The sequence below is a fragment of the Rhinopithecus roxellana genome, chromosome 17 (assembly GCF_007565055.1).
Source record: "Rhinopithecus roxellana isolate Shanxi Qingling chromosome 17, ASM756505v1, whole genome shotgun sequence".
Lineage (NCBI taxonomy): Eukaryota > Metazoa > Chordata > Mammalia > Primates > Cercopithecidae > Rhinopithecus > Rhinopithecus roxellana.
This window is the reverse complement of record NC_044565.1, coordinates 87,390,449-87,522,236: the sequence shown is the minus strand read 5'-3', so window position 1 is coordinate 87,522,236 and position 131,788 is coordinate 87,390,449. Positions and strand designations below refer to the sequence as shown.

Below are 131,788 nucleotides of genomic sequence, written 5' to 3'. Positions count from 1 at the left end.
TGCTGGGACACCCTGAAGCCCCAGGTCTGTTGCTGCCCACGGTGTAACTGCCCAGTTAGGGCATGGGACTTGGGCAACCTGAACCTGTTACGTTCATGACTGACAAATGCCCAGGAGGTCCCCTGGCATGTGGTAGGCAGTCAGCGATGTTTGCTACAAGGACCGTCTCAGAGCTGTGCCAACACAAGCAGAGCCCTCTGCCCCTGAGCAGGACAGGCTCCTGTAGGCCCGCTCAGCTGGCATCTTGAAGAGCATGTGAGGCAGAGGCTGTTTGCAGAGGAGTGGGCAGAATGGAGGGACAGTGGGGGACACTGAGGCACCCGGCACCCAGCCCTGTGGAAGCTGTTGCCGCCTCCAGGCCCAAAACAGTCTCCCAGAGCCTCATGAGAAGGAGGGGCTGGAGGAGAGGAGGCCACAGAAGGAAGGAGTCTCCCTGCCCCACAGAAGCAGCTCCGGGAGGACGACAGGAACATTCCAACCTCTCCTGCTACACTTGCGTCTCTGGCCAGGGCTTCCCAAATGCAATGATCATTAAAGGGCAGGTGAGTCACTGACAAAAATCCAGCCAGGCCAGCCCCCCGAGACCCAAGCAGGTAGAAAGAGCAGGGAACCAATGGGGGAAGGCTGGCAAAAGAAGGAGGCCACCTGAGACTTCTGGCTTGTCACTTAAGCTTTTCTGCAGCGGAAGGGCCTCCGCAGAGCTCCTGTAAGATTAGAGGCTGCTCAGAGCAGAGAAGGGAGCCCGGGGCAGGTCTGTGTGAGCAGGGTGCAGCCTCCTGGAGGAGTCTGAAGGAGGACCCTGAGCCCAGAAGACAGCAGCGCAGAAGGGACATGCGGGTCAGAGACCAAGAGAGGCCAAAGCTATCTCCTGCTGGAGGATAGAGGCTGGCTGTGGAGAGGGGTCATCCGTTGGAAGCTGAGCCATGGAGAGGAGGGTCCTAGAACCCATGAAGCTGGGAGTTCAGGGTCCGAATGCACCACCTTTGGGTACTGCTGTGGCAGCAGGGGGGTGGGGTGGCAGTGCCCAAGTCTGCAGTGGGACTGACCCCAGACAGGTCCCCTAACACTTTCAGTCTTCCCCTGCTGGGTGGCAGAAGTGGGTTCCTCCCAGATCCTCAGACAGGAAACAGGGACCCAGGAGACCAGCCCCAAGGAGGGGGTGCCCAGCCGCCTCTCTGGGCTCCTTTTCCACTTAGGTTTGGGCTACCTGAGACTGCTCTCACACCAGGGGATTGAAAACCCTGGTCGCAAGTGGGCAGGGCTCGCAGCCCTGCTTGGGAAGGCTTCCCAAGGAGATCTCTGTCCTGCTTGGGAAGGCTTCCCAAAGTCTGTTCCCCAGAGCTGGAGCTGCACAAGCTGCTATAGGGAGAGGGTTCTAGAGTCACCTCAGTTGGAGAAGCCCTTCCTCCTCTACCACCACCTGAGTCACAAGATTCCCTGGCCCATTAAAGGCTCTGAGAAGTCCTTCAGGGAAAACGCCCTGGGGAAGGCTTTGCTCAGCACCAGGGCATTTACATGTTTGGGTCAGTTCACAGAATGGGACAAACCCAGACGTCAGTCCCCAGGCTGAGAAAGCCTCAACTGAACAGCTTTCACCTCATCCCCCACCCCCTCCTCTCCTGAGCTCTCTTGGGACAGACAGTGGCTGCAGCCTCGGGGAGCTCTGGGCTCTCACAGAGTAGCTCCAGCCCCTGCCCACCCTGGCCTCTGAGCTCGCATCCCTCCACCTCTGGGTGAGTCCCCTCTGGCCTCCATGAAATCCTCAGAAGATGCCGCTTGAGGCCTCACATCAAGTGACAAGACAGCCATGAGTGGTGGCGTGCAGATTCCTCAAGGGCAGAGTCCTCAAGGGGACTCATTCAAGGCCACTTCCCTGTCCTCCTGCCTCCACGCTGTAGGTCCCAAAGTGTGTCCTTGCTGCTCCTGCTGCCAACACCAAACCCCCACCTCCGCAGCAGCCGGGCCCTGGAAAGGCCCACAGCTCCCGTTCCAGGTCTGAGACAGCGGGAGCCTCTCACTTATTCCCAGTGCGCATGGCCCTGGCTGCCCGTGTTCCCTCCAGACCCTGCAGGTTAGCCTAGTCGGGAGGACTGGGTGAGCCCCTGGGTCCTGAACCCTGGCTGTGGGCTGCTTCTGGTGCTGAACCTCCCAAACCCAAGAAGGCCCCAATTCCCTTCTCTCCTGCCCCTCCTCCACTCCAACTCAGAGACTTCCCTTTGTGGGCAGCGGTACCTCCTCCTGTGCACCCAGCCAACAGCCCCCATTCCCACTCTGCCCAGCCACTCACAAGCACAGCCTATCTGGGTCTCACCCACTGGCTACTCACTGCCACCTGTGCCTCCCAAGCCACAAAGCTAAGTCCCCACCCTCACTGACACTGATCTACTGTGGCACTAAGACCTCTCACAGATGTGATCTTATTAACCTTCCTAAGTGTCATGCAAGGTTTAGAGAGATCAAGGAGCATGCCAAGGTCACACAGCTCATGAATGACAGAACCCAGCATTCTGCTTTGACCAAGGCCATGCTGCCCCAAGAGTCTCTCTGCTCCCCTGACAGCCAACCCCCTAGGGGCTGATAGGCACAGCGGGGGCCGGGGGGAGGGGGCCTCCAGGCACAAGCAGTGTCAAGCAGATGGAAAACAAGCCACATTCCTGCCTTCCTTGCCCTCAGCACATCTGGGAAAAAGTTTAGAGGGCAATGCCAGGGTCCTATGGGGCAAACTGCTCATCTTGCCATGCCTTTGTGCTCCAGAGAAGCCCAGTGGTTTGTTCTTTGTAGGAAAATGTCATAATTAGAATTACTTTCCATCCACAGGTCACAGGTAGGTGGCCACAGCAGAGCTCAGGCAAGAGCAGGTGAGAGACAGAGCTAGAGAAGAGAAGTGCGTATGGGGACTTGTATCACCATCATCACCATCACCATCATCACTCTCAGCATTGTAACTGTTTCTGCCATCACCATCATCAACACCATTATCATCACACTCATCACCACCAACCCCAGTATCACTATCGTCATTTCCACCATCGTTACCACCATCATCACCATCATCACCACCAACCGCACCATCACTGCCATCATTAGCACTCCCATCATCACCACAACCATCACCATCATTGCCAACATCACCACCATCACCATGATCACCATCACCACCACCAACACCATCCTCACCACCACCACCATCATTACCACCGTCATTATTGTCACACTTATCACCACCAACCCCACCATCACCACCACCATCACCATCATCACATCATCACCATCATCATTATCATCACACTCATCACCACCAACCCCACTATCACCACCATCATTGCCACCATCATTACCACCATCATTACCACCAACCCCACCATCACTACCATCATCACCACTCCCATTATCACCACCAACACCATCCTCACCACCACCATCACCACCATCATTACCACCATCATTATATCACACTTATCACCACCAACCCCACCATCACCACCACCATCATCACCATCACCATCATCACATCATCACCATCATATCATCACCATCATCATTATCATCACACTCATCACCACCAACCCCACCATCACCACCATCATCACCACTCCCATCATCACCACCACCATCACCACCATCATTATCATCACACTCATCACCACCACCAACCCCACCATCACCACCATCATCACCACCATCACCATCATCACCACCACCATCATCACCATCACCACCTTCATTATCATCACACTCATCATCACCACCAACCCCACCATCACTACCATCATCATCACTCCCATCATCACCACCACCATCATCACCATCATTATCATCACACTCATCATCACCACCAACCCCACCATCACCACCATCATCACCACTCCCATCATCACCACCACCATCACCACCATCATTATCATCACACTCATCACCACCAACCCCAACATCACCATCATCATCACCACCATCACCATCATCACCACCACCACCATCACCATCACCACCATCGTTATCATCACACTCATCATCACCACCAACCCCACCATCACTACCATCATCACCACTCCCATCATCACCACCACCATCACCACCATCATTATCATCACACACATCACCACCAACCCTACGATCACCACCATCATCACCATCATCACCACCACCATCATCACTATCATTATCATCACACTCATCACCACCAACCCCACCATCATTACCATCATCACCACTCCCATCATCACCACCACCATCATCACCATCATTATCATGACACTCATCATCATTACCAACCCCACCATCACCACCATCACCACCATCACCGTCATTACCAGCACCATCACCATCATCACCATGATCATCACCAACATCACCACCAACACCATCCCCACCACCATCGTTACCATCCTCACTACCATCATCATCACACTCATCACCACCAACCCCACTATCACCACTGTCATCACCACCATCACCATCATTACCACCAGCACCATCACCACCATTACCACCAACAATACCATTATCACCACCACCATCATTATCACACTCATCATCACCACCAACTCCACCATCACCATCACCATCATCACTACCACCCTCACCACCATCACCACCATCATCACCATCACTATCACCATCACCACCATTACCACCATCACCACTATCACCACCATCAGCAACATCCACCACTTGAAGTCCCTCTTGAGGGAAGGGAACAGACACTTCTCAAGTGCCCACTATGTGCCAGGCTCTGGGCCAGTCGCTGGGGATGTCAAGATGAATCAGAGTTGGCCCTGCCTTCAGGAAACCCTGGCCCATCCAGTGCCACCATGCCTCATGCCAGACTTTTAAGCACATCATCTGAATTAACCGTCACCCTGTGAGGTGAGTAGTGGCATTCCCTTGACATGAATGAAAAAACTAGACTAGGAGAGTTGAAGTCCTCTGCCCAGGTTCACACTGCTGCCCACTGTGGGATGGAGGATGGGGCTGTGCTCGGGACTCTAACCAGCCCCTGGCCTGAGCTCCCCCAGATCAAAGACAGCAGCCACTGGGTTTTGCTTTCAGGCTCCCACCCCAGCAAGGGCAGGCTGCTGGTGGGCTCATTGGCCTGGCCCAGGCTGAGCTGATGCCAGTGCTGGAATACCATCACCTCCAGGTGTGCGCCCTTGCTCCTCCTGCCCTGTGTGGCCTCGTCACTTTGGCTGCCAGTTTCTAAAAGGCAATGGCTCATAGCTGATGAACCATTCCTGTCTCCTCTGGGGCAGCGCCTCACGTTCCTACGCCCTCTAGATCACTTCCACCTGGCTTCAGCCTCCAGAATCAATGCGTCTGACTCCCCTGAAGAGTGGGGTCCACTGCCCGCAGGAAGGGAGGGGGCTGGCCCACTCTGTACCCACCTGGAGAGCCCCTTGTGAGCACCTCCTCGGCCAGGTGGGAAGGGCGTGTGTTCTGGGGCCAGACAGTGCCTGTGTTTGAATCTTGAGGCCGTGGGCCCTCGCTTAGCCCTCCTGTGCCTCCATTCCTCGTTCAAGAACTGGAGGATTATCTGCGGGCCCTCTTTCACTGGTGACTGTGCGGCCTGAGTGATTGATGCATGGGAGGCAGCAGCATGGCTCCCTGGGCCCTCAGCCAATGCTCCACCAACATCAGCTACTTGGGGTGCCGGCGCCTCCCTCCGAGGATCCAGCCTCTGAATGCGGCCAGAACTGGGACCTCATGACTTCTGACTTCTCAAACAGAAGCTCCCAGGAGGACGCAGGAGGACACACACCACACTCTCCACAGTATCCTCTCCCTGGCTGAGCGCCCGCCCTCTCTTCAGGGGTCTGGTGTGTTTGCAGTGCTGGTGGAGCATTTCAAACACCGGCCCACAAACGCCCCCTATGCCTCGGCCCAAGGCCCCAGGCCCTGGGACCCAGCTGCCTTTTGTCCCCCTCAGGCAGGAAGGTGGCTCATGATGACCCCCTCAGGAGCTGAGAGGCCCAGGGACGCTGAGTGCAATGGACTGAACTCTGCCCCTCCAAATCCGTATGCTGAAGCCCAACCCTTCAACAGGCCATATGTGGAGATGAGGTCTTTAAGGAGGTGATGCATGTGAAATGAGGTCCTGAGAGTGGGACCCTAATTCAGCAGGACTGGTGTCCTTACAAAGGACCACCAGATGAGGACGAGACTCCAGGGATGCATGGACAGGGAAAATCCATGTGAGGACACAGCGAGAAGGCGGCCACCTGCCGGCCAGGAAGAGAGGCCCCACCAGAAACTGAGTCTACCAGCACCTTCATGTTAGACTTCCGGACACCAGAACCATGAGATGATATATTCTTGCAGTGTGAGCCCCCAGTCTGTGGCCTTCTGTTAGAGCAGCCTGAGCTGACAGACACCGAGGGAGCACCAGACCGTAGGCAGGACCGCCAGGCTGCCCACTGCACCCCAGCCACCTGGGCCCTGGTCACACTCACCCAAAGTGGGAGGGGGAAGCCCTGGGGGCTGCAGCTTGGAGTCCTCAGGGAAGCAGGTGCAGAGTGTCTCACCCATAAATCATTAGACCAGAGGGTCTCAAATTCGACGGGCATCGGAACCCCCCGAGTATGTGTTAACACACAGATCGCTGGCACCCCACCACCCCGAGTTTCTGATTCAGTCAGTCTAGTGTGGGGTCGGAGAACTTGTGTTTCTAGAGTCCCCACGGGAAGCTGACGCTCCCAGGCCAGGGACAGGGACCACACTTTGAGAACTGCGGCATCAGGGAGCACTGGGCAGATGGCCCAAGTCAGAAGCAGGAAGCAGATGGCTCTCCTCGCCTTCCTCTGTCCCCAACCGAGTCATGGTGCTGGATAGCAGAGGTGAGAAGGGGCCTGACACTGCCCAGCCCCTGTGGTGTGGCTCAGCCCGGCCCATTTGCAGGGCAACCCCAAGAGGTAGGCACCACAATCCCTGTTTTACCCACAAAGAAGGCTGGGCTCAGAGTAACAAAGTGCCAGGGCCACCAAGATCCACGTAGGGCCACAGCCCCTGCCTTTCCCTTCTCTCAGTGACCCCACCACTGTGACCTGGACACACAGAGCCAGCCCCAGGCCTCAGAGCATCCACATCTCCTGCAAGGCCACTGCTGAAAACAAGACAGTGGCGGGGAGACGCAGAAAAAGCCTCTCTCACTGCACAATCCGCCCCGGGCCGCCTTCTTCCTGGTGCCTGCAGTTGGAGAATGGCTGTAGTGTCTTACCATTGCCTGACACGGCTCTTGCGCCCCCTGAGCCCGCGGCACTGCAGGAGAGGTAGGAAGGAGGGTCCTGCTACAGAGCCCTGCATGACCGGTTTCCATGACAACTGGGCTGCAGCTATCCAGGAGGACAATTAACCTCAGAACTGATCTTCCTGCGGGACCCTTCTGCTAGGAGGAGAGGAACAGCCGCAGCAACATCAGGGAACGGGGGAGAGGCTGGGCCCAGCCCCTGGGTCATTCCTTGTCTGAGAGCCCTGGGTGACCTGCACTCTGGCAAGAAACGCCATGCAGCTCTGGGAGGGACCAGGAGGCTGGGCAAAGGCCCCACAGAGCCGGCGCTGCACGTGGGCTTTGGGGACAGCAGCACCAGCCCTACATGCACCCCCTCTGGGCCCCCCTTCGGGGGATTCCTGGGCACCAGAGCTCCTGGGTCCTTGTCCTGGCCCTGCCAACTTGGATGGTTCAGCGTTCAGCCTCACTGAGACCTGAGAGCATGGGGCACGGAAGACATGTGTCCCCAAGCCCCCGATCTGTGGAGCTGGGGCCTGGCTCGATGTGAGGGGAGGGGTAGTGGCTGAGGTCCGGCCAATCCCCTGGCCCCACCCTGCTTCAGGCAGGGAGTGGTAAGTAATAACGACAGCTAGTGTTCGCTGAGAACTTACTATGTGCTAAGCAGGCCCTACACAAAGTTCCTTCCACGTATTTGATCCCAGGAAATCTGTCGACCACCGCTCAACTATCATGAGACTCATTCAGCAGATGAACAGCAGAGGCACAGGGGGCTAGAGGGCGTCGACCCAGGCAGCCTGGTCTCGGCGTCTGCTCCTGTGGACCTGCAAGTCTCTGCTTTTAACTGTTGTACACACTATGCAGTGTGTCTGCAGGTCTCTGCTTTTAACTGTTGTACACACTATGGTTCACCAGGTTTTGGTTAGGGAAAAAATGAATCTGCTTCCAAACCAGTTTGAAAACCACTGCTATGGTCCACACCTCCCCACTTCACAGAGAAGGCAACTGAGGCTCTAAAAGGTAAAATGGCTCATCCAAAATCACACAGGCTCGATGTGAGGGGAGGGGTAGTGGCTGAGGTCAATACATCAATACATCAAATACATCAAAAGGCCAAGTCAATCAATGTGTTCATTGGTTGTAACAACTGATACAACTTGACAGTGATCCGTAATGGAGGGATTTCTTTTTTAAAGATTTTGAAGATTTCTGCCGAATTTAGGCTAGCTCTTCTCCACTCGACTTCATAACAACATTCAAAGTATGTTGGACCTGCCTCTGTCCGGCAGCCTGCTGCTTCAGCTAGGAGAAACAGTCAAGGAGAGAGAACCTCAGCACGAGGAAGGACAGAGAGGAGGGTCACCCCAGCAGGGGCTGCATTGCCGGTCACCCGGAAGATGAGACTGAGGGTCAGAATGGAGGCTTGCAGTTTAGGGGAGACTGGGGAGAACAGAGAGGGGAGGTGAAGGGTGGGGGAGAGGAGACAAAGGGACAGGGAGAGGAGGTTGAAAGGCAAGGAAGGAGAGACACAGGGACACAAAAAAATATACATTTGTAAGAATTTCTCATCCTCAAGAATATATTCAAGAGTATTTTCAAGAATGTATCCAGTACACTTGAGAACACAGTCAGTCATACTCACAGATTGAATTCGATGGCTGAAGTCACCTTAAAACCATCTGGATTTGGGAGAGGAGTGAATGGGTGGGGAAAAGGATGAGACAAGACTGGCCACATATGGACCTCTGTTGCCACTGCATGTCGCACGCTGGGCTTTTCTATTATTCTATTTTTGCCTATGTTCAAAGTTTTCCATTATAAAAAAGTTTTTTTTAAGTGTGTAGTCAATATATTCCAGAATTTTTAAATGAATAGTTTTTGAATATAGTTTTGAATATATTAATGAATTGATGCCGTCTGTCTCCCTCCCACGCTCAGCCTCTCCTGCCTCTCTTCTCTGTCTCTCACGCTCTGTCTCTCGCTCTCATGCTGTCTCTCTCTCTCTCTCATCCTGGAGCCAGCAGCCAAAATTAACAGCTGCACACTGATTCTCCTCTGCGTGGAGGAAATCCAAAGCATTTGTTAAAATACTGATACAAAAGGGGAAATAAGCATTAGTCAAACAAAACATCACAGAAATCTTCCAAATCTACCGCATCCTACAGGATTTGCTATAAATACTCATTTTTATAAATAGATCAAAGAAACCCGTAACGATAATGACTTGTTCATTTGTCAGATTGGCTTTGGGTTAATGCCACTCTGGGCATGCTGGCGCACAGGGCAGAGATGGAGCTGAGACCCGGGTCTTCCGTCTTCAGACCTGTGCCCTTCTAAACCCACGAACACCCTACAGGATCAAGGTGGAGTTGCAAGAATCTTTCTTAAGGCAGTCTCCGCCCTTTCTGGCTCAGTTTCCCCATCCGCACAAGAAGTGGATGGTTGAGATGTTCATGGAGCTCCTCCCAGACCAGGGTGGTGGTACTTCCAGGGACAATGGGTGTTACTGGACTCAGGGCCATTCTGGGCCTGCCCCAAAACCCATGGAGACCGAGAGAGCTCAGGTCTCCCCTCAGCTGTGCCTGGAGCCATGAAGGAGAACAAGGGGCTGAGAGGCAGCTGCAAGGAGGCTTCAGCCCCATGCCAGGCAGGTGCTGCCTCTTTCCCGCCTGGCCCAGGCCTCGAAGGGCCTGCCATGTGGGCCTCCTGTGGGAGGGACTGTTTGGACCAACAGTCCCAGTTTGCCCAGGACTCAGGGCCTCTCACAACGTGAGACTTTCATTGCTTTTGTGGTTTGCAATGCTAAAAACAGGACCATCCCAGCCAACCTGAGCCAAGTTGGTCCCCCCACTCCCAGGAGAGCTGGCTGCGCAAATTTCTGGTAAAGAGGAATATTGGAAGGGAAGGATGTTTTGTTTTGATTGTCCAGCTTTGGGAGAAAAGAAAAGAAAAGAAGAGGTTGCTCATGAACTGCAAGCCCCCCAATGAAACGACAAACTACCAGGCTGGTGCTGGCCGAGATCTAATGGCAGGACATTTGCAGTCCTGATGTTACCAAAGTTTGTCTCCCCATCTGGAAAAGGCAGTGGAGCCAGGGCTAGGAACCCTGTTTCTTTTTCTTTTTTTGAGACAGAGTCTCACTCCGTCAGTCAGGCTGAAGTGCAGTGGCACAGTCTCAGCTCACTGCAGCTTCTAGGGACGTGCCACCATGCCCAGCTAAATTTTATATTTTTAGTAGAGACAGGGATTTGCCATTTTGGCCAGGCTGGTCTCGAACTCCTGACCTCAAGTGATCCACCTGCCTTGGCCTCCCTCATGCTGGGATTACAGGCATGAGCCACTGTACCCAGCTAGAACCCTGCTTCTCTGAATGAATCAGCCACAGAGCAACAGAGGCCTGCTGTGATCGGAATCAAGGAAAATGACCTCGCCATGGAGGGGCAGGCAGCCAGGAGGGGACGAGCCGGGCTGGCCCAAAGGGCTCTTGCCACTGTTGACTCTGTCACAAGCTTCTTATTGGATGTTGTCCAGACACCTGCCTCCACCCCTCCAGTGTCCCAGAGGCTCAGAGCCCAGTCCCAGAAGTCTCAGAGGGGTCAGATGGCACATCAGCCCGGTGAGTCCTGAGGGACATAAAATCCTCAGGCCCAGATGTGGCTGGTAAGTGCTGGGTAACCAGTGCTGCTACTGTTTGCTCATGCTCTCAATGCTCACGTCTCTCCTGTTTTCTATTTATTTCATTTATTTTGTTTTGTTTTAGAGACACAGTCTTGCTCTGTGGCCCAGGCTGGACTGCAGTGGTGCCATCATAGTTCGCTGCAGTCTCGAATTCCAGGGCTCAAGCCATCCTCCCGCCTTAGCCTCCCTAGTAGCTGGGTACACACCACCATACATGGCTAATTTTTGTAATTTTTGTAGAGACAGGGTCTTCCTAATGTTGCTCAGACTGGTCTCCAGCTCCTGGACTCAAGCAGTCCTCCCACCTCAGCCTCTCAAAGTGTTGGGATCACAGGTATGAGCCACTACACCCAGCCACTCTCCTACTTTTAAAAGAGTCTGCGTTTGAGTGGCCATTGGCCATTGACTTCCTTGCATGGGTATGTAGGCTGTTTCCCCTAACCTGAGCTACCCTGGAGGGAAGGACACTGGGCAAAAGGATGTCACTGTGATGACCTGGTGGGGAGAGGAGCGAGTTGGCAACCATTTTTTTCAAACCACTGATACATAACTAGCAGTCCTCATGGATCTTCCTATTAAGGACTAGCTGCTAAACTCTTAACCCAATTTTTAATTTTTATTTTCCAGAGATGAGGCCTTGCTATGTTGCTCAGGCTAGCCTCAAACTCCTTGGGCTGAAGTGATAGCCTCACCTCCACTTCCTGAGTAGCTGGGACTAGTGCCCAGCTTCTTAGCCCAATTTCAAATAAAACTGTATATATTTACTTTTTAGGGCTGCTGTGACAAATTACCACAGACCCAGTGGCTTAAAACATCACAAATTAATTATCTTACAGTTCTGCAGATCAGAATTCCAACCCAGGTCTCCTTAAGCTCAAAGCAAGCTGCCAGCTGGCCCTTCCTGGAGGCACTAGGGGATCCCAGTCCCCTGCCTGGTGCAACTCCTGGAGGCCACCCACTTTCCTTGGTTCATGGCCCTGCCTCCACCCACAAAGCCACCAACCCCAGGCTGAGCCTTCCTCATGCAGCCACCTCTCTGATTCTCCTCTCCCACCTCTCTCTTTCACTGTTAAGAACTCTCGTGATTACATAGCCTGGGCAACCTGGTGAAACCCTGTCTCTACAAAAAATACAAAAGTAGCTGGCATGGTGGTGCACACCTACAGTCCCAGCTACTCGAGAGGCTGAGGCAGGAGGATTGCTTGAGCCCAGGAGGTCAAGGCTGCAGTGAGCGATGATCATACCACTGCACTCCAGCCGGGGCAATAGAGTGAGACCCTATCTCAAAAAAAAAAGAAAATTCTTGTGATTACATTGGCTCCTGCAGATAATCTAGGATAATCTCCCTGTCTTAAAGGCAGCTGATTAGCACCTCAATGCCACCTGCAACCTTGATTCTCTCACATCACGTGACATAACATAGTCACAGCTTCTTGGATGAGCACGCAGACATCTCTGGGGAGCCATGATTCTGCCTGGCACACTACCTATGCAAATAATAATACTGCCTTCCTCAACACATTCCAGTTGCCATTAATGAGACCATCTCATTTAAAAGCCTAATATTGATAAAACTACCTTTCATTGCTTGTTTTCTCATCTAAATCTCACCACAACACAGGGAGGTATATTTCTACTATTTCCATTTTATTAGATGCAGAAATTGAGGCTCCAATACATCACTTTTTTTTTTTTTTAAGTCTCGCTTTGTCACCCAGGCTGGAGTGCAGTGGCGCAATCTCAGCTCACTGCAACCTCCACCTCCCAGGCTCAAGCGATTCTCCTGCTTCAGCCTCCCAAGTAGCTTGGATTACAGGCATGTGCCACCACGCCCAGCTAATTTTTTGTATTTTTAGTAAAGATGGGGTTTTGTCATGTTGGCCAGGCTGGTCTTGAACTCCTGACCTCAGGTGATCCACCCACCTCAGCCTCACAAAGTGCTGGGATTATAGGTGTGAGCCCCCGCCCCCGGCCATAAGTCACTTTTGTTTCAGTGTTTATTTTATCTATTAACATTTTTATCACAAAAATTGTTAAACATATACAAAAATAGACTAGTACAATGAATCGCCATATATCCTCCATTCAGCTTCGGCAGTTGGCAGTCCATCTTCTGGCATTCTTATTCATGTAATCCCTGCCCCACTCTTTTCTGCTTGCTTGTTTTGCTGGAATAAGTTAAAGCAAATCTCAGATGTGAGCATTTACTTTTACATGCATTCAGCACACATTGATGGAGTAGATACAATGTATCTAACACTGCTGGGTGCCAGGAGGAGATCACCAGGGGCCATGTGCCCATAGCTGGTGGCAGGACATAGACTCCTCCTTCCACATGGTCAGACAGCTTCTCCGGGGGCTGGCTGAGTCATCCTACATAGAGCCAAGGGTGGCCAGCCATGGGGGGGCCAAAGGATCCTCCATAGTATTGTCCCATTCCTAGCCCCCAGTTTGGCACCCAGCTAGAGAAGTCAGCCTCCCTGCCCTGCCTGCTCACTGGCATCGGGGAGTTCACTTGCCCTGCTCTCCCCTCCAGACTCCGCCAGTCACCCCATCCTCCCCACCTGGGACGGAGGTAGGGTGCAGAAAATAATCACAAGACACAATTCTGACTTGCTATGAGCTTGGAATCAAGAGTGGTGGTTCTCAAAGCTTAGCCCATGCTGGTGGGAGATCCCCTGGATGGTCAAGAATGGGTCTCAGTGTCCCTGGTATAATGTCAAAGCAATCTGACATGGACTGACTGTGTCCCTCCAAAATTCATATGTTGACATCCTAACCCCAAAGGTGACGGTATTAGGAGGTGGGGCCTCTGGGAGGTGATTAAGTCATGAGGCTAGAACCTTTGTGAACCGGATCAGTGCCCGAATAAGACAGGCTCATGGGAGCCCATTCACCCCTCCCATCATGTAAGGACACAGGGAGAAGACAGCCATCTATGAACCAGGACCTGATTGTGCTGGCACCATGATCTCCCAGCCTCCAGAACTGTGAGAAATAAATGTCTGTTGCTTCTAGACCACCTAGTTCATAGCCCTATTTTTTTTTTTTCTTTTTTTTTTTTTTTTTTTGAGACAGAGTCTTCCTCTGTTGCCCAGGCTGCCAGGCTGGAGTGCAGTGGCACTATCTCGGCTCACTGCAACCTCCTCCTCCTGGGTTTAAGCAATTCTCCTGCCTCAGCCTCCCAAGTAGCTAGGATTACAGACACGTACCACCATGCCCAGCTAGTTTTTGTATTTTTAGTAGAGACAGTGTTTCACCATGTTGACCAGGCTGGTCTCAAACTGATCCTGGGGGAGGGACAGACATGAAAATGATGTGCTCAATGCCAGAAAAGAGTATCATAAAAAGAGCCAGGCACAGTGGCTCACACCTATAATCCCAGCACTTTGGGAGGCTGAGGAATGAGGGTTGCCTGAGCCCACGAGTTCAAGACCAGCCTGGGCAACATAGTGAGACTTTATCTCTACAATTTTTTTTTTTTATTATTAGCTGCATGTGGTGGCTCACTCCTGTAGTCCCAACTACTTGGGAGGCTGAGGTGAGAGGATCTCTTGAGCCCTGGAGGTCAAGGCTGCAGTGAGCCATGATCACAACACCACACTTCAGTCTGAGTGACAGAGCTGAAAAGAGACAGAGAGAGAGGGAGAGAGCTGTGCAGTCTGTCAGATGAAGCACAATCCCACCTGGACATCACCAGGAAAATTAGAAAATATTTTGAACGGAATAATAAACTCCAACATAGCAAAACTTGTATGTGCAGGGATGCAACCAAAGCAGTGCTTAGAGGGAAATTTCTAGCCTGAAATGCTTGCTTGAGCCCAGGAGTTCAAGACCAGCCTGAACTGGAGAAAGGAAGAAGGATTGAAAAGCAATGCACTAAGATCTATCTCAAGAAATTACAAAAGGAACAGCAAAATAAATCCCAAGCAAACAGGGCTAGAAATAAGAATACAAATTTAATGAACTAAGAAACAGAGACAATCAACAAAACCTAAAGTTGGTTCCTCGAAAAGGCTGCAAAAACTAATACATTTCTGGTGAGAATGATTGAGAAGAAAAGGGATGACAATTGCTATCATCCTGCAGGCAAATTGCAACATGCTGCCTCTTGCTAGCTGCATGTCTTTGGGCAAATTAGTTAACCACTCTAAGCCCATTTCCTCATCTTAAAATTGAGAAATAGAATATCTGCCTCACCGGCTATTGTGAGAATTAAATGAGATAGTGTGAGTTAAGTGTCCAGAAGAGAATAGAAACTGTATAAATCATACTAGTTATGATCACTGCGGTGGTGATTATCAACATTCTGATGCCACAGGGGGCCGGGCGCAGTGGCTCACGACTGTAATCCCAGTGCTTTGGAGGCTGAGGCAGGTAGATGACCTGAGGTCAGAAGTTCAAGACCAGCCTGGCCAACATGTTGAAACCCCATCTCTACTAAAAACACAAAAATCAGCCAGGCATGGTGGTGCGCGCCTGCAGTCCCAGCTACTCGGGAGGCAGAGGCACAAGAATCGCTTGAACCTGGGAGGTGGAGGTTGCAGTGAGCCATGATCATGCCACTACACTCCAGCCCGGAGACAAAATGAGACTCCATCTCGTCTCAAATAAATAAATAAATAGTGTTGCACGGGGACAGAGAGGGAGGATGACTTCCTGGCCTGGGAGGTGACAGGGAGGAGGTGATTTCTAAGCCTTGAAGGATGGAGAGAGCTTCATAGAAGAAGAAAAAGAAGGACCATCCAGACTGAGAGGCTAGTGAGCAGGAGGCAGAGCCCTGGAGGCCTGAAGTGGTTCATCCAGAGGGGAGAAGGGGCCAACCATGAGTGCCAAGGCCCTCCTGGGCCTCTTTGAGGCAGTGGCTGACATTTGAGACAAACGTTGAAAACATAAATGGGCCTGGCCGGCAGCCTTCATGCATTATGCAGCAAGGGTGAATAATGAATTACTTGGAATTTTTTTTAACCATTTGGTCACAGATTTCTCTCCAGGCTGATGGAAGTACAATGGCCGTGCCCAGCCTGTCTGTGCAGTTCACAGAATGATTTAGTTATCATAACTTCCAGGCTCACAGTGAAGTTATTTGCTGCTGGAAGCAAGTAAACAAGTCTTCACCAGGCCAAGTCAGCTAACCCCAGGACAAAGAGGTTCTCTTGGGACTGTTTATTTTCTCAAAGGCCTCTGTCTACATGACAGGGACACACTCCGGTAAAGAGCTCTCGGTGCGTCCGGAGCCAGGTGTGTTAGGCTGTAAGCCTCAGCTGAGACCCAGGCCTCCTCTGGGGGAAGGGAGCCGTCCAATGGCACCATCCTCTGCTCAGCCCAAGGGCTCCATCATCCCACAGGAAAGTCATTGGTGGGGCCGCTCTCACAGAGCGGTGGCTCTGGGTGGAGGGCTTCCAAAGGAAGTGGCTCTACAGCTGGATTAGACACAGGGAAGCTCTAATCCCCAAAAATGAGGGGTACAGCGGTCCCCAGAATGTCATAATAATAAAGGCTTCAGAAAATGTTTCCGTCAGAATATGTAGCCGGCAGAGTAACCTATGACCTTGGGCTCCTCTCAAATACTGACGATCCCTGGCTTATGATGGTTCAGCTCAGGATTTTTTGACTTTATGATGGTGTGAAAGTGATACACATTCAATAGAAACTGTTCTTCCCTCACAGTGCTGGACAGAGGCAGAGAGATGCAGCTCCCACTCAGTCCCGCTGCCAATTTACGATGGGTTCATCGGGACATAACCCTGTTGTAAGTCAAGAAGCATCTATAGTTATGAGGCAAATAACACACAACCCAGCAACTGCATTTTTGTGTGAACATAAGTTCACAAAAGAATCTATACACTAGTCTCCATAGCAGCTTTCCTATAGCAGGCAAATCTGGTAGCACTCAAGTCTCCTTTTAAGGGTGAATGCTGGGCCAGGCGTGGTGGCTCACATCTGTAATCCCAGCACTTTGGGAGGCCAAGGCGGGTGAATGCCCTGAGGTCGGGAGTTTGAGACCAGCCTGGCCAACGTGGTGAAACCCTGTCTCTACTAAAAATACAAAAATTAGCCGGGCGTGGTGGCATATGTTTGTAATCCCAGCTACTCGGGAGGCTGAGGCACGAGAATAGCTGAACCAGGAGGCAGAGGTTGCAGTGAGCCGAGATCATGCCACTACACTGCAGCCTGGGTGATAGAGTGAGACTCTGTCTCAAAACAAGCAAACAAACAAACAAAGGGTGAATGCCAGACACACTGCGGCATGTCCACACCCAGAAACACCACTCAGTAATGAAAAGAATAAATCCCTGGTACACAGTGTCTTAGTCTGTTCCAGCTGCTGTAACAAAATACCTTAGATTCATAATTTATAAAGAACAGAAACTTACTGCTCACAGCTCTGGAGGCTGGGAAGTCCAAGATCAAGGCGCCAGCAGAGTCGGTGTCTGGTGAGTGCTCTCCAATTCATAGACGGCAGTTTGTTGCTGTGTCCTCACATGGTGAAAGTGGCAGCGGCACTCTTTTCACCTCTCTTATAAGGGCATTAATCCCTCTCGTGAGGTCACAGCCCTCATGACTTCATCACTTCCCAAAGGTCCTACCTCTTAAAACTATTCTAGGCCAGGCGTGGTGGCTCACACCTGTAATCCCAGCACTTTGGGAGGCTGAGGCAGTGCAGATCACGAGGTCAGGAGATCAAGGCCATCCTGGCTAACACTGTGAAACCCCGTCTCTACTAAAAAATACAAAACAAAATTAGCCAGGCCTGGTGGCAGGCGCCTGTAGTCCCAGCTACTTGGGAGGCTGAGGCACGAGAATGGCATGAACCCAGGAGGCAGAGCTTGCAGTGAGCCAAGATCGCACCACTGCACTCCAGCCTGGGCAACAGAGCGAGACTCCATCTCAAAAAAAAAAAAAAAAAAGAAAAAAGAAAAAAACTATTCTATTGGGTATGAGGTTCCAACATAGGAATTCAGGAGGGCAGTAACATTCAAATCACAGCACACAGAAACCTGGATGACTCCAGAGAACCATGCCGACTGCAAAAAGCCAATCCCAAAAGGTTACCAGTTACTCGATTCCATGTACAGACCATTCTTATGGTGACAAGGGTATAAAGATGGAGAACAGATTGGTGGTTGCCAGAGGCTGGGGACAGATGATTGTGTTAGGCACAAACAGGAGGGATGGCCAGGCACAGTGGCTCATGCCTGTAATTCCAGCACTTTGGGAGGCCGAGACGGGTGGATCATCTGAGGTCAGGAGTTTGAGACCAGCCTGGCCAACATGGTGAAACTCTGTCTCTACTAAAAATGTAAAAATTAGCCAGGCGTGGTGGCAGGTGCTGTAGTCCCAGCTACCTGGGAGGCTGAGGCAGGAGAATTGCTTGAACCCGGGAGGTGGAAGTTGCAGTGAGCTGAGATGGTGCCATTACACTCCAGTCTGGGCAACACAGTGAGACTTCACATTAAAAAAAATAAAAAGGCCGGCTCAGTGGCTCATGACTGTAATCCCAGCACTTTAGGGGGCTGAGGCGGGTGGATCACGAGGTCAGGAGGTCGAGACCATCCTGGCTAACACGGTGAAACCCCGTCTCTACTAAAATACAAAAAATTAGCCCGGCATGTTGGCAGGTGCCTGTAGTCCCAGCTACTCAGGAGGCTGAGGCAGGAGAATGGCATGAACCCAGGAGGCGGAGCTTGCAGTGAACTGAGATTGCACCACTGCACTCCAGTCTGGGTGACAGAGCGAGATTCCGTCTAAAAAAAAAAAAACAGAAGCCTGAGCGCAGTGACTCACACCTGTAATCCCAGCACTTTGTGAGGCTGAGGTGCGTGGATCACCTGAGTTCAGAAGTTTGAGACCAGCCTGGTCAACATAGTGAAACCCCGTCTCCAGTAAAAATACAAAAATTAGCCAGGCGTGGTGGCACACACCTGTAATCCCAGCTGAAAAGAAAAAAAAGAAAAGAAAAGAAAAGCAAACAGGAGGGATCCCTGTGGCATTGGAACTGTGGTGGTGGAGTCACAGATGTGTGCAGATGATAAAACTGTGTAGAACTAGAGGAACACACACACGAATGGATGCAAAGAAAGCTAGGGAGATCTGAGGATACTGAATCAACATCAATACAGTTATTGTGATATTGCCCTCTAGGTTCACAAGATGTTACCATGGGAGAAAACGGTACGAGGTACACTGAATCTGTGTTACTCCATACAACTACATGGGAATATATCATTATCTCAAAATAAAAGTTCTAACTTAAAAATAGTAATGATTTAATGTTAAGTGAAAAAAACAGGCCTCAAAACTTTATGTGATGATCAGTACTATTTTATTATTATTATTATTATTTTAAGTGAAGTCTTGCTCTGTCGCCTGGGCTGGAGTGCTATGGTGCGATCTTGGCTCACTGCAACCTTCAACTCCCGGGTTCAAGCGATTCTCCTACCTCAGCCTCCCGAGTAGCTGGGATTACAGGTGCCCACCACCACGCCCAGCTAATTTTTGTATTTTTAGTAAAGATGGGGTTTCACCATGTTGGTCAGGCTGGTCTCGAACTCGTGACCTCAGGTGATCCACCCGCCTCAGCCTCCCAAAGTGCTGGGATTACAGGCATGAGCCTCTGCACCCGGCTCAATCAGTACTATTTTAAAGACGTCAAAATTTATACCTAATATCTACTAAAGTGAAACAATTGCCTACCCTATGACCCAGCAATTCCATTTCTAAATATACCCACAGGAGAAACAGGTACATATGACCACCAGAGAATGTATACAAGACGGTTAATGACAACTTTATTCATAATAGCCACAGTGGGCAACAATCCAAATGTCCATCAATAGTGGAGTTAATAGATTGTGTTTTGTTCATACAATGGAATCCTTAACACAGCAATTATAAAGAAAGAAACTTGAGCTGTACATGACATTGATGAATCCCCCTGACCAATATTAAGCAAAACAAGCCAGACACAAAATGTAAAATGATGCTGCCACTGTGGAAAACAGTATGGTGGTTCCTTTAAAAAATTAGAAGTAGACGGTGGGTCACGCCTGTAATCACAGCACTTTGGGAGGCCAAGGTGGGCAGATCACCTGAGGTCAGGAGTTTGAGACCAGCCTGACCAACATGGAAAAACCCCATCTCTACTAAAAATACAAAATTAGCCGGGCATGGTGGTGGGCACCTGTAATCCCAGCAACTTGGGAGGCTGAGGCAGGAGAACCACTTGAACCCGGGAGGCAGAGGTTGCAGTGAGCCGAGATTGCACCATTGCACTCCAGCCTGGGCAACAAGAGTAAAACTCCATCTAAAAAAAAAAAAAATTAAAAGTAGAATTACCATATGATCAGGAATTCCACTTCTGGGTATATGCCCAAAAGAACTGAAAACAGGGTCTTGAAGAGATATTTTGTGCACACATGTTCACAGCAGCATTATTCCCAACGTCTAAAACGTGGGCAGATGCCACCCAGTGTCCACTGACTGCTGAATGGATGAGCAACATGCCATGATATCCATAATGAAATATTATGCAGCCTAAGAAAAGAAATTCGGACATGCTACAAATATGAATGAACTCTGAAGACGTTATGCTAAGCGAAATAAGCTAGACACAAAAAGACAAGTCCTGTATGAATCCACCCACAGGAGGTAACTAGAATGGTCGAATTTATAGGAAAACAGCCGGGCGCAGTGGCTCACGCCTGTAATTCCAGCACTTTGGGAGGCTGAAGCAGGTGCATCACTGGAGGTCAGGCGTTTGAGACCAGTCTGGTCAACATGATGAAACCCCGTCTCTACTAAGAAAAAAAAAAGAAAAAAAAATTAGCTGGGCATGGTGGTGTGTGCCTGTAATCCCAGCTACTCAGAGGGCTGAGGGAGGAGAATTGCTTGAACCCGAGAGGCGGAGGTTGCAGTGAGCCGAGATTACACCACTGTACTCCCTGCTGGGCAACACAGCAAGACTCCGTCTCAAAAACTAAAATAAAATTTTTTTTTTTTTTTTTTTTTTGAGACAGAGTCTCGCTCTGTCGCCCAGGCTGGAGTGCAATGGCCAGATCTCAGCTCACTGCAAGCTCTGCCTCCTGGGTTCACGCCATTCTCCTGCCTCAGCCTCCCAAGTAGCTGGGACTACAGGCGCCTGCCACCTCGCCCGGCTAGTTTTTTGTATTTTTTAGTAGAGACGGGGTTTCACCGTATTGGCCAGGATGGTCTCGATCTCCTGACCTCGTGATCCACCCGTCTCGGCCTCCCAAAGTGCTGGGATTACAGGCTTGAGCCACCGCGCCCGGCCAAAATAAAATTTTTTAAAAATTCACATGAACATAAGGTAGGATGGTGTAACCAGGGGCTGTGGGGAGGAAGGAATAGAGAGTTAGTGTTTCATGAGTATAGAGTTTAGTTTTCCAAAATGAAAAGAGTTCTAGAGATGGATGGTGGTGATGGTTATACAACATTATGAATATATTCAATAATGTTGAACTGTACACTTAAAAATGGTCAAGATGATAAATGTTATGTGTATTTTAACACAATTTTTAAAATAGGGGAAAAAACAGCCAGACACAAAGACCACATACAACACGGTTCGTTTATATGAGGTGTAAGAAAGACTAAACTATTCCTTGGCAATAGAGTCAGAACGAAGGGTTACTGAAGAGCGTACAAGTGCAGCTGGGCAGGGCCTGCAGGTGCCCCCTGGGCAGTGGCCATACTCTATATTCTAACAGAGTTGGTAGGTACAGAGTATGCACATGTCTAAAACTTATCAAACTATAGACTTCAGATTTGTGCACTTTTCTGCATGTAATTATATCTAAATCAACATTTTTAAATAAGGAAAAAACCCACATGCCTAGATTAAGGAATGGAAGGAATACAGCAGCATGTTAGCAGGGCCTTTCTAGGTATATTCGGGCATCTTTTCCTCTTCTTTCTATTTTCCCTATTTCCAAATTTCCTGTAAAATGAGGAGGTACTGCATAAGAGAAACTTTATAGCAGCTACCAACATTTTTTCTTTTTTTTTTCTTTTTTTTAATCATTTTTGAGTCTCACTCTGTCACCCAGGCTGGAATGCAGTGGTGCAATCATAGCTCACTGCAGCCTCTAGCTCCTGGGCTCAAGTGATCCTCCTGCCTCAGCCTCCCAAATACCTGAAACTACAGACATGTGCCACCATGCCCAGCTAATTTTTAAATTTTTTTTAGAGATGGGGTTTTGCCGTGTTGTCCAGGCTAGTCTGGAACTCCCGGCCTCAGGTGGTCCTTTGTCCTCCCAGAATGCTGGGATAATAGGCATGAGCCACCATACCCAGCTTTTTTTTTTTTTTTTTTTTTTTTTTTTTTGAGGCGGAGTCTCGCTCTGTCGCCCAGACTGGAGTGCAGTGGCCAGATCTCAGCTCACTGCAAGCTCCGCCTCCCGGGTTTACGCCATTCTCCTGCCTCAGCCTCCCGAGTAGCTGGGACTACAGGCGCCCGCCACCTCGCCCGGCTAGTTTTTGTATTTTTAGTAGAGACGGGGTTTCACCGTGTTAGCCAGGATGGTCTCGATCTCCTGACCTCGTGATCCGCCCGTCTCGGCCTCCCAAAGTGCTGGGATTACAGGCTTGAGCCACCGCGCCCGGCCTTTTTTTTTTTTTTTTAAAGGAAAAAATTCAGTAGCCTACAGTCATTGAGGTCTTCTGAAGACAGTGACCCCTTGGGGAATGTTTCTTCCTCACTGCACCCCACAGGTGCTCGTGGGCCTGCTTTCGCTGGGCACACAGAGCAGGGAGAGCCTCACCTGTCCAGGGAGCTCACTGAAGGCCTGATTGGCGAGGGGCTAACAGTGGATGGCCGTTCCCCTCTGCTAACGCCAGGGCCAGGGCAGCCTGCCACTGAGGAGCTCCTCAAATTCTGCTTCTCCCCAAGTGCCACTGTCTTAGCTCAGGCCGCAGACGGGGCAGCATAAATAGCAGAAATCTACTTCCCACAGCTCTGGGGATCAGAAGTCCAAGGTCAAGGTGCAGCCAGGGTCCAGGGTCCAGTAAGGGCTCCTCCTGGGTGGGGGGCAGTCGCCTCCTCCCTGTGTCCTCACGCGGCAGAGAGAAGGTGGTAGGCTTTTATAAGGATCCTAATCCTAGTGGATCAGCACCCGACTGTACGACCTCATTTAACCATTACTGCCCTACTCCAAATACAGCCACACTGGGGGTTTGGGCCTCAACGTGTGAATTCCGGGTGACACGCTTCAGTCAACGGTGCCTCCACAGTCCCACCTCTAAGACTTTGCCAGATCACGCCCCCCACGGAGCACACCCTGCACAGAACCAGCCCAGTCGCCACTCGGCCACCCAGCCACCCAGGCAGATCTAGGCCCTAATCAGCCCGTGCCAGGCTAAGGGCTCCAGAGGGCAGGAACCCTGCCTTCTGCCTGGCCGGCACAGGTCCTCATTCTCTCCAAGTTCACTGAACTGGGTTATACTGAATTCTTCTGGGCAGGTCTTCCGGCCGTGTGGCCATCAGGAGCCCAGAAGGAGACTGTGCATCAAGGGTGCCCGGGGAGCCGCATCACCTCTCTCCTCACTCTCCTTCTCTACTGAGGCATGAGGGCCGATTCCAGGTGAGGCTCCCAAGCTCTGCAGAGACCAGCCCAGGGCCGGTGGGAAGAGCTACTCCCATTCAGCCATGGGCCTGCACTGGGCTGAGCTTCTGCTAAGGAAAGCAGGGGATAGAGAGGGGTTTGCAGGGGGGCCTGGAGCTGGATCATCCCTAGAGCCAGATGACGGGTCCAGCGGCTACTTGGGCGACTGGCCAACCCAGTGGTGGGGATCAGGCTGCAGGAACAGGCTAGGCACTGGCCGCTATTGTGCATCCTGGGATGCCATTGTGGGGAGAAAGGGGACTAAGGAAAGGGGAACCAAATAACGGAGAGAGATGAAAAAAGATGGAAAAGAGAGAAGAGAAAGAATTATCATCGTGGCCAGCACCCCTGCATGGCTGCTATGGAACCCATGCCGGCCAAGCTTCGCACACCTCATTCTCATGACGATCCTAGGAGGTAGGGGCTATTTACCTCCCCAATTTGCAGATGTGGAAAACTGAGCACAGAGAGTGCAGATGCGGAAAACTGAGCACAGAGCGTTTAAATCACTTGTCAAAGAGCTTACAACTAGGAGGTGGTGAGCTGATTTGAACCCAGGCAGCCAGAGTCCACACTGTCAAGTGCTGTGAGAAGGGAGAAAGTGGAATGGAGGCGGCAGGAGAGGACAGACAAGGAAAAAGGCGAAGGAAACCGGATTTTCCATTCAATAGATATTTCCTGAGTGCTGATTTGCCACTATTCCCTGGGACTCGTTTTGGCATCACGAGTGTTCGACCCATGTGGTCACACTGGGCCCCTGCTCAGAAGGGCCCTGAGCTCGGTTTCAGGCTCTGCTGCCACCATCTTGAAAATTCTTTGTTTTTCAATAAAGGGCCCCACATTCCATTTTGCAACTGATGTGGGCAGTCCTGGGCGCAGTAACAACACACCCAGCCCCTTGCTTCGCCAGGATTCTATTCAGAGGCTGCAGCCACAGACAGAAGGAAGAGGGGAAGGGGCCGACCCAGCAGGAGGCAAATGCTCGCTAATGTCGCACGGAGGGCTGGGGAAAGGGCACAGATTTTCTTTGAAGCTGGAAAGGCGTAATTCAATTATTTTTACAATTTCATTACTGGAAAAATCTATTGGCCCCAGGAGCATTCTGCTCACAAAATTGAACTAAAAACAAAAGGCATTTGCCATCTTCCCTGAGCTCTCGGTTGAGCCGGCTTCCTATAAATCACTGGCGGAGAGAAGGAGGCTGCATGGGCATTGTCCTCCGCCGCCCACCCTGGTCCCTCCAGAGCAGGGTCAGGTGGAGGCAGTGGAAGTGGGAGGGAAACAGGCACAGTCCAGGGACCACCACAGTGCCAGCCCTAGCCTCCTTCATCTCGTCTGACCTTCCCCAGACCCTCGCCAGATAGGCAGGCCTCGGCACCCATGACTTAGAGCAGAGAATTTTCCCCCATGCAGGCGACACAGCACACTGGTTAGTAGATAGGGCAGGACTTCAGCCCAGGTCTATCTGGCTCCCAAACCCACCCCTGTTAACACACACGTTCCCCTGTTTATGCACTCATGCTAAAATGCATGCAGACCCCAAAGGAGCTGTGCTTCCTTTCATCCTTGGACCCTGGCCCGGCCTCAACGAGCAGGGCTCCTCTGCCCAGTTTCCTAAACAAGCAGCACCATCTCCTGTGTTCTCCCAGCCTCTGGCCAGGGAGGGACACCTCACAGCTCCTGGCTTCTCCTCTTCATCCTGAGCAACACAAGGGCCATGTTTCTGTATATTTTGTTTGTTCCTGAGACCTTGTGTCGAAAACAGTGCCTGACATGTAACTGACACTCAATATTTTGTAATAAGAAAGACTGTTTCAGGGACGTTGCCGGTGGGGAGGTGTCTGTGACTGTGCTGCAGCCGAGCAGAATTCGTTCCTGCCTCTGCCCGGCTGCCCTGCTCGGCTCCCTATGCCAGGGGTCCTGGGGTGGCATCCGTGTCATCCTGACCCAGATGCTCAGGACAGAGGCTGCTGCTGCTCCCAAATCACCCCATTCCTTTGTTCAGTGCCGGCTCCATGTTACAGGCCACATTAGAAAGACTCGGGCACTGACAGGTGGACACCACCTCACCCAGCCCTGCTTAGCTTAGTCGACCCACAGGCCCTTCTTTGGAACAATTGCAGAAATGCTATCAGCTGGCATGAAGGGCCGGTGCTGCCCTGGAAGCACAGCTCTGGAGGAAGGCGGGAGACGCAGACAAACCCCACGGCGTCTCAGCCCACTGGTGCCGCTGGATTTCTCTTTCCCTTTGCTGTGCCTTGCTTGGTACTGCATGGCTCTTAGCGAGGAGTTGTTCTGTGTTTTTGTCTTATCTCATTTAATCCTCCTGACAGCCCGGGAGGCAGAGCTGACTGTTCACCAGTGAGGAGGCTTAGCCAAGCTGCCAGCCAGCAGAGGAGGGGCTTGGCCTCCACACCACACCCTGTCCCGCCGCAGGCTCGCTGCCTGAGGTCTGTGCAGGCCTCGCAGCCTATAATGAGTGCCACAGCCTTTGCTGGGTCTGCTCAGTGTGGAGGGTCACCTAGATACCCACGTTTCCCCTGATGAGGCCTGAGCCTGCATCTCAAAGGAGCTTGCAGCCCTGAGGCGCCTGGGTTGGGGACAAGCCCCCTCTGTCACTTAGCTCTCTCCTTTGAAAGGATGCCACCTCTCCTGGCCTCTTGATTTTGGAACAGACACGGCTTCTTTCTGGCGTCTGATTCCTAATCAGGTATTCATTCTGCTGTGCTCTCAAAGGGCTGTGGCTGGGGGCGGGGGCGCTGGGGATGCGGGACACAGGCCCTATTGGAGTCTCCTGTGCTGCCTCTGCCGTGCCAGGCACATGGGAGCCTGCACACCCCCTTCCAGCAGCAAGAAAGCAGGTTGGAGAGAAGGAAGAGGGAGGAGATGGGGAGACCCAGGCCATAAATGAACCACATCCCAGCTGGGACTGGCGTCTGTCCCCACTGCCGACCCAAATGACTGCAGTCACCCTGGGGCTGAGCCCATCAGCTGCCCAGGCACCTCGTTGGCATCGTTCTCTCTTGTCCCCTCCTCTCTCTCTCGCCCTACAGGAAAAGAAGGCTGACAGCACAGCCCATTCACCCCCGCCCCCCTAACATTCATGACTCACCCCGAAACTCTCCCCGGTCCCAGAGCCCATGAGCCAGGGGCCGTCTGATTTCACCACGGGGCAAGATCGAAGTGACCTGGCCAAGCGACCCCTTCTTGAGGAGGGAGGACATTTATTTCCATGATAAGTAAGTCAACTCCCGTCATGATATATTTATGTTCTATGTCTCTAGCCACCTGCTCAGCCTCAAAATCAAATTCCATTTCCAAAGAGGAAATGTGAAAGGTAATTGGGAAAACTGAGAATGGGTCATCCTGGAAGGTAGAGGCAGCTCAAGGGGTCCCGGCAGGTGCAGGAGCTCACTCTGGGAGTCTGGGGATGTCCGGAGCGTGCCTTAAAGCCAGGAAGTCGGCAGGGAAAGGCACCTCCTTCTCTCTGGAAAGCCTGAGCCCCAGTCCCGGGGGCCTCCCATGCTACCTTCAGGGACAGCAGGGGCACCTGCTGCTCCTGTGGCCTAGCTCACTCGGGTACCAGAATCCGGATCAGAACCGTCAGGTGGGGCCACTCTCTATGGAAACTGGATGCCAGCCAAGGCCTCCCAGGCCCTCAGAAACTAGGAAAACCTGACTCACATCTCCCTCTTCTCCCCAAGTTCCAGCGTGGGCAGAAGTTCCAAGCCAGCTCCCAGGCTCCCTCAGATCCCGGGGGCTGCCATGCCCCTGTCCTCAGCCTCCTGCTCCTGTCCTCAGGAAGCCCGGTGCGGAGGGCAGCTCTCCAAACTCAGAGACACTCATTTGCATGGCATGAGCTCTCAGGGCTGTGCAGACTTTGAGGACGTCAGGAAAGGGGTGCATATCCTGTGGCCATGCCTGCCAGCTTCCGAGGAGCAGCCACCCCCATCTTCAAATGCCTTCCCTCTGCTGGGGAGCCCCCCTGTGCCTTCCCCACCCCAGCTCACCCTCACCGTCCTGGCTTTGCATCTCTTACAGTCTCTGTGGCAAAAACCAGAACTTGTCCTATGCAGAGGATTTTGCTGGCTTCTCTGTTACGTTGGCACCAGGGGACATCGAGGCCTTCATAGCACCTATGGGTACTTTTCTAGAACAAAGACAGTCTTTGTCTTTCAGAGCAATTCTGGACCCAGCAATTAATCTAAGATTTCCCCTCATGTTGCACGTCTAAAACTACACCTGAAGGGGGTGCTTCAACTTGGGAACTTACAAAGAGAAGCAGCTGGGCACAGTGGCGCACACCTGTAATCCCAGCACTGTGGAAGGCTGACAGGAGGATCTCTTGAGCCCAGGAGTTCGAAACTAGCCTGGGCAACACAGTGAGACCGCCCCCCCACCCCCATCTCTACACAAAAAATACAAAAAGTAGCTGGGCATGGTGGCATGTGCCTGTAGTCCCAGCTACTTGAAAGGCTGAGGTGGAAGGATGGCTTGAGCCTGGGAGGTGGAGGCTGCAGTGAGCTGTGATTATACCACTACACTCCAGCCTGGGTGATAGAGCAAGATCCTCTCTAAATAAATAAATAATATAATAATAATAAAGAGACGCAAGTGATGAGTGTTTGTTGAATAACAGATGAAATAGGCGTGTGTGTTGAGCATTTGCTCTGTGATGGGAGTTGGGAGCCATGGCCTGAAGGAGTCCATGGTACAGTTGCACAGGTTGGATACTGAGGAAAGGTTGGATTGAAGGATGGAAGAATGAGTGGGTGATCAGGTTGGTGGGTGGGTAGAAGGAAGGAATGACTGGATAAATGGGAAAAGAAAAGGAGAAAAGAGAGGGAAGAACTGAATAAACAGGACAGGGGGCTGGAAGGTGGTGATAGCCAGCCAGCCCAGAGCCGGCACATCTTTTTGTCAGGTAGGGACGCACAGGAGAGTGGTGTGGGAGCCACCCCAACCCCCAGAGTTGGTATCAAGATTATTTTAAACTGAAGACATTTGAGATTCAACAGACCCAGAAAGAAGCATTTTTGGAGGTTCCCTTATCTGACTAAGAGCAGAAACTTCTTGGAGTGAGGCTGCCATAAACCCCCTCTTCAAAAAGGGGCAGCTTCACTCCCAGGAAGGAGGCCCAGAGCGGACCTTCCATAACTTCCTTCCTGGGGTGGAGGGATGTCCTGCCAGGACGAAGGTGGGGGAGATCTCTTGAACCTGCTGTTAAATCAAAATGTTTCAACGCTGCTTGTTAATGATGGTAAGAAGGCACATTTTATTGCGGGCATCAGGGGTCGGGGGAAGGAACTCTCGCCTTAGGTATAGGAACCACTCTGATGCGATTCTGCAGTCGGGGAGGTTGGGCTCAGCCACACATACAGCAAGGAGAAGTAAGAATGTATAGCCGAGGAGCAGGGTGGGGGTCAGCGGAGGGAAAACTACTAACGGGAAACACCAGGAATGAGGGGCTCTGACTAAACCAACCTAGCAGGATCCTTGCTTAAGGCAGGCCAGGGCAATCAGACATCACCCTGGGAATGAGACAGGATTTGGAGGGGGCCCAATCAGACACTGAGGGTGATCAGAGAGGAGGTGGGGATTTCTTGCTCAACTTACTTAGAAAGAGTCTTGCTAAAATTGGACAATGCAAAGATGAACACGGAAGTGCCAAAGTGAGGCCTGTGTGGAAAAGAGTCCAGGAGACTGCGTCGAGTTTGGTCCAGGGACAGTCTGTCATTGCATAAGCAAACTTTGTCACAGACTGTGTGATCTCACATGTTTGCTCCCTGAAGGCCCATTTGTCTTTCCATTTGTTCTTCAATAGACACCTTTTCTCTTCCTCCCTTTCCCCTGTTCAGTGAGGTGCTGGAGAGCAGCAGTCCCCCACCTCTTTGGCACCAGGGACCAGTTTCATGGAAGACAATTTCTCCACGGACAGTGCCGGGGATGGTTTCGGGATGAGACTGTTCCACCTCAGATCAGCAGGCATTAGAGTCTCATAAGGAGCGCGCAGCCTAGATCCCTCACACGTGCAGCTCGCAGCAGGGCTCACACTCCTCTGAGGACCTAATGCCCCTGCTCCGATGGGAGGTGGAGCTCAGGCGGTCACGCTCACTCGCCACTCTCCTCCTGCTGTGTGGCCCGGTCACTAACAGGCCATGGACAGGTACCAGTCCGCAGCCTGGAGATAGGGGACCCCTGCTATAGAGAAAACCGCCTCCACTTCTCCAGTGTCACTATACACATGTGTTACGTATATATAGTTTTTATCCATAGTTCGCAGCTCATAACTCTCATAGGCCTTGTTGCAGTCTTCAGTCATAACGTGGGGTGTCAGGCCTCAGGAGACAGAATCTCTCTGAACTTCTCCTGCCCCAAAGCAGGACTCTAATCTTCCCCCACTTTTCTGACTTTAGGTCTTAAGACCCTCCCCAGAGAGGGTCTCACCCTATACCCTGGGGGAAGAGATGCTGACATCATGAAGCTTCCATAAAACTCCAGGAGGACTGGTTCTCCAGCTTCACAGAGGGTCCTGGAGGGTGGCGCCCGGGGAGGGCGTGGAACCTCCGCGTCCCTTCCCCCACACCTCGCCCTACGCGCCTCTCTATCTGTATGCTTTACAATATCCTTTATAATAAACCAGTAAACACAAGTGTCTCCTTGAGTTCTATGGGCCACTCCAGCAAATTATTCCAACCCAAAGAGGGGGCTGTGGGAACCCCCACTTGAAGCCGGTTGGTCAGAAGTTCTGGAGGTTGATGTGTGACTAGTGTCTGGTGGGGGGAGGGCAGTCGTAGGGACTGAGCCCCCAGCCTGTGGGATCTGACACTACCTCCAGGTAGACAGTGTTGGCACTGAATTGGAGGACACCCAGCTGGGGCCGATGCCTGGCGGTGGGGAGGAACCCCCACACATTCAGTCACTGAAGTCTTCTATATTGATGATGGCTGTGGTGTGAGAGCAGAGAAGAAAAACACAGTGGAGAGGGTTTTTCCCGAAACACAATCCATGTGCGTATGAATAAACTCTGCCTCTTCAGGTGGGCTGGTACGGCGGCTCAGGCCTGTAATCCCAGCACTTTGGGAGGGTGAGGCGAGAGACTCATGCGAGACCCATCTCTATCATAAAAAACAAAAACTAGAAAAGCCTTTGTCTTTTCTACTGTTGATCTGTTGACTGTTAAGTTTCTCAGACCCCCAAACATAGAACCTAAGTGGGTAGAGGAAGAGCTTTTCTTCCTAACACTGTAGCTTGCCTGCTTTAAAGCTGTCTCCAAGAAAGCCCCGGAGACAATTCCTCCGGCCAAGCAGACATTTGGCCTAAGGGCTTATTAAATCTCAGAAGCGGCCACCATGGCCTGGTGTGGGAAGAGAAATCAGAACAGCTGAGTTATCTTCAATTGGGAAAATGAGGACAGGCAGGCCTAAGACTCCGCCATGAAGAGTTCTGGGTGGGAACCAACAGTTCAATACACTGCCACCCAGGCTGGGGACATCGGCCCTGATCCCATCTCTCCACTTCCTCCTGGCCCAGAGAGAAGACACAAGGAGGAAGAGCCAGGACACAGGATGAGCAAGGGACAGAGGACCTTCCCACTGCCGCACCTGCTGAAAACACCTGGCCCAGGAATACACACAGCCTGAGAGGAGAGAAAGTCACAAGGCAGGGCGCAGCATTCAGAGCCCTGACACTCACCAGCCACCACATCCTACACACAGGCACGGATACACACCCACCACCCCGCTGTTGGTCCCCTGCAGCCAGGCAGGGAGAGAGGCAAGTCCAAGCCAAGCGGTGAGATCCCAGCAGCAGGGCATTCGAGAGAAGGCTGTCCTGGGCCCTCGGATCAGCTTCTTCCCAATTCCATCAAGAGGGCCTTTTGCTTCCAGTCATTTGCCTTTCACTGGCTCATTCGTTCCTTGATTGGTTCAATCTTTTATCAACAATCATTTACTGAGCGCTTCTTACGGGGCAGGTGCTACACCAGACCCAGAAAAACCATGGCAGATAAAATAGTTGGGAGGTTGCAGTGCAGGAGTGGGAGAGTGGCAGTCAAGCTGTGTCTCGAGAGCAGCTGTGACAGGGCTCTTGACAGGTGTCACATGCATGAATCAAATAGCGTTTGATATCCTGCTTAGAAGACAGAGTTGTAAGCCCTGTTCTCAAGGCATCTGCCATCCTGCTGACACTAGCCCCAGCAAAGTGACCATGGCCTGTCCCCATCATAAGTGGCATGTACAGACAAACTTGTTTCCTAACAGGGTCAGTGGTGACCCATTGCCACGCTCCCAACCCCGCCGGGGTGAAAGCTCCGAGAGAGACCATGAGTAAACCATCACCATCTCGACACACTCATGCTTGTGGAGGGCTTAGGACACGGGCGGGGACACAGCGCCTGTTCCATCGCTACTCAGCAAATAGAATGTGATGACAAGGCACCGCTCCGTGGGAGCATCCAAGCAGCTGGCGAGCCACAGGGAACAGGGCAAGGGCTTTGCAGGCAACAGGCTGAGCCTTGGTCCCTGCCTCTGTGCCTCCTAGCTACGCATCACAGACGGGCCTCAGTTTCTTCAGCTATAAAATGGGACCATAATTCTCTACCCCCGGGGGGCAGCATGGAAGATAAAAGGAGACCCAGGATGCCAGACACCTCACCCACTTGCCAGACATGTATGCAGAGAGTGGGGAGCACACGCGGCGTCCCTGACCCACCCTCACCCTGAGAGACCAGGCCCTGTTCAGGGCAGCCTGATGTTCAGGGGCAGGGCACAGAAGGCAGTCGGCTGACCTAAGCGTGCCGGCCACCAGGAACCTGGGGTGCGAGTGGGGTTGGTGGACAGCAAGGCCCGGGAGAAGGGCTGTGGGTCCCCGGCCTGCCCCTGTAGCCGGCTCTGGTCTCTGGACTTCACTCTCCCGCACTCAGCTCTGAAAGGCCTGGTTAATTTAGAGCAGTCATTTTAATCAATTAGATGAAGTGTAAAATAACTGTTCAGCTCTGTTCAGGAAATGGGGCCTGTCATCTTTAAGGCTTTATTGGAAAGGCATTAAGATGGAACGGTGTGCTCCACACTGCCCTCACTGAGTTCAGCCAAACCTCAGGGCAGAAGGACCTTCCAGAGCCCGTGACAACCCAGCAAACTGTCACCAGCAGCTGCTGTGCTCCCCTGGGACCGCTGGCTGCCCTTCCTGCCTTCAAACGCCTCTGATGTGGCTGCTGCCCGGGGCTTCTAGGCACCCAGTCCAAGCCTCCTTCCCTGCCCATCCCCAGCTCCTCAGCAAAAGGGCTGTGAAGCACTGTGTGGAGTCACCACAGGGCGTGTGCACAGGGACCAGGAAGCAATCAGCAGGCCCTGGCCCCCCACATTTATCCCAGTGAATCAAATGCAGCTTTTCCAGCACAGCTGTTGCAGTTTGGAAGGCAGCATCCCAGTTTCTCTGGGTGAACCAGTCTCTGATCTCTTTGCCTTTCCTTGCGTGCGGTGTTTTGGGTCATTCATCACCTTGGTCACCCAGGAGAGGATGAGAGTGGTGATGATGATGAACGCCTGTGGGCACGTTACATTCCAGAGCTTGTTTAAAACCGTCATTTCCCATAGGCTTTACAATATGTATCTCCCTTTTGTCCCGATGAGCAGCAGGAGCCTTAGAAACAACTGGTTCAATGTGGCCCCTGTACCAGGTCCTCACCCCTGTTGGCTTCGCTTAGGTCTGCTTGTCTGCCCTTCTTCCCACACAGGGCCCCTGTCCTGGGACCCTCAGCTACAGAGCCCACTAATTGGGAGGTCCCCACATGTGGCTCTACTTCAGTCCCTCTCCTGGCCGAAATTTCATCCCAGAGGATTCAGTGAAGGTGCCCAAAGGGATATGTGTTTGATGGCTCTCTCAAAGGCCCTGCAAGTGTTCCAATGAAGATAACCAAAAGAGGCTGGGCACGGTGGCTCACACCTGTAATCCCAACACTTTGGGAGGTTGAGGCAGCCAGATTGCTTGAGCTCAGGAGTTTGAGAACAGCCTGGGCAACTTGGTGAAACCCCATCTCTACAAAACATAAAAAATCAGCTAGGTGTGGTGGCGTGCATCTGTGGTCCCAGCTACTCAGGAGGCTAAGGCGGGAGGATCTCTTGAGCCCAAGAGGTTGAGGCTGTAGTGAGCTGTGTTCATGTCACAGTACTCCAGCCTGGGGAAGAGACCAAGACCCTGTCTCAAAGGCAAAAGGAAGCCAAAAGAGTAAAGTGGAGTCCCCTCCATGCGGCAGAATTCAAAACACTTTACTCTAGGAGCAGCAAAGTATAAAGCCAGCTGAGAATAAGGAACCCCTCACAGTCGGTTGTGGCAGCAGTGGCAGCCTGCCCCCGTGCGCCTGGCTGCAAAAACTGATCCTGGTTGAGTACTCTCACATACCAGATGGACTGCAGGACCAGGGAGGGGCAGGGGGGCCCTGGCTTGTAAGTGACAGGGGTACCTCCTGCAGGGCCCTGGCCTCGCAGATAGGAACTGGGTAGTCCCCAGGGCTGGATTATCTGGCCACACCCACATCCCTCCCCTAGTCCCTGCGTCTGTAAGTAGCCCTTCAGTTTCTGTCTCTTCTATCCAGGGATGCATGCAAACTGTTTAACAACTAACAGTGTTCAAGCAGAGACCAATCCAAACAGATGCCAGCCTGCTCACCTCGCCCCTGAGCACTGAGTGAACCCGAGCCCTGTGTGCTCCTGAACGGATTCATCCCACATCACTGGCTGGTTCATGTGGACGTTACAGTGACCCTCAGCATCAAAAATAACCGTGAGGATAAAATGTATTGAGCACTTACTGCCAGTCCTTGTTCTGAGGCTTCCGAGTCTGTTAAGTCATCCACACACCTAGGCAGAGATGTGGACAGATGATATGATCTCTACTTGCAAATAAGAAAACAGGAACAAAGTGATTTCACACACAGCTGGTGAGGTGGAGCCCAGATACAGACTCAGGCCAGCTCCATAGCTGGTCCTCTGTCATAACACTCTGCTGCCTCTCTTTAAAATAATATAAAAAGAATTTGGGAAATACACCCTGGACGCCATTCAAAAAAGGTTGAAAAATACATACACTGTTTAGAAACACTTCTTTTTTTTTTTTTTTTTTTTTTTTTTTGAGACGGAGTCTTGCTCTGTCGCCCGGGCTGGAGTGCAGTGGCCGGATCTCAGCTCACTGCAAGCTCCGCCTCCCGGGTTTACGCCATTCTCCTGCCTCAGCCTCCCCAGTAGCTGGGACTACAGGCGCCAGCCACCTCGCCCGGCTAGCTTTTTGTATTTTTCAGTAGAGACGGGGTTTCACCGTGTTAGCCAGGATGGTCTCAAACTCCTGACCTTGTGATCCGCCCGTCTCGGCCTCCCAAAGTGCTGGGATTACAGGCTTGAGCTACCGCGCCCGGCCTAGAAACACTTCTATCCAACACAGCCCCCCACACACTCGTATGCACACTCACACACAAGCTCCTCATGCACTCACATACTCACACTCATGCACACACACACATTCACACACACACGTGTGCACACATGCACATGCACGCTTTAATTCGAGGGAACTGAACTCACAGGACTCCAATTTCCTGATGCCATGGGAAGAACAACGGGCATTCCTGTCATGTTTTACGTAGGAAGCTGATTCAGAGAGGCTGAGGAACATCCCTAACGTCACACAGCTAAGAGGCAAGGCTGAGGTTTGCACTTCCACCGCTCTGACTTGGAAGCCCAATGAGGCGCTCAAATTAAAATTAGAAATCTTTTCCTGTTGTCCAGGCAGAAAACGAGGAGAGGGGAGAGGACAGCCTCCAGGGCGGGGACAGAGCGCGGCTACTGGGCAGCCGGGGAACCGAGGCTCACGCCTGGTTGCAGACCTCCCTCTTCAGGCCCTTCCGGCACCATCTGCTCCGGACCCCACGGTTCCCACCCGCCGCCACCTGGGATGAGTGGGCTCCATCTGCTCATTCTGCACAACACTCATTTTGCAACCCGGGGAAACTGAGTCCAAGAGGGCTATGTGACTTGCCCAAGGTCACACAACCAACCCTCACCGGACTGAGGGGAGTGGCCCTGAGCTTGCTGTCCAACCTGGCCTCTGCTCCGAGCCTGGCTGCCCCACACCCACGCATGGAGCTTGGTGCCCGGCGCAGGTGGTGGGCTCGGCCCCAGCCCCCAGAAGCAGCTGCAGACGCCCCCTCCGCTTTTCCCCACTCTGCCCAGTTCTGCCCTTTGGTTCTCCCAGGAACAGGCTGACATTCACCATCATGCTCTGGCTCCCCCTCTCCCTGCAGCCAAGAGCTAATTGTCCTGATTTCTTTCCAAGAGCAGTCTCTCTGAATAGCCTTCGCAGGCACAATTAGGCAGGTTCAGCTTGACTTTCACACTCCAGTTCTGAAAAAATCAAATCAGCAAGGAAGCAGAGCCTCTCGGAAGTTCTCTGAGAGCGCCTCTGTGCAGGAACAAAGCACACACATAATTACCTGCTTCACTGATGAGCTCAGGACCCCGGGCCCTGCCTGCAGGAGCAGCCCGCTGGCGGCCCGCACAGACCCTGTCTGCTCTATTCTTGGAAGCAGCCAGCCAGGCTAGGGCTTCTCCTGCAATCTGTGGTGGGACAGCCATGCCCCGGGAGGCCCCTGCCCCTGCAGGCCATGTGTCTCTACCTCAAGAACCCCTGTCATGGATGGCTGGTGCGGGTGGACCCATCTGAACAGCAAGTGCAATGGCCTTATTCTCATGATGGAGTGCCTGAGGCCCAGAGAGGGTAAACACCCTGCGCAAGGCCACACAGCAAGATCAGGCAGAGCCTGTGACTCCCCAGGCCTTGGGGAGAGGGGGATGGGGGGGAAACGGGGGGGACGGGGGGGACGGGGGGGGCGAGGAGCTGATGTCTTCCTGGCCCTGACCCTGAGGCTGACTCACGGTGCACAGTCATCCTGCCCAGAAAAAAGTGGGGACTTTGACCGCATGAAAGAAGATGGCTTTCCACTCAACAGCGGGTGCATCGCTGGTGACAGGCCAAGGAGAGTGTGGCCGGCACTTTTTCTGGGGACAGAGAAGGAAGAGGTTCTCCATGTGGAGAAATCAAGGTGCAGACGTCACACAGCCAAGAAATGGCAGAGCTGAGACTCATCCCCGTCTCTGATTCCTGGGCCGGCACTCATGACTAATATCAGCAACCGCCCTGCACACGCCCACACACATTGCAACGCCGCATCCCAAAGCCCGCTGTGGCAGCGTTTTGATTGACTGAGTCGACATGAGCGACGGGTGGCTCCATACCACTCTATTCATCAAGAAGTTGTGCCTGGCCTGGCAGCTCGGCTGTGCCCTACCTCCTCCCTCTTGGCACCTCTCTTCCCACTAAACAGCAGGTGCATCGCTATTGACATGGCACCACTCATTCCGGGCGGCGGCGAGTGGGAACCATGGGGTCCGGAGCAGATGGTGCCGGAAGGGCCTAAAAAGGGAAGTCTGCAGCCAGGCGCGAGTCTCAGTTCCCCGGCTGCCCAGTGGCTGCGCTCTGTCTCCGCCCTAGAGGCTGTCCTCTCCCCTCTCCTCGTTTTCTGCCTGGACAACAGGAAAAGGTTTCTAATTTTAATTTGAGCGCCTCATTGGGCTTCCAAGTCAGAGCGGTGGAAGTGCAAACCTCAGCCTTGCCTCTTAGCTGTGTGATGTTAGGGATGCCCCTCAGCCTCTCTGAATCAGCTTCCTACGTAAAACATGACAGGAATTCCCGTTGTTCTTCCCATGGCATCAGGAAATTGGAGTCCTGTGAGTTCATTTCCCTTGAACTAAAGCGTGGTGTAAATGTGCGTGTGTGTGAATGCGTGTGTGTGCATGAGTGTATGTGTGTGAATGAGTGAGCGTGTGTGTGTGTATGAGTGTGTGTGTGGCTGTGTTGGATAGAAGAGTTTCTAAATAGTGTATGTATTTTTCTCATCTGTAGAATGGAGATGAGGCTGGCCTCTCACTGGGCTGGGGAGATTCCTGGTCCAGGGTGCCGCGTGGCACACCTGCAGGAGGCTGTGCCCCTCGTGCACACGGGTGGTGGAGGTCATGACACACACATCCATATCTGCCCTGTGATAGGGAAGTCAAAGTCTTGGACCCGTGCTAATAAAGAACCACCAGGCCGGGCGCGGTGGCTCATGCCTGTAATTGTAGCACTTTGGGAGGCCGAGGCAAGTGGATCACTTGAGTTCAGTTCAAGACCAGCCTGGGCAACACGAGGAAACCCTGTCTCTACCAAAAATATAAAAATTTAGTCAGATATGGTAGTGCATGTCTGTGGTCCCAGATACTTGGGAAGCTGAGGTGGGAGGATTGCTCGAGCCTGGGAGGCAGAGGTTGCAGTGAGCCAAGATCATGCACTCTCCAGCCTGGGCCACATAGCGAGACCCTGTGTCAAAAATCAACAACAAAAAAAGAACTACCGGCCTGGGACAGGGTGGAGCTCAGTGCTGTGTGGCCCAGACCATGCTTCCTACAGCCCCAAAGAGGGAGGCTCAGAAGGACGGAGCGACCAGCTAGGAAACTATTCCACGGAGAGGTGGGGCTGGGGGTCTCAGGGCAGGCCAGCTTCAGAAAGACTGGTGGGAGCACTGCAGGGGCACAGGCAATGGGGCAGACAGAGGTGGCCAGGAAGGTTCTGGCGTCCCAAGAGAGCAGCCAGCTCGCCTGGTGGGGGCAAGGTTCTGGGAAAGACTGAAAATGCAATGGGCTGCATGGTGCAGTATCCTGACGTCCAGGGGTTTGAGCTGAGATGTGGGCAGAGCAGGCAGGGAAGCCATCAGATGCCCTGAGACTGGTCTGGCAGGTAGGGATGGTCTGCACAGGTGGTACAGAGGGCAGAGGGGCAGAGGGGACCCAAACCTCTATGGTGAATATGAGAAGGAAGGAGAGGAGCTGGGCATGAGGGAACCGCCTCAAATCCAAGCAGCCCTAGGGAGGAGCCCCTGCCCATGTCGGTCTCCTCTCCCCTGCCTGCACGGCTCTCCTTGCTGGGTTCCACACAGTAGGCACCTTCAGTAGATCTGCTCAAAGCTGCAGGGCCCGATAGGCAAGCCCGAGGTGAAGCTCTTGGGTTTCCTAGAGTATCCACTCAGCACCACTCCGTGCAGGCGGTGGGGACCCTGGGATTAATCAGACTTTGGCACCGCTCCCCAGGAGCCCACATCTTGTCAAGGAGTGAGATGCCGTCAGCTCAGAAGCCGTTTGGGTTTGATACAAAATGCTGGGGAACAGTGAAATGAAAAGATAGCAGAGGGCAATCAGGAAGGCTTCCTGGAAAGGGGTGCAGCTCAGGTGAAACCTGAACTATGTGCAAGGCATAGGGAAGGACATCTAGGCTGAACCCAGCATGAGCAGAAGACAGCAGCCTGTAAGAGCAGGAACCCCCTGGTTTGCCCGGGACGATGTAGGGGCACACAGGAAATCACACAAGAGCGGGGAAGAAACTCATCACAGAGGGCCTGGAGGGCCAGGGAGAGGGGGCTGGACTTTCCCCCAGGGGCCCTGGGGACGCACTAAGCACAAAGGGTAAGAGCAGAGCTATGTCCTCAAGGAGAAGAGCTGGGCCTCCTGGGCGCTTCCCACCTCCAGCCACCTCCCTTACCAGCAGAAAGCACAACCGTGAGGCTACGGAGAAACGGGGGCAGGCTCCCAGGGCTCCTTCAAGCCAGCATTTCTGAAACGCTGGGCTCTTCTCCCTGGAGAGGCTCCCGGGAAACAAAGATCTGAGTGTTGGAGAAAAGCCCTGGTCTCCATCTCTGTGTGTGTGAACACACAATACAGCAGTCAATAAAGGCTCTGAGCAGTCCTGCAGGAAGGAAGCCTCTTTAACTGTTTCAACCCAGTGACGCCTAAACCTCAGTCATCCTGGAGCCTTTCTTTTCTTGTTGCACTATTAAAATCCTGTTTGAAAAACACCACTCAGAGCTCCACCTTCTGTGAGGGCCTCGTGGAAAGACCCTGGGACCTGGGTCAAATCCAGTGCATGGAACTGAGTCGGAGGAGAGACCGCCTAGGCCAGACCTCAGTCTCCTGAGAATTAGACACACGAGCGGACACTATGCAAAGACCGGCAGCCAAAAGACAGGGCTCTGGAAGAACCAAAGACTCGGCAACATTCCCAGGCTGAGGGCGAGAACCAGTCAGGGGGAAATGCTGGCGTGGCCTTCTGGGATCCGTCCGGGGCTTTGCTCATCATCTGGGTACCTGCGGCACCTGGTGGCTACCGTTTGCAGCTCTTCAACCACTCAAGCCTTTGGGCTGAGGACATCTCCACCCACGAAGGAGTGTTCTTGTTTCATTTAGGGATACAGCCCCCTCTGAGAATGTTACCTCCCCCACCTCACCTCTCAGTAGCAGATGTGAACAAAATTAGGGCCAATTTGGTCCCCATTGGAAACTGACTTCCATCTCTTGGCAAGAAAGTGTGATGTAAACGACTCATTTATGGAAGAAGACATCCAAAGGACCGATGGTCTGGACCGGCCTCTGCAGCACTGCTCTCACTACTACTTGGGTCTCCAAGGTGAAGGTCTGAGGACAAGCTCTCCTAGGCCTGTCCAGGTTGGGTCAGGTCAGTGTCAGCTTCTGCCTGGTCATAGCTGACTAGCTGACTAGCTGACTGACCCCGAGCTCCCGGCAGAGGAGGCCGCTCCTTGGAAGTGCCCAGCCATTCCCCAGCTGGGGCAGCCAGGCCTTCCTCAGAGCACAGTCCCGGCCCCCATGCCAGTCTCACGCTCGGCTGCTTAGTACTGGAATTCAAATGAGCATAATGAGTTCGAGGGCCCCTATTACTCCAGACACAGAAAATGAAATTAGTGAGCACAGACACTGCAATTGTATTCCAACCTCATCCTCTGGGTAAAGAAGGTGAGGGGAGGAAGAGCACCAGAGTCAGAGCTGCTGCATCCAATAGAGCTGCTTCATCACAGTCCCGAGTCAGGGCAGGGAGAAGAGGTGGCTCAGGGACCCTCACCCTCTGCACTGAGTGCCACAGCTGGAAAGACATGGCCAAGACCCCTTTGCTCACCTCATCTCCCAGAGGCAGGCAGCATGGGGTGGCAGGAGTTGTGCAGGGGGATGATGGAAGGCTATAGGTTCAAATCCTGGCCAGGCCACTTACATGCCACGTAAGCACAAACCAGAACAATGATGGGCAGGAAGTTCGGGAGCGCTTTCCTGTGCCAGGACTGCTGACGGCTTTCTATCACCCTCTCATCCACTCAACAACCTGCTGAGCTCTCCTGACACCCATTTCGTACATGGGGAAACGGAGAGCTCAAAGGAGCTGGATTCTCTGAGCCTTGTTATTTTTTTCATACCATAAAATCAAGGTAACCATCCTTGTGGCAAGGATTGTGGCAAGGATTAAATATGGCAGAAATTACGAAGATGACCAGCTGTGTTTGACACAGGTGAGCACCCAATAATGCTCTTCCCAGAAATACATTCATTTAGTCACTTACCCCTCCTCTCACTCATTCATTTATTTCTTCATTTATTCATGCACTCATTTATTTAAAATAAATAGGCCAGCTGCGATGCCTGGGGTTCCAACATTAGACATTCTACTAGGTTACGCCATAGAAGGTCCTCACTCAAATACGTCACCTGCCCCTTCACAAGTTCAGTTCCTATGGGCAGGGTTGGTTTGCAGAGTAAGGAGCAAAACTGAGCCATTAGTTGCCTCTAATAGCATTCATAGTTTTTAAAATGAAATGCACAAATGCCAATCAGGGGTAGAATGAACAAACTGTAGTATAGTCAAACAATGGAATACCTTCTACAGCAACAAAAAAGTAAGATGACAGCTACCCGCAAGACAGTCTCGCAAGCATCATGTTGAGTCAAGCCAAAAAAGGGCACCAAGAAGTGTACCATCCTTGATCTTGTCTGCATAAAGTACCAGACGGAGCAGGGGCCATCTCTGGGGATGGAAGTGGAGATGGTAGCACCTTAGTGTGGTCAGGACTGGGAGGAGCTGGGAGGAGCTTCCTGGGTGCTAATGATGTTCTCTGTCTCCATCAGGGGCTGACTTCACAAGTGCACGCACTTTGAGAAAAGGCATCAGGCTGTGCTCTTAAGATGTGTGCGTTTTCTGTACTGTAATATTCAGTTTTTAAAAATGTCTATTAGGGCCATGTGCAGTGGCTCACTCCTATAATCCCAGCACTTTGGGAGGCAGAGGCAGGCAGATCACCTGAGGTCAGGAGTTCAAGACCAGTCTGCCCAACATGGTGAAACCCCATCTCTACTAAAAAATACAAAAATTAGCTGGGCACAGTGGCTCACACCTGTAATTCCAGTACTTTGGGAAGCCAAGGCAGGAGGATCACCTGAGGTCAGGAGTTTGAGACCAGCCTGGCCAACATGGTGAAACCCTGTCTCTACCCTACTAAAAATACAAAAATTAGCCGGGCGTGGTGGCACGCACCTGTGATCCCAGCTTCTCAGGAGGCTGAGGCAGAATCACTTGAACCCAGGAGGTAGAGGTTGCAGTGAGCTGAGATCATGCCACTGCACTCCAGCATGAGTGACATAGCGAGAGTCCATCTCAAAAAAAAAAAAAAGAAAGAAAGAAAAGAAAAAAGTGTCTTTTAGACATCCCAGGGGAGCGCTTCATAGATAACGAGATACTTGAGTGTGGCAGCCAGGAGGGCCAGGACAGAGCCAGGAATGTCAGCGTCATCGGTGGGCCTGGTGGGAGCCAGCAGCACAGAAAGGCGGGGGTGCCGAGCTCCGAGGTATGGGAGTTTGGGAGGGGAGAGGACCCAGCAAAGGGAACAAAGAAGGGGAGCTGGTGATGCTGGTGGAAACCAAGGAAGGGTGGGTCCCAGAGGCCAGTGGAAGTTTCCAGGAGCATGTGCTGCTGAGAGTCAGGAGAGATGAGGCCCTGAGGACCCACTTTTGGGTCTGGCAACACAAAGGTTACTTGATAAGAGCATTTTGGGGACAAAGAAGGGACAAGGGCCAGACTGTAGCTGGCTTCAAAGGGTGGGGGGAGACAAGGAAGCAGAACAAGACCCATTGAATCCTTCTCAAGCCTACTCATCCTTCCAGGCTCACTCAATGCCGCCGCCTCCAGGAAGCCCTCTTAATAATCCTCATCTCCCAAGGCCTCTTCACTTTATAGTCACTGCAAATATGGCTGTCCCACCATGTGAGCCAAGTGCTTCCCAAGGGCAAGGACTGTCACCCTTGCCTTGTGGCACACAGTAGGCCCTTTAGAAACCTTAGCTCCTCCCTCTCCCTTTTCAGATCCCAGAAGGAAATTCTGAGACTTATTTTTTTCTTTTTTTTTTTTTTTGAGACAGAGTCTTGCTCTGTCACCCAGGCTAGAGTGCAGTGGCGCAATCTCAGCTCACTGCAACCTCCGCCTCCTGGTTTCAAGCAATTCTCCCACCTCAGCCTCCCGAGTAGCTGGGATTACAGGTGCACACCACCATGCCTGGCTAATTTTCGTACTTTTTTAATAGAGACAGGGTTTCACTATGTTGGCCAGGCTGGTCTCGAAGTCCTGACCTTGTGATCTGCCCACCTAGGCCTCCTAAAGTGCTGGGATTATAAGCGTGAGCCACTGTGCCCAGCCCCAAGACTTACTTTTTTTCTTTTGGACATGGGGTCTCACTAGGTTACCCAGGCTGGTCTCAACTCCTGGGCTCAAGTGATCCTCCCACCTTGGCCTCCCAAACTGCTTAGACTCCAAAGTGCTTGGCCTTCCAAAGGGATTACAGGTGCGGGACATCATGTCTGGCCTCTTTTATGAGACAGGGTCTCACTCTGTCACCCAAGCTGAGTGACATGATACGATCATGGCTACTGTAGCTTCAAACTCCCAGGCTCAAGTGATCCTCCCATCTCCGCCTCCCCAGTAGCTGGGACTAGAGGCACGAGTCACCATGCCTGGCTAATTTTTAATTTTTCTGTAGAGACTAGGTCTCATTATGTTACCCAGATGGGTCTCGAACTCCTGCACACAAGTAATTCTCCTACCTTGGCCTCCCAAAGTGCTGGGATTACTGTGCCCAGTCTGAGACTTCCCCAAAACTCTGTTCTCTCATGTAATAAATCATTCCTCCCCAAACAGTTGTTTTTGTATTGCTGTGCAAAGGTTATTAGCATAATGATGAAATTTAATATTACATTAATTTAGTTGTGAATTATTTGTATTGTCACAGTCATTAACTCGGTGATTGCAATTTTGTTTTAATTTAATTTAGCTCTTTGTGCAGTCTCTCAAAACTTCCAGCAACAATGTAACCCAGAACTGTGTAATGTAATGTTGCAGTCATGGTAATGTGACCTGGGTTATGGATCAGGCAAACAACAGAAGGTTCCAGTACTCACCTCTCTGGCTTCACTCAGCCCCCAAGACCTCACTACCCTGGACCTTTGCCATGGGTAGAAAAAGGTTTCTGAATCAGGTTGTCCATCAGGGAAGCAAAGCAGATGGAGTGGAGGGGGTGCCCTTTGTGGGAGAGGAGTTATCCTGAATTAAGCAATCAGACATCAGGTGCTCTACTAGATATGTTTCTCAGAACCCATTTTACAGATGAGAAAACTAAGGCTCAGAGAGGTTCAGCAACTTGCCCAGATAAGGAAAGCGCAGAAGTGGGAGAGTGGAAATTTTGTGTCTGATTCCAAAACCCTTTTCCCTCCACTGACCAGATTGTTTCATGGACCTGACTGCTGGCAGAGACCTGGCCCCGCCATAGGCTGGCCCCACAGCAGCCACCCCCCAGAACAGAAAAAAACACCAAGGACAGCAGATGCAGACAGGTAAGAGCCAGGCAGGACCAACACTCACCCCCTCCCACACAGGCAGCTCGGTTCTCTGGCCCCATTTCGGCCCCCTGTAGACCCTGAGGGCCTCAAGGACAAGAACTGGGTCAGCTCACCTCTCTGCCCCACACAGAGCTCAGGTCAACATCCTGCACATCGCAGAGACCTCAAAGAGCGCAGGAAAAGCAGCACGGTTTGGAACGAAGGAAGGACCAGCCCCTAGCAGCACTTGGTTTTGGCACATAGGGCAGAGAGCCTGGATATGCAATGTAGATCTTCTTTCTTCTCTCTCGCCAGCTCACATGACCCTAGCCCTGGTCCAGGCTGCAAAGGTTGGAGAAAAGCTCAGGTGACTTGAATTTATCTGACTTTTCACCACTGGGCTTCATAATCTTGGCACTTGAACTGAACATGACCTTTTGCTTACTGAGCTACTGATGGTTGAAGCCAGCTGGCTGTCCTCCAAGAGGCCTCCCAGGCAGCATTTACCTGTCAGCTGATGCAACTCAGAAACCTCACTGCCGTGCCGGAACTAGCACACATAGGAGCTTGCAAGGAAGACTCACATTAGCCAAGTTTACATGGCTGATGTATAAACCAGGAGCCATTTTCTTCATTAATAATGAGCAACTGAGCTATGACAAGCCCATTGAAGCCCCTTGCACTGGACCTTTGGGAAGATCCAAGTATAAGAAATGGACTGAGCTCAGAAACCCCCTTCCTCCAACACATTACCATTGATTCCAGCATCTGAAACGTTCCTCTGGCTGGAGCCTATAATCCCATCACTTTGGGAGGCCAAGGGGAGGCAGGAGGATCACTTGAGCCTGGTTGTTCAAGACCAACCTGGCAGCATAGCGAAACCCTGTCTCTGCCAAAAAATGCAAAAAGTAGCTGGGTGTGGTGGTGTGGGCCTGTAATCCCAGGTACTCAGGAGGCTGAGGTAGGAGGATGGCTTGAGTCCAGGAGGCGGAAGTTACAGTGAGCTGAGGTTGCACCACTGCACTCCCGCCTAAATGACAGAGTGAGACCCTGTCCCAATCAGTCAATCAATCAAGCAGTCCTTCATATGCTGTCAAAGCTCAATAAATAGGGAATGAAGGAATAATGAACATGGCCTAGCTTTCGCGCCTCTGTTCTCTCTTTCTGCAAGTGAGAACTTTCCCAGGAGGCAAACAAACCCTGGTGTGCTGTTCCCAGCTCCCCAGATGATGGAGACACAGCTGGGCCCCCACTGAGGACCCCACTGCCCAGGCCTGCCCGTTCCCCTGCTCACAGCATTCAGTGAGTGCCCTGACAGGTCTAACAGGCCTGGGAGCTGTTTCTTCTTTAAGACTGTAGATATCTCTGATCCATTACAGCAAGCTTGTCCAACCCGCAGCCCAGAATGGCTTTGAATGCAGCCCAACACAAATTTACAAACTTTCTTAAAACATTATGAGTTTGTGATTTTTCACTGTTTTTAGCTCATCAGCTATCATTAGTGTTACCGTATTTCATGTGTGACACAAGCCAATTCTTCTTCCAATGTGGCCAAAGAAAGCCAAAAGACTGGACACCCCTGCCTTATAGGCTAACTGAAAAGTGAGCTCTGAGAGCAGTTAGAGCTCCAAGGTCTAGAGGGGCTTACCGGGGTGCCAGCAGGGTTCTTCCTGTAGACTCGGGCAGACTCAGGCCAGAGAAACCCAGTCCTCAGGAGAGCAGTGTGGGCTGGCGGGCTCTGGAGTCAGACATCCCGCTCTGGAAGATGGCCTGAGTGGCTGTGCACCCAGTGCGCAAGCTCTTTGGGCGGTAGCCTCCTTATTCTTAAAGGAGAACCAATGTTGTTGTGAGAATTTGATGGTACAAGTTCACCTCGCTAGGGGCACAGTGGAGCCAGGTAACCCTGACTCAGCGTTGCTTCCCAGTGAGAGGACGCAGCTCTGGGCGAACTCTTTGCCACTGTTCTGCAGGAAATCCTAGCTGGAGAGCGCTGGAAGCGGAGGGCCGGTGTCTCCCAGGTCAGGCCCAGTCTGCAGCTGATGATGAGCAGCTGATGATGATGATGATCAGCTGATGATGATCAGCTGCAGCTGATGATCATGGGTCTGCAGCTGATGATGATCTAATGAAGATCAGAGGCATTTAGGCAGAAAGGAGGCATTCCGGACTGGAACAGAAGAGGGGAAGGAATCAAAGGGTGGAGGAGAGACCCAGAACCCCTCAGTAATGGGGAGTGGGAGACCAGATACCCACCCCACCCCTCATTTCACAGTAATGAAGCCAGGGCCTGGCAGTGCGGCCAGAGCTGGGGACACACCCAGCTCGGTCTAATTCCAGGCCCACGTCCCCTCCACTCCTCCCTCCGGGCTGCCCCCTGGCTCACCAGCTGGATGGATGAATGAGCAGGGTACCTTCTGTCCACAGCAAAAGGGCACAGAGAGAAAACTCAGAGGAGGGAGTCTCATGTAGCCAGGTGGAAATTAACAATAATACTCTGATGTACAAAATACTTATTTATTTCTCTGCAATTTATCTAATCATTTTCACAAGACTCCATGAATGTAAACTTGCTAATTAAAGAAACTCCATTAGGCTCTGAATCAAGACTGAGGCTGAGGCAGGCCGATCACCTGAGTGTTTTGCTGTAGCTATTGGTTTCAAACAGGATCCAAGAGTGATGTCTTCCTTGTGGTCTGTTCGCTGCTCAGTATCCCAGTGTGAGTGGCCAATTCAGTTGGAAGCAACATGGTCTTGAATATAAAGCCATTGAATTTTTTTACAGAGCAATTTAACTATGTTAGTCTTAAGAATTAAGAACTTACAGGCCAGGCACAGTGGCTCGCACCTGTAATCCCAGCACTTTGGGAGGCTGAGGCAGGCCGATCACCTGAGGTTGAGAGTTGAAGATCAGCCTGGCCAACACGGAGAAACCCCGTCTCTACTAAAAATACAAAATTAGCCAGGCATGGTGGCGCACGCCTGTAATCCAGCTACTCGGGAGGCCGAGGCAGGAGAATCGCTTGAACCCGGGAGGCGGAGGTTGCCATGAGCTGAGATCAAGCCATAGCACTCCAGCCTGGGCAACAAGAGTGAAACTCAGTCTCAAAAAAAAAAAGAATCAGGAACTTACTCTGTGGAGATAGGGACTTGGCTACTATTTATTAGCCACTCAGAGGAACTTGGTCCTCCTTTCTTCCTACCTCCTCCCTTCCCCCTTCTCAAGATCACTTGCTTGCTTTGTGACTGTTTAGGATATTGACCAAGTAATCTCATACTGCCTAGCAATTTTTTTTTGGAGTCTCACTCTATTACCCAGGCTGCAGTGCGGTGATGCCATCTGGGCTCACTGCAATCTCTGCGTGCCCACCCCCCACCCCTACCACCACCCACCAGGTTCAAGCGAATCTCCTGCCTCAGCCTCCCACGTAGCTGGTACTACAGGTGTGTGCCACCACACCCAGCTAATTTTTGTATTTTTTTAGTAGAGGTGAGGTCTCACTATGTTGGCCAGGCTGGTCTAGAACTCCTGACCTCAAGTGATCTGCCTGCCTAGGACTCCCAAAGTGCTGGGATTACAGGTGTGAGCCACCGTGCCCAGCCTGCCTGGCAATATTTAATTTTAATTCATATTATTGGTCCATACTTCAGTTCATCACTGGGGAACTTAGGTGTTGACTACAGCTAACTAACCCCAGAGGGAATATGCTTTTTTAAAAATACTCTTTAACTGTGGTAAAACATAGGTAACCCAATTTACTGTTTTAACCATTTTTAAGTGTGCCATTCAATGGTATTACGAATATTCATGATGTTGTGCAACCATCAACACTTTCTTTTCCAGAACTTTTCCACCAGCCAAACAGAAACTCTACCTGTTCAAGAGCACCACTCCCTTCTCCCCTCCCCAGTCCCTGCTATTGTGCTGTCCTATTTTCCATCTCTATACATTTTCCTGGGAATTTGCTTTTTTAAGCCACTATACCGGTCTGTGTTTTATACTTGGCAGCAAGGAAAAGTTCTCAGTGCTTTTGGGTCTTGTCTTATTTGTTGGACATTCTGGTAAAATCATTTTTGGATTAAAGGTAGGCAAGGGGTGAGGGAGGGAAGAGAGAATCGCTGTGAGGCTTGCTGAGAACTATGCCAACCTTAGCTTACGGTTTCCCTTGGTATTGCTGATGGCTTTTCCTCTTTTTTCCCTAGAAAAGAAAAAAAAAGAAACCTCAGCCCATGGGGCCTTGTATAATAGCTTGACACAGCAGAGGAGCTGGTGGGTCCTCCCTCTCCTCCCAGAAACTGGCTCAAAGAGAATAGAAAAATAAGCCCCAATCTCCAACCTCATACCATATACAAAAATTAACTAAAAATGCAGCATAGACCTAAATGTAAAACTACAAAGTACCTAGAAGAAAACATCTTTGTATCGTAGAGTCGAAAGAGATCTTTTTTTGGAGACAGGGCCCCACTCTGTTACCCAGGCTGGAGTGCAATAGCACGATCTTGGCTCACTGCAACCTCTGCCTCCTGGGTTCAAGTGATTCTCCTTCCTCAGCCTCCTGAGTAGCTGGGACTACAGGCGCGTGCCAGCACACCCGGCTAATTTTTGTATTTTTAGTAGAGACAGGATTTCACCATGTTGGCTAGGCTGGTCTCAAACTCATGACCTCAAGTGATTCACCCACTTCGGCCTCCCAAAGTGCTGGGATTACAGGTGTGAGCCACTGCGCCCGGCCCTTTGATCCCTTCATTCATCAACACCTACGTTGTTTCCAAATCGTGGCTAATGTGAATAATGCTGCAATTCACACAGGAGTGCAGCTATCTTCACGAGGGGGTGATATCATTTCCTTTGGTCAGTCATATGGTAGTTCTGTTTTTTTATTTATTTAGAAACCTCCATACTGCTTTCCATAATGGCTGTACCAATCGACACCCCCACCAACGGTGTCCAAGGTTCCTTTTTCACCACAGGGAAAGATTTCTTAAGAATAGTACACAGGGACCAGGTGTGGTGGCTCTTGCCTGGAAACCCAGCACTTTGGGAGGCTGAGGCAGGCGAATCACCTGAGGTGAAGAGTTCGAGACCAGCCTGGCCAACACGGTGAAACTGAGTCTCTACTAAAAATGCAAAAATTAACCACGCATGCTTGCAGGCGCCTGTAATCCCACCTACTTGGGAGGCTGAGGCGGGAGAATTGCTTGAACCTGGGAAGCCGAAGCTGCACTGAGCCAAGATCGCACCACTGCGCTCCAGCCTGGGTGACAGAGCAAGACTCTGTCTCAAAAAATAAAAAGTTAAGCTGGGCATGGTAGATCACGACTGTAATCCCAGCACTTTGAGAGGCCAAGGCGGGCGGATCACGAGGTCAGGAGATCGAGACCATCCTGGCTAACACGGTGAAACCCCGTCTCTACTAAAAATATAAAAAAAATTAGCCGTGCGTGGTGGCAGGCGCCTGTAGTCCCAGCTACTTGGGAGGCAGTTCCAGCTACTCGGGAGGCTGAGGCAGGAGAATGGCGTGAAGCCGGGAGGCGGAGCTTGCAGTGAGCCAAGATCGTGCCACTGTACTCGAACCTGGGTGACACAGCGAGACTCTGTCTCAAAAATAAAATAAAATAAATAAGTAAATAAAAATTAATAAATTAAAAATAAAAAAAGAATAGTACACAAAAAACATAAACTATAAAAAAAACAGTAAATTGGACTTCACAAAAATTGAGTCTTTTAGTTTTCAAAAGACACTGAATAAAATGAAAAAGAGGGGCACAGACTGGAGAAAATATTTACAAGTCATATATCTGATAAAAGACGTGTAGCTAGAATAAAGAGCTGTTATAACCTAATATATAACACAACTCGGTATTTTAAAATGGGCAAAGGATTTGGACAATTCACCGAAGATGGTCTACATATAAAAAATAAGTATATTAAAAAAGGCTCATGCCATTTGTTATTAGTGAAATGTACATGAAAACCCCAAGGATATAAACTAGACACGCACTCGGAGGACTAAAATGTAAAAGATTGGCCATGCCAAGTGCTGGCAAGGGTATGAAGCAACTGGGACTCTTGTTGCTCTCATGTGCTCAGAGGCATGTAAAGCAGTGTGGTCACTTTGAAGAGCAGTTTGGTCACTTCTTAAAAAGTGAAACCTACTATGTGACCCAGTCATTCTGTTCCTATGCATTTATTCAGCAGGAATGGGGCCAGGTGTGGTGGCTCATGCCTGTAATCCCAGCACTTTCGGAGGCCAAGGCAAGCAGATCACGAGGTCAGGAGTTTGAGACCAGCCTGGCCATCATAGTGAAACCCCATCTCTACTACAAATACAAAAAAAAATTAGCTGGGCATGGTGGTAGGCACCTGTAGTCCCAGCTACTTGGAAGGCTGAAGCAGGAGAATCGCTTGAACCTGGGAGGCGGAGGTGGCAGTGAGCCAAGATGGCACCACTGCACTCCAGCCTGGGCGACAGAGCAAGACTCTGTCAAAAAAAAAAAGGAGGAATCAAAAAGGAATCAAAGCTAGTGTCCAAAAGAGACTTCTACATGGAGACCGGCAACGTGTAGTCTGCCATGTTGGCTTGATTCATCATAGCCGAAAGCTGGAAACAGCCCCAATGTCTATCACCAGGTGAATGGATGAATAAATATGGCATAGCCATACAATGAAATGCAGTACAGCAATAAGAAGGAATGAACCACTGTTATATACAACTGATGGACTTCAAAATAATTATGCTAGGCCGGGCACAGTGGCTCATGCCTGTAATCCCAGCACTTTGGGAGGCCAAGGTGAGTGGATCACCTGAGGTCAGGGGTTTGAGACCAGCCTGGCCAACATGGTGAAACCCCATCTCTACTAAAAATACAAAAAATTAGTCCGGTGTGGTAGCGGGCACCTGTAATCCCAGTTATTCGGGAGGCTGAGGCAGGAGAGTTGCTTGAACCCAGGAGGGGGAGGTTGCAGTGAGCCGAGATCAGGCCATTGTACTTTAGCCTGGGCAACAAGAGCAAAACTCCATTTCAAAAGAAAAAATATATATATGCTAAGTGAGAGAAACCACATCAAAAAAAAAAAAAATTACTGTAGGATTCTATTTACATAAAACTCTAGAAAATGAAAACTCTAACGATGGAAAGCAGGTCAGAGTTTATCTGAGAATGGGAGTGGAGGTAAGAAACAGCACGAGGAAGCTGTGGAGAGTGACAGGATGTCCAGTGGCTGGTGGTCGTGACGGTTGCATGGGTATATACATATGTCAGAACTTATTAATAACACAATCAATAGGTGCAGTTTATTGTATGTCAATTATACACAAATAAAGCTGGAAAAAAAAAAGAAATCATCCTACAGTAACAAGAACAAAGAGAAACAAAATGCAAACATCATCTTTTTTTCTTTTTTTCTGAGGCAGAGTCTCGCTGTGTCGCCAGGCTGGAGTGCAGTGGCGCGATCTCAACTCACTGCAACCTCTGCCTCCCGGGTTCAAGCAATTGTCCTGCCTCAGCCTCCCCAGTAGCTGCAATTACAGGCATGTGCCACCACACCCGGCTAATTTTTGTGTTTTTAGTAGAGACAGGGTTTCACCATGTTGGCCAGACTGCTCTCGAACTCCTGGGCTAAAGCAATCCACCTGGCTTGTCCTCTGAAAGTGCTGGGATTACAGGCATGAGCCACCATACCTGGCTAAACTCCATTTCCAATGAAAACAGAAGACAGATGAAACCCAAACTAGAAACAAGTCAGAGGGTTGTTCACAGCAGGAAATACCATACAGATGTTTGGGAAGAAGCTGTGAGAAGGAATCACACTGCCCACCAACCAATGTCCCTTATCTGCACGAGCAGGAGTGGGGCCCGTGATCTCATGACAGCGGCATTTGAGATACAGGTAAGCTTGGAACCAAGAAGCAGAAGCAGCGGATCAGACACAGACAATCACACAGACAAGCCACACTTGCAGGCAATAAAGAGGAATCACCAGACTGCCCGTGAGCAGCCCTACAACTGCACATGGCACTGGATGTAGGGAAAGTCCTCGCTTCTTCTCCCACACAAACCTCTGGCAAATAGACGGTTGAAGAAAAACTCACCTTGCCCAAAGATGAAAAACAAAAAAGCAAAGAGTGCAGCATCTACAGGAAGACACTGTAAGAATTAAAAAATAAAAACGAGAAAAGGAACAGGAAAAACAAGTGGCAAGTGAAAACTCACTAGCAAAAACGTTGCCATAGAACAGATAAAATTGCCAGCAAACTTTTTGCTGTAAATTAAACAACAACAAAAATTAATAAAGCAGGACTGGGTGCGGTGGCTCACACCTATAATCCCAGCATGTTGGGAGGCTGAAGCAGGCGGATCACCTGAGGTCAGGAGTTCAAGACCAGCCTAGCCAACATGGCAAAACATTATCTCTACTAAAAATACCAAAATTAGCCGGGCGTGGTGGCGCAAGCCTATAATCCCAGGACTTGGGAGGCTGAGGCAGGAAAATCGCTTGATCCCAGGAGGCGGAGTTCCAGTGATCTCAGATCCCACCACTGCACTCCAGCCCGAGCAACAGAGTAAGACTCCATCTCAAAAAAAAAAAAAAGAAAAAGAAAAGAAATGAATACAGCAATACAGCAATCATCTCCAGAAAGCAAGCACACAAAACAGATGTGAGAGCTCGGGGGAACATGAACCTGGAGCTGACAGAACCGGAGAAAGAAGGAAAAACATCACATCTTCAAAGTCATGATGAAATGGAAAGCTGTGCAGAGGAGCATCAAATATTGCTCAAAACACAATCAAGACACTGAGAACAAGACCGAGGAAAGTGAGCAAAAGGAAATGAAAATGAACGGTGTAAAGAGATTACAGAGAAAATTACAGATTTGGAAGATCTGCAAAGGACCCATCATATATCCCAGAATAGAAAACTCAAATAAGGGAACATAAATATTTAAAGATATCATTCAAGAAAATTTTCCTGAAATAAAAGAAGATAAATCTACAAACTGAAAGGGCACACCATGTCTTGGGGAAAATGACAAAAATCTGCCAATAACAGGGTAATTTCTATGAAAGTAACTAGACATAAAATATAAAAGAAAGGGGGAAGAAGCTAACTAGAAAAGACTTTGAACAGTCAAGTGAAAACATCCATTCATAAAGGGTAACAAAATAGAAGTTAGACTCAGACTTTCCCACAATGATATTTGACTCTAGAGACAGAAGTGATGCCTGCAAAGTTCTCAAGGAAAGAAAGTGTGGTCTAAGAATTTTATATCCTGGAAAGCTGTCAAACACAAAGACTAGAAACCTTTTGGAACTTGCAATAACTCCATAATTTTTTTTTCATTTAGTCCCTTTTGATGAAACTACTGGAGACGGAATTTCAGCAAATCAAGAGAAAAACAGGAAATCTTCAGCAAGGGAACTGACAGTGAGCAGTGCCTCTACCTGTAGGGCCAATGTGAGTGAGGATTAAGGACATATATAAATATAAATTCTGAAATTAGAAATGATACATTAAACAAAAATTGGGAAGAAAAGAAAGAAAGAAGGAGAGAGTTGTTAGTATCCGATTTTTTTTTTTTTTTTTTTTTTTTTTGAGCCAGAGTTTCACTCTGTTGCCCAGGCTGGAGTGCAGTGGCACGATCTTGGCTCACAGCAACCTCCACCTCCCGGGTTCAAGTGATTCTCCTGCCTCAGCCTCCGTAGTAGCTTAGCATACAGGCGCCCACCATCACGCCTGGCTAACTTTGTATTTTTAGTAGAGACGGGTTTTCACCATGTTGGCCAGACTGGTCTTGAACTCCTGACCTCAAGTGATCCACCCGCCTCAGCCTCCCAAAGTGCTGGGATTACAGGCGGGAACCATCACGCCTGGTCTAAGTCTCTGATTTCTTTATCTTTCTTATGGGGGAGGGGGCAAGAATAAGAAAAAGATAGCATAGAGATATAAGTATATTTTAAAGACAAACACTAAGAAATACAATGTAAAATTAGATGGCAAAAAAGGAGAAGGGGTAAGAGAAAACACACACTTTTCATAAGTGCTTTCAGTAGGAAACATACTGTTGAAAAAGGAATTCAAGGTGAGTGCAAAGGCTCACACCTGTAGTCTCAGCACTTTGGAAGGCCAAAGTGGGTGGATGGTTTAAGCCCAGGAGTTTGAGAAACTTACCTCTAGCCGGGCGTGGTGGCTCACGCCTGTAATCCCAGTACTTTGGAAGGTTGAGGTGGGCAGATTTGCTTGTTGCCTGGGCACAGGGCGAAACCCCATCTCTAGAAAAAAAACACAAAAATTAGCTGGGTATGGTGGTGCACGCCTGTAGTTCCTGCTACTCAGATGAGGTGGGAGGATCACTTGAGCCCAGGTTGAGGCTGCAGTGAGCTATGACTGTGCCACTGCACTCCTGCCTGGGCAACAGAATGAGATTCTGTCTCAAAAACAAAACAAAACAAAAAACCCTTATCTTTAAATAAAGAAACTAAGCTGGGCGCGGTGGCTCACGCCTATAATCCCAGCACTTTGGGAGGCTGAGGTGGATGGATCACGAGGTCAAGAGATCAAGACCATCCTGGCCAACATAGTGAAACCTCGTGTCTACGAAAAATTAGCTGGGCGTGGTGGTGCACACCTGTAGTCCCAGTTACTCAGGAGGTTGAGGCAGGAGAATCGCTTGAACCCAGGAGGCAGAGGTTGCAGTGAGCCAAGATCACGCCACTGCACTCCAGCCTGTCGACAGAGCAAGACTCCATCTCGAAAAAATAAGTAAATAAAAATAAATAAAGAAACTAAATTATACATCTAAAACAGGAAGTTGGAAAAGAAACAAACCTTTAAAAGTAGATAGAAAGAATACACAAAAAGTGAAAATTAATGGATTAGAAAATGAACATGCAGGCATTTCCTCACTACCTGTGTATACTTTCCAGTTTCCCCATGCTCAAAACGGGGGCAAGGCTGGGGGTCACTGTCCTTGCACTGCCCTCTCCTCTCCCTACCCTTCCTGGGGCTTACCAGGCACCCCCTCAAGGCCTGATCCATCCTCAACCCATCTCAGCTCTCCTGCGCCCCTCCAAGCATGGCCCACCTGCACGGCAGGGGCAGAGGGAGGAGCACACACTGGGGGGAGGGGCAGAGGGGACACTCAGCATTGCCCAGTGCAAGGGGACTAACAGCCCCCAGAAGACAACCTATCCATGCAACGGCTGAATGGATGGACCAGCAGGTGACAGGTGGGGACAGAGGGCAGACACACGGCCGCTCATACCCCTCCCCTATTCCCCAGAGCAGAGGTGCCCCACCCTAGCTGCACGTGAGAATTACCAGGGAGCTTGAAAAATGCCAGATCTCTAAGTCCCTTCCCCATACACTCTGATTGAATCAGTTCATGTCTCTCCACGTTGGTCATCTGGTTCCCAAAAGCAAGGTGCACTGGGGAAAGAGGCAGCCCAGGGCATGGAAAAGAGGGGGCTCTGGAGCCATCGTTTGGAGTTTGAGCCCTGTCTCTGCCTCTCACTGGCTGTGTGATCTCAGGCTGGCACCTTAACCTCCCTGAGCCTCAAGGTCGCCATCCGTAAGATATGCTTCCCTCCCAGAAGGGGCTAGGGATGGGTGATTGTACATATAAACCCTTCCGCTGGTGCAGGGTGCCCAGGATGAGTGTGAGAAGGAGGGCTGTCATGGTTCCCCTGCGGCCACCTCTGACTCCCGGCAGGTAGGCTAGGCTCCAGGACCACCTGCCCCCTCTGGGGAGTTCAGATGTGAGTGAGACCCAGGGCGGCGGGGGCAGCCTTGGATCCACAGACCCAGCTTCGGAGGCTATTCTGGTTCCAATTCAGAATCCCTGGCTCCTGACTCAATGGGCTTTGTCCCAGAGATGTGATTTCTATTTTGATTCCATGTGACATTTAATGAAATGGCTTTCAGACACCACACAGTGACTGAGTTATGAAACCACAGCTTCTGGATCCTCAACATGCCTCACGATGACAGGACCCCTCTTGTTGCTTCGGAAGCTGCCCCAAGTCTCTTGAGGCCTGGGGCCTGGGACCGCTGAGGTGGGGTCTTCACTGCGAAGTCCCTCGGGTCTGCCCCAGGCCCACTGTCTGGCACCCGCGTCTCGTCCTAGCTGGACTCACAGCAGCCTCTGCCTGGGTTCCCGCCTCAGTCTCCTTTTTGCCAATCCAGTGCTGTTCTAACTGCAGATCAAAAATATTCAGGGAGATAGGAAGCCAATGTAGAGGATTGCAAACAGCATTGTTCAAAGAACAAATGAGCTGGAATAGAAGCAGAACAGAACACGCCAGAATGAGCTGCACATGGCAAGGGCGACTGCAGTTCACAAGCCTGGGCTGTGAGTGTGCACACTAGGTCTCTGTGTACAGGAATTTGAGGAAGTTTGAATGACATGGCTCTAACCCACCACCGTGCCACTCCCCAGTTACAACTTTCGGGATGGACTTCAGACCCCTCAGTATGGCACTAAAAACCCCTCCATACCTGGCTCCTTTCTGCCCACCCACCTGGTCCACAGCCAACTCCAACCACACTGAGCCACTGGGTTCTGCAAACTCTGCCAGGAGCTCCCATACGTGCCCAGAATGCAAGAGCCTCCCTCGTCTCTCCAGGCCTCCTTCCCTCCCTCCCACCCTCCCCTCCAACAGCTTCCACTCTCCCACAGACTCCTATCGATCCTTCACCCTTCAAGGGAAGGGCCACCTCCTCTTTGGTGTCTCCCTGATTCCCCAGCAGTGGGGGCTCCCGGCCCAGTGCTCATGCTACATGGTACACACTTGGCATAACACGGTCACCCCCGCCAGCCGGTGGGGTCATTGTTTTCATGCCTCCCCGCCCTTCCCCCAGTGGGCAGTTGGGACTTCCCTCAAGGGGCTGGCTGAGCCCCTTGGTGCTCAATGTCGTACCATTTACTGACAGCAAGTGCAGGCTGACACTGGAGCCTCTCCCAGGTGACCCTCTCCACATGCGGGACCTCTCCCAAGCGACCCTCTCCACATGCTGACCCTCCCTGGGTGAAGACAACCTCCTAGATTCTATAGAAGCAAAGATATAAATATTTCTGGAGCCCTTCCGTTCAAAAGGAAGTAGAAGCCCTACAATTTCTCAACAACTTGGCTATTAAAAATAGGAATTCCACCTACACGCCGGAACAGTTTGTTGGCGTGGAAGGGCCAGAATCGTGAGGTCACACATGTGTTCGGGACTGAGAAAGCTGCTGGGTCCAAAAGCTGAGCACTGTAAGAAGGCAGGCAGCTGTCTGCAGCTGGTGCTACAGCCCTGAGGCCCCAGAAATCTCTAGAACCACAGGGATGCCAAATGGTACTCTGCCAAGAGTTTTATAAAACTCACTTCCCCACCACATCATGTGAACATCTGCACAGCCCAGGTTCCAAAGGAAATTGAAAAAGAAAGAAATCGCGCATTGGCAAGCAGATCTGAGACCTCGTCTCTGACCTTGGAAGAGTGTGAGGACATGCCTCAGACTCCGGCTCCTGCTGCTGCCTCCTCCCACTCCCAGTCCTCAGAACAGAGCCCCAGACCCGGCCCTGAGCTGGGGTCCCCTAAGGATTCAGTCTTCCGCATTCATTTCCTGGCCCTCAATACCTGAAGCTCCATCCTTCCGCCACTCCTTTGGGTTACAGGAGAGTCCCCAACAGGCACTCTGCATGAACAGTGATGGCAAAGCGGACACGCATTCTGTCAGCATCCACAGTTACTCCAGAGACAGCCTGGGTGGAGACGGGAGAGGAGGAAGAAGGGGAAGAAAGTGGGCAGAGGGGCCAGACGCGGTGACTCACGCCTGTAATCCCAGCACTTTGGAAGGCCGAGGCAGGCGGATCACAAGGTCAAGAGATTGAGACCATCCTGGCCAACATGGTGAAACCCTGTCTCTACTGAAAATACAAAAATTAGCTGAGCATGGTGGTGCACACCTGTAGTCCCTGCTACTCGAGAGGCTGAGGCAGGAGACTTGCTTGAACCCAGGAGGTGGAGGTTGCAGTGAGTCAAGATGGTGCCTGGCGACAGAGTGAGACTCCATCTCAAAAAAAAAAAGGCCGGGAGTGGTGGCTCACGCCTGTAATCCCAGCACTTTGGGAGGCCAAGGTGGGTGGATCACGAGGTCAGGAGATTGAGACCATCCTGGCTAACACGGTGAAACCCCATCTCTACTAAAATACAAAAAATTAGCCGGGCGTGGTGGTGGGTGCCTGTAGTCCCAGCTACTCAGGAGGCTGAGGCAGGAGGAGAATGGCGTGAACCCGGGAGGCGGAGCTTGCAGTGAGCTGAGATTGCGCCATGCACTCCAGCCTGGGTGACAGAGTGAGACTCCAACTAAAAAAAAATTAAAATAAAAAAAAAACAGTGGGTGGAGGTAGCGAGCCCCACTGATGACCCCCACTCTGGGGGCCAGGGGCTCCAGTCATGATCGCAACCAGCCCCCTCAGTGCAACCTGCTTATTACTGTGTCAGACACAACAGCTTCCCCTGCGGGCAGGTCACTCACTCGCTCATTCATTCAACAACACTGAGAGTGCCCAGCCAGGTGCTGGCTGAGCACACTGGGGGACACGGACCCCATCCCTGCCCTCAGGGCACTCACAGCTGGAACAAGGCATCAGAAAAGTGTACGATTCTGTACACTTTGGATAGTATGAAAAAGAGAAGTGGTAAACACTTGGGGCCATGAGGGCCCCCAGGAGGCCCCTAATCTGGCCTCACTGGGTCTGAGGAGGTTCCTAGGGAAAGTGACCTCTCAGTTGAGACCTGAAGGATCAGGAGCGGGTGGGCAGGGACAAAGTCTAGGCTCAGGGAACAGTATGTGTGAAGGCACGAGGCTAGAGGATGTGGTGTTTAAGAAGCTCAGGCTCGGGCCAGGCACGGTGGCTCACGCCTGTAATCCCAGCACCTTGGGAGGCCGAGGTGGGTGGATCATGAGGTCAGGAGATCAAGACCATCCTGGCTAACACGGTGAAACCCCGTCTCTACTAAAAATACAAAAAATTAGCCAGGCATGGTGGCGGCGCCTGTAGTCCCAGCTACTCGGGAGGCTGAAGCAGGAGAATGGTGTGAACCTGGGAGGTGGAGCTTGCAGTGAGCCGAGATCACCCCACTGCACTCCAGCCCGGGCGACAGAGCGAGACTCTGTCTCAAAACAAACAAAAAAAGGAAGCTCAGACTCAGGAAGGTTCAAGGCAGAGGTGAGTGGGGAGCCTACAGGCACCTGGGCTCAGGCAGGGCCGAGAGCTGCGGTGAGGGGAGAGGCTTATGCAACACAGCCACATCGTCTGAGGTGCTGCCCGAGACCATTCCAGATGCTATGTGTGCAATGGACTGGGGGAAGGTGAAGGTGGGGTGGGGGATCTGGCCATGGTGGGGGCCTGAGCCGTGGAGGGATATGGCTGTGCTAAGGGCTGGAATGGGAGGGGGATCACAGGACCCTGCTGTCTGGGGCATGGGGCGAGGGACATGGGAGGGCGAAGGCTCCCCCGCCTGGCCACACATAGAATGGCAGAGGCTGGCAGTGCCTGGATTTCTGACCTGGCAGGGGTAAGTGGAGACACTGTTCACTGAGCTGGGGAAGAGCAGGTGACAGGCCCCACAAGCCACCTCCACAGTGGCCCCTCTTCCCCCACCGTGCGAGCTGCCATCATTTCTCACCTGAAAGCTGCGACTGCCTCTCGCTTCCACTGGTGCACCCCGAGTAACAGCTGACACGCAGAAGCAGGCGTTTCCCTTTCAAGATGTAAGGCTGGTCAGACCTTCCCGAGCTTCTCTTCCCCTTAAAAATGAAATCCAGACTCTTGACCTGGGTCTGCAGACCTGCCATGTATACACCCCACCCCACTGACCTGGCTCCATCTCCCACCCCTCACTCTGCCCTGACCAGTCACAGACGTGCCTGCCACAGGGCCTTTCACCCTCCGCCTGAAACACGCTTTCCTCCCCTAACCACGTGGTCGATGCCCACATCCTCTGGTTCCCTCTCATCTCCCCACATGAAAGAACACAGGGGATAGCCCGCCCCTTCCTCCCTGCTTTCCTTGTCTTCAGAGCTTGTCACCGTCTGACTTACTGCACACTGGGTGGGTGATTGGTCTCTGTCTCCCCCACTCGCGTGCTGTCTCCCCGAGCGCCTGGACTCCATCTGCTTTGCACTTCACGGTCTCCCAGCACCTGCGGCAGTGCATACAGGAGGGCTCAGTCACTGCATGCTGGAGCAACCGCCTCCCAGCCCTGGCCCCAGGGCCATGGCCACCTCCTGGTGCTGTTTCCCGTGCTTGGAACAGAATCCCACCCTCACTTGCTCTTTCCTTCCCAAGAACAGGTCGAGGTCTCTCGCCCTCCTTCCTGCCTCCCCCCTTCCCAGACCTAATCACACCCTACTCCGTGTGATCCTGGAATTTTTAAGCACACGCACTCTTGACTCCAAGACCAAACACCAGGCGTCCTCCATTCTAGCACAACCACAGATAATAGCCACTGTCTACCACCATGTGCCCAGGCCTCTGCTGACAGTGACCGAGGATGCAGAAGCAGAAGATGCACACCCACGAGCTCTGGCAGTCTCCCTGGAGAGGGCACACTAACATGGGGACAGCATCCTAGCACAGCACGAGATGGGTGTCAGTGAGCGTAGCTAGGTGGCACCAACTTCCTGAAGCTCGGAGTGAGACACAGGGGTTGGGGGGAGGGATGGAGGGAAGATGGGATGGGAGGTGCTACTTTTGCCACCTGCAGACTTAACCCGAGTCCCAGAGCACACAACTGGTTAACAGCAGAGCTGGGCCTGGCTGGATCCATTGGGCTCCACCCCAGAGGTTTCTGAACTCAGAATGGCCCCCATTGGCCGAACCCTTTGGACAGAAGCAACTGACTCCCACCTCTCCACGAAATCCCAAGCTCCTGAGCAACTTCCAGAGGCTACAGCACAACAGTGAGCAGACACGCAACTCACATGGGCCCTGCACATGACAGCGACATAGGCGAGATGCAGCCCCAGCCGCTGGCTCACAGGAGCGAGGGCCGCCAGCCTCCACATGCCTGGGGCACCTCCTCCTAACCCTGGTCCAGAGCTCAGGGTCCCTCTCCCTAAAACCCACCTGAGACCTGGAGCAGCCTTCTGCCTGGATGGCTGCTTCCCCTAGTGGCTGCGAGTGATCAGCAACACTTATTATAAGATTATAGGAAAATTTAAACAGAAAATAGAATAGAAAGAAAAACTGCTCTTACTCCCAACCTGCCCCCTAAGGTACCTTTTCATTTCTCCACGTGGGACACCTTCTTCTCTATCCATACGTACACATTTTTATAACAGCGTAACCACAGTGTACCATAATTTTACATTGTGCCATTTTACCGTTTTCCTGTAAACAGCTTTCCTTGTGTTTAAATGTGATCTGAGTATTTCTCATCTAGAGTGACTGGTTAGCACTCCATTAATAACCAGCTCTCTGAGAGGGCACCCCGCTCCCTCAGCCACCACCAGTGCCATCCACTACTTTCCCATCAGCTCTACTACGGAGCCCTCAGGAACAAGGTCAGGCCTTACTCAGAGCTCATCAAGCATTTTCTGTAAAGACAGAGATAGAAAATACAGACCGCAGCAGCTATTCTAGTCTCTTATCCATGGTGAAGGCAGCCACAGACCATATGTAAACAAACAAGTGTGGCTGCGCCCCAACGAAGCTATTTATGGGCCTCGAAATTTGAATTTCATAGAATCTTCATGCAACACGAAATGTTCTTTTGATTTTTTTTTTCTTTTTTTTTTTTAGAGACAGAGTCTCGTTCTGTCGCCCAGGCTGGAGTGCAGTGGCGCAGTCTCAGCTACTGCAAGCTCCACCTCCTGGGTTCAGGCCATTCTCCTGCCTCAGCCTCCTGAGTAGCTGGGACTACAGGTGCCCACCACCACGCCCGGCTAATTTTTGTATTTTTAGTAGAGACGGGGTTTCACCGTGTTAGCCAGGATGGTCTCAATCTCCTGACCTCGTGATCCGCCCACCTTAGCCTCCCAAAGTGCTGGGATTACAGGCGTGAGCCACCGCACCTGGCCGTTCTTTTGATTTTTAAAACACATTCCTAGCTCCTGGTATGTACAAAACCAAGCAGCGAACCAGATCCGACCCACAGGCTGTTTCCTGACCCCTGCTCCATTAACATTGGAGGATTCAGGGGTGGAGGAAGGAAAGTCCCAGAAAGGAGCGAAGGAAGAGGGTGGAAACTGAGGAAGCAAAGGCCCAACAGACCACTCTCTGTGTTCCAGAAAGTTCTAGGACTTGCTTCCACTTCCCAAGGGGCCCGGGACAATCCAGCTCTCTGAAACTCCCTGAACAGAGCAAAACCGAAGGCTGAGACCATAGAGATGGCTCAGCAACCTCATTTTCCTGATGGAGGGGAAGGGTCACCAAGAGATGGGGGAAGAGCAGACCCCAAATTCACTGTCCCCTCACGTGCCCCCACCAAGGTGGTGATTCCAGCCTTTGACACCCCCACTTTGAGTCAGCTTGTCACCAGCTCACAGTGGCAAAAGTCCCCTTCCAGACAATGCCCCACAAATCTTTTTAATGCCAAGTGGCCTAAAATGCCAGGAAAGATCCTTCTGAAATGTAAATCAAACTACTCTCTGCGAGGCAGACCCATCCTCTGCTGCCCCTGGCATTCTAAATGATCTCTTAGAAATAAGAGCCAGTGCCTTTGCCAATAATAACTTCTACTTTAGAAGTGCCAGATCAAACCCAGAGAAAGTGGCTCAGTGGCTGCCCAAGGGCTGAGGCAGTAGACGGGAGACAGGGAGTGACTAAAGGACACAAGCTCTCTTTTTGGGGTGGGCAAGATGTTCAACTGTGGGGATGACTGCCCACACCTGTGAGTATACTAGACCCCTGAACCATACCCTTTATTTTTTTTGAATCAGAGTCTCGCTCTGTCACCCAGGCTGGAGTGCAATGGCGCAATCTCTACTCACTACAACCGCCGCCTCCCGGGCTCAGGCAATTCTCCTGCCTCAGTCTCCCAAGTAGCTGGGATTACAGGCGCCCACCACTATGTCCGGCTAATTTTCGTATTCTTAGTAGAGACGGGGTTTCACCACGTTGGCCAGGCTGGTCTCAAATTCCTGACCTCAAATGATCTGCCCACCTTGGCCTCCCAAAGTGTTGGGATTACAGGCGTGAGCCACCACACCTGGCCAAGAGCCATACCCTTTAGATGGGCAAACCGAATGGTATGTGAAAAAGTTGCTTATGAAAGCATGCCAGGCGCTTCACTCATCTAAAATCTCACAAGCCTGTTGAACTAGGATTACAAATCCTAGTTCACGATGTGGAAACTGAGGCTGGGAGCAGTGATGTGACGTCCCCAACCGTTTCATAAGCAGTGAGACTGGCTCCAAGGGTAGTCAGTTTTTCAAAAGGGAGGTGACAGGTGGGGTGGCCTGTAATCCCAACATTTTGGGAGGCCGATACGGGCAGATCACTTGAGGTCGGGAGTTCGAGACCAGCCCAGCCAACATGGTGAAACCCTGTCTCTACTAAAAATACAAAATTAACTGGGCATGGTGGCACATGCCTGTAATCCCAGCTACTCAGGAGGCTGAGGCAGGAGAATCGCTTGAACCTGGGAGGCAGAGGTTGCGGAGAGCTGAGATTGTGCCATTGCACTCCAGCCTGGGCAACAAAGGCGAAACTCCATCTCAAAAAAGAAAAGAAAAAATTAGGGTGTGGTGGCAGGAGACTGTAATCCCAGCTGCTCAGGAGGCTGAGGCATGAGAATCACTTGAACCCAGGAGTCAGAGGTTGCAGTGAGCTGAGATCACGTCACTGAACTCCAACCTGGGCGTAGCAGCGAGACTCCATCTCAAAAACAAAACAAAACAAAGAGGGAGGTGATGGTTCCTAAAGTCAGCCCTTTGCTGCAACGGCCCCTGCACTAACAGGACCTGGAAGTGCCCTTCAGTACCAGTGGGACCCACATCAGTCCAGGGGAAGGCCAGAGCAGCTGCAGGACCTATTCCCAGCCTTCCAAAGCAAATCCCTTCCCATTTCGTCCTGGCGCCCCTGCTGGAGGAGAAGCTGGACCCCCTGAAGTAGAGGAGAGGGAAGGCTCAGGGAAAACCTCACCCAGGGAGCTGCTCCCCCAGGGCTTTCTGGAAACTGCCACCTCCCCGTCTTCCACCTCCAAGGGAAGCTACTGCTTCCCACTCACCCATTCCTAAGCATGGGGCTCCATTTGGGCATGTGAGTACCTGTCCCTGGACTTGCCTTTGTGGCCATAAGCTACCTTTCTAGCATGGCACCCAGAGCGTCCCAGGTAGACGCAAACTGAAAGTGGCCCTCACTCGTGATGCACAGACAGTAAGAGAGCCCCTAGTCCCATCTGGACAGGATCCCCACAGCCACGGTGACAAGAGGCAAAGCAGAGCTCACCCTCCCCCACTACCACAGTGCAATGACCAGGGAGGAAGGGCAGGATGAGGGTAGGCATGACCAAACCCTTCCACGTGGCTCACTGGCCAGCCGGTGGTTTCAGGAGCCATTCCTTGGGCAGACCAGCATGGGGCTGACAGGTGCCTGCTCTCCCATCAAGAGGGGCACATGCAGTGAGGGGACCAATGTAGACAGGTTCGAGTTCGGGTCAACCACTGGTTTTTGTGCTGGCCAGTCCTCTGTGAGGCACATGGCCTCCCTGAGCCTCTCGGCCATATCTGTAAAATGGGGTAGTCATCTCTGCCCCATGGTGACTGTGCAGATCAACTGAATTCTGTTGGGGTGGAACTGACTGCATGTGGCAGGAAAATCAACACTACCCTATCAGGAATGTATTGACTTACTTCTGTGAAACATCTGGGATGTGGACTTCAGGATTTGCTAGACTCAGAAAATGAATGTCACGAGGCTTCAGGTCTACCCTCATGGGTTCAACAGCCCCAAACCCCTGGCCTCCCTTCTATGCCCCCCACCCCCAAAGTAAAAGCCTTAAAGTGTGGCTCATGGGGTTCTGGTTGTACGGAGACCAGAATCCCAGGGGCTACAGCCAGGGCATTTGTTTTTAAGAGTGGGTCTTGCTCTGTTGCCCAGGCTAGAGTGCAGTGGTGCAAGCATGGCTCACTGCAGCCTTGGTCTCCTGGATTCCAGTGATCCTCCTGCCTCAGCCTCTTAAGTAGCTGGGACTTGCAGATGCATGTCACCACACATGGCTAATTTTTTTTTTTTTTTTTTTTGAGATGGAGTCTCACTCTGTCGCCCATTCTGGAGTGCAGTGGTGCAATCTCAGCTCACTGCAGGCTCTGCCTCCTGGGTTCACGCCATTCTCCTGCCTCAGCCTCCCGAGTAGCTGGGACTACAGGCGCCCGCCACCACACCTGGCTAATTTTTTTGTATTTTTAGTAGAGATGGGGTTTCACCGTGTTAACGATCTCCTGACCTCGTGATCCGCCCATCTCGGCCTCCCAAAGTGCTGGGATTACAGGCATGAGCCACCGCGCCCGGCCCACATGGCTAATTTTTTAAAATTTCTCTATAGAGATAAGGTCTCCTTCTGTTGCCTAGGCTGGTCTTGAAATCCTGGCCTCAAGCAAGGGATTCCCACCTTGGCCTCCCAGTGTTGACATGACAGGCACTAGCCACCACACCCATACCTCTGATAAAGGGCAACAGGGGGTCAAGCAGTGGCCTCTAGGCAAGAGCGTGCCTTTTCAAGGTCACATCCACACCCGACAAAGATTCCATCTTGCCAAAGCTTGGAAGGACAGCACCCTACATGGCGGAGGCCCACCCACACCCAGGAAGGCTCAGCCTGCCCCAGACTAGGAGGCCCCAGCATCTCCATCGCAGTATGTGCTGCAAACCTGTCTTGTCTTTTCACCTGGTATCATCTGGGCCTCAACCCCTCTGCCCTTTGCTGAGATTCCAGTGTGGCCACGTTGCATAATCCAAACCATCCACTTGTGAGCAGTCATTTGACCACACCCTACCCCATCCAGGCTTGCCCCAGCCCTGCACTTTGGTGGTGCTATCTGGGCACAGGAAGATGGAACATCTCACGTATGATAGGAATGTGAGCTCTCAAGCAATTGCCAGTAGAGCCATGAAGATTCTCGGCAATTGGCATAAAAGCAAACCCAGGGACCGTGTGTAGGGCCAGAGGACAATGAATAAAAAACACATGACTAAAGAGAATATGGCAGCACCAAGACAATACCCCACTTCATCACTCTGAGCCTGAGCCCAGGACTCATCAGTCCCTGGGGAGGCAGGGCTGAGGTCACACCCAAACACTGCAGAGACCATGGTGCTTGGTGCAGTTATTACCATCGTGTGTTCCCAGAGGAACAATCATTCTTTAAGCCAATAAATTCTATCTCTAAGGGGCTTTTTGCTTTAAAGTTTTTCCTATAGTAATTGTTTACACTCTTAAGTGTTTAGTTTGGCAATTGTTTACAGCTAGAATCTGAGCCTGAAGAGTTTTAACTTTTAGTTTATTTACATCTACTGTGCTTTTATTTCTACCATTTTATTTTGTGCTTTCCATTGACTTGTTCTCTGCTGCACCCCCAACCCTTTCCGCCTTCTACTAAACCCATCAAGCTTTAACTCCCCTGAAACACATCCCACACCTGCATGCATGCCACTCCCTGACCAGGGCCCCCACTTTGGAATGCCTCCAGTGGTCACCTTTAAACTTTAAACCGTGTATCTCCAAAGCCTAATAGTACAAAGACCTTAGTATTCGTTATCCCTCTGCAGTGTCCATTATTCTAGTTCCATTTGAGTTTGGTCTCACTGTTGCTCAGGCTGGACTCAAGTGATGCTCCCACCTCAGCCTCGTGAGTTGCTGCGATCACAGGCATGCACCATGATACCCAGCTTCCTTTTGATTCTATCAATTCACTGTGGACCAACCAATTTCTCTGCTCATCACCATCCTTTCTTTTGGCTCAATTCCTTAGGAATTATTTTGGTTTGGGGATGTGAATGGTAAAACCTTGGCATGAGAATGTATCTTACTTCTTTCTGAATAATAATTTCATCCAATGATTCCCTCAGCATTGAAGATATGATTTCATAATCCTTTGGCTTCTGTTGAAACCTTCGTTTAATGATTGTTCTTTCTGTTCATGTTCTGCAGCTTCATTCAAATGAGCCTAGGAATGAATGTCTTTGCTTCTCATGTGTGATTCCTAGTGGACTTCCTGATCTCAAGGATGAGTCCATTCTGGAAAGTCACCAGTCATTACCTCCTCAAACACTGCCTGTCCACTCTCTCCATGTGCTTTCATCTACTTTAGAATAATTCCCTTAGATACATCCCTTCCAACTCACAAGTCCCCTCTTCAGCTATGTCTAATCGTACTAAGCTGTGTTGAAACAGCTCTAAGAGCCTGAACTCTAGTAGTTATGCTGTATCCCATTCTACCTCAATCCAAAAATCTATTTCTTCACCATACCGTGTTTTTTTTTTTTCCTTTTATCTGTTGTGTTATCTGAGTTTCTAATTTAGGATTGTGAACCCGACCTGTGAGAATCCTGTGCAACCAGGCTAGGGATCAATACTGGGGATTAATTTATCTTCGAGTAGTTCCTAGACCACAAACTTGTGTGAAGATTTTTAAGAATCCAGAAGGATTAAAACTTTCATCCTCCCCACTATGCCAATGGGGTTTGTCTAGTTCCTGTGACACTGGGTCCTCTAGCTTTATGCCGAGGTTTTGGTCCCAAATCCTCCCCTGGTTTAGATCAACTTCTCCCTCCAAATCCAATTGCACGTCAGCCCCTGCCTGTTTAATTTCTCTAAGGGACTAACAACCACTCTGAAGGTTGCTACAAGCTCCGGGGCCTCCATGGTCACTTTTTGTTCCCAAAGAGGTCATTCTCCTTTCCCAGGAGGTGATTACCTATTTACCGTTTTTGTTTTGTTTTGTTTTGAGATGGAGTTTCACTCTTGTCACCCACGCTGGAATGCAATCTCAGCTCACTGCAACCTCCGCTTTCCAGGTTCAAGCGATTCTTCTGCCTCAACCTCTGGAGTAGACGGGATTACAGGCACACACCACCACGTGGGCCTGGCTAATTTTTGTATTTTTAGTAGAGATGGGATCTCACCATGTTGGCCAGGCTGGTCTCAAACTCCTGACCTCAGGTGATCCACCTGCCTCAGCCTCCCGAAGTGCTAGGATTACAGGTGTGAGCTACCATGCCTGGCCCACCTATTTAACTTTTTACTGTGCTATTTATCATGGGCAGGTGTTTGAAGCAGGAGTTTGGTTCCTTAGTCCACCATCTTGCTGGAGCCACTCGTCTCTAGAGCCAAGGCTAAGGTGAACATGACTACTGAACCTTAAGCAGCAATGGGTTTAGCTATTCTCATGATTTAAAAAAAAAAAAAAAAATCCTGATGTGACATATTCCCTCCAGGGAATGGCAGGGAGACACCACTGATGTGTTCCCTTCTGTGTCCAGACAGACACCAGGAGGGTAGCCCCTCTACACTCAGGGACTGTTGGAAGAGGCCAGGCCATGCAGTCCAGTTGCAGCCACTCACGGATGAGGGGCTGGGCCTGTGCCTGTCTTGCTAAGAGAAGTTAAACTATTATCAGGATCTCCAGACCAACACTGGCGGGCCACTGATCCTCAAAATACAGCCAGTTAGCTCCCTGGCCAGGTGACAGTTAAGAACACCCATCTGGTTCCTCCTTTGCAGGACAAGATCCTCAGGTCAGAGGCCACAGCAGTACCAGATGAAGGGAGGTTTTTGCAGGTCTGCTCTTAGCAGCCAGGCCTGGCCACTGCAGCTGGGCAGGGCCCTGAATGTGCACATGCAATGAAATGTAACTCTTACACAGCATGTCTAGAACACACCAGAAAACACATCTGGATAATGCTAAAGCTCAGCAGGGCTGCCTTTTCCACAAGTGAGATCCAGACTGTAGTAGCTTTTAAAAGCCCCCATGTGATTACAATTCACACCCAGGACTGAAGTCCACTGGTTTGAACTTTAAGTCTATCCCACCCGATCTCAAATGTCTGACATCCCCCATTAAGATTACAGGGTCCCTGGTTTACCCCCAGACTGATTCAGTAGGTCTGGGGGTGAGGCCAGGGAGGATGTACCTAATGAGTACCCAGGGCAATTGACTCAGCAGCCTGCCCACTCAACTCTCTGCAGACCCTCCTCGGGCAGCATGGGAGACACGTTCTATAGAGCATGGCAGCTGGCATGGGGCCAGGGAGAGCAGAACAGGACTGTGGGCCACCCACAGGGAGGCTGTCCCAGTAGCTGGTCATCTTCTTGAAGCCTGGCTGCCCTGAACTTCTACAATAGGCCTGGTGCCACCCTGACATTACAAATCAAATGACCTTCACTGAACGCTTTTTAGATGTAAAGGCAAAGCTCTCTACTAGGTTCCTCTGGGAGACAGAACACACTTTTATCTAAGATACCATCCACCCCAAAATACTTCAGTTCCAATTAGTTTATTTCCCCGTGTACCAGTCACTTAAATACCTGATCCTTGGAGGCCTTATGCTTAGAAATATAGAGACAGATAAAAACCTGTGACCTCAAAGACAACTTTCTCTTACGAGCAGCACGGGAAGGAATCTTCATGAGAACACAGGAATTGGAAGCAGCACAACCTCAAACACTAGTCCCAGTCTCCTCCACCAAGGAAACATCATCTCCCCCATGAGGCCTCTCCCAATCACTCCCACCCACCTTAGAATTCTCTGCTGCCCCCACCACTGCCCAACACTTCAGATCTACTCATCTATCAGTTTTCCTCTCTAGGAGTAAACCCAAGCTCCAGAGGGAGGGGCCTCCCATCTGGCTCAGTGCCCCATCTTCCTGAATTAACATGCAGGTAGAAAACGGCACCTGACAAGAGAACTGCTCTCTTCTCACTGAATGGCAGTGGCATGAGGTACAAGGAATAATAATTGGTTCGTTTGGGGATGGATGGGTGTCATTAATTCTAAAAGGCTTTATCAAAGTGGGTGGGATTCCGACTCAGGAAAGGGCCTTTATAGACAGAGGGACCAATCGAAACCTGTGCTGGAGTCCACACAGGTCAGGTCAGATGAGGGACAGCAAAGCAAAACTCCAGCTGGGAAGACCTCTAGCCCCACCTGTTTTGCAAATGGGAAAAGAGGCCCAGGAGTGGCTCCCCCACAGTTGAGAAGTTAACTCAGCCCCGACTTCACAAACCCCACATGCAGTATGATAGTTAATATTTTTGGGCACCACCTTTCGGGTGTACCTGTCTCCTATACACCTTATGCCAGAATAGGCACAAGGCAAGTCTCTTGTCCAGAACCAGTGGAAAGCAAATGAATTCGTTAGCCTTTACAAAAAATACTTTTTTTTTTTTTTTTTAAAGACAGTCTCACTCTGTTGCCCAGGCTGAAGTGCAGTGGTATAATCTCAGCTCACTGCAACCTCTGCCTCCCGGGTTCAAGCGATTCTCCTGCCTCAGCCTCCCGAGTAGCTGGGATTACAGGCACGTACCACCATGCCCGGCTAATTCTTGTATTTTTAGTAGAGATGGGGTTTCACCATGTTAGCCAGGCTGATCTCAAACTCCTGACCTCAGGTGATCCACCTGCCTCAGTCTCCCAAAGTGCTGGGATTACAGCCATGCCTGGCCAAAAAGTATTTCTCTTCCTGAATTAAAATGCAAATTTTACCAATCAAGAAACTGACATAAGAACAGTTTTAGTTTAATCACTTAACACTTGTGCATTATTCAATTTTGAGACTGAAATACTTGTTTCCCTTTCAACTGATTAGGAAATGGTCTGAGTTGGCAGAAGTTAATCCTCACATTATTCAGCTAACGAGACACAGAATCCTAAAACCTGATTCCAACTTCCGCCTGAACCTCACAATGCAAAGCAAAGCCTTTCATTTTAATGTTGTACAAGTATAAGGACAATGTAATCTGGATTAACTTTAGATAATAACTTAAGACAGGAAAATGTATCATATTACAGAGATTTAAAAATTGACTATACAATAATGAAGAAGAAAACTAACAATAGAACAGGACAATGTTCAAATAGCGAATACAATGAACAAATGGGGCCAAAAGATCAACATTTACCTCTCATCATCTTTCTTGCAATGTCTCAGCTTTCTTCTCCCAAACATAAAGGCAGATTAATTCAAAGTAGCCCTATTAAGAATATTTGTTTATCATGCCTAGTAATCCCAGCACTTTGGGAGGCCCAGGTGGGCGGATCACCTGAGGTCAGGAGTTCAAGACCAGCCTGACCAATATGGTGAAACTCTGTCTCTACTAAAAACACAAAAATTAGCACATACCTGCAGTTCCAGCTACTCAGGAGGCTGAGACAGGAGAATTGCTTGAACCCAGGAGGCGGAGGTTGCAGTGAGCTGAAATCACGCTACTGCACTCCAGCCTGGGCAACAGAGCGAGACTCCATCTCAAAATAAAAGACATAGTAAATATAAATGAATTAACTCACACAACCCACTTACACACAAACAAAACTAGAATAAACAACAACTTGTAGGAACCACCTCTAGTTGATTTCACCACTTAACAGGGGCAAGATCTTAGGTGGGTCACTTTGTTTAAGGATGACTTGAAATTTTACAGTACTACCTTGGATCCCACATATGAAAACTCTTCAAGAATTTTTTATCAACTAGAAGTTAAGAAAAATACAGTGAGAAATAAAATGAAACGGCTTCTCACACATATGAAGGCCCAGATCATGCCTAAATTTCTAATGATTTAACTTAAGAAGCTCCTTGTCCTGAGAGATTCCTTTAACCCACAACACTACTCAGATGGGGCAGAGAATCCCAGGACACTACCCAAGCCACAGGATAAAAACACAACCTGTCTTCTATCTGGCACCAACAGACTAATATCTAGCTATACACGGGACTGACTTTAAAGTTGGTTAACAAGTATTTCAATCCATTAAAATAAAACTTAGAAATTACATGCTTAGTCTACACAAGTTTAACTTACTTTAGTCACTTAGTGAACTGTGAATTGGCTCCCATTAGTGGTCAGAATGCTTTGTATTTGGTGTAGAAACCAAATAAATCAAGCTATTATTATCTTGTGAGTACAAACAATGTTTATTTGTTTGTAAAGTGCCAGTTTATATTTAAGTAAACATTAAAATCTGCGTTGAAGCAGTGGGGCTGCATCTTTCAATTGCCTGTGCTAGTTAAAAGACTGTTTAATCCTGTTGTGCCAAGCTCACTAAAGGGTCACCCCTCACTTTAAAGCCAAGACTGCCATTGTCACTGCTATGGTAAGTCACAGCCAGCCAGGCCTGCTGGCAAAAGGTGATACTACCAGCACTATAAACAAACAGGACTGGTTGTGAGGTAGCTACACAGTTTTAAAGATGCTGTTAATGAACATTACGGACAATTCGCGGTGGGGCTAGTTGGTAACACTTCAGCTGATTTTCTTTATGAGATGGAAAAAAAAAATCAGCAAAATAAGGGCATATCTTCAGTTCATTTAGAAGTCAGCATCCAAGGTAAAAGAATTCTCTGTTGGACTTGACATCACTCCCATCCTCTGATACTCGCCTACTCTCTTCTCAAAGAAGTTAGTCTTTCCTTCCAGTGAAATATTCTCCATAAAGTCAAATGGGTTCTCTACTCTGAAAACCTGAAAAGGTTCACATCAAGATATAAATACAGAGCACCAGTTTCAAAACAAGCAGAAGGCTATGTAAACAATACTTTACCTTGCTAAAACCCAGTTCCAGCATAAGTCTGTCTGCCACAAACTCAATGTATTGCTTCATTAGAGTGCAATTCATCCCAATGAGCTTCACAGGCAAGGCCTCGGTGAGGAACTCCTAGGAACCAAAATACAGCTTCTGAATACAACTAAAGCACAGGCATTTTCTAGCAAGCCTGAGTGACCCATTTCATCACCCACTTACCTGTTCTATCCGAACAGCATTGATAATTATTTCTCTTACTCTCTCCTCTGAGGGTTTGTGTACCAGGTGTTTGAACATCAGGCAAGCAAAATCACAGTGTAAACCCTAGGAAAAAAAGTTCAAGATCACTAAAGCCAGAAGACTTCTGTCACTAACATGGAATATGAAATTACTTTATCCTTTTCTGCATTCTCCTTATCCAACATGCTCAGCCATACTGAGAGCACTTGAACTCTCAAAGGGAAGATGACTTCAACTACGGACTTCTCTGCTGATGTCACGGAAGCAAGCTCAGTCCCATTCAAGGGCCTCAAAGCTGCCACCTAGATGAAGACAGGCAAGGTCTATTTCTTGCTCTGCTGTGTGGTGGCAAAGGAGGAGTCAGAGCTTCACTCAAAGTGTTCTTTCTATAGCCATGAGTGCTAATTTTGCCACTACTTCAGCAGGAAAGGTAAAACTCAGTAATAAGGCTAGTTTTTAGATGCTCAGGAAATTTGTATGCAATTTCAAGCAAATCAAGTTTGCAAGTGAGTGCATTCAACACCAAGCTTTACAGCTTACCTCCTAATCCAATAAGGAAGGTCCTCCTACAAGGTAACCAAGTTTGATTTGCCTACTGGGCTCCAAGTAAGATGGAGTTCATGCTCCTGGCTTTTCACATGTGACTTAATCAAAGACATACACTAGACCAAAATGTATACTCATTTCACCTAGATGCTTATTAACATTGAAGTTGAAGGGCAATTTCTAGATCAAACAGAAAAAACATAATGGCTACTATGAACATTTTTTTGGGGGGACAGAGTCTCGTTCTGTCACCCAGGCTGGAGTGCAGGGGTGCAATCTCGGCTCACTGCAACCTCCGTCTCCCAGGTTCAGGCAATTCTCCTACCTCAGCCTCCCAAGTAGCTGGGACTACAGGCACATGCCACCATACCCGGCTAATTTTTTGTATTTTTAGTAGAGACGGGGTTAGCCAGGATGGTCTCCATCTCCTGACCTCGTGATCTACCCGCCTCAGCCGCCCAAAGTGGCGGGATTGCAGGCATGAGCCACCACGCCTGGCTTTACTATGAACATTTTTACGGAAAAGGGGATTACATATAATACCAGGCAAAAATAATAAAACATCCCTTAAAATCCCAATCCCATCAATAACTTGTAGTTTTGGCTGGGCATGGTGGCTCATGCCTGTAACCCCAGCGCTCTGGGAGACCGAGGCGGGCAGATCATCTGAGGTCAGTTCAACCCCAGCCTGGCAAACATGGTGAAACTCCTTCTCTACAAAACTACGAAAATTAGCCAGGTGTGGTGGTGGGCGCCTACAATCCCAGCTACATGGGAGGCTGAGGCGGGATAATCACTTGAACCTGGGAGGCAGAGGCTGCAGTGAGCCGAGATCATGCCATTGCACTCCAGCCTGGAGTGACAGAGCAAGATTCCATCCCCTCAAAAAACAAAGAACTTGTAGTTTTATGCATTCAAAGCCTATGGGGCAATATATAAGTACTAATGTATTACGATATATTGAGAATGCAAGTAAAATAGTTTCAGTAAATGAAAGTATTTCCTTCTTTTGTCAAGTATGTGTATGGTTGAACTCACACATTAAATGTGGATATATGCCGTCTAGTACCCCAGGTCCCCATCAGTGAACACAAGAGCATGCCCGAGTTGTGTTTGGGGTTTAGGTCACCCTATTATTTGATTTAGACTCACCTCATCTCTGCTGATAAGTTCATTGGAAAATGTGAGGCCAGGCATCAGTCCTCGTTTCTTGAGCCAGAATATCGATGCAAAAGAACCGGAAAAGAAGATGCCTTCCACTGCAGCAAAGGCTACAACACGTTCACCTATTTAAGAGTTAACACCAAAATGATTCTCATGAGTTGGTATTCAAGGGCCAACAATCCAATATCATTACTTGGAAAATGAAGCTCAGGTTTAAGTAGGGGCAAAGGTCTCCTTACCATAGGTAGCCTCTTTGTCCCCAATCCAGCGCAAGGCCCAATCTGCCTTCTTCTTGACACAAGGCATCGTTTCAATGGCATTGAAGAGAAATTCCCTAGTAGGCACATACAGCATCAACAATTGAAGCATTACAGTAAAAGACCCCTGATTACCAACTGCTAGATAAGAGTTCTGGGACAAAGGCCAAATTCAAGTATTTGCCAATCCTCTTCCTAAAGGAAGAACTCAGACCGAAATATTATATTTTTACTGGTCAGTTTTTCCCTCCAGTGTTTTTAAAAATCTCAACATTTGATTTACATTAATACAAGTTTGGGTATTCTGTAGTTCATATTGAGCTTCAGGGTCTACAAACTGTAAAACATGGTCCAGTACAGCAGGGACATTTGTTGCCTTTAAAATTATTTCAAGTCCAGATCATTGTTCAATTTGAAGAATCACAGAATTTGAATTTGAAGAACCATAAAATCCTAACTGCTATGCTATTATCAGACTATCATTGGGGGCATTATTTGGCCCCAGTTGCCACCATTTATATCATAAAATAATTAAACCAACAAACTAAGAATGCTTCCTACTAGAACTCTGTGCTACACAGTCGATCCCAGGTCGGGAAAGCAAATCCATGGGTACTACAGTTAACTGGGTCTCCCTTACCACCCTCCTCTAACTCCCTTTATTCTGGTGCCCACCGTGAGAGGCTACTGATTTCCCAGCCTTGTTCCTACCCAGATGACCTTGTGTTCTGAATCTGAAGCCAAGGTCAACAGACACTGGGCAGCATTTTTTTTTTTTTTTTTTTTTTTAAAGAGATGAGGGTCTCACTCTGTCGCCCAGGCTAGCGTACAGCGAGATGATCACAGCTCATGGTAAAACCAAACTCCTGGGCTCAAGCCATCCTTCTCCCTCAACCTGCCAAGTAGCTGGGCCTACCAGCTTACACTACCACACCCAGCTGCCTTTCATTCTTTCCATCTCACTGTCCTGTTTGAGACCTGGGTCTGCCTCTCCCTTGATTTTGAGGCTTCCCCAGCAGACCTTCTTGATCCCAACCATTCCCCTTTTGGTCATTTGCCCCCAATCGTATCCCTAATCTTTGCCTTCTTTTCTCAATTTCCACCTATAAACATGTTCAAATCTCTTCACCCACAATGAGTTTCCTCAGTCCTTTCAAGTTACCACTTTTCCTCTTCATGTACTTCAAAGTCTACAATAGCTACTTTAGGTTGCAGCTTCACCACTTCCACTCCATACAGGGTTCCAGTCCCTAAAGCTGACCTTTGTATCTAGACTACTCCAACAGCCCATCTCTAATCCCCCACCTCCAATCTCCAAAACAAAAGACCTTAAGCTACCTTTATTCAGCCAAACTGCTGCATGCCTAAATCAATCTCAGGGTTCACTGCTGCCGCTGCCTTGTGTAACTCCTGCTAAGTCTTATTTGCCTGTACCGTACTGCAGCTTCCTTAGGAGACAAGTCCGCCCCGTCCTTCATCCCACCGCAGCCCCACATTCTAGCCTCTCAACACATTTACCAAATGAGCAAAGATGGTCAGACATAGGTTTTAGTTTGTCTTACCCAACATCTGGGAATTTTTTCAAAAGAAGGCTTTAGATTGGTAGACATCCAACTCTAAAAGTGGAGTACCTTCACAACTGTAAGTGAATAATAAAGTGAATTTAGGCCCCTTGCTAAGAGCAGACATGACCACGGGTGCTGGGAATGTCTATGACTGTCTGCTTAGTCATTCTGGAGTCATTTTTATCCCTACATGAACTAAAAATTTGTAATATCAACAATTAATGAGTCGTAAAAATCTTGGCATACCACTTGAATACTCACCTTTCTTTGGGATCTTTTATGTAAGTGTCAATAAGAAGACTATACATTTCAGAATGTATGTTTTCCATGGCAATTTGGAAGCCATAGAAACAGCGGGCTTCTGTAATCTGAACTTCTTGGCTAAATCGCTCCACCTAGTGGCGAAACACATCAAAGTTAAGCTTGAGAAAAAACTAACAGCAGCAACGCTCAAGATACTGGTAGCATCGCACTCTTTGTACCATTATAAGGTTTATTTCTATATATATTTCATCCAATTCGTCACAGTTCTGTGATATTTTATATCATACACTCAACTTACAGATCAGGAAATAGATACATATAAAATAAGATTTCTGTGAGTGCTCGATGATTTCTTGATTTATGTCAAGAAAGATCCATTCCCAAGAGATACAACCAAATTATGATTAAAACAGCAAAGCCACAAAAAGGAGGGAGCAGAGCCGGGCGTGGTGGCTCACGCCTGTAATCCCAGCACTTTGGGAGGCCAAGGTGGGCAGATCACCTGAGGTCATCAGTTCGAGACCAGCCTGGCCAACATGGTGAAACCCTGTCTCTACTAAAAATACAGAAATTAGCCGGCAGGTGGCGCACGTCTGAAATCCCAGCTACTCATGAGGCTGAGGGAGGAGAATCGCTTGAACCTAGGAGGCAGAGGTTGCAGTGAGTCAAGATCGCACCACTGCTCTCCAGCCTGGGCCAGAGTGAAACTGTCTCAAAAAAAAAAAAAAAAAAAAAAGAAAAAGGAGGGAGCAGATATGGTAGCCACAAGGAGTCCTCCTATTGCTACCACTTAATATTGTCTCAGCTTCTCTAGAGTCAGGAAAATACCATAAGAAAAGAACTGCAAAGTGTTACAAAACAGGAAATGCCATGTAATACAAAACCCAGCTTACAGACACAGAGGCACTCAGCATGGAAAAATGGAAAAACGTACAAGACGAGGAGAGCGAACTAGTTCGACCTCAGATCGTCAATGTCAAATGAAAGACACCTGGGAAACTCACCAAGTTTTCATTTACTATGCCATCGCTTGCTGCAAAGAAAGCCAGAACATGGGATATAAAGTATCTCTCCTCGGGCTTCAGGGATTCCCAGTGCTGAATGTCCTTGGACAGGTCCACCTGAGGTTCGGAAGTCACAATTTTAGCATAAAAGGAAGACAGCAAAGCTTGCAGGACTCACACTGAGCACTCTGAAACGTTAAGTGTGCTGGCACCACTATGCCCCATAGTTAGCCCCCCTTGCCAACGGGAACCTCCAAGTGCATTTATGTCTGAGGCGTCACGGTCCCCCTGCAGGGGTCTTCTGGGGTCCTCCGATTACCTCCTCGGCGGTCCAGAAGGAAGCCTCCGCCTTCTTATACATCTGCCAGATGTCATGGTACTCGATGGGGAAGATGACAAAGCGGCGGGGGTTTTCTCTCAGCAGCGGTTCATCCTCCACGCCGGGGGCAGCTGCTTTAGTTTTCTGTTGGGGGAGAAAATAAAACATTTAAGTACGGGGCGAACCATATGAAACTAACGTTTTTCTGGACCAAGTCCGTTCCATGGGCGGCAATTTCATGGGGCCCGATGTGAAAACGTGGCTGTCCCGTCGCACTCCGTGGGTCGCAGCAGAGGAGCGCACGCCCAAACCGGCAAATGGGCCGAGGGGCACGGGAGGTCGCCCTGGGGAGGGGCCGCCTAGGCGGGAAAGGAGCCGGCGCGGGAGTGTGAACAGCTGAGGAGACAATGCGGCTTTGGCGCCAAGACGCTCAAGGCCGCCCCTGGCCCCTCTGCCCCACGCCGTCACTCACCGGCTCCGCGGGCTCCTGGAAGATCCTCCTCGCGGTCTTGCTGGCCAGGACGCGGGTCCCGCTCAGGGCTGGCGGCTGCAGGGAGACGTGTGTGAGTGGGGGGCGGCTTCGCCTTCCCTGCCTCCCTCTCCGGGCCGCAGCACCCTCCCCGCGCGCTCACCGTGTTCTCCTTGTCGACCAGGCTGAGCCCCTTCAGCGGCGAGAGCTGCAGCTGCTGCGGGTCCGTGATGGGCGCGAGCGGGATGCGGACGGAGAGCATAGTGGCGGCGCAGCGAAGGAGAGCTACAGGCCAGAACAGGACGGCTGGGACGAGAAGCACGGGCGACCCCTCGGTCCAGCAGCCTTTTAATCTCCCGTGCCGGCCCTTCCCATTCGCTTTGGCGCCCAGGCCCTTCCCATTGGCTGTGCCGTGCCCCCGACCCTTCCATTGGTTGCACCTTGATCCCACCCAGGCTGGCCGCGGGACAGCGCGCGATTTTCAAGCGCAGCGCGGGAGCCTCCGCCGGCGCCTTCCGGGGACCCCCGGGGACACCCCCGTGGACGCCCCCTGGGACCTCCCGGTTCCCCCCCCAGCTCCGTCCGCTGGCTGGGTCGGGGGCGCCGCCGCCCGGGCCTCCACAGGTCCCACAGGACCAGGACCGCTGTCCCTGAGGGTCTCGGCGGCGTTGGCGCGCGCGGGCCCCTGTTCGCCCGGGAACCGTTTGGGATTGCGTGAGGCGCAGCGATTGGAGCCCGCGGGCGCGCCTCCCGAAAGCGCCTCCTCCCAGCCGCGCCGCCGCAGGGCAGGGAACTTAGCCAACGAGGTTGGTGCAAAGACCTGGAAGACGCTCCTGGGTCGGGGGAGGCGTTGCTGCGACCCTTTGGATCCGTGTCCCTGGGGTGGGGGTGCAAGGGCCCTGAGCCCTGACATTTTGGCGGGGTGGTCGGCGAGGACCCTACAGCCTAAAAGTTAGGGCTGCTGAGCCCCGCGGCTCGTTTTGCTGTGACTGGGACATGCGACCAGGCTTCTTACAGATTCGGTGTCCCCCTGAGTAAAATGGGACTCGTCACTGCGTGGGGCGTTAATGTGGTGAGGAGAGCATTCGTTGAGATGACTCATGTAAAATGTGCAGTCCTTTGTAAACCTTCAAACTCCAGGACACGGAAAGAAGGCCCTTGGTGCAATTTTCCACAGAAATCCTGTCTCCTGTCAGACCCCTGTCCCCTATTGTCACCCTTGCTTTAAGAATTGCAAACTGTGGGCGCGGTGGCTCACGCCTGTAGTCCCAGCACTTTGGGAGGCCGAGGCAGGAGGATTGTTTGAGGCCAAGAGCTGGAGACCAGCCTTGGCAACATAGTGAGACGCCGGCCCCATTAAAAAAAGAAAAAAAAAAACTTGTTTTAATTGCAAACTGAGCAAAAATTCCTGGGAGAAAGTTCACAGAATGATTTTAGAACTAGGATTTAATGTACTACTCATTGGGCATCAAATATGCTGAAGAGGAGTTTGAAAACTCCACTGGGGTAGAGACTGGAACTTAGCAACAGCTTTCATTTAATTGTCTATGTGGCTTTCTGATTTGCCAGGCCCTGCAACGGCAAAATGCCAAAAATAAAGGACGAGAAAGAAACTTTAAGATCCAAGAAGAAATCATTAACCTGAGAAAGCTTCAACAGCTGCACTCAGGGCTGTTATTGAGAGACTCGGGACTTTTTACAAAGCCTTTTCTAGATACTTTATAGAGGGTGGGGTTGGACAGGTACCCTCCCCACCTAGGTCTGTTTCTCTCACTTCTTAAAAGTACTACGGACTTGTATTCAAAGTATTCTCGTGTTGCAGGGATAAGTGACCATCACATTCCTTACACAAAGCCACAACCAAAACTTTGGTGTAGCATGATTTGTTTAAAGCAACTTGCCATTCATTGCCAGTTTCACCCCCAAACACACTAAAGCATCCATCTCCAGGAAATTGGTATTTTTATTGATTACTTTATGGCTGATAAAGCTATTATCTAACAAAATTATAATTTCTTGGTGTCATACTCAACTCAGATTTCAATTTCCCATAATCAACGTCTAAAGCCCTGGTTTTGGTTGCCCTACGGCGCCACGTGCTTTTTTGCTCCTGTTAAACTCACTGTAACTGAAATAGCCAGAGGTGGCTTCACTTACAGTTTAGTTCCTGGCCACGTAATGAACATACCCATTGTAGAAGGCGCGGAAAGATGCGTACGTGTTAGAGGCCAGGTGAAGTCGTCATCCTCCCCTCCCGCGCTGAACCTGAGTCATCTCGGCGAGGCCCTCCTCCCTCCAGGTCCGGCATCTTTGCCCCGCTGCGGAGGAGGTGGCGGCGCCCAGGGCCACGCGGCAATGTGGCAGGTTCCGCCTCTGGGGGGTTGGGTAAAGCAGCCACTCCCGGGAGGGCGCCCACCGCAGGCGGCAGGCTGCTGTTAGCGCCGGGATTTACTCCTTTTTCCCTCGGTGCTCGTTTTTTTTTGGTTTTATTTAAGTGAACAGACAAGGGTCTCGCTTGTTTGCCCAGGCTGATCTCAAACTCCTGGCCTCAAGCGATCCTCCCTCCGCCTCCCTAAGTCCCGGAATTCCTGGCGGGAGCCACTTGAGCGCGCGTTTTGACATCTGCATCTACTCCACCATTGGTCTGCACGGGAGGCCCCGCCCCATTTCCCGGAAGGCTCCTCTGCACTCCCAGCCTCAGGTGCCCCGCCCCGTTTCCGCTGCGCGCTCTCCGGCTCACACGCCAACAGCCGGGACAGGTTTGCAGGTCCCTGGCCAAGGTTAGTGCGGCTTCCAAAAGGCTGTTCCTACCTGTCCACCATTAGGGTGGAAAAACCGCGGCCCGGGGAGCTCAGCACTCACTGTGTACCAGACGCCGTGCCGAAGGTGGTCATAATAATTACGGCTGCAGCACCCACAGCCTCTGGGCATCTGGATCATGTGAAGCTGTTTTTTTGTTTTTTTTTTTTTTTTTTTTGAGTTTTTTGTTTTTTTGTTTTGAGACAGGGTCTCGCTCTGTTGCCCAGGCTGGTGGCTGTATCATAGTTCACTGCAGCCTCAACTTTCCGAGCTCAAGTGATCCTCCCACCTCAGCCTCCCAAGTAGCTGGGACTCCAGGCATGCACCACTACACCAGGCTAATTTTTTAATTTTTTGTAGAGATGGTTTCTCGGTATGTCACCCGGGCTGGTCTTGAACCCCTAGGCTAAAGCCCTCCACCCGCCTTGGCCTCCCAAAATGCTCAGATTACAGGCATGAGCCACCGCCCCACCGGGGTTGGTATTTTTAACCCCGTTTCATAGGTGAGGAAATGAAGACCTGAGAGGCAAGGAGACTGCCCAAGGTCGCGCAGCACAACTGCACAGCAGAACGTTTCTACCCTAACTTTTTATTATGAATGTTTTCAACATACAGAATAATGGAACGATTGCTAGCATTCGCCCACTACCTAAGATTCAACAGCTGTGTCCATTTTGCCATATTTGCTTCATGGCAAATATAGCAGACACCCCCTCTGGGTGTGTGAGGCTTATGGTTTTTTATGGATCATTTGAAAGTGATAGATACCATGACCCATTACCCCTAAACGTTTCAGCTCCTAAAAATAAGGACACTCTCTAACATCACCACAATACCACATTTATCCCTAGGAAAACTAACAATACTCCAGTATCACCTAATATCCAGTCCATATTCCTGTTTTTCCAATTGTTTCAAAAATATCTCATAGTTTTTTGGATTTACTTTTTTATGCAGGATCTAATTAAGTACATGCATTGCGTTTGGTTATTATGTTGCTTTAGACTCTTAATAAAGCTCTTCCACTTCTTTTCCCCACGACATTGACTTTGAAATACAGGCCAGTTTTCTTGTAGAATGTCCCACATCCTACATTTGCCTAATTGTTTATTCACGGTGTCAATTAACTTGTTTTCCTGACTCCTGTACTCTACACTGGAAGTTAGGTGAAAAGGCTTTATTAGGCCCTGCTTGGAGGCTCATGCCTGTAATCCCAGCACTTTGGGAGGCTGAGGCAGGCAGATCACCTGAGGTCAGGAGTTTGAGAGCAGCCTGGCCAATATAGGGAAACCCCATTTCTACTAAAAATACAAAAATTAGCCAGATGTGGTGGCAGGCGCCTGTAATTCCCGCTACTTGGGAGGCTGAGGCAGGAGAATCGCTTGAACCCAGGAGGCAGAGGTTTCAATGAGCCGAGATCGCACCATTGCACTCCAACCTGGGCAACAAGAATGAAATTCCGTCTCAAAAAAAAAAAAAGGGCAGGTGCAGGGTGGTTGTTATTAGACTTAGGCTAAAAGTTATTGGCAAGAAGACGTCATAGGTGATAATATAGCTAGGATTTGAACCCGGGTCTGACTAACTCCAGAATTCCAGACTCTCAAAAACTTTAATATGAACTGCCAATTACATTATATATATATTCTAATATATATATATATAATATATATTATATATATAGATGAGATCTCACTATATTGCCCAGGCTGGTCTCAAACTTCTGGGTCAAGCTATCCTTCTACCTCAGCCTCCCAAAGTGCTGGGATGACAGACATGAACCCTTGCGCCTGGCCCAATATTCTTAATGTAGCACCGCACAGTAGCGTGTCTCAGGAGCAGCCCAGTTCAACTTTGTAATTAGTTTATCTGTCACTCACTCAGAGGTCAGCAGGAAATGGTTAAGCAGGAAGCAGGGTGGACAACCAGATGAAACTGTCTGATGTTGATGTGAGTGTCACCACATCATGTGTGTCTAGAACATTCGAATTGGAGAGCTTCGGCGACTAAGAGGCCATTTTCAGGAGATGGTGAGGATGAGGCAGCCAGCACAGTGCAGAGCCTTTGGGATCAATGATTTTCTTTGTGCTCAGATAACCTCTAAAATGGTGTTAAAAAGTAATGTGCCACTTTGCACACATTTAAAGTGACCTTTAGCCAGGCACAGTGGCACACCCTTATAGTCCCAGCTACTCTAGAGGCTGAGGAAGGAGAATTGCTTGAGACTAGGCATTTGAAACCAGTCTGGGCAACATAGCAAGACCCCTGTCTCTAAAACTAAAATAAATAAGAATTAAACTGACATTTAAACTTTTTGTCATAAATTAAATAGTTACAGGAGATGTAATCTCCATCATGTTGCAAATATGAGCACTTTAAAACGAAAACTGGCCAGCATGGTGGCTCACACCTGCAATCCTAGCAGTTTGGGAGGCTGAGGTGGGAGGATGGCTTAAGCCCAGAAGTTCAACACCAGCCTAGGCAGCATAGTCAGACCTTATCTCTATGAAAAATAAAAAATTAGCTGATTGTGGTGGCACGCATCTGTGGTCCCAGCTATTCAGGAGGCTGAGGCAGGAGTATTGCTTGAGCCCAGGAAGTTGAAGCAGCAGTGAGCCATGATCAGGCCACTGTATTCCACCCTGGGCAACAAAGCAAGATGCTATCTCAAAATAAATAAATAAAAATAAAAACCACAATTATGTGCTTTTAACTCTTAGAATTTAGAATCCACAGATTTCAGTATGTTTCTTATGCTTATTTAAAAATTCTTAGTCTGGCTGGGCACGGTGGCTTACGCCTGTAATCCCAGCACTTTGGGAGGCCGATGCGGGCGGATCAACTGAGGTCGGGAGTTTGAGACTAGCCTGACTAACACGAAGAAACCCAGTCTCTACTAAAAAAAAGTTACAAAATTAGCTGGGCTTGGTGGCGCATGCCTGTAAGCCTAGCTACTTGGGAGGCTGAGGCAGGAGAATTGCTTGAGCCCGGGAGGCGGAAGTTGCAGTGAGCTGATATGGCGCCATTGCACTCCGGACTGGGCAACAAGAGCAAAACTCCATGTGGAAAAAAAAAAAAGAAAGAAAGAAACAGGGTCTTGCTCTGTCACCCAGTCTGGAGTGCAGTGGTGCAATAATGGCTCACTACAACCTTGAACTCCTGGGTGTAAGCAGTCCTCCCGCCTCAGCCTCCCAAGTAGCTAGGACTACAGGTGCACACTATCACGCCCGGCTAATTTTTTTTTTAATTACAGAAACAGGGTCTCACTATGGGTCCCAAGCTGGTTTGAATTCTTGGCCTCAAGTGAGCCTCTAGCCTCAGCCTCCCAAAGCTCTGAGATTACAGGCGTGAGCCACTGTGCCTGGGCTTTGTCCATTTATTGATTGGGTCATCTATCACTTTCTCATTGATTTATGGGGGCTTTATATGATTTGGATAGTATCTCTTTCTATTATATATGTTGCAGTTTTAGTGTCCTGTTATTCCATTTATGTCTTTTTCTTTTTAAAAAAAGTATTAAGCTTTATTTTGAGATAGTTTAAGACACACAGAAGTTGCAAAAATGGTAGAGTTTCTTTGTACCCTTCATCCAGGTTACTCAATATCTTATATAACCATAGTACATTGTCAAAATCAGGAAGTTAACAGTAATTAAATTGCTAACCTTGTTTGGATTTCACTGGTTTCTACATGCAGTCATGTATTTGTGTGTGTGTACATGGTTCTTTGAAATTTTATCACATGTGTAGATTTGAATAATCATCACCAAATCAGGATACAGAACTGTTCCATCACCACAAAGAGGATCCCTGTGTTGCTCCTCATTGTTAACACCTAGCCTTAACTCCTGGCAACCACTAATCTGGTCTCCATCACTGTAATTTTTCTTAGAGAATATTCTATAAATGGAATCATATAATGTGGAACCCTTTGAGATTGCCTTTTTTTTTAACTAGAAATAATGCCCTTGAGATTCATCCAAGTTGTTGAATGTATCAACAGTTTCTTCATGTTTATTGCCAAGTAGTGTGCATGTCCTTGGATGGCTGTGCCATAGTTTATCCATTCACCTGGTGCAGGACATCTGTGTATTTTGCTTTCTTGTTTTATTTATTTATTTTTTGAGTTGGGGTATCACTACGTTGCCCAGGCTGGACTCAAACTCGTGGGTTCAAGTGATCCTCCCACCTCAGCCTCCCAAGTAGCTGTGATCACAGATGCATACCACCAGGCCCTTGCTCATATCTTGCTTTCTAACTAATTAATTTCTATCCTTATCCCCTCTCAAACATTGGTTGGCTTTACTTCTTTTTTCTTTTTTTCTTTTTTTTTTTTTTTTTTTGAGACAGAGTCTCTCTGTCACCCAGGCTGGAGTGTAGTGGCACCATCTCGGCTCACTGCAAATTCCACCTCCCGGGTTCAAGCAATTCTCCTGCCTCAGCCTCCTGAGTAGCTGGGATTAAAGGCACCCACCACCATACCCAGCTAATTTTTGTATTTTTAGTAGAGAAAGAATTCCACTATGTTGGCCAGGTTGGTCTCGAACTCCTGACCTTCAGTGTGATACACCTGCCTCAGCTTCCCAAAGTGCTGGGATTACAGGCATGAGCCACCACACCCGGCCGCCCTTACATTTTCTTTTGAGTATGGCTTTAGCAAATCCCACAGGTTTTAATGTATGGTGTTCTCACTTTTGCATTTTTTAAATAGTCTGAGATGTGGGTTTTGATTTCCTTTTGTTACCTAGCTCTGGTTTATTTAGAATGTTAAAACTTTACATCTCCATGTGCTTTGATTTTCATTTTGAGTATCTTTTCATTCAGATTACATTGTTAGAATCATTAGATCAATTTTAGGAGAACTGACATCTTTATGATATTGAGTCTTCTAATCCATGGCCATGGTATATCCCTCCATTTATTTATGTTGTCCTTAATTTTTTTCAGTAATTTTTTTGTAGCTTCCTATATAGTGGTCTTGCAGATTAAAAAAAATTTTTTTTCCTGGATATTTATTATTTCTTATTCTATGATAAATAGTATCATTTAATTTTTTATTTTCTAAATTTATGCACTGATACATATAGACATTGTTTTTCATGTTATTAACCTTAAATCCCACAACCTTGATCAATTCGTAATTAATTTGGTTTATCTGTGGACTCCTTTATATTTTCTTCATTCACAGTCATGGTGCCTGTAAAGAATGACAGTTTTATTTCTTCCTATCCAATTGTTATGCTCATTTTTATTTTATCTTATTATCATTATTATTATTTAGATACAGGATCTCACTCTGTCTCCTGGACTCAAGTGCAGTGGCATGATCGTAGCTCATTGCAGCCTCGAACTCCTGGGCTCAAGCGATCCTCCAGCCATCACACCATCTACATGGAATCTAATTACTTATATATTTGGTTTACATCTACTATATTAGTATTTGTTTTCTACTTACCCACCTGTTTTGTGTTCTTTTGAGTCTTTTTGAGACAGAGTCTCGCTCTGCCACCCAGGCTGGAGTACAGTGACGTGATCTTGGCTCACTGCAACCTCCGCCTCCTGGGCTCAAGCAGTTCTCCTGCCTCAGCCTCCCGATTAGCTGGGATTACAGGCGCCAGCTACCACGCCCGGCTAATTTTTGTTTTTTTAGTAGAGACAGGGTTTCACCCTGTTGGCCAGGCTGGTCTCGAACTCCTGACCTTAAGTGATCCGTCCGCCTCGGCCTCTCAAAGTGCTGCGATTACAGGCGTGAGTCACTGTCCCTGGTGTTTGTCTCTTTTCAAATATTCTTTGGAATTAAAAGGCTATTATTTGGCTGTGCCAGACCTCACCAGGTGCATTCTACCTAGTGACTTCAGCTTATATCACATGGAGAAGAAAAATTGCCAACCTGAGTCCCATCCAAATTCCTGATACACAAAATTATGAGATAAAATGGTGGTTGATTTAAGCAGCTAAAAGACAGAAGTCTCATTTTGAAAGCTTAAGGCCAGACACAGTGACTCATGCCTGTAATCCCAGCACTTTGGGAGGCCAAGGTGGGTGGATCACAAGGTCAGGAGTTCGAGACCAGCCTGACCAACATGGTGAAACCCCATTTCTACTAAAAATACAAAAATTAGCCAAGTGTGGTGGTGGGCGCCTGTAATCCCCGCTGCTCAGGAGGCCAAGGCAGGATAATTGCTTGAACCTGGGAGGCGGAGCTTGCAGTGAGCTGAGATCGCACCACTGCACTCCAGCCTGGGCGACAGAGCGAGACTCCATCTCAAAAAAAGAAAAAAAAAAAAAACTAACAAAATTGTTTTTCATTTTTAAGATTTAAACAAAGATCTTCAGGTCCAGGTGGTCTCTAATAGGGCTCTAAAAGTTTTTATCATATGATTTCTAAATGTTAATGTCACCCCTTCTCTTCCTACTAATTTTTTTTCAATTAATTTTTTTAAAATAGAGACAGAGTTGCCCAGGCTGATCTTGAACTCCTGAGGTCAAGCAATCCTCTGGCCTTGGCCTCCCACAGTGCTAGGATTACAAGTGTAAGCCACCACGCCCAGCCCTTTCCTACTAATTTCTATGTGAGTTTTTAATTGTCAGTGGTTCCCAGCTCTATTGACTGTACTTGTTCTTAACCATTTTTATACTGCACCTTCTTCTACTATTGCTATATTTATCATCATCACTAGTGTCTAAATTTTGGTATTTGGCCCGGGCATGGTGGCACACACCTGTAATCCTAGCACTTTGGAAGGCCAAGGTGGGTGGATCACCTGAGGTCAGGAGTTCGAGACCAGCCTGGCCAACATGGTGAAACCCTGTCTCTCCTAAAAAACAAAAATTAGCTGGGGGTGATGGCATGCACCTGTAGTCCCAGCTACTTGGGAGGCTGGGGCAAGAGAACTGCTGGAACCCAGGAGGCAGAGGTTGTAGTGAGCTGAGATGGTACCACTGCACTCCAGCCTGGGCGACAGAGCAAGACTCTGTCTCAAAAAAAAAAAAAAATGTATTTGGTCTTGAATTTAGAAATTATTTATTCTAGGCTGGGCACAGTAGCTCACGCCTATAATCCCAGCATTTTGGGAGGCCTAGGTGGGTGGATCACCTGCGGTCAGGAGTTCGAGACCAGCCCGACCAATATGGTGAACCCCTGTCTCTACTAAAAATACAAAAATTAGCCAGGCGTGGTGGTGCGTGGTCCTGTAATCCCAGCACTGTGGGAGGCCGAGGCAGGCAGTCACTTGATCTCAGGAATTCAAGACCAGCCTGGCCAACATGGTAAAACCCCATTCCAACAGGTTCAACTAATGGGAGGGAGTGTCCCTAGGAGACAGAGGGAGGAGATGAGGTGGGCGATTCTCTCTGACTCACTCTGTGAGGGTCACCATAGGCTGTCTGCATCCCTTGATCAAAGGTCTCAACTCCTATCCTCATACAATCCTGCTTCTCTGGGTCTGGTAACTGCTCCCTCCCCACCCCACTGTTCCTAACCCCAGGGTATGGTACCACCCTTAGGGTTTCCTTCACCTGCAGAGAGTTCGGGTGGAGACCCATGAATAGGCCAGGCATGGTGGCTCACGCCTGTAATCCCAGCACTTTGGGAGGCTGAGGAGGGCAGATCACCTGAAGTCGGGGCTTTGAGACTAGTCTGGGCAACATGGTGAAACCCCATCTCAACTAAAAATACAAAAATTAACTGGGTGTGGGGGCAGGCACCTGTAATCCCAGCTTCTTGGGAGGCTGAGGTAGAGGTAGGAGAATCGCTTGAACCCAGGAGGCAGAGATTGCAGTGAGCCGAGATCGTGCCATTGTACTCTAGCCTGGGAGACAGAGCAAGACTCCATCTAATAAAAAAAATGTTTCAAAAGACCCACGAATAGATTTAGCCTCAGAAGCCTTTTGGAGAAGCACTCTTTGGAGTGCCTTGCATTTGGTCAAGGCTGATTTTCTGACGCACGAAGGAATGCTGCCATGCTGATTGCAGGTTCCAGGTCCCCAGAAGGCCATGAGACTCTCTTCCTCCCCCTCTGAACACTCATCCCTGAGATGCTCCTTGACAAAGAGCTCTGGGAGGTGTTACCTACTCACCTCATCTCCCTCCTGGAGCTCTCATTAGCAGAGTGAAGGTCCTGAGAATTCTTGCAGGAAAGAAACCTGTGTAACTTCACTGGACTTAGGATAAAATTGGATCAGGTAGCCTGTCCCTTGGCCCTTCTTCTGGGCTCCCAGGCCCACCACCTGGCCTTCACCGTCTGGATCTTCCCCTGCAGCTGAGGGTGGAAAGGAGGCCAAGGAACACTGCTTTCCCTCCCCAGCCTCCTCCACCAAGACCCCCCTCATTCTTGCCAGCTTTTCAGGAAGGAGAAACCATTCACGCCATTTTTCCAGTACCATAGATGTTATTAAGAGAGAAGAAACACATTTGAACCAAAGCAGCAGGTGTAGGGGTGTGTGCGTGTGTGTGTGTCCTTTATTCTACCAAAAGCCCCATCTCCCACTCAGACCCTCAATGAGTCCATTTTTCCTTTTCCTGAGCACACACTATGTGCCATCATTTACGAAGGAGTGTCTTGCCCTTGGAGTTGTTAAGGATGATTATCTTTAAACAATGGCAGAGTGCAGTCCTCACACATAACAGGTGCTCCACAAGTGGAATGGAACAACATGCTGTGTTTGGGGCCAGACATAAAGATCTTATTAATCTCCGTATTTCCTCCAGCACTGGGCCCTAACCATGGCAGGACCACATAAATAATAAATTTTGTTAAGAGCCAATGATGATGCAGGGTAGTGGGTAGGGTCATCAGTCTCCCAAGCGTTCCCCTCCTCAAATACATGGAGGACCCTAATCCAATAGTGCGCTTTTCCCCTTGGCATCCGTCAAGCCCCTTAGTCACTCTCACCCCCTCCACTGAGGGGCAGATGACTGGGCTGCCCCCAGTCCTCCCTTGTGGAAGTTCCAGGAGCCCAAGCTCTGGGGTGGCCTGGAAATGTGTGCCGCTGGCGGGCACTGGGGGTGTCCCAGCCTCGCGGTAGCTCAGGGCCTCTTCCTCCAGGCAGAAGTAGTGAAAAGCTCTGGCTCCCCTGCTGGTAGGAACCGGGAGAAACTGACCTGAACCACCACCTGAAGAGGCCAGGTGGGGCTTGTTTGGAGGCGAGAGAAGAGGCCAGGTGGGGCTTGTTTGGAGGCGAGAGAAGGGGCCAGGTGGGGTTTGTTTGGAGGCGAGAGAAGGGGCCAAGTGGGGCTTGTTTGGAGGCGAGAGAAGAGGCCAGGTGGGGCTTGTTTGGAGGCGAGAGCAGGACGCAGTTGTTCATTATATAGAAGACAATGGGACATTTTTATTGCAGAAGAGACATTTCTTTTCCACATTGCACACAGGTGTTGACACAGTCTGCTGAGCATCAAAAAGAGCATGAGGCTGGGTGTGGTGGCTCACACCTGTAATCCCAGCACTTTGGGAAGCCGAGGCAGGCAGATCACTTGAGGTCAGGAGTTGGAGACCAACCTGGCCAACATAGTGAAACCTGTCTCTACTAAAAATAGGAAAATTAGCTGGGCGTGGTGGCTTGTGCCTGTACTCCCAGCTACTCAGGAGGCTGAGGAGGGAGAATCACTTGAACCCAGGAGGCCGAGTTTGCAGTGAGCCAAGATCGCACCACTGCACTCTAGCTAGGTGACAGAGCAAGAGTCTGTCTCAAAAAAAAAAAAAAAAAAAAAAAAAGCATAAATTTGGAGGACAGACCTGTGGAGCTGTGGAGCCCCTCTCTCCTCACTTGCTGCTGGGGCCTGGGCCAGCTCCACGCTCCTCTGGGAGCCACTGCGCTGGGAGGCCTTCACCTGCTACCCTGCACAGTCCTCCCACCGGTCCACAGTCCTCCCACCGGTCCTCTGTCCTGTGATGCAGGGGAGCTGCTTCCCCCTCCCCAGGCTTCTGCTTGCCCACCTGGAAGGATAGCGTTTAGACCGCACCAGCTCTGTCCTTTGAGCTCTGACTTCCAATCCTATTCATATGCCCAGAGCCAAAGGTAAAATAAGACTGTGCTTAAAGCAGCCCCACCCATCACCAGAACAGGGTAGCCAGGGCTAGGGCCTCACAAACTGGTCATTGAGTTGCCACCAGCCTTCAGCTGGTGATACATTCTCCATTCAGTTACCAAACTTTTCTCATGAACTCCAGGGAACAGGTTTTTTCCACAGACTTTCTGGGAAAACGTATTTCGAGTTTTAAGTAGCTGTCTTTTGCAAAAGCATTTATAGCTCACTGTTTGAGCCTCGTTATCTTCTACACCCTGTACTGATTGCTCAACATGCATAATCACTTTTCACTTCTCACAACAACACGGCGAGGTGGGTATTTATTATTCATCGCACTTGAAGGCGAGGTGAGATGAAGTAGTTTATCCACAGCACACAGACAGGAGACTCCCCCGAATCCAGAGTGCCTCCATTTCCCAAGTGCCGCTGCTCCATAGAGCTGGAACTTGGGAACAGACCCCACTCCTGCTCCAGACAGACAGTGTGCATGTGGCCAGAAATATCCCCGCTCTAGAAGAACAAAAACCTACGAGGAGCAGTTCTGAGGACTGTTTGCCCAGGCTTGTCCCAGAGGAGAGAGAGGCTCTCATACATCTCCTCTCACACTATTCAGCAAGGTAACAAATAGTTATTGAGGTTCAGACACTGTAAATGCAATGAATAAGTATAATAATTAATAAACATAATCGATAAGTATATTAAATTGTACCTTAGAAGGCAAAGGGCTATGGAAAGAAAATAGAGCAAAATAAAGGGATCTGGATTGGCCAGGCGTGGTGGCTCACACCTGTAATCTCAGCACTTTGGGAGGCCGAGGCAGGTGGATTACCCGAGGTCAGGAGTTCAAGACCAGCCTGGCTAACATGGGGAAACCCCGTCTCTACTAAAAATAGAAAAAATTAGCGAGGCAGGAAACAACCCTGTTGAGATGCCTGTCTCCGCTGACAGCACGAATGGTGAAGGAAAGGGTCTGGCCCCCGCAAGCCCCTTCAGAATCAAAGTATCAGCTCCACAGTTTGCTACCGAGGTGGAAGAATGCTGCCATTTGGAAGGATAGACCCCACCTCACCCCAGCTCACTGGGACCACTGTCCCAGCCGTCCAGCTGGGCTCTGAGCCTTTCGTTTTGTCCTCTCCATTCCATTTCCTGTGTTGGGCAGCTGAAACTCACTCTATAAACTCCCCGCAGCCCTCAGAAGGAAAACCAACCTGCTCGGCAGCAGTCAAGCTTCTTCTAATCTGGACCCACCCACCTCCCCTCCCATCCCTCCTGGCTTACTGGGCTGCTGGTGATCTTCTCTCTCGGCTCCATGACTGAACCGCCCTTCTCCATTGTCTCTGCCTGGTGAACCCCTAGCTATCTTTTTCTCTCTTTTTTTTTTTTTTCTTTGAGACAGAGTCTCACTCTGTTGCCCAGGCTGGAGTGCGGTGGCATGATCTCGGCTCACTTCAACCTCCACTTTCCAAATTCAAGCCATCCTCCTGTCTCAGCTTCCTGAGTAGCTGGGATTATAGGCGTGTACCACCACGCCCAGCTAATTTTTGTATTTTTAGTAGAGATGGGGTTTCACCATGTTGGCCAGGCTGGTCTCCAACTCCTGACCTCAAGTGTCCACCCACCTTGTCCTCCCAAAGTGCTGGGAGTACAGGCGTGAGCCAGCACACCCAGCAACCTCTGTTTATCTTTTAAGAAGCAGTTCAAAAGCTGCCTCTGCTGGAAAGTCTGCCCTGATGCCCCCAGGCAGAGACACTTGCCCCCATGACTTTGTGTGCGAGCTCTATCCAATGTATCCGGCTGGACTGCAGTCACTTGTTCACCCTTTGATCTCCCCACCCAGCGTACATGCTTTTTGAGGGCAGGGTCGGTCTATATCAAGCTCATCTCTCCACAGTGCTTAGCACAATGCCTGAGACTAGCAAGGCCACAAGTGTTTGCAGAATTATAGACGAGATGTTCCCTAGACTTTAGATTCTGTCTCCGTATGCTAAAGGCACCCCCATCCCCACACTCAGCATGGGGCCTCACATGCAGCTGGTGCACAGTCAGTGCATGTGTGCTAGCTGACAGGCTAATCAGAGGAAGATCAAATTAAGGGAAGTACCTTACTTAAGCTCTCCTCTCCCCACCCAGTGTTCTGAAACATGCAGCTAGACGTGAGGGAGGGGCCTGCTGCGAGCTGAGCTTTGTAGCTAAGACCCGAACTGGTGTTACTTGGACTGCTGGAGTCCAGAAGAGCAGGATGGCCCAGTTACCATGGCAACCTGAGCTTGCTCTAAGGGCAGCTGGTGTTCAGATCTCATTTGGACTTGGAGATGCAGTGGAGAGCCTAATGTGATGATGGTTCAGATGCCACACAAATCCAAATAATCCCCTCACGCATTTGGCCGCTAGAAGCAGGCACGTGGGTGCCAGGTTATATGAACTGGAAGATGGACCATGATCATTTTAGGAGTGGAAGATGCTGACCTGGCTCCAGTCTGGGAGAGAGTTCCCTCAGGGACAGGGACACATGCTTTACAGATGCCACTGAAGCCATTTGTGCAACTGTCTGCTGGTCTATTAGTGTCAGTGGCTTGCTGGTGATGGAGGGCACAGCCGGGAGCCAGGATCCTGGCCTCAGGTTAAGGAAGGTGTCAGGAGAGCACAGTCCCTGGAGGGAGACCCTGAGGCTCCCCCATGGATTAGCTGTGTGACTGTGGGTGAGTATCTTGGGCTGCCCAAGACTCCACGCCCTGTCCATCAAGTGGACGTTCACAGAGCCTACCCCATAATGCTGCTGAGGGAACTTCAGAGCCTCATAGGGTGCCCAGCACACCACAGCCCTCAACAAAGGATTGCTCTGGAGCACGTGCTGGGTGGCTTTGGAGAAGTCACTACCTTCCTCAGTGCTCTGTTCCCAGTATTATCCAGGGTTCCTTCCACTGCAGACTCCAAAACTCCGTGTGTTTGCTGTGTGCTCATCCAGCACCCACGTGGTGCCACACAGGCCACATGCCCAATGCCATTGTGGGGGCAGGAGGAGCCTCTCTTTACTTTTGGATTTCACTTTCTCCAAAATGCAGGATGCTTTTTAGAAATCAGATTGCTCAGCCTCACGCCTGTAATCCCAGCACTTTGGGAGGCCAAGGCGGGTGGATCACCTGAGGTCAGGAGTTCAAGACCAGCCTGACCAACATGGTGAAACCTCATCTCTATAAAAATACAAAAATTATCCAGGCATGATGGCAGGTGCCTGTAATCCCAGCTACTCAGAGGCTGAGTAGGGAGAATGATTTGAACTCGGGAGGTGGAGGTTGACATTTTACTCCAGCCTGGGCAACACAGCAAGACTGTCTCAAAAAAAAAAAAAAAAAAAAAGACCAGGTGTGGTGGCTCACATCTGTAATCCCAGCACTCTGGGAGGCCGAGGCAGGTGGATCACCTGAGGTCAGGAGCTCGAGACCAGGCTGACCAACATGGTGAAACCCTATCTCTACTAAAATTATAAAATTAGCTGGGCATGGTGGCGCATGCCTGTAATCCCAGCTACTAGGGAGGTGAGGCAGGAGAATCACTTGAATCTGGGAGGCAGAGGTTGTGATGAGCCGAGATTGTACCATTGCACTCCAGCCTGGGCAACAAGAGCAAAACTCCATTTCAAAAAAAAAGAAAGAAAAAGTCAGATTGCTCTTTTCCTCACTTGAGCAGTGAACTTAGTCCACATGGGAAGTAGCACCATCTCTTGCTGTTCTGCCCTTGCCTGGCACACTGACTTCCTTGAAGGTCCTGTGTCCTCAGTACCTCAGTACCTTCCCTTCTCATTTTTCCTCTGCTTGGAAACACTCCTACTTCTTTCTTTTTTTGAGACAGGGTCTCATGCTGTTGCCCAGGCTGGAGTGCAGTGGTGTGATCACGGTTCACTGCAGCCTCCATGCTCTGGGCTCAAGGGATCCTCCCACCTCAGCCTACTGAGTAGCTGGGACTACACGCATGCACCACCATGCCTGGCTAATTTTTTTTTTTTTTTTTTTTTTTTGTAAAGATAAGGTCTTACTAAGTTGCCTAAGCTGGTCTTGAACTCCTGGGCTCAAGCAATCCACCTGCCTTGGCCTCCCAAAGTGCTGGGATTCCAGGCGTGAGCCACTGTGCCCGGGCCTTCCTTTGTATTTTGTACCTGTTATTACATGTTTCTCCAGTTACTTTAACTATTTAACATATCTGTCTCTCCCACTGGCCCCGGAGCATTTTAAGGGTAGGGATTATGGATTATTCATGCCTATATCCCCAAATGTATCACGTGGTGGGTGCTCTATAAACATTTGTAGAGTTGAATCAAATGGAACATGTGGGGTGTACACTTGTGCAAACAGATTGAGCTTCTTTTCTGATAATTTCATTTTGGTGTAAGTTTGCTTTCAGTTTAAGTAGTCAAAACATTTGGATAGCTTTTTTTTTTTTTTTTTTTTTGGTTAAGTATTCTTGAGTGGACTAGAAATAGCTTTTAATTGATTTCTAGTGCCGATGCTGCAAAACTGGAAATCTAAAAGATTTTATCCTTTTATTAGAGTCTGAAGAAGAAAAAGAACAAGGGAAGGGAAATGCTTTTAACATTTTATCTGCCCCCTTTCCTGTGCCTTTTTTTTTTTTTTTTTTTTTTTGAGATGGAGTCTTTGTCACCCCGGCTTTAGTGCAATGGCGCGATCTCGGATCACTGCAACCTCCACCTCCCAGGTTCAAGCGATTCTCCTGCCTTCCTGTGCCTAAGGTTAACACAGTGCCTTAAGAGGCTAACACAGAAGGGCAAAGTAAGTCTCCATAAAACCCAGAGAAGACTCTATGAACCCCTCTCTGGATCCTGTCTGGAGTCACAGCTGGAAAACAAAAACAAAAAACAAAAACACATTTATCTGTTGGAATAAAGAAAGTTAGAAGAAGCAGAAAAGGAAAAATGGTTTTCAGATCTAGTTTCTCGTTCTTCCAAAAGGAGGAATTTAAGCTTGAGGGAGGCTAATTTATTTCCTCTTTTTACTTTGGGTTTCATAACTCAGCAAACTTCCCTGAGGCCCCAGGTGAGAACAGTGAGCTAGCTATGAAGGCAGAAATAACTAACTAAAGATCTTAGGCGGTTAATATTAACGTCCTTTGCGTTTGTGAATAAACTACATCACCTGGAATTAATAGGCGAAACGCAGAGAACTATTAACTAAACCAGGGATTGGCAACCTTTTTCTGTAAGGGCCAGATGGTGACTATTTCTCAGCCACAGTGATGCAAAATCAGCCAGAGAAACGTGCAAACAAATGGGTGTGTAGCTGTGTTGCAATAAAACTTTATTTACAGCAACAGTTGGAAATCAAATTTGGCTTGCTGGCTGCAGATTGCTGACCCCTGAATGCAACACTCCATTTTCAGGTCTAAGTATTCCCATTCTCTTAAACACACCATCTTAGCTCAGGATGTTCTAACAGAATACCACAGACTGGATGGCTTAAACAATAAACATTTCTTTCTCATAGTTCTGGAAGCTGGGAAGTCTAAGATCAAGGCACCAATAGATCCAGTGCCCTGTGAGGGCTGTTTCCTGGTTTGCAGACAGCCTTCTTGCTGTGTCCTCGCATGATACAGAGAGAAGAAAGGGGCAAACGCTCAGGTCTCTTCTTATATGGACACTAATCCCAGTCACGAGGGCTCTACCTCATGACCTAATTACTTCCCAAGGACCCCACCTCCTAATGCCAACACACTGGGGTTTAGGATTTCAACCTGTGAATTTCGGAGGAACACAAACCTTCAGTCCATAACACACAGCATGCTTATATAAAAGGAAGAGATGTCCACCAAAGTTGTAAGGTCCATATGGCACAGGGACCAAATTATTATTATTATTATTATTATTATTATTACTATTATTTTTGTTTTGAGGTAGAGTCTCACTCTGTCGCCCAGGCTGGAGTGCAGTGGTGCAGTCTTGGCTCACTGCAACCTCTGCCTCCTGGGTTCAAGCGATTCTCATGCCTCAGCCTCCAGAGTAACTGGGATTACAGGCATGAGCCACCATGCTCAGCTAACTTTTGTATTTTAGTAGAGATGGGATTTCATCATGTTGGCCAGGCTGGCCTCAAACTCCTGGACTTAAGTGATCTGCCTGCCTCTGCCTCCCGAAGTGCTGGGATTATGGGTGCGAGCCACAGCGCCCAGTCGTGACCAAATTATGAATGAAAAAAACACACCTCTCAGGACTGGAAAGATGTCAGATGAGGCCGGGAGCCCTGGCTCACACCTGTAATCCCAGCACTTTGGGAGGCTGAGGAGGGCGGGTCACCTGAGGTCAGGAGTTCGAGACCAGCCTGGTCAACATGGCAAAACCCCGTCTCTACTAAAAATACAAAATTAGTCAGGCATGGTGGTGCATGCCTACAGTCCCAGCTACTCGGGAGGCTGAGGCAAAAGAATCACTTGAACCCAGGAGGCAAAGGCTGCAGTGAGCCAGGATCACACCATTGCACTCCAGCCTGGGCGACAAGAGCGAAACTCTGTCTCAAAAAAAAAAAAAAAAAAAAGATATCAGATGTGTGTGTCTGAATGGTAGTTTCAGATCCAGAAAGGATGACTCACCTCCCACCTGGGTAGACATCCCCTCCATCTCCTCTCTTTATTCCTGGTGCCTTCAATGGGCTATCTGGCTTTCACTAACACCCTGTTTTACCCAGTCCCCACTGACTTTGAGCTCTGAGGGGCCATGAAGGGAATGGGCTGAGATGTGGGGATTTGCTTTACAGTTGGGAAGGCCACAAAGCTACACAGAAGCATGGGCTGGTTCCGTGACAGAGAAAGCCCAAGATAACCAACTAGAAATGTCAAATTTTAAAAATGTGTAGGAATGATAATTTGCTTATTACCCAGAGAGATTTTATGTGACTACCATTAAAGTAACTTTTACCAAAAAAGTATAATCACAATTATTAAAATCTTAGTTTCTAAGAATATATTTAAAACTAAGTCCACTAGGCCGGGCGCGGTGGCTCAAGCCTGTAATCCCAGCACTTTGGGAGGCTGAGACGGGCGGATCACAAGGTCAGGAGATCGAGACCACCCTGGCTAATACGGTGAAACCCCGTCTCTACTAAAGAATACAAAAAACTAGCCGGGCGACGAGGCGGGCGCCTGTAGTCCCAGCTACTTGGGAGGCTGAGGCAGGAGAATGGCGTAAACCCGGGAGGCGGAGCTTGCAGTGAGCTGAGATCCAGCCACCGCACTCCGGCCTGGGCGACAGAGCCAGACTCTGTCTCAAAAAAAAAATAAAAAAAAAAAAAACTAAGTCCACTATCGAACTTATTCATGTTTAAAACCCCCAAAAGATACAAAAGGTTGATCTTTGACAAGTGCAAACCTAGACCAGGTACAGGAAACACAGTCTCATGACTGTAATCCCAGCACTCTGGGAGGCCAAGACAAGAGGATCACTTGGGGCTAGGAGTTCAACATCAGCCTGGGCAACATAGTGAGACCCCTATCCCTACAAAAAAAAGAAAAAAATAGCCAGATGTGGTGCCATGCACTCATAGTCCCAGCTATTCAGGAGGATAAGGCAGGAGGATCACTTGAGCCCAGGAGTTCAAAGCTGCAATGAGCTATGATCGTGCCACTGCACTCCAGCCTGGGCAACAGAGTGAGCCTCTGTTCTTTAAAATAAGAAGAAAATTGCAAAGCTGACTCCATTACTCTCCAGGGGCGCTGTGTGGCTCATAGAATTAAGTGCACGTTTCCTTACCCTGGAGTCTCAGTGAGGACAGCTAGGCTGTGCCACAGCAAGAAACAGCCCCCAGCAGAAATGGCTTCTGACAGACAGCAAAGGTTTGGCTGTCAGCCAGGCTGCACGTCCCTCACCAGCCAGCCAGGGGATCTCCTCCACAACTCCCCTTCCAGGACCCTGGTTGATGGAGCTGCCACCACATTGAGCAGTACCAGTTGCTGCAGCCAAGAGAAGGAGAATTGGATGGGATCTTTCACCAGGATCGAATGCTCTAGGCCAGAAGTGACACCTGATCACACGGAGGAGGAGTGCCTTCCTGCTGTGTATCCAGGAGGAGACGTTTGGAGAACAGCGTTCAGGGCTATCAGACATGGCATTTTGGATCTACCCTATTTCTCCAGACTCATTTCCCATGACTTGAACAGTTTATAAGAACGTGATTAGGAATGTGTATGTTGATCGTGTGTGTGTGTGTGTTTAGGGCAGAGGGAGAAATTCCCTGGCAAGAGAGAGGTTAGTTTAAAATGAGGTCATTACCCAAATCACTGAACTGCTCAAACTTCTGGGTTAATAGTGTCAGAGGAACTAGTGGGGCCTTAGCTAGCCCATATTGTACCTTCCTCTAGGGGGATACAGCCCTGCTCCATGAGGAAGCTTGGTGAATGGAACATGGCTGGCCTACAGCCTCTATTTGCTTCTTGGTCAGGCACTCTTGTTTAGTGAACAACCTGTACAACCCTACATGTAGGGTGACCAACTCATCTGATTGACCTCCATGACCTGGGAATATTCTGAGTTCTGGGGAAACAGAAATAGGTGGTCATTGTATTAGTCCGTTCTCGCATTGCTATAAAGAACTACCTGACTTTAGGGGGCCGAGGCGGGCGGATCACGAGCTCAGGAGATCGAGACCATCCCGGCTAACATGGTGAAACCCCGTCTCTGCTAAATATACAAAAAAGTTAGCCGAGCGTCGTGGCAGACGCCTATAGTCCCAGCTACTCAGGAGGCTGAGGCAGGAGAATGGCGTGAACCTGGGAGGCAGAGCTTGCAGTGAGCCGCCGAGATCAAGATCGCACCACTGCTCTCCAGCCTGGTTGACAGAGCCAGACTCCGTCTCAAAAAAAAAAAAAAAAAAAAAACCCACTACCTGAGACTGGGTAATTTATAAAGAAAAGAGGTTTCATTGGCTCACGGTCCTGGAGGCTGTACAGGAAGCCTGGCTGCAGAGGCCTCAGGAAACTTACAATCATGGCAGAAGGTGAAGCAGAAGCCAGCACATCCTACATGACTGGAGCAGGAGGAAGTGGGAGGGGGGACACACTTTTCAACAACTAGATCTCATGAGAACTCACTCACTATCACGAGAACACCAAGGAGGATGTCCACCCCCATGATCCAATCACCTCCCACCAGATCTCTTCTCCAATTCAACATGAGATTTGGGCAGGGACACAAATCCAAACCATATCAGTCATGCCACCTACATGGTGGCCCCGGGTAGTGGTAATAGTTCCATATATTCAGAGCTCAGCTGGTCTATTCTGTGACGTTCGTCATTTATTTGGTTACAGATAGCATAACGAAAGGACCATGGGGTCTGGACAGACAGTGGCTCGAGTCCCAGCTCTGGCTGTCACCGGCTTCAAGACCTTAGGCCAGCTCCCCACTCTTCGGAGCCTCAGTTTTGCCATCCATAAAATACAGGCAGAAAATATCTACCTTACAAGGTTGGTGTGAGGCTCATTTAACGAGCCACAGTCGGTAAAGGGTCGGGACAGGGCCTGGTGGCTTCTCAGGAAGTGTCAGCTGTCCCCGTTGGGTGGAGGTTGGCTGCTCGATGAAGGAAAGTTGCACTCCGCAGGACAGGCGATCGTGCAGCCAGGGGGACTTGTACAAATGTGCACAGGGATTAATCAGTAATCGTCATGAGCAGGCTGGGACTTCAACTCCACTTACCAAGTTAAACAGCTACAAGTTAAAGAGCTAAGAGATGCTTTTAATATTTAACCTGGGCCGTGACTACAGCACTCTATTCCTTTGAGCTGATTAATTGACTGGTTGGTTCTCAGATCTCTAATGAAAAGAAAGAACTTAAGAATCTTCCCAGGTGTCTGGGACCATGGGATGCACGTGTGCAGAGATAACCATCCTCACAGGCAGCTTCCACATTAGAGAAGTTGATATCCACAGTGGGGGGCTTGAGCTTAAAGCTGGACATTTTGTTTTTTGCACACTCTTTTTAGCCAACAGTATTTAAGGTTAACCTCTGTAATAAATATTGCATGTTAACGGCCAAATTTACACAGACTGAATTCCCTTTCCCGGCACTGCCCTTCCTCTCCCCTCATACCTTGTCCTCAGAATGATAAATGACACCCACGAAGTCTAGGGTCCTAGTATGTTTTCAGTGGCCTCCAAATCTCACGCTTAAAACTGTGGGTTCATGGACAGGGGAGTCAGCTCATGGCTCACTTTGTGTAGCAGATTTGCAAGGAGAAGGAAGCTTACGTTCACTGAGGCCGGTGGCTGTGGACACTGGACCTTTCTCAGCTGCTGTTGTGCACAGACCCTGGAGACAGGACAGTCCTTCCACGCAAACATCATCATCCTCAGTGGGCCAGGGATGGGCACCTGAACCTGGAGTAGCTCCAGTTCAGGGCGGCCAGCTTCCTGCCTGCTCAGCTAATCGAAGCCTGCCTACCCCATCCCACCCCACAAACCCCCCACCTCCCACCCCCCTAGTCTAAATTCCTAGCCGGAGTAAAAAGCCAATGGGAAAAGAGTCTTATATACACAGCAGCAGAGTGAAACCACATCAGCTATGTGGTCATTTTTTTTTTTTCGTCTTAAATATAAGCAGGAGTCAGTGCGGGATGATGCCCTTGTCGCATGTAAAGATCTTAATCGCTCCTTAGATCTGATGCCCACTTCTCACTCCCACCTCCTTTTATACCCGCTGACCGCGTCCCGGAGTCTCATCTGTCAGTCCATTGACCCTGTTTCCTCTCCAGCGTCTGTTGTCATGACATAGACTGCAATTGCTCAGCCTGTGTCATCTGGCAGCTCTCTACTGTCAGCTTTTCATCTTTCAGACATGCGTTGAAACCTCTCCTTTATGATTTTCCCTCCTTCCTATAACTCCTCCTCTATCCCTTTTTCTTTTATCTTAATTCCAGCAAAGTCTCAAGTACCAAGGGAAGGCAACTCTGCACCTGAGCTGCTGTTTTGAGCCAGAAGCCATGAGATGTCTCTAAACAACGAGAACTGCTCTAGTCATGGAAAGTATGCATCGTAAATTCCAGTGGAAAAGATGGAAACCTTTTGTTTAGATGGGGCACAAGTCATTGTCATTTTACTTCAGATTCTTTTACAGTGTTATAGAAAGGGCCAAATCAGCCATAACCAAGACCTGCTAACCCTGAGGACCTCACGTATCTTATTTCTTAGTAAATATTGAAAGGAGTTCTGTAACTCATTAATTGTCCTTAATGAATAATGGTGACTCACCCTTATATTTTGTTTTCCCCTCTTGAGGCTGAAACCATGAAACCAAATGCAAAAGCTTGGACACTTTGGAAAAAGACAATAGCAGTTATGTGGGCTACTGCTGTCCAAACATAGCAGCATTCGTTAATGGCACTGTGGCTCTCTCAAGTTACCGATTAAGCATTAAAAATAGAAACATGGCTTGCTTATGTTTCAAATGCTGTCTCATTTATCACCCGAATGCAAATACTATTTGTCTGCATATTCATAAGAACCAGCACCTGCACAACACGTCTTTCTTACATAACGGCTTGGGAGTGCCATGAACGGTGGGAAACTGCAGCATATCTGAGCTGAGAGAGTGGATCTGCGGGTCCTGAAGCAGGGGCCCTGGAGTGGGGTGTTGAAAGGTGGGTTGGTTTGGCAGGCCATTGTAATGACTGGTCCACGAGTCACGGTGGGAGGAACTGGCTTCATCTGCAGATAGATGCCAGGCTACTCCTGAAGCCAAGGAAAACATCATTCAGGTGCCCGAGTCCTTCTGAAAAGTACCATCAACTGTAGTCCTCTTCCAAGGTTTAATTTGTTTAAGGAAAGGAAGTTCTGTTTTCCAAGAGTTAAGCAGAGAGCTCCCAAACTGGGCTTCACCTTCCACCCACCATCACCAGCACGCACGAGCACTATCACTGCATAAAAGAGTCCTTCAGCTGCAGGTGTGGCTGCCGGATATTTTCTTTTCTTTTCTTTTCTTTTTTTTTTTTTGAGACGGAGTCTCGCTGCGTCGCCCAGGCTGGAGTGCAGTGGCCTGATCTCAGCTCACTACAAGCTCCACCTTCCGGGTTCATGCCATTCTCCTGCCTCAGCCTCCTGAGTAGCTGGGACTACAGGCGCCTGCCACCTAGCCCGGCAATTTTTTTTTTTTTTTTTTTTTTTTTTTTTTTGTATTTTTGGTAGAGACGGGGGTCTCACAGTATTAGCCAGGATGATCTCGATCTCCTGACCTCGTGATCCGCCCGTCTCAGCCTCCCAAAGTGCTGGGATTACAGGCGCGAGCCACCGTGCCCGGCCCAGATGTTTTCTTAAGAAGGATTACACCCCATTTCAATTCTCCAATATTCCTGAGACGTGGCTAACTCTTTCGGACAAAGATTCTTTGTTAATTCTAGAGACGATCTTCGGGGCATTTGTCATGTGGAAAGTTTTCAGGTTGTTTGCTTATTATGGGAAGCTTCTAATAAAATCAATCTGGGTTTTCAGCTTATTTGATGGAAGCCAGGTCTACAAATGTAGCAGATTTTAAAGTGTTCTCTCAAAGTGGAAAGAATGCAGGCTGTGGCATTCCTCCCGCTGAAGCGGAGCTAATGACAAGTTTTGGGAAAGTGTTGGAATCAAGAGTGGCCAGAAGAATTGATTGCCCTGGGAGGTGAACGCAGGGAGCTGTGGATGTATTTAAATATGAGTCACATGACTAGCTTCTACTAAGGCAGGAGCAAAACATGATTTCCTTTAAATGATTAAACTGAGTGAATGCAAGAAAAATCTTGTTTCCCTCTAAATGTTGTTGTTCTCTGGGGCTTAAAGAGTTTCAAGATGAGATTTGTTTTCTTAAAAACTTGTTATCAATAGCTTCCAAATGAGACACATCTGTGGACTTAACGCACCCAAATGACATCTGTGTTTGGCCCCACATCCTACACCTGGATAGTTAAAATGGCCCATCAAGAAAAGGCGGGGGGAGAGGCCAGGCATGGTGGCTTATGCCTGTAATCCCAGCACTTAGGGAGGCCAAGGCAGGTGGATTACCTGAGGTCAGGAGTTCAAAACCAGCCTGGCGATTATGGTGAACCCTTGTCTCTACTAAAAATATGAAAATTAGCCGGATGTGGTGGCCCGCACCTATAATCCCAGCTGCTCAGGAGCCTGAAGCAGAAGAATCGCTTGAACCCGGGAGGCAGAGGTTGCAGTGAGCGGAGGTTGTAGTGAGTGGAGATCGCACCGCTGCACTCCAGCCTGGGCAACAGAGCCAGACTCCATCTCAAAAAAAAAGGTGGCGGGGATCATAAATATTTTCTTTTTAAAATTTTTTTTCTTTTCTTTTTGCTTTTTCTTTGGTTTGTTTGTTTTTGTTTTTTTTTTTTTTGAGACGGAGTCTCTTTGGTCACCCAGGCTAGAGTACAGTGGTGTGATCTCGGCTCACTGCAACCTCCGCCTACCGGGTTCAAGTGATTCTCCTGCCTCAGGCTCCCGAGAAGCTAGGACTACAGGTGCCCTTCACCATGCCTGACTAATTTTTGTATTTGTAGTAGCGACAGGGTTTCATCATATTGGCGAGGCTGGTCTCGAACTCCTGACCTGAAGTGATCCACTTGCATCAGCCTCCCAAAGTGCTGGGATTACAGCCTCTTTTTCTTTTCTCTCTCTCTTTCTTTCTTTCTTTCTTTCTTTTTTTTTTTTTTTTGAGACAGAGTCCCGCTCTGTTGCCCAGGCTGGAGTGCAATGGCAGCGATCTTGGCTCACTGCAAATTCCGCCTCCTGGGTTCAAGTGAGCACGAAGGCTAATTTTTGTATTTTTAGTGAAGACGGTTTCACCATGTTGGCCAGGCTGGTCTCAAACTCCTGACCTCAGGTGATCTGCTCACCTCAGTCTCTCAAAGTGTTGGGAGTACAGGCGTGAGCTACCACGTCCGGCCAGATTATAAATACTTTCTTGTTCTTTTTTTTTTTTTTTTGAGACGGAGTCTCGCTCTGTCGCCCAGGCTGGAGTGCAGTGGTGCGGTCTGGGCTCAGTGCAACCTCCACCTCCTGGGTTCACACCATTCCCCTGTCTCAGCCTCCCGAGTAGCTGGGACTACAGACACCCGCCACCACACCCAGCTAATTTTTTGTATTTTTAGTAGAGATGGGGTTTCACCATGTTAGCCAGGATGGTCTCGATCTCCTGACCTCGTGATCCACCTGCCTTGGCCTCCCAAAGTGCTGGGATTACAGGTGTGAGCCACCGCGCCCCGCCTCCTGTTCTCTCTTAATAATAAAAATAAATGGATGTGAATTTGAGTCCCATTTTTATAGCATTTTCTTAGGCATAAGTTTTTGAATGTCTACTCCTGAAGTGATAAAATAGTAAAATGTCAAGTCTGCGGTTGGGAGAGTTTAGCCGAAATTCCATTTTCACAGTTATTCTGGAATCCAATCAATCAGGATAAGAGTTAATGTTAAGTCAAGATAGGTGAGTTAAACCCAGGACTTTTGAATTGCCCTGTCCTGGAAAGGCTGGAATTTAAAGTTGCAGTAGGTGGGCAAGGGAAGGAAGTAATCACATCTAAGTAAAATACAGGACCAACCAACAGGAAGGCTTGCTGAGTTTGAATTCGGCAGCTTTGGAGCGTTTTCTACTCTGGTTAGTTCACTTAAAAAGAAAAGGGGTTAAGGGAAAAAAAAAAATCCAAGACCAAAAGCTGGACTTCTGACCACCATCAGGTATTTCCTTTTGCTTCTTTCCTGGGGTGGGAGGCGGGGGTGGGGGTGGGGGTGCTCTGCCTTTCTCTCTCATTTTTAAAGTTTTTCTTTCCCAAAAGTCATGACTATTTGGGGGTTTTGATGAGGCTCAACCTCCACACATCCAGTCTCCACTGGGGCAACAGAGGGAAGGAGAAGGCTGGAGGGGACAGTCGGTGCCCAGAGGATCGCCCCTTCCCTCCCGGGGCATCTTAGGTCTGGCGGACACTGAAATGTCGGGGCGCACTGACTGCCGGATCCCGCGAAGGCAGCGCACGCAGCCCTGGGGGTCTTCCCCTGCCCGCCCGCCCCGCGTGTCGCTAGGGGGCTCAGGCGCTGGGAAGTCCCCCCACGCTCTCGCAGCCTCCCACGGGCCCCGGGAGCGTCGTCTGGGGAGCATTTCCATAAACGAACAAACCCAGCCAGGGCCCCCGCGTGTTCAGCAATTCCACGCGGCCGGTACAGGGCTGACCCGAGGGCGGGGAGCGAGGGGGCCCGTGGGCGGGAGTTGGGGGACTGCAGGGGGAGACCTGGGAGGGGAGGCCGCGCCCGCACCCAGTGCCCCTCGCCTAGGGCCGGTGTGGACCCCCTGGGGACACCCGTGCAGCCCCTGCCTCGCCCGCCCCTCTCCAGGCTCGGGTTCGCACCCCCGTCTCGGCGCCCTAGCCCCTGGCCGCGGCCGCTTCCCGGGCCTCACCCCGCGCCTACCCCTGCAGCCCGCCCCGGCCGCACCCCCCAGCGTCCCCGCCCCCGGCCGCGCCCCCTCACCGGGGCCTGCTCGGCGGTCCCGGAGGCGGCGGGCGCGCCATGGGCAGCGGCAGCAGCCGGAGCGGCCGGACCCTGAGGCGGCGGCGCAGCCCCGAGAGCCTCCCCGCGGGGCCGGGAGCGGCTGCCCTGGAGGGCGGGACCAGGCGGCGGATGCCGGTGGCGGCGGCCGAGGCCCCGGGGGCAGCGGCGGTGGAGGCGCCCGGCCGCGACCCCAGCCCCGTGGCGACCCCCGACGGCAGGGACGAGACGCTGCGCCTTCTGGACCAGCTGCTGGCCGAGTCGGCGGCCTGGGGCCCCCCGGAGCCTGCCCCGCGCCGCCCAGCCCGGCCCCGACCCACCGCGATCGCGGGGAGCGCGGTGAGTGTGGGAGCCGCGGGGCCTCGGGGGACGGCAGGGACCCCACTCGCCGGCCGCGCGTCCCCGCCCCAGCCCTGGGCGCCGGTCGCGCTGCGCCCCCTTCCAACCTCCGACCTGCGTGTCCCCCGCCGCCCTGGCCTCCCCGTCTCTGGGCCCCCGGGTTTCCTCCCTCTCTGCCCCGTCTCCGGGTCTGTGTCCAGGCCTGGGGGCGATCACGCTGGGAGCGGCCGGGGAAGGACACACCTAGGCGCAGCGCGCCGGGCTCCCGGCTCCCCTCGGGCCTGCGCCCCCGCCTGGCCTTCCCGGGCTGCCTCGGAAAGGGGTGCCGGGGGTGGTGGCACGGCCGCCAGACGGTGGCTCAGAAGCGCCCTGCCGCGCCCACCGGTCTGGATCCTCGCCTTGCTGGGCAGGCAATTCTCGTGTTACTGCTATTTTTAAGATGCTGCAGAATCTCTTTTGCGCTTCCTATTCTCTCTCCCTGAATACTCGTAATAACAGTCCTGCTGTTCTAAAAAAAAAAACAATAAAACGAGCACTCTGGTTTGGCAACCATCTTCGCTCCAGCAGAGCTGAATGAACAAGATCTTTAACATCCGCTCCCGGGCTGGAGGAGGATGCCAAGGGCCGCGTCCCACTCCCTGGGGTCCCGGAGGCTTTGCTTAGCAGCCGCTGGGGGCCGAGGGAGATGCCTTCCTGGGCGGCCAACCCACTGTGGAATCCTGAAAAGGCCCCAGGGAGAGTGGGGGAGAGGGACAGCCCCAGGCAACAGTGCACAGAGCTCTCTCCCTCTGGCCCTGGTTCCATGCTACCCTCCCTTAGGTCTTTAAAAAAGAAAAGCTAGCTGCAGTGAGTAGGGCTGAATTATATAACAAGATTCCTTTAATACCACATCAGCCTGCTGTTATATAACACTGACTGGACAAGTAGCTGAGAAATTTGGGGGGAATTCACACATAGCAAGGAGGCAGTTACTTTTAGTGTTCATTTTCAAGTGCTTTGGAAACTCAGAGGTGAAAATGAGAGGCAAATAAAGAGTGGATGTTGTACGCTCTGATTTGCTGATATTCATCATGGTGACTGCTCGTTCTTTAAGTCACTTTCCAGATATCCTTTGAGCACCGATCCCGCTATGGGCGCTAGGGATGAGGCCACACGGCGTAGCCCTTGCCCTAAAGTCTGCAGCTCAATGGGGGAAAGTAGAAAGCAGGGCGATGAGAGATAAGTATCCAGAGGCCACCGGAGAAAGAGGCTAATCTCAAGGGAGGCAGGGAGGCATTCCCGAAGGGATGAATTTGGAAGTTGTCCTGAAACTGGAAGGATCTGTGGATGTGATCCAGGCAGCAAGTTCTGTGCAGAGAGAACCTCATGCCTAATATCACTGGTGGCTGGGGCAGCTGGTGCCCTGGGCATGGGTCAGAGAGGTCTTAAGAGAATATGCCAGGCTGCAGTGCGCCATGCCAAGGCTATTCCACGTTAGCGAGTTTGGATTACTATGAAAGCTCTGGGTATCTGAAAGGTAAGGATTGTGACAGTTTGTGTTTTAGGAAGGTCACACCGACAACTGTGGGGAGGATGAACTGAACAGAGTCAGACTAGGGATAACATGACCACCTGTGTGTGTGGGTGGGGGAGTCTGCAATGGTCCAGGTGGCCGAGTCCTGAACCGAGGCAGTGGCAGTGAGAAGCTTGCAGAGGAGACGGTCTTAGGAAGTATTGAGGAGGTCAGCCAGCTGCAGTTGCCCTTCTGGGTGTGAACTGTGTGTATTTTTTTTTTTTTTTTTTTTTTTTTTTTTGAGAAGGAGTTTCACTCTGTTGCCCAGGCTAGAGTCCAGTGGTGTGATCCCAGCTCTCTGCAACCTGTGCCTCCCAGGTTCAAGCGATTCTTGTGCCTCAGCCTCCTGAGTGTCTGGGATTACAGGTGCCCACCACCACGCCCAATTTTTGTATTTTTAGTAGAGACGGGGTTTTGCCATGTTGGCCAGGTTGGTTTTGAACTCCTGACCTCAGGTGACCCGCCCACCTTGGTCTCCGAAAGTGCTGGGACTGCAGGCGTGAGCCATCTCACCCAGCCAACTGTGTGTATTTTCTGCACCATAAATGTTTCTTGATTGAATGAATCCTAGAATCACAGATTATTCGAGGTGCAAGGTAGCCCTTGGGTCCAATTCATTATTTTCAGATAATACCTACATACTACAGATGTGCGCCACTACACCCAGCTAATTTTTGTATTTTTAGCAGAAACGGGGTTTCACCATGTTGCCCAGGCTGGTCTTGAACTCCTGACCTCAGGTGATTCACCCCCCGCCCTTGGCCTCCCAAAGTGCTGGGATTACAGGTGTGAGCCACTGCACCCGGCCAATAACTACTTTTAGTTTCTTTAGGAAGAAAGGAGGAAAGGAAACCTTTTATAGCTTCATAACTATCTAGCATTTTGGAGGAGAGATATATTCTTCATAAGAAAACATCAAACTTGAGTGAAAGTTATTCTTTTAAGCACTCACATTTAAAAAGTTTAACCACTGTTGACTGGGAATGTCTTAGAGACTGTCTGTTTATCCCCAAATCTTCATTCTGAATATTATGTTTTGTTTTGTTTTTGTTTTTTGAGACAGAGCCTCGCTGGAGTAAAGAAATGGGGAGTGAGGTGGCAGGCACAGAAGCTGGGGTTGTGCTGGGGGAGGGGAGCTTCTGTAGTCATCCAAGTGAGATGTGGGGTCGTTTGGACTGGGTTGGCGGGCGGTGGTGAGGGGCGGTTGGCTTATGGACTTACTAGTGGGGTGACTGGGATGTGTGAGGAAGAAAGGAATCGAAGGTGACCCCAAAGTTCTTGGCCGGAGCAGCTGGAGGGATGTAGCTGCCATGAACAGACACAGAAAATGTGGAAGGGGCAGGTTTGGGGTGTCATTAACCAGGAAGTTGGTTTTCAGTATGTTAAATTTGAGATGCCTGTCAGACAACCAAACAGAGATTTCAAGTGAGTAGATCTTTGTAAGAGTTTAGCAGTCAGGGGAGAGGTCAGGTTTGGAGTTCATTTAGGAGCCATTTGAACATGGGAGGATTTAAACCCATGAGATTAGATGGGATCACCAGTGACGATGCTGCCAGCATGTGCTTAGGAAGCATGGATGGGCACCGGGCTCTGTCCTGGGAGCTTCATGTATGTGAACTAACGTAGGGCGAGGCCAGGGGTTGAGCACGCTGTTCGCAGGTTGAGGAGATAAGGGCATCCTAAAGAACAGCCAGTGAAGGGGAGAAAACCAAGAGAATGCAGCATCCAGAAGCCAAGGGAGGAAGGTGCTTAGGACAGAGGGCGGGCTCAGCTACTGGAAGTTCTGCTTGGTGGGATACATGCGGAAAGCCTGAGAGCTGGTGGTCGAACTGAGCCACTCGGCGGTCTCGAGGTCCTTGGTGAGAGATGGCTCAGGAAGGTGGGAGGCGCCTTGGGCTGGAATTCATGGAGAATAGGACACAAGGAGTGAGGCGCAGTCAGCTCTTGTAGGAAGGCTCTTTTTACAGCGCAGTGGTAGTGGATGGCAGTAGGGATGGCGCTGCTGGACATGGAATTCACCAGAAAATCTTAGTCCCAGAATGGGCTGGATAAGAGGAGGTTTTGAGCATTAGATGCCCTCCTGAAATTTGAAGGAACCCTTGGAGAAGAAATTTTGGTTTGATCAAGTAGACATAGATTCAGTATTTTAATTTTAATTTAATTTTTTTTATTTTTGAGATGGAGTCTTGCTCTGTCGCCCAGGCTGGAGTGCAGTGGCATAATCTTGGCTCACTGCAACCTCTGCCTCCCGAGTTCAAGCAATTCTCCTGTCTCAGCATCCCGAGTAGCTGGGACTACAGGAGCACGCCACCACGCCTGGCTAATTTTCTTGTATTAGCCAGGACAAAGTTTCACTATATTGGTCAGGCTGTTCTTGAACTCCTGACCTCAGGTGGTCTGCCTGCCTTGGCCTTCCAAAGTGCTGGGATTCAGTATTTTTACTAGCAGGTAGTAATTCAGACTGTTTTCCTCCCTCTGCCTATAAACCTGGGTCACTCAAGATCAAGGGAAGTATGTTATCTGAGACTTTTTCTGTTTTGCAAGAAACAAATAGTGTCCTCTCCTTAGGCTGAAGGACTCTATCATCCACCATTTTTGGGAAGGTTCCATTTGCTGTAGCCATGGAGCACCAGACAATTCTTTCTTGCCTGTTACCCCAGCCAGGACTTTCCAGTAATCCTGGCATGCAGCTGCTATGGATCTCACAGGGTAAAGAGAGCAGTCGCAGTGAGTGCCTCGTGGGACAGCAGTTCCACAGAAGGACGCCAAGTTGATGGTCAACTTAATGGACTTGCAGTGAGAAAAGTCACTGTCCTGAAGATGGTGACTATCTGCTTGCGTTCAAGTCTGTAGCAAAGAATACAAATTTAAATGGCAATAAGTAATATTTCCATCGATCCAGGGGACAAGAAGAAAGGATGGTGCAGACCCCCAAAAAGCTCATAACCATGTTGGGAAGGGGTGCGCGTAAGTGAGTGTTTACAAGTTTCCGTGAAAGCATGTGGCAGAGGCATGTTCCGGTGCGTCTGCACACGCAGAGGCGTGGGAATCCCACCCGAGGTGGAAGTCTTCCAGTGGATCTGGTGTCTGAGTTGGTTCTGAAGGATCACTAACGTGTTCCAGCAGTTGACAAAGGGTGGAGCTTTCCATAAAGAGGAAACAATGTGTAGAAAACCCCAGAGGTCCAGAAGCGATTTTTTTTTTTTTTTGAGATGGAGTCTCACTCTGTCTTGCCCAGGCTGGAGTACAGTGGCGCAGTCTCAGCTCACTGCAGCCTCCGCCTCCTGGGTTCAAGCAATTCTCCTGTCTCAGCCTCCTGAGTAGCTGGGATTACAGGCATGTGCCACCACACCCAGGTAATTTTTGTATTTTTAGTAGAGACGGTGTTTTGCCATGTTGGCCAGGCTGGTCTCGAACTCCTGACCTCAAGTGATCCACCTGCCTCAGCCTCCCAAAGTGCTGGGATTACAGGCATGAGTGACCGCACCCAGCCCAGAAGCACTTTTGAACAGCCTAGAGTTTATGTGCCATGTAGCTAGGCGATGTTGGAGAGCAGAAACCAAGGAGACAGGTTTGGGTCTCATTTTCACAGGATTCCAGGCTAAGAGGTTGAACTGTCCTGTAGGCAGTGGGGAGCTAGGCGAAGTTTTCTGTGTTTCATTATTTTTAAATGTTTATTTAAAAAATTAGACAAGGTAATACACAGGCACACGAGGGGACATTGAAAAGATGCACTGCAAAGAAAGTTTCCCTTCCTCCTTGTTCCCCAGCTCTTTCCCCAGCTCCCCACTCCAGAGACAAGCAGCTTCTCAGTTTCTTGTATGTCTTCCCAGCCTGTGTAATAAAAGGATACACAGTCGCGGGGGAGGTTGTACTGGGGGAGACTGCATGGGGGGAGACTGCATGGGGGGTAGACTGCATGGGGCAGGAGCCCAGGTAAGGGAGGAATTCAGGTAAGAGGTGGAGGAGGAGGTGAGGTGAGCCACTGAGTGTGACAAGCAAGGGAAAGCGAGTTTCTAGAAAGACTCCAAGATTCCCTGCTTGTGTGGTTGAGAAGATCAGAACGCCATTAATGAGATGGGCCTAGTTTTGTACAAGTTGAGTTTTGAGTCCTAGGTGGATAATTTCCGTAGGCTGTCCAAAATTCCTGTCAACCGCAAAAAGTGGTTGGAGCTGGAGCTGTCATTTTGTGGACATCAGCATTTGGATAGTGGCTGATGCCATACCAGAGTACAGTTGCTGAGGGAGAGCGTGTGGATGGGTGGGGAAGGATGCCAAGCCCGGAACATGGAGAACATCAAAAACTGAAGGAAGAAATGTCCTTTCTGGAGTTCTATAAAAAGAATAGGATTTGAAAATGTTAGAAGCCCAGTGCCTTGACAGCGGGGAGGAGCGGGCAGCTTCAGAGGCTCTCTCCCTTCACGGTCCCTGGCTGCTGGCTGCTATAGATGATTAGAAGCCTGGCTGCATCACGGTCAGGGGTACAGCCTCACGTTTCCTGCCCTGCTGAGACGCCATGGTGGCTGCTGCTGAGTACTGGGCACAGCAGGGTGTAGAAATGCCGTGGACAGGACGATGCTGGCTCATGCACTCTTTGAGAGATGCTGACCAAGAGCTCTTAGCCTTGGAGCTTTGAGTCCCATAGGACTAGGGCAGACCCTAACTAGACTCCAGGGAGGAGGGTCAGAGCAGGGGTTTGTACACAACAGAGGCCCTTCTGCCCCTAAATGCTGTGAGCCCATTACCCCGCAGGGAAAGCAGCCCCCTGCCCAAGGCCACCCATTCCGATTCCCACCAAGCTCTGTTTCTTGATGGTAAATGACCAGACCGCTGTCATTTCTTGATATTGCTGAAATCTCAGATGACTTGAGCTTAAGGGACCTCACGGATGGTTCAGTCCCACCTTCTTATTTACATCGGAGGACTTTGGGGCCCAGCAAGGAGTAGGAGGATGCCTGTTTGCAGATCAGACCAACCGCAATCCACACCCTGCTAGCACGGACAAGTCTCTCAGACCCTGAGTCCAGTGACAGCCTCTTTGGGTCTCCCTTGCCTTTTTCCCTGTGGCTTTGGAAACGCCTCCTTCAAGGCAAGGCCTTCCCAGTGGAGACGGGCCCTGGACTGGCAGCCCACAGCGAGGGGGGTTTCCCAGAGCCCCTTGTCATGTCCTTGTCATGTTAGACATGCAAGACAGGTCTCATCACAGAGCCCACCTGCACCGCTCCCACACATCTGCACTGGTACCCCAAGCAGAGCCCACCTGTACCACCCTCCCACGCAGAGCCCATCTGCACCACTCCCACACACAGCTAGCCTGTACCGCCCCCCGCCCCACGCAGAGCCCACCTGCACTGCTCCCACACACCTGCACTGCTCCCACATAGATGCACTGCTCCCCTGCGCAGACCCCACCTGCACCATCCCCCCAACGCAGAGCCCACCCACACCACTCTCCCACTCAGAGCCTGCCTGCACCGCTCCCCTACGCAGACCCCACCTGTACTGCTCAGCTTCTGTTGCCTGCAAAGCCCTGCGGTGGAGCTTCCGGAGGGTACTGGGACCTTGGCCTCTGTGTGGGGAGTACAGTGCCCTCTGTTGGTGAGCAACAGAATGCGACTAGCAAAATTGTGAAAGCTGGGTCAGGTCCAGGAGAGCCGTTGTAGGAGCTTCTCTACTGTACATGTTCAAGTTTCCTTAAGAAAACATAGAAAAGCCCAACAAACCAAACCTGGGCTTCAAAGAAGGATAATTGTTAAAGAAGAAGGGGGAAGTGTATCCATATGATGGAATGAAAGGAATGGAATTGTTCTGTCAATTACACATACAACTGGTATGTGTGCATACATATATATAAAGCTGCTAAAAATAAGAGTTAATGGAAGAACTCTTTCAGGAGAAGAAATCCACTGCATATTTTATTTTTGGTAAATATGCAGTGGATTTTCTAAAAAGTAACCTTTGGGCCGGGCACGGTGGCTCACATCTGTAATCCCAGCACTTTGGGAGGCCGAGGCAGGCGGATCACCTGAGGTCAAGAGCTCGAGACCAGCCTGGCTGACATGGTGAAGCCCCATCTCTACTAAAACTACAAAAATTAGCAAGGTGTGGTGGCGCAGATGCCTGTAATCCCAGCTACTCGGGAGGTTGAGGCAAGAGAATCGCTTGAACCCAGGACGTAGAAGTTGCAGTGAGCCAAGATCGTGTCATTGCACTCCAGCCTGGGCGACAAGAGCGAAACTCCATCTCAAAAAAAAAAAAAAGTAACCTTTGAAACTTTAATTTTCACAAAAACTTTGGTTTTAAGAGTCAAAGACTCTAAGAGATTATCTTATTTGGTTCCTTCTCATATGTTTTCTGCTTCTTGTTTAGCTGTGGTTGGTCTTTCCAAAGCCCCCCTAGAATCTCGAGGGATGACACCCCTCGCACGTACACAAACATACACATACAAACACATGCACACGCACACTCGACCTGAGCTCAGCCCAGTTCCCAGGGCCCCAGTCCAGATGCCGCCGGCTCCCCATGTCCAGGTGTCTCGGTGACCTGCAGGTGGAGGCAACCCCATGGAGGAGCCCGTGTCTGCAGGAGGCTGGAGCCACCACCTGTTGCTGCTGTGTCTTCGCTTTCATACCAGCTCCCCTTCGCTGCTTCAGCAAGCTTGTGTGTTCTGGGAGTCAGATGCTTTTTCCATCTGAGAAAGTCAGGTTAAAGGCTTAGACAAATTGGCCAGATAAACGGCCACACAATAAAATCTCAGGCATAGAGAAAAACACAGGTGAGAACAACAGGAACAGCAAGCCTGAGCCATCAGGGAAATGGCTTCCTCCTGCACCCACGCTGGGGGCCGTTCATGCATTGGATGGCATTCCATCCGTAAGGCTGGCCTGAGGCTGCACTGTCTTCTCGTTACTTGGGAGCAGTGCAAAGTCAGGTCCCTACGCCAGGCATCCCAAGCCCCATGCTGCAAGGGTCCCGCCGCCATTTCAGAAGGGCAGCAGCAGGCAGCTCAGTGTCCACCCTGACAGGCCCTGGGCTTGGCTGGGTGTCCTGCCTTAGCTTTAAGAGGTTCTCAGAGCCGGGCGCAGTGGCTCACGCCTGTAATCCCAGCACTTTGGGAGGCTAAGGCGGGTGGATGGCCTGAGGTCAGGAGTTCGAGACTAGCCTGACCAACGTGGTGAAACCCCGTCTCTACTAAAAATACAAAAAAATAGCTGGGCGTGGTGGCAGGCACCTGTAATCCCAGCTACTCAGGAGACTGAGGCAGGAGAATCGCTTGACCCCAGGAGGCAGAGGTTACAGTGAGCCAAGATCATGCCACTACACTCCAGCCTGGGTGACAGAGCGAGACTCCATCTCAAAACAAAACAAACAAACAAAAAAAGATTCTCTAAGGTGGGTGGATGGCCTGAGGTCAGGAGTTCAAGACCAGCCTGGCCAACATGACGAAACCCCACCTCTACTAAAAATAGGAAAATTAACCAGGCTTGGTGGCACATACCTGTAATCCCAGCTACTCTGGAGGCTGAGGCAGGAGAATCGCTTGAAACCTGGAGGCAGAGGTTGCAGTGAGCTGAGATCACGCCACTGCACTCCAACCTGGATGACAGAGCAAGACTCCATCTCAAAACAAGTAAAAAATAAAAGAGGTTCTCCATCTCACCCCATTTACAAAACAGCTTGGGGAGTGCACGATAGAGGTCAGGGCAAAGCCACACCCGTCAGAGGGTACTGGGCCGGGCTGGGAGAGGAGGGCACCCTGGGGAGCTCCTTGGCGTTGAACCGAGTACACCAAGGCCTGGAAGGTGAGGAGAGGGGAGCGTGAAGACGCTGCTGTTGCGATCCCTTCTCACCCTTGCACTCCCCCGCCTCACCTGCTGAGCATTCACAGTGACCCTAGATATAGAAGTTCGTGACTTCAGGGTGTGTGTTTGGCCTTGATTTTGAATTCTTTTTTTTTTTTTTTTTGAGGCGGAGTCTTGTTCTGTTGCCCAGGCTGCAGTGCAGTGGTGTGATCTCGGCTCACTGTAAGCTCTGCTGCCTCCCGGGTTCATGCCATTCTCCTGCCTCAGCCTCCCGAGTAGCTGGGACTACAGGTGCCTGCCACCACGCCCGGCTAGTTTTTTTTTTTTTTTTTTTTTTTTTGTATTTTTAGTAGAGACGGGGTTTCACCATGTTCGCCAGGATGGTCTCGATCTCCTGACCTTGTGATCCGCCCACCTCGGCCTCCGAAAGTGCTGGGATTACAGGCGTGAGCCACCGCGCCCAGCTGATTTTGAATTCTAACGGGGAACATGAGCTGTTGGATCACCCAGCCTCTGTCTGGCTTTAGTGACAGGCATCTCACCGCCTCCTGGGGCAGCCTCTCCCTCGCAGGCAGTTCCGACTTAGTCCTCTGTGTTGAACACAACCCACCTCCCTGTAGTGCAGACACACTGAGCCCCTGGGACAGGCAGAAATGTGGCCCATTTACACATGAGCTTTTCAGATATTTGGGGCAGCTACTCTGATCACTCAATTTATGTCCTAGAAACTTTGGACATTGACAGGTTGCTTTCTGGCCTTATTACACATTATCCGAAAGTTTCCACTGCCTTGCATTCCTAGGTTAATTCCATTAGGCTCATGAAACCTGTATCTTCTATGATTTAAAACAAAAAAATTTTTTAGTAGTTTTTTTGGCCAGGCGCAGTGGCTCATGCCTGTAATCCCAGCACTTTGGGAGGCTGAGGTGGGTGGATCACAAGGTCAAGAGATTGAGACCATCCTGGCCAACACTGTGAAACCCCGCCTCTACTAAACATACAAAAATTGGCTGGGCGTGGTGGCAGGCACCTGTAGTCCCAGCTACTTGGGTGGCTGAGGCAGGAGAATCGCTTGAAGTCGGGAGGCTGAGGTTGTAGTCAGTCAAGATCGCGCCACTGCACTCCAGCTTGGTGACAGAGCAAGACTCCGTCTCAAACAAAACAACAACAACAAAATAAAAATAATTTTGTTTTCCTCCAGAAAGGGTGATAAGAGATCAACTCTAAGTCTTTGTATATCTGAAAATATCTTCATTTTCTTTTCTTTTTTTTTTTCTTTTTCGAGATGGAGTCTCACTCTGTTACCCAGGCTGGAGTGCAGTGGTGCAATCTCGCGTCACTGCAAGCTCTGCCTGCTGGGTTCATGTCATTCTCCTGCCTCAGCCTCCCCAGTAGCTGGGATAAGAGGTGCCCACCACTACGCCCTATTAATTTTTGTGTTTTTAGTAGAGACAGGGTTTTACCGTGTTGGCCAGGCTGGTCTGGAACTCCTGACCTCAGGTGATCGACCTGCCTCGGCCTCCCAAAGTGCTGGGATTACAGGTGTCAGCCACTGCGTCTCACTGTTTCATCTTGATTATTGTTTCATGCGCCCTCCGCCTCTAAATGTTTGTGAGTCCTTTTACAACCATTTATATTTATATTTATAAACCAAAAACTGGTTGACTAGCACATACAGCTGGAGTGGGTTTCTTTGTAGTCGTGTACACCTATTTACCCAAAAGTTTTTTCCTTTGAACAGAAAGATCTTGCAAGCTCTAAGAAGTTGTAAGCTCAACCCAGGCACCTCTTATGTTTGCAACCTAAATTCTCATCACCTGGATGGTCCAAAATACTTCAAAGTACAGATTTAACTTAAAGTGGTTTCAGACTAGGGATGCCTGCTATGTGCCTGGCAAAAGCAAATGCATCCCCTCTCTGGAGGAAGGCCTCTTAGGCCTCAAAGAATACCCATAGGGAATTTTTCAAGGATGACAAGCTGCACATGACAAAACATAACCAACTCCCCAAAGAACCAAGTGAAGACTTACAAGAAACAATAAACAAAAATGTACAAATGAAGATCTCCGTTACTAAGATCACCAGACACAAATTATAATCAACTGCATTTATTATGTTTAAAGTAAACACCTACAAAGGACAAGGACTATAGAAAGTGACCTAGAAGATCTGAAAAAGAACCAAATAGGACATCTGGAAATGGAAAATATAATAAGCAAAATGAAAGATCTCAATGGTATGGGTTTAACAGCTTAGACAGAGATGAAGAGAGGATCGGTGAGATGGAGAGAGGGAGATAGAAATGACCCAGAACACAACGTAGAGAGACAGGATCTGATAAAAGATAGCCGGAGAAGAAACTACAGCAAATAATCATATTCAGTCATGATGTGACGGAAACTTTTTCTTTCAATAAAGGATTAAGATGGAGGTGACTGTCACCATCACTTCCTTTCACTGTGCTACTGGGGTTGGAGGTCCCAGCCAGTGCAGAGAGGTACGGAAAAGATGCAGAAGGACCAGAAAGGGAAAAATCAAATGGTCATTATTTTCAGATCATGTGAATGGGAAGAAAATTCAAAGGAATCCATAAATTACTAGAACTAATAAGAGAGTTCAGTCAGACTGCTAAGCACAAGATAAATTCATATATCTCTGGCCAGGCCCAGTGGCTCATGCCTGTAATCCCAGCACTTTGGGAGGCTGAGATGGGAGGATCGTTTGAGTTCAGGAGTTTAAGACCAGCCAGGGCAACACAGTAAGACCCCATCTCTACAAAAAATGAAAAATTAGCTGTTCATGGTGGCACGAGCCTGTAGTCCCAGCTACACGAGAGGCTGAAATGGGAGGCATTGCTCGAGCCTGGGAGGTGGAGGCTGCAGTGAACTATGATCAGGCCACTGCACTCAAGACAACTCCTGTTGTCTTGCAGGGCAACAGAGCAAGACCCTGTCTCAAAAAAAAAAAAAAAAAAAAAAAAAAAAATTTTTAAAATGTATATATCTCAGTCATTTCTGAAGCATCAAGCAGGTAGAAGATTTTATTTTAAAAAGATAACATTACTGGCTGGGCACGGTAGCTCATGCCTGTAATCCCAGCACTTTGGGAGGCCAAGGTGGGCGGATCACCTGAGAGGTTAGGAGTTCGAGACCAGCCTGGCCAACATGGGAAAACCCGATCTCTACTAAAAATACAAAAATTAGCTGGACTTGGTGTCAGGCACCTGTAATCCCAGCTACTTGGGAGGCTGAGGCGGGAGAATCGCTTGAATCCAGGAGGCAGAGGTTGCAGTGAGCCGAGATCGCGCCATTGCACTCCAGCCTGGGCAACAAGAGCAAAACTCTGTCTCAAAAATAAATAAAATAAAAAGGGATATCCATGGTATCTCTATAGGGAAAATGATAACTTCTTAGAAGACACTAAAGGAGTGCTAAATGGATACATATTCCCTATTTATACATTTGAAGACTCATTATTGTAAAGCTGTAAGTCCCCCTGAAATGATCTGTAGGTTAATACAACCCTAGAAAAATCCCCAAGGTTTTTTTCCCCCAAATATGACAAACTGATTATAATACATGTACAGATGATCCCTGATTTTGATGATTCAACATAGGGTTTTTCCACTTTACAACGTTTTCTTTGGGCCATAACCTCATGGTAAACCGAGGAGCACCTGTACGTGGAAGTGCCGACAGCCAAGAATCACCGAGACTCTCTTGGAGAAAGAAAGAAGCTGGGAAGACATGCTTTAGCAGACAGCAAGATTGCCTGATGCCAGGAATGAGACAGGGTGGTTCTGGCACTGCACAGGTTGGCACGTGGACTGCTGGACCATAGAATCCACGGCAGCCACATGCTGTGTAGACACATCCTTGCCTTATGAAGAGAAAGTGCTGCGGGGGCAGGGAGACAGTTCTAGGTGATGTTTAGAGTGGGGTCGGGGTTGCGTGGTTCCTGGAGGTGACACACGGGGTGTCCTCGTGCTAGGTGGTAGTGGGTCACATGACCCCTGGAGGTGACAGGGTGTGTCCTTGCTAGGTGGCAGTAGGTCACATGACCCCTGGAGGTGGGTAGCCGTCTGGGAGGCAGCGAGTCTGGCCCTGGCTCTGCCACTTGCTCTGTGTGTGAGCTTTCCAAGACACTCTCTTCTTGCAGCCTCCGTTTTCTTGCCTGTGCAATGAGTAAATGGAATTGGACAGCTCGAGAGCCTTTCCAGCTCTGAGGCTTATGGATCCTGGGTTGAAAGCGGTGGCCATTGTCTGTCCACACAAAGCCAAAGCCTTAGGCAAGCTGCACTGTTGACAATCTTTGAATGTCTCTTCGTTCCATCTTTCTCAAGGTGTCTGCAGAGCAGAGCACAGAGGGCCACCCGGGGAGCGGCAGTGTCTCTGAGTAAGTACTGGGATGACACATCTCTCCCAGAAGCCACAGGTTCTTTTCGTTGACTCCAGCCAGCCTCAGAGCCCTCCTGTCCCCCACACTTTCCTCCAAGTCCTCACGAGGTTTCCAGAGGCAGCTTCCTCTAAATGCAAAGCCCTAGACCTCAAGGGAAGGTCCTGCCAAGGAGACTGCAGAAGGCTCACAATCTCACCGCAGCTTTGCTCTTCCTCCTAAAAAAGGCCATGACCTGGATCAGACCAGGGCACGCCCAACCCATTTCCTATTTGCACCTTAACTCATTCGAAAATATTCAGGTGCCATGCTGTGCGCTGTGGCCAGATCTAGGAACAAGACACAGCCTTTAAGAAACTTGCAGCCCAGGGCCAGCAGTGGGACCACCTGCAGCTCCCTGGCATGTTACCAGGGAACCATGCTGAACACCCTTGAAGGTAGCAGGCGAGGAGCCTGGTCTCATTTCCTCCTTTAAAATCCCCCAGCCCCAGTGCCCAGGCCTTGTCTGTCTGCTCCAGGGATGACCTTTCCACCCCAGGCCAGTCACCCCCTTGGCTTGCTCACCTCCAACTAATGTGGTAACAGGTCACTGGGAGTGGGTGATTGTCAAGTAAGATTGTGGGAGTGAAAAAGGTTGGAAATGTTAACCATTGTCCTTAATTACAAATGATTTTGGGACAGGAACCCTGCTGGACTCCCTTATTTACCAGACACTGGGAGGTCCCACCCGTGAGCCCCACAGCGGTGCTGAGGGGTGCTGAGGGCTGCAGTGCAGGGGCTGGGACTGAGGCCCTACCCAGGAGGCGCATGGTCTGGGGAAATGCAGGGCAGCAAGCTCCAGGGGAAGTCAGAACCTGTGTTTTAACACAGCTTGAAGGGGCCAGGCCCAGTGGCTCACGCCTATAATCCCAGCACTTTGGGAGGCCTAGGCGGGTGGATCACTTGAGGTCAGGAATTCAAGAGCAGCCTGGCCAACATGGTGAAACCCTGTCTCTAGTAAAATTACAAAAAAAAAAAAAAAAAAAAGCCAGGCATGGTGATGTGCACCTGTAATCCCAGCTACTCCGGGGGCTAAGGCAGGAGAATTGCTTGAACCCAGGAGGTGGAGGTTACAGTGAGACAAGACCATGCCACTTCACTCCAGCCTAAGTGACAGAGCGAGAATCTGTCTCAGAAAAAAATAGATAAATAAATAAAAATAAAAATATAAAAATAAGATGGCTTGAAGGACGTACAGGAGTTGGCTGAGGAGAGGGGAAGGAAGGAGCCTCCTGGGACACTGTGTGGGCAGGCGGGGGAGGCAGGAGGGAATGGGGGAGGGAGGATTAAGGTGTTGGGAGGGTTTTGAATGCCGAGTGGAAAAGGCTGGCCATTGCTTCCCAGTAGAAGGCTGTGGCCGGCTCCGGGCAATGTTAGAAGCCACTGCAGAGGGGGAGGTAGTAAGGATGCCCACGCAGCTCTGCCCCTGCCCTGTCAGCAGGGACTTTAGAGTTTCCATCAGCCCAAGGAATTCAGGATTAAATCCTACCATGAACTAATTAGCTATTATTTCTTCTGACTTTTACACATGCACATTCCAGGACTCCCCTCAAATTTCCGTTACTACCACTCACCAGTGGTACTTCACTCATTCAGTATACTTTATTTACTTATTTTTATTTTTTTAAATTGTTTTGGGATAGAGTTTTGCTCTTATCATACAGGCTGGAGTGCAATGGTACGATCTCGGCTCACTGCAGTCTCCGCCATCTGGGTTCAAGCGATTCTCCTGCCTCAGCCTCCCAAGTAGCTGGGATTACAGGCACAAGCCACCCTGCCCAGCTAATTTTTGTATTTTTTGTAGAGACGGGGTTTCGCCAAGTTGGCCAGGCTGGTCTCGAACTCCTGGCCTCAAGTGATCCGCCCGCCTTGGCCTCCCAAAGTGCTAGGATTATGGGCGTGAGCCACCGCACCCAGCCTTTTCATTCAGTATACTTTATTTATTTATTTATTTTTTGAGACTGAGTCTCGTTCTGTCGCTCAGGCTGGAGTGCAGTGACCGGATCTCAGCTCACTGCAAGCTCCGCCTCCTGGGTTTACACCATTCTCCTGCCTCAGCCTCCTGAATAGCTGGGACTACAGGTGCCCACCACCTCGCCCGGCTAGCTTTTTTGTATTTTTTAGTAGAGACAGGGTTTCACTGGGTTAGCCAGGATGGTCTTGATCTCCTGACCTTGTGATCCGCCCATCTCAGCCTCCCAAAGTGCTGGGATTACAGGCTTGAGCCACCGCGCCCGGCCCATTCAGTATACTTTAATGGGAGTCTCCCTGGGTGCTGCCCTGGGTGTGGGAGTGCCCAGGGCTCTCTCAGCCCCTCCAGCACCGTGCTCCCATCAGGAAGGAAACCCCAGGTCCTAGCAGGTCTGCCCCAGGGTCAGGGCTGGCAGCATCTGCCCTGTACCCACTGTGTTTCTCGCTGCCCACAGCACAGCACCTGGCTCCTGTGGCAGCCACAGACCCTGTAGGCCAGTCTCAGCGCCCCCGGCGTGCAGCTCTCCGGCACCAGTGCCTCGCCCTGTGGCTGTGACAGTGTCCTGCCCTTCAGTCTCCTCCCTCCAGTGTCACCCTCGCCCTCCCAGGCAGGGTCCTTCCAACAGTGTTTCAGGGTGGAGGTGCTAATGTCTGCCGCTGACTCTGGGATGCATCAGAAAATCAGATGAAGAAGTAAATAAGTATGTGATAAAGTAAATATAGCAAAGTTGAACTTAATTGTTGAATCTACAAATTTTAACTTTTCAGTATGTTTAACATTTTTCATAATAAAATACCGAAGAAGAAACCCTTCAAAGCACAGTTTAAACATCTCCCTCATACTCTGTCCCCTTCCTGCTCAAACTAGTGTTCCTTCTCCCGCATGGTGCAACTTCCCAGCCCTCCCACAAGTGGCCTCTCCTGTAGTAGGTCCACGTGATATGGGCCTGCCCTGTCCCCTCTCTTCAGGCCTCATCACAGAAGGAATCAGATTTGCCTCTGGTCTCACATGTGCGCCAGGCACATGGTAGCATTTCCTAGACCCTTGTTGACAGGATTGTTTAATGTCAGCCTGGGGCCTGTGGGCCTTGACCCCACTGCTGACCATCCTGACAGTGCCAGGTCCTCCCCCGGCAGGGCCCTGCGGAAGCAGCAGAGGGGAGCAGCTGTGCCTGAGGAAGTCGCTGCTTCCCTGAGCTTTTGGCTGGGCCATCCTGACCTGAAGTCTGTAAGGACGAGGTAGTGGAAGCCCAGGGGCCCATGGAGGGGAACACAGGGGTTCTAGAAACTTCTGTCTGCTGCAGCTGCTGAAATTCACCTATTGTTCATTCTGCAAATGCTTGTTGAGTGCCCAGTGTAAGCCAGGCCTTGGGCCAGACACATTGGTGTCTGAGGTGAGAGAAGTTACTCCTCCCTATTTTCCTAGTGAGTAAACTGAGATCTAAGGCAGGCTGTCCCCACGTTGTGGAGGCAGCAGATTCTAGAAAATTCTAGACCCAGCCAGGTGCGGTGGCTCACACCTGTAATACCAGCACTTTGGGAGGCCGAGGTAGGCGGATCACCTGAGGTCAGGAGTTTGAGAGCAGCCTGACCAACATGGTCAGCCTGGGTAACATAGGGAGACCTTGTCTCCACAAAAAATACAAAAATTAGCCAGGTGTGGTGGCACATGCCTGGGGTCCCAGCTGCTCAGGAGACTGAGGTGGGAGGATGGCTTGAGCCTGAGAAGTGGAGGCTATTGTGAGCTGTGATCCCACCACTGCATTTCAGCCTGGGTGACAAAGCAAGATCCTGTCTAAAAACAAACAAACAAACAAAAGCATGACTTTAGAAATCCCTGCTGATGGAAAACCTGACAGTGAATGAGAATTTAAACAAAGATTCATTTCTTGACTCCCTCAAGAGTGGGGAGGGAGACTTCCCAAGAATCGCTTTAGGATCAATTTTTCCCTTGTATCTGTGTGACCCCACCCAGGTAGGGGGAAGAAAGAGCTTACGGCCCCACCTGGCTTTCCAAGCCCTACCAGTTGCCCCACGGTGTTGGAGTGTTGCCAGGCAGACAGGGCAGGGGTGGCTGTGGAGCCCAGTGGAGCCTGACTTCTCACAGGCCCTGGACTGCCTGCCGTCCTGCCCACCCCAGCCCCGGGGCTGCCCGTCAGCTTCCCACGTGCCAGTCCCTGCTCTTTCTCCCCAAGATCCCAACTATAGGGCATGTCAGGTGCTGAGTGAGACAGGATGAGTGAGGAGAATGGCTGTGTGACCCTGGGCGGCCACCTCCCTCAGGGCTTAGCTTCACATCCACAGGCAAGTGGGGGGCTGCCTGGTGAGCCCAGAGGGGCTTCTATTCCTGTGGGGGTCCCTAGGCCCAGAAGTGCTGCTTGGGGTTCCTGCTGACGAGGAGACCCTGTTGCCCTTGAGGGTGTCTGGGCGTCCCTTGCCCATTCCTCTTTTTCCCAACAATCCTCAGGGGAGTTGAGCCCAGGAGGATGGTGGGGAACGGGAAGGGCAGTGGCCGGGCCGCTCCTCTGTACTGGGTGCTTTGCTGGGCCCTTACTCTGTTTTTTTTTTTTTTTGGTTTGTTTGTTTTTTCTTTTTTGAGATAGGGTCTTGGTCTGTTGCCCAGGCTGGAGTGCAGTGGTGCAATTTCAGCTCATTGCAAACTCCACTTCCCAGGCTCAAGTGATTCTCCAGCCTCAGGCTCCTGAGTAGCTGAGACTACAGGCACGTGCCACCATGTCCGACTAATTTTCATACTCTTTGTAGAGACAGGGTTTCACCATGTTGGCTAGGCTGGTCTCGAACTCCTGAGCTCAAACCAATCCACCTGCCTCCGCCTCCCAAAGTGCTGGGGATTATAGGCATGAGCTACTGCGCCAGGCCAGGCATGAGCTACTGTGAAGCTAACAGCATCGCAGTGACTTCTGTTGAGTGTTTCCTTAGTGCCCAGCTCTGTGGTAGACACACCGCGGGCAGCGCCTGGTCCAACCTTCAGGCCGGCCTTGTGGAGTAGCTGCTGGGTTTTATCCACAGGGGCATGAGGCCTGGTACACACCTTGCCCACAGCCACACAGCAACTGCGTGGCTGAGCCAGGTGAGATCTGCCTGCTTCCAGAGAATCTGCATTTCCACTGTGTCTCAGGGCTGCAAGGAACACATATTGCCTTCAGTGCCTTAGAGGACAGGCAGTCTGCCAGGAGCCCTGCAGGCATCAACAGTGACCACACAGCTGTTTCTGCACACCGGCCGCGGGCGGTGATAATAAGTACAGTCCCTGGAGCCAGCTGGGCAATAGGGGCATGACACCTCCGGGGCATGGGAGGAGTGTGTCCCCTGGATGCCTGGAGGCCCACTGCTAGATTCCGATCCTTCCTGGGGAATGAAGTCAAGTGGCTGTGCCAGGGGCCCAGCTCTTGCCCTGAGTTCCGAGAGAGCCAGACGGGGACCCGGAGGCAGTGCTCTGAGCATCAGTGGGAGTGCAACCACAGAGGGACCTTTGAGTCCATCTGGCCCAGCCCCCCAAGCTCGCAGGTGGGGAACCAGATCGGGAAATGGGGGATGACTCACCCCAATGTCTGGCAAGTGGCAGAGCAATTGGCAGTGTTCCCCTTGCCCAGAGTCCCTGGCTGGCCACCGGGAGGGCAGCGTCCCACACCTGGCCGTGGGCAGCTGGCCTGCCTCTCCCGGACCCTGTCAACTGCAAACCTGCACACCCCCTTCCGAGGCAGCATCTCCAGGAAGCAGCACCCAGCCTGACCGAGGCTTCACGCCCTGCCCTGGGCTCCAGGACTCCCTCCTGCAAAGGTCCGCACATTTCAACACAACCGTGGCAGTCCGGGGACAGTTAGCACCACCCAGGTGTCCACACAAAGTCCACAAGGTCTGGGAGAGCAGGACGAGCCAGCAGGGTCCAGGCTGGTGGAGCCACTTTCTGGAGCCCAGGCAGCAGGAGCAGGAGCTCTAGTCTCGGTCCCTCTCAGCTAGGCTGCCAGGTGGGTTGAGGGAGTGGTGGGATCCTGAACGTGTGGATCCATAAAACGAGCAGCTCCTGTGAGACCCCAGAGGGTACAGGCACAGACCAATGTCCGCAAGCAACCAACATGACAGTAATTCCCTTTTATTTTTTATTTATTCTTTTGAGACAGAGTCTTACTTTGTCTCCCAGGCTGGAGTGCAGTGGCTCATTCTCGGCTCACTGCAACCTCCACTTCCTGGGTTCAAGCCATTCTGCCTCAGCCTCTCGAGTAGCTGGGATTATAGGCACCCGCCACCCCACCTGACTAATTTTTGTATTTTTAGTAGAGACGAGATTTCACCATGTTGGCCAGGCTGGTCTCGAACTCCTGACCTCAAGTGATCTGCCTACCTCAGCCTCCCAAAGTGCTAGGATTACAGGCATGAGCCACTGTGCCTGGCTGTGATTCCCATTAAGGCTGTGGTGCGCTGGATTCCATGTCTTATGTTGCCCATGCATTATCTTATGCCTCAGAACGACTCATGAATAAAGTTGTGTGCATGAGAAAAAACTCGGAGGCTCAGAGACGCACTGGCCTTGCCTGAGGTTGCCGCCTGGGTGAGCCGCAGAGTTGGGATTCAAGCTCGGGTCTTCCCAGCCCAGAGCCTGCCCTCCCTCAAACAGGGCAGGTGCTGGCTTCCACTCAGTGCAAGGGCTCAGTGTTCTGGGAGATGAAGCGATCGCAGCAGAGGCCTGCTAGTGGCTGTGTGCTGGGCGAGAGAGCCACAGGGTGTCCCAGGGCAAAGGCTTTTGGTTTGTGTTTCAGGATGGGCCCACTAGGAGCCATTGTGGTGGCCAGGGGAGATGAGTGTGAAGGCACCGTCCTGCCTCCTGACAGCCCTATCCCACTTCTGGCCCACAGAGCTCCAGGCAGTAGTGGCAAGAAGCCCGGGAGGCCGGCAGCCATCTCCTACGACCACGCGGAAGAGGGGCTGATGGCGAGCATCGAGCGGGAGTACTGCCGCTGAGGACAGTATGCCCCACTGGGCCTCGGAGGCACCTGCTGGCTGGGGCACCCCCTCCTCGCCCAGAGCTCTAGCAGGAGCTGAACCACTTCCAAAACGCAGTCACTCCCGGATATTCAAAGCTGACCTTGCAAATCCACTTTCAGACCGTGCTGACCTGGGCCAGCCACTGGCGGTCATGGTTGCTGGTGGGGGCGACTAGCTGTGCAGACCCACAGGTGCGTGGGCCCGGGCAGCCGGCGCCTCCTCCCCAACGCAGGGAGCCTGCCCGATTCTCCTGGAGCCTGAAATGCGTGCACCTCTTGGTTGCCCGCTCTCCATAGTGGGGAGGGCTCACGAGGCTTGGGTGACACAAGCGAGCCCCTCCTGGCATCCGCGCCACAACACTTCCGGAAGGTTCCGCTGTGGAAGGTACACCCGCGCTGCTCCCTCAGTCTCAGGCCCATCTCTCCAGGGGTGACCGGGTCAATTTAGAGCTTCTCAACTTTAACTCCCTAATGAGCAGCCTGGGGGTGCTGTTGACATGCAGGGGCTGAGGTTCTGTACGTCTAACCAGCTCCCCAGCCCAGGCCCAAGCTCCGAAGCCCCAACTGCACTTTGAGGAGTGAGAATCCCAGCTTTGATCTGCCTTGCAGTGGGAGGTAGAGCGCATCACTGCCTCTCTGGGCCTCAGTTTCCCTCTCTGGAAAATCAGCTCTGGCAGCTCTTGGAGGCCCTCCCCAGCTCTGACAATCTGGAACTGCACAAGCCCAGGCTGCCACTGCTGTTCCCCCACCCCAGGCACAGCACTGCCTTCCCTGCGGGGAGCCAGCGCCCAGGTCCCACGGGGAGAGGGTCTGCCTGACACTGGCTTTCCAGTTCTCCCTCTCACAGGCAGCCTGGCCAGTGCCTACGGGGCTTTTAAATTCTCTTCCCGCCTAGGTGGAAGGTGGGAAACCACAGCAGTAAGGCAGGAAGAGCCTTGGAATATTCCTGGTTGACAGATGGGAAAATTGACCTGCCCAGGACGCCCTGGGAACAGGGGGCGGAGCTCCGGCTAGAGGGGACTCCTGTGTGGGCGGGCAGGTCTGGAGTCTGCCTCCTGTGTGCGGGGTGGTGCGGCCTGCTGGGGGACAGCTCGGGGAGAACTGCGGGGAGAACAGCGGTCTAGGGAGGCAGGAGGCAGGCGGCAGGCTCCTCCCCAGCAGCCTGGAGGACATCAGGACAGAGGGGGAAGGAGGAAACAGCGCGGCTTCTGCTGAAACCAGTACAAGCCTGGTTATCTGGCTTGACCCGCCAACACGGAGGCCCCCCCACCGTTTTCTTTTTCCCGGAGAAGAGCTCCGCTCGCACGTCCTTAGAACATGGCAGAGCAGGAGCATCTCAGGAACCAACGGCCAGCTCCTTGGCGCTGTCCCCAGACCCACAGGACTGCTGCGGCCATTTGCAAACGGGCATTTCCTTGAACTTCTGAGAGTGCCTTTGACCAGCTGTTCGCAGCTGGGAAACTCCAAGTTTCGAAGTCGGAGCTTGGAGCGGCCCCGGCAAGGGCATGGCTCAAACCCTCCGCAGAGCTGGGAGCCATTGCTCATGCAAGCCCAACCGATTCTTTTGATATAAAGATGTAAGTCTTTATATCAAATACATCTTTTAAAATAAGTTAACATTTTATTTCTTACCACCAGATGGATAAGGCTTTGAATTTAATCATGTAAATGTTTGTAATTTTACGTCATTTTGTTAAAATGGGACGTTTTCAATTGGTTTCCAAGAAAAAGATAATACCTCTGCACTTTCTGGTGGAAAACGCATAATACCCTTGATGAGATCAATGTGTTACGGAAAAAAATTCCAAAAGTAGTTACAAGCTATATCAATGTCAAAGTAAATGCACTTCATCAAAGCTAAGAAGTCACAGGAATTGTTCTCAGGTCTTTAAAAAAATTTTTCCTGAATTCAGGAACAGTGTCTTCTGAACAGCAGCTAGCCAGATAAAGTGGTATGTGTGTACTGCAGCTGCAGGTGAACTTAAAAATAATAACAACAGGCCGGGCGCGGTGGCTCAAGCCTGTAATCCCAGCACTTTGGCAGGCCGATGCGGGCGGATCACGAGGTCAGGAGATGGAGACCAACCTGGCTAACCCGGTGAAACTCCGTCTCTACTAAAAAAAATACAAAAAACTAGCCGGGCGAGGTGGTGGGCGCCTGTAGTCCCAGCTACTCGGGAGGCTGAGGCAGGAGAATGGCGTGAACCCGGGAGGCGGAGCTTGCAGTGAGCTGAGATCCGGCCACTGCACTCCAGCCTGGGCGACAGAGCGAGACTCCGTCTCCAAAATAATAATAATAATAATCATAATAATAATAAAGAATAAAGCAGTGGGTACCAGCTGCTGAGCCGGCCCTGTCTCTGTCCTGTGAGATGGAGGGGCTGTCTGGAAGTGGAGACATGGGCGTTGCTGCAGCCTGCCGCCCGGCCAAAGTCTGTCCTGGTGCCTCCTGTGTGTGGGGCACCGCCTCAGGCATCTTCCTGGCTGCCCCATGTTGCATCTGAGCCTCAGTGTCCTGCTCAGAACTGCGTGTGGGATTTGCTCACTGCCAGGATAGGACTGTGGCTGGAATCGAGGCAGAAAGAAAAACACCTCAAAGGCAAAAATAACACGTTATTGTCTGGGAAAGTCTTAAGTGACCACGAACGTGTCTCCTGGTTTCTTTTTTTTTCTTTTCTTGAGACAGTCTTGCTCTGTTGCCCAGGCTGGAGTGCAGTGGCACAATTTCAGCTCACCGCAACCTCAGCCTCCCAGATTCAAGCAATTCTCCTGCTTCAGCCTCCCGAGTAGCTGGGATTACAGGCATGCACCACCACGCCTAGCTAATTTTTTTGTATTTTTAGTAGAGACGGGGGTTTCACCATATTGGTCAAGCTGGTCTCGAACTCCTGACCTTGTGATCTTCTCACCTCTGCCTCCCAAAGTGCTGGGAATACAGGCGTGAGCCACCATGCCCGGCCAGGTGTCTCTGGTTTCTGTAGTATGAGAGTTCCTCGAAGATGGTACAAAGCCCCAGGAACTGAGAAAACACTGTCCACCCCCAGCTCTGAGAAATGCTGGGTGTGTTTTCTCAGGGAAGGAGCAGAGTCCTGCTGTTGCCCTCCTCCTGGCATGTGTGTTCTCAAGTCTCTCCTCGAAGGCCCGTGGGCTCCTAGCCTCACCCAGGCAGGGACCTCCTCCCTTGGCTGCTGTTGGCTCAGGCTCCCTGCGCCTCCCTGAAACAGCCCTTTATAAGACACTTTCCTCTGCTGTTCCAAAGACCTAGGCCCACTTGTCCCCAAGGAATGCTACGCCCACTCACACACGTTGCCTGGACACCTGCTGCTGACATTGGTGGATCCGTGAGAGCGTTCTCTGTTCCCAGGAGTGGGGCACGCTCGTGCACATGTGAACACATAGGAGAGTGTAAGGCTGTCGAAGAAGTGTCACCAAGCGCCCCAGGGAAGAGAGAATCCTTGGCCCTTTTTTTTTTTTTTCTCTTTTCCTTCCCGGCAATAAAGAGGCAGG

The 131,788-nt window shown here is 50.4% G+C and overlaps 2 protein-coding genes, 2 non-coding genes and 1 pseudogene across 8 annotated transcripts; 3 read left to right on the top strand and 2 right to left on the bottom strand.

The window, feature by feature from the left end:
• Window positions 1-46,918: 46,918 nt before the first annotated feature.
• LOC115894442 lies at window positions 46,919-47,049 on the top strand. Its single transcript, XR_004054561.1, has one exon. It is a non-coding gene; the product is annotated as a small nucleolar RNA SNORA2/SNORA34 family (small nucleolar RNA).
• Window positions 47,050-54,512: 7,463 nt separating this feature from the next.
• On the bottom strand, window positions 54,513-81,436 carry RRM2 (ribonucleotide reductase regulatory subunit M2). Of its 4 annotated transcripts, XR_004054437.1 has the most exons (14): window positions 81,045-81,436; window positions 79,020-79,162; window positions 78,860-78,934; window positions 78,388-78,531; window positions 78,069-78,185; window positions 77,062-77,195; window positions 75,218-75,312; window positions 74,967-75,100; window positions 73,248-73,352; window positions 73,047-73,160; window positions 60,386-60,486; window positions 59,971-60,091; window positions 57,916-58,040; window positions 54,513-54,569 (listed from the first exon to the last, which is right to left on the bottom strand). XR_004054437.1 is itself a non-coding variant. In XM_010379676.2 (11 exons), exons 1-11 carry the CDS (start codon window positions 81,046-81,048, stop codon window positions 72,815-72,817), a joined length of 1,197 nt encoding a protein of 398 aa, XP_010377978.1. In that variant the 5' UTR covers window positions 81,049-81,433; the 3' UTR covers window positions 71,000-72,814. The 4 variants fall into 4 exon arrangements, 3 of the variants coding, with proteins under 3 accessions (XP_010377978.1, XP_010377979.1, XP_030777452.1); XM_010379676.2 differs by lacking the exons at window positions 54,513-54,569; window positions 57,916-58,040; window positions 59,971-60,091; window positions 60,386-60,486 and adding an exon at window positions 71,000-72,967 and having other exon boundaries at window positions 79,020-79,141; window positions 81,045-81,433; XM_010379677.2 differs by lacking the exons at window positions 54,513-54,569; window positions 57,916-58,040; window positions 59,971-60,091; window positions 60,386-60,486 and adding an exon at window positions 71,000-72,967 and having other exon boundaries at window positions 79,020-79,141; window positions 81,075-81,433.
• A 14,977-nt stretch (window positions 81,437-96,413) lies between these two features.
• LOC115894446 lies at window positions 96,414-96,530 on the top strand. Its single transcript, XR_004054564.1, has one exon. It is a non-coding gene; the product is annotated as a small nucleolar RNA SNORA26 (small nucleolar RNA).
• A 10,478-nt stretch (window positions 96,531-107,008) lies between these two features.
• CYS1 (cystin 1) lies at window positions 107,009-130,278 on the top strand. Its single transcript, XM_030920554.1, has 3 exons — window positions 107,009-107,519; window positions 121,216-121,268; window positions 128,153-130,278. The coding sequence occupies exons 1-3, from the start codon at window positions 107,202-107,204 to the stop codon at window positions 128,256-128,258; spliced, it is 477 nt and encodes a 158-aa protein (XP_030776414.1). The 5' UTR covers window positions 107,009-107,201; the 3' UTR covers window positions 128,259-130,278.
• Window positions 129,565-130,950, bottom strand: LOC115894192 (annotated as a pseudogene). Its single transcript, XR_004054206.1, has 2 exons — window positions 130,598-130,950; window positions 129,565-130,282 (listed from the first exon to the last, which is right to left on the bottom strand). The product of XR_004054206.1 is annotated as an uncharacterized LOC115894192 (transcript).
• Between the last annotated feature and the right edge of the window lie 838 nt (window positions 130,951-131,788).

Coding starts and splice junctions, on each gene's coding strand:
- RRM2 (XM_030921592.1), bottom strand. Junction 78,935..79,019: donor TGGTCGACAAGGAGAACACG/GTGAGCGCGCGG, acceptor GTCTCCCTGCAG/CCGCCAGCCCTGAGCGGGAC. Junction 78,186..78,387: donor CCTTCTGGACCGCCGAGGAG/GTAATCGGAGGA, acceptor TCCGAACCTCAG/GTGGACCTGTCCAAGGACAT.
- CYS1 (XM_030920554.1), top strand. CDS start 107,202: ATGGGCAGCGGCAGCAGCCGGAGCGGCCGGACCCTGAGGCGGCGGCGC. Junction 107,520..121,215: donor CCGCGATCGCGGGGAGCGCG/GTGAGTGTGGGA, acceptor ATCTTTCTCAAG/GTGTCTGCAGAGCAGAGCAC. Junction 121,269..128,152: donor GGGAGCGGCAGTGTCTCTGA/GTAAGTACTGGG, acceptor TCTGGCCCACAG/AGCTCCAGGCAGTAGTGGCA.